Consider the following 141,879-nt stretch of genomic DNA (forward strand, 5'->3'; position numbering starts at 1 on the left):
GCTTAAATATCCACTGGGAAACCTCAGGGTTTTCAATGTCATCATTATGGAAAATAGAAATTACAAAAGGAAATAATTTAATGTCATTCCTTGTAACCCCTACTGGGATTCAGTCTGGCTTCAGTTTATCTTTTCTTTGGTGGGTATTAAGTCTTGAGAAAACTGCCCAAGAATGAAGAATCCAGAAAGGACGTGGTAGATTTGTGTTGGGGGTGGTGGGGTGGCAAAGCGGCTTAAATCTGGTAAATAATCAAACCATAGTACCTGGTGTTATCTCTTCTTTCCCTCGCCTCATACGAATTAACACACTCCATCGCCGACTAGGGAGAAACTCCTTCTCTAGGACGCGCTAGTCGAAGCCAGCGTGTAAAGTCACCACGCCCCGATGACCTGTTTCCCTTTTCAATCTTTGATCTCCGCAGTGAAAACCCTCTCCCGAGCCCGGCGGCTGGTGGGAGCTGGCGGCCCCGCCCGCCCGGCGCGGCCCCGAGGCCAGTCCTGCCCCCGGCCGCGAGCCCCGCCCCGGCCACCCCCGGCAGCGCCGCCGCCTCCGCCCAGACCGGCCGCGAGCCCGAGGTGGTGCCGCCGCCGCCGCCGCCGCCGCCGGGATGTGACCTTCAGAACTGCCTGCACAGGATGACCGGAGCCACCGCCCCGCGGCGCCCGCGGCTCGCTGCGGCCTCCCGGGTGCTCTGACCGCGCGCGCTCCCGGCCGTAAGCCCGGCTCCCGTCCCCGGTCCCCGTCCCTGGCCCCTGGCCCCCGGCCTCGCCATGCCGCCGCCGCACGGGCCCGCGGCCACCCTGGGCACCGCGCTGCTGCTGCTCCTTCTGGCCTCGGACTCCGCTCACAGTGAGTACCACGCGGGGGCCGCGGCGCCGGCGGGATCAAGAGACCCTCCCCCGCCAAGACCCCGCTCTTCCCCGGGGCATGGGCAGCGCAAGTGCCCGCACCCCAATAGGTCCCCGTACGCCCCAACCCCGCGCGCGTGCGCCCCGCCACTGCATCCTTGGTCCCGCCGCTGAGAGAACGGAGTGTGCGGGGCCGGAATTGACAGCGTGTCCCCGCTGTCTCCCCGCTCTCTCGCCGCTCCTCCCCGCTTCGCCCTCCCGCCCGCGTCCGGGTAGCCGTGATGCTGCGGGCGCGCGAGGCAGCGCAGTTCCTGCGGCCCAGGCAGCGCCGCGCCTACCAGGTCTTCGAGGAGGCCAAGCAGGGCCACCTGGAGAGGGAGTGTATCGAGGAACTGTGCAGCAAGGAGGAGGCCCGGGAGGTGTTTGAGAACGACCCCGAAACGGTGAGCGCGGGGAACGCGCGCGCGGTTGCGGTGCTGGGAGAGTAGGGAGGCGGGGAAGGTGTGCGCCGGGGTCCTTGGGATTCCGCGGCCGGGCGGGACCGCCTTGCGTGGTGTTGGGCAGGGCAGCAAGGTCATCTCGCTGTCCCTGCAGCACTGCGTTTCTGGGGACAGCCATCCGTACGCGCCCTCGTGAGGAGCCCTCGGGCTCCTCTGGCACCTCAGACTTCCATTCTCTGAGGCTGCGGTGAGTCCTTCGTATGGGGGACCGTGCCGCGTCACACCCAGAACTCTTAAATACGGAGACATGGTGCTCAGGAATAGTGGAAGGGCAGGGATGTAGGGCAACTGGACCTTGCCCCACCCTCAAGCCTCCTCCACACCTTTTCAGCCCCTGTTCTCTAGGTGACCCCCAGGTGCTCTTGTTAGCTGGAGGCAGAAGCAGACTTTCAAGTGGGGTCCCGTTGAGACCCTGCAGTTCTTTTCGTGAGCAGGCCTCTGAAAGCAGCCACCTTAAAGGAAATATACAATATTTGACACTTCCACCAGAATGAAATGGAGGCTGTTTTTAAAATGTAAAAGAAATACCAGGGTTAAAAAAGACAAAAAACAAAAAACAAACAAACAAAAAAACCCCACAGCTTTCTACCTCCCCTCCCTCTTAGCTGGATTGGAAGTGAGGGCTGGGGCTGCCCAGGCTTCTTGATTGTCATGAAGGATGGAGGGTTTTTGCCTGAAAGAGGAATGGAAAGATGTGAGGGCTAGATTACTTGGCAGCAGCTGGTCCCAAAATATGATTATGGGAACAGTGCTAGAACATATATGGAAGGGGTTGCACAGGAAGGGAAATGGGGTCATGGGGACCTCAGCGTGAAAGTAGGAAAGGACACACACACACCCCAACCCCTTCCAGCAAGGTGCTCTCTTAGAAGCAGCTAGCCACTTCGGGAGCCTGATGGTGCTGACTCAGGACATATTTCTATTAATAATGTCCCCGTGAATGGGGAGTTCAGGACAGCTGACTGCAGGGAGCAGCCCAGGTGTGGACTTGGCGTCTGTGCAGGAGCTGTGTGATCTTAAGGGAGAGGAGTTGTATAAGAACATTTGTAGTGGGTATGACCTGTGGGACCTGTTGGAAGACCTAGGTGTTTATCTGTTCTGGGACAAATGACTTTGGAAAGTAGAAGGGATAGAAATGGGGTGGACTTGCATTATGTCACCTTGTGCCGTGAGGTCAGGGTGATTTCACAGCTGTTTTTGGTTCTACCAGATTTTTTTTTTCTTTTAAAGAATTCTTCTGGGAGAAAGTAAATGTCACATGCAATAAACGAATGGCTCCGTGTGACGGATGTAGGCTTCTTTTGGATTTATATTTATGATAGGTTGACTTGACAATCCCTTTTAGGTACCCTTTCTGAAAACAAGCTTTAAAACGATTGACTTCTTTTGTATAGTTCTCTCTGGCAAGGTTAATCGTTCCTGTAGCTGAGCTATGATAGGGTTATTTTCTCCAGTGTTACTGCCCTCGGTATCAATAACACGGTTTCAATCCTGTCATCAGGAGCAGTTTGTCAGCCTTTTCTTGCTGCACTATTTTCCCATTTCTTTAATGATGAAAATCCTGGTGGCCCAATGAATCATGCCCCTGCAGAGGATTTCTGAAGGTCCTAGCTGCAAGGCTGAGTGCTTGGCCACTCGAGGTCACTGCCCAGCTGCGGGATTCTGTGACAGGTGCAGTGTTCTCCATCTTCATGCCCTAACCTGGACATTTGCTTGTGCAGAAAGTGTGGGATGGGGCTTGCAAGTGACAAGAATTGAGAGCAACAAGGCTGCCAACCACCCAACCAACCCCTGTCCTGCCCCAGCCCCTCCTTGTCCAGGACATAAAAACCCTGACCTGGCTTTCCCTTGCTGTCTGGACATACTACACATTAACCATAGTGCCACTCTTCCCAGAATCTTAATCCCCTCTCTGATTTTAATTGCTTTTATGTTGTAATTTTAACTTTATTTGCAAATGTATGGAGTGAGGACAAGAAAAAGAAAGAAGTATTCACAGCCCCATAACTTTAGTGCAACCAGGCTACTTTTTTCGGGTGTCTGTGCAGGGACTTGGCGATTCCCCGTGCGGTCTTGGCTTCCCTCCCTTCCGAGGCACAGCTGAGATGCTTTAGTGCTGTGGGTGGGGGGGCTGTTCTCTCTCACAGCCTGGCCCCATCAGGGGTTTGTAAAACTCCTTTTCATATCAAAGCCTTCTGTAACTTTCCAGAACTCTGTCCTACTGCCCAACCCCACCCCCAAATAGTAATTATTTTTTCCGTTATTTATCAGCTTTCCAAGTTGGACTGGTTACCCCTGTGTCTTCCTTCCCAATGAGTTAGAATGCAAGTCTTTCATTTTAACTTGAACCTTGTATCTTGTGTAGACTGTTGTATAGACTATGTGCTGTGTTGTCTGGATTTGGCCTTTGGCGTGTTTTCCTTTTCCTTGAGAGGTGGTGTGGAATGCTGGGAGGAGCCAGGTTAGGGTTAGGGGTCAGGAGTCAGGGTTAAGGGTTATGGGACTGATTCGAATCCCAGCTGCTCCAGTAGATCAGTCTGTGTTTTCCACTCCATCCATCTCCTCTCTCTGGGGAGATCCATGTTCCCCGGAGGTGGGGAGACTCTTCAAACATAATTCATTGCAAACATATCTTAATAAAAACAGCACTTTTGGAAGAAGCAGTCCTATGAAATACCCAATGAGTTCCTCTGCTGCAAAAAGTTTGTGGCTCTCACTAGGAAATATTTTTTCCTTGCCTTCAAATGTAGCTCATTTTACATTTTTTTGATTGAGGTTGATGGAGTGATCCAGGATGATGAGCACTGACCTTGCTTAGTTCAAGAAGTTCCCAGGACCTGGCCATATGACTGTTACAAGACCTCGAGAGCCACAGTGTACTGATGTGAAAGGCTGCGCCAGAGTTTGGCATTTCTTGGACTATGATCACCTGATCCTCTCATGGGGTGCCAGTCCTCACAGGCCAGGGCCACCTTCGTGGTTGATTCCACCTGGCCCACCTTGCTATCTACCGGGTTAGGATGCTGGAAGCAGCTAGCCTATCCTCAATGTGTCTAGCCCAGTCGTAGTCACACAGCTGCCCAGCTTTGGTTCTGCCTTTGGTGGAGTTTGCAACACTGCTGTTTCCTGCTGGTAGAGAAGGCAGCACTACCTATCCCATTCCCATTCCTGGAGCTCTGGGGGCACCCTGATAGAGGAAGCCCCAGGGAGGGGTTGGGCGAGCTGGAGTAGGAACTTGGACACCTGGAGCCAGCTCTCTGGGCTGCAAACCTCCTTCCTGGAATTTGGGATTTGAAGGTTTGTGCTTGTTGAGCACATGCTGTGTGTTGGGTGTACTCTAGGTCTTTCTTTCTGACCTTTCCAAACGGGGTTGTGTTCTTTTGGGGAGGTAGGGAAGGCGCCTGACCTTCAAAACTCTTCTCCTTTCAGCAGGTAGCTGTTCCCACAGTATCTCTTCCTGATTCCTGATACCTGTGCTAGAAAGGTGCCTTCATGACTTTTAAGCATCCTGGCCACCTTCTTCCTTCCTAGTGGCAGATGATCTCCCACCCACATACTTTTGGGCTGTAGGAGAGTGTCCCCAGCCACCCATTGTTAGCACTATTAATGCCTGCCCCTTCTCTCCAAGGCCCACCGGGTGATTACATTCCCTCCTTATCTTGTTTCCTTTTATAGCATTATTCTTTCTTCCTGGCATTTCCCTCTTCCTTGTTTTTCCTGCTTCTAGGACCCTGAGTAGTCAATCCCCAGCTGTCTCTACAGGGGTTCTCTGCGTTCTTTTGAAAGCTCACTGAGGCTAGTTCAGCAGGGCGACCTTTCTACTTAAAATCTTTAAGGTGGGTGGGTTCGAAATGCCTTAAAGACATCATCTCGGTTATCATCTCTTGCTTCCAGGAAGGATTCTGGATAAAAGGACCCCACTCCCACTGCTGCCCAGGTATGTGTCACCACCTGGCAGCACCTGGTGCCTGACCCTGCAGCTGAGCTGCACTTGTTGGTAGGAAAAAAATTCTAGGCTGTAGGTTTTGACCCCACTACCTGGTTTAATCTGAGATACAAACAACAATATTTACAATATTTGCAACTGGCCAGTGGTGCACCCTGAGGACTTCACAGCAAGTACGACCATTGGCCTGTGCTGGAGTACATTTGTATTCACCCCTCACACCTTCATGTCTCTCTGTCTCTCTGTCTCTGTCTCTCTGTCTCTATCTCTGTCTCCCTTTGTCTCCACCCCCATCTTTTTCTCTTCCATCCTCACTCCCCATCCCACCAGCTCTCACAGGCCAAGTGGGAGGACCCAGCGGCGGTGATGGGTTCTCTACCTAGGAAGGTTTGGGGATACAGTGAGTTTCAGAGCCGCACTGCTGGCCATGTCTTGAACTGCATCTGCTCTCCAAAGACACCTGTCTTCCTGCAATCCCGGATTCTTTGGGGACAACTTGGAGAGGGGCACCCCCTACAGAGGTGAAAGCCCCTCCCTCAAGTCTTGCCTTTTTGGGGTGACCTAAGGGGTCTCATGAGAGCAGAAGTAGGACCTAGCAGGAGGGCGAAGGAGGAGGAGGAGCACCTTGTTACCCCCAGTGACTTGCCTCTGCAGTGCAGATTCCTTGGCCAGGGTGGTGACACTTTGGCTGTGACCTTCAGGACAGCTGCTGCCCACCAGCACCCCCTTGCCTCCATAACCTCCCCTCTGCCTGACAGCAGTCCCCCAGTACACACACACACACACACCTGTACACGCCCAGACACTCACGTAGACACAGTCACACACTCACACATCCACATATACACAGACACAGACTCAGACACATAACATGCATATGGACACACACGGAGGCGCTGGAACAGACATTGTGCCCACCCAGACACAAGGACACACACAGAGACACGCACAGTCACACCCCCCACACACATGCACAGACACTTGCCCATACTCATCTGTCTGTGAATTTGGGGTCCGTTGAGAAGTGAGCCCAGGTCCCTTGCCCTGTGCAGGCTCAGCCCCTGCTCCTTTCTTGGGGTTCAATCTCTAGGGGAGCATCTTGATCTCAGGCGAAGTAGCTCTGTTCCCACTGACCACTATGGGCCAAAGCCTCCCCTCCTGGGACCTCTCTCAGTTGGGCTTTTGCCACTCGAGGCCTGAGGAAGCCTGTCCCAGGGGCTGGGTCCCTGCATTGTTGTTCGACCGGTTGTGCCTTCTCCGGAGTTGGCTCCTGCACAGCTCCGAGGCCTGCAGACAGCTGGTTAGGCCAGGGCCAGCACCCGAAGGTTCCCAGAGCCAGGCTACCACTCCCCCAGGAGTGGGCCTTGAGCGAGAGACAAACCCTGTCTGGCTCACCTCACCCTGTCGCCTTTTATTGCCCCCGCACCTACCTGTATGTTTTTTTAATCCCAGGAGCCTGCAGGGACTGAGAGCCAGGCTCTCCAGCATAATAACAGGCCAGGCTCCATAAAGTACACCTCATCCCCGCCAGTGGGCTTAACATCTGCAGAAAACCAATTAAAGACATTTTGAAAAACACTGAACGTCTGCCTTTGTTATTTAGGAACAAAACACCCTTTTAAGAAGTTGATACTTACAGCCTGTTTCTTGAGATTCCGAGTGGCTAAGGCCAGGACATTCCAAGCGCGTCCCAGGTTATTAGGCTGCAATGCCACTGGCAGATGTCCGAATTTCTTCATGCTTCATTTTCCTTGTTTTCCTAAGGTCAAAATTAGGAGCTGTTTCCGTATTGCACAGAGTAGTTGCGGTTTGAGGGTTGGTATTTGATGTTGGAAATACTCTGTGCCTCTTCAATGGTTATTATAGTCCAGTGATTTCATTGTAAACTTGGTGCATGTGCTCATAAATTGTGACCCTGACAGAGTAGTTCATTAAAAGCTTTAAATTGATTTTTAAAGCAGAGTTGGAAATGGAAGAAGTTGAGAATGGCATCGGTTCTTTATTTCCCTCTGACAAAAGCACTGAACTGCTTTGATTGATTACATTGATTAAAAATATAATATTCAAGATAGATAGTACTATGTTACTATCATACTTGTTATTATCATACTTACTTTCTTGGACTTTTTTGTTTCGAATTGTAGGTGAAATTCATTTCTTTCTAGTGTTAGTGCCATGATAATAAAATACACTTTTTTCCCTCTATCCCCCAAACCTGCCATCTAGACCTAGTTTTGTGAGAACCTCCTCTCGAAGCCTTGCACTGCATGAGAATCACAGCTGGGCTCAGCCAGCTCCTGGGGTCAACCTTGCCCTGGTCGCTGCTGCGGCCGCACACTCAGCCACACAGGGAGGGGCCCCGCTGAGGCCGGGCTGGGACCATCTGCTCAGGATGGCTGATGTGACTGGTGGTTACAGGTGCAGCCTCCCTGAGACCCTCTGCTGTGGACACACATTTCTTTAGCACGATGCTTCACAGTGAAATGGAAGAACACTTAGGAGTTTCCTGTTAACAGTTGTTAGGGGGCCCATGAAGGAATATGTGTTTGTGCTTCCCACATGCCTCATTGGGTAGCAAACTTTTCAGCTTCAAAGGCAAATCCACTGTTTGTGATGCCAGACTTTGTTGCCTGAGTCTGCAGCGTGTACTTGCCGCAGCTAGTCATCAGACGCGTTCTCGAGTTATTCCTTGTCTGTATCACGCTTATCCTTGACTGGATGCGTATTAATCACTTGCGCACTATGACTTAGTATGGATCCAGAGAGACACAAAAATGTACTTAAACTTCCCTTTCATGAGCCAGAAACGAACAAGAATTTTGCAATAATATCTGTGGCACTCTCGTGAAACTGAGGCCCAGGAATCCAAGGACTTGCTCAAGTTTGCTCTTTAGTGGGAGGACTCAGATGGGAACTCAGGTCCCCAAACTCCAAGTTTAACATATAAACACTGAGGTGATTGAAATTTTCCAAAGGTGAGTGTGGGTCCAAAGGAAGTGTCTACATCACCCATTAGATGGTGATGCCCGGAGAAAAGTACCTTTGCCCAAATGGCTGTCCCAGATTCCATGATGTTTTAACTGCTAAATTTTTATTTTGATTTCTATTTAGTATTTTATTTTGCTGTTTTATATAATGAGAAAATACATTATTTTGCTTTTCCAGAAGAAATATAAAAAGAGAAGCGTAACCTTGCATTTGTGATGTGAGCGTGTCTTCGCTGGTACCTGTTCAGTTTCCTTAAAGTGACCGAGTTCTCTTGCAGCCCAGCCCTGTGCCCTCCAGGGGGTGGAAGGGGAGGGCAGGTGGTCATGGGGGGCTTGCTCCACTCACCACCGGCAAGCCTGCAGGCTACGGGTGGTCGCCGACGATGTTTCCCACCCCACTGCACTCTCCTCTTCTCCTTTCCTTGTCTCTCTCTTCCTCCCTCATACTGACTTCTTTCCTCCTTCCCCATTTTGGTCAATGTTGCTGTTCAGCCTCTCAAGCCTTGAGTGAAAGTCTAAAGTCCTCACTGCTCCTCCATTCCCTTACATCAGTGCTCGTAACCAGTGGCTTTGTCTTAAGGCCTCCTCCCATGGCCTCTCTCCCCGTTATCACTTCCACGATGGCCCACTGCCATCCCTGTACAGTTCCCTAACTCTCCTCTGTCTGTCTCCGTTCATGCCGCCAAGTGATTGAACATAGTCTCTTCCTTGCAAGCTTTGGGATCAAACCCAAACCTCCCAGCCGGGCCTGTCGAGGCATCGTGCCCTCTCCCAGAACCTGAGATCACACAAGCTTCTTCCCTGCCCAGAACAGACTGGATTTCTCACTCTGTTCCTTTGCTCCAGCCAAGCTCATTGTTGAATGAATTCTACTCACCAACACTGTGCTTGGGGATTTTAGGGACGTGATCTTTGATTCTGGCAGATGGACAGCATTTGAATCTCAGGCTGGCTGCTGTGCAGCCAGGCAACTGCTGGAGCTCTCCAGGTCTCAGCTGCCACTTGTCAGTTGGAGACGGGAGCATCTGCTTTATGTGACTCCATGAGGATGACATAAGCGAAGGAGGGTTCAGTTGTTTCTCTACTGCTTCCATAACAAATCAGCACAAGCTTACAGTTCTGAAGGTCCGAAGTCTGAAATGGGTCTCCCAGGGCCAAAATCAAGGTGCCTACCAGGCTGTTTCCTTCTGGAGGATCCAGGGGAGAATCCAGTCCCGCCTTCTCAGCTTCTAGAGGCACCATGTTCCCTGGCTCGCAGCCCTTCCTCCACCTTCATAGTCATCAGGGTCAGCAATTCTTTTCATGCTGCTGTTTCTGGTTCTCTCTCTGCCTTCCTTTTTCACATGTAAGGACAGCTTAGCTATAGTTTAAACAAAGTTCTGTTGGTTCACCAATGTAACTCTCATTTCCCCAGTAAGAACGTGGTTGGCCTAACAGGCAGGGCCCACCACTAAGCCTGTCTCTAGTGAGTGCTTAGTTGATTTTCTCTCCTACCTGAGAGCGCATCTTCCTCACTCAGTGAGTGACATCGCTGCTTTTGGCCTTGAGAACCAAGGAGTTTGCTGAGCAAAGCTGTTGATGATCATCCAGTACTGTGGAAAGTGAGACAGTGAGAGCCCCACATCCTTTTGAGGCCTTTGCCAGGAGAGCACATGTACAGGAAGAGAGGTCATTGAAAGTGACTCCACTTAAAAACAAGGCCACATTACACAGCAAGTATGAAAATGAATCTTGAGAAATAACGCGGTCAATTATAAAAACAGATTTAGTCCATCTCATGCTTTATAAAATTTAGATTATAAATGTAATTAGGCACTAAATTTTTAGAACAAAGACGGATTGAAGTAAGAATTTGGGGAAGAGCAGGGCATACTTTTTCCAAAAACAATAATGATTTTTAGAAAGCCAGCATTCTTCTTACTATAGATTCTTACTATAGATTTTTTTTTTTTTTTTACAAAAAGTGTGTAATGGCTTCATTCATATTCCTACGGGCCTTTCTTAATCCTTATGTAATCAGGTTATTCTCTTGAAACAGTCACTCTATGACATTTTTGGCCTTTCTTTCTCTTCTTTAATGTTAATTGGCCTAAACCCTTAGTTATCAGTGCCTATACAGTGGAGGGTTTCCCAAAACATTCTTATGGATTCAGAAATCTTGACTCTTGGTAGATTTATGATTTTACTTTGTTGATCATTATAGTTCTGTTTGCACTAATTTGTCAAATTCAACTTGCCTTATACTTTTGGCTGTATAAATTTGAAAAATGGAAAGAGATAGAAGTTTCTTTCTTTCTCACGTAAAAGGCAGGTTGACTAGGGCTGCCCACTCGTGCCTGGGGAGTAACATTACTTATTTGTTGTGTTCTGCTGTACTGGCATGTGGCCTTTGTCTTTAAGGTTTCCTCACACACCAAACAAGATGCTGGAGCACCAGCCATCACATGTGCATTCCAGTAAAGAGGGTAAAGAAGCAAAGCCCTTTTCCTTTTAACTCTCTTTACTCAGTTTCATACTCTGCTCATATCTCATTGGTTAAAAGTCATGTGGCCACCCCTACTTGCAAGGGAGGCTAGGAATGCAGTCTTATAGCCGGGTGCATTACAGCTCTAAATAAACCCAGAGTTCTCTTACTTAGGGTAAAAGGAATATTGGGGACATTAGATGGCAACTACAAATCTCTGCCATGGGGAAGAGGTATTTGGGGGCAAACGTATTTTATGAGGTTAATTCCCATGAATATGTTCATGCTTGATGATAGACACTATAATTAGCCATGTCAGAGAGGTTTTGCATAACACATCTCTCACACAGGTCTTTTCAACTGCTCCCACACAACCTGTGCTCTACTTTTTAATGCAGTACTTGGTGGAGGGACCAGCCCTCCCCTTCGCTTCCCTATTGCCCCACAGCTGGGCACATGCAGTCATCTGTCAGCCTGCAGCTGGCGATGAGGGAAGGGCCTCCGCCCTTGTCTCATAGGCCCAGCTGTTGCTGGAGAGGAGCTTGAGGACTTTGCTCTGCCTCCTTGCAGTTGAGGTGCACTTGAGTGCCCATAGCAGGTGAAAAGCAGATATGCGTAGCACAGAGGGATGATGCCGTGGACAGGTACAACTGCAGGGAGCATGGTCATTGGCATAGAGCAAGGGGACCAAAGTCTCCGTGTCCCCAAGAGCCACTGCTGCTCATCCCAGGGCCCTGAGCATCCGGAAGAGCACATATCAACTTATGTTGGTTAGACATGTTTACATTTTGTCCTAAAACTGGTTATGAAAAGGACCTGGAAAACTTGACTTTCTGGTGGTCTGTAGCCACTTCCTGAAGGCCCCGCTGGTTCAAGACCCTGTTCCTGTCACACTCTGTGTGTTGGGTACAAGGGGATGGCCATGGGAAGGAGGGGGTGCCTGCAGCTTTTAAATGCACAGAGTGTGCACAGCTGCAGCTGGCCCCTGGAGTCGGTGACAGGGGCTGCTTCCAGCTGTCATCTCTGCAACTCAGTGATAACACCCAGGGTTTCGGTCAGCAAGAGCGCCAACAACAGACGTGTACTTCAGTGTCCAAGGAATGAGGAGAAACACAATGGCCTTGCTCTGTGTCTCTGAGGCATGCCCCCTTGCGGGCTGGCCCAAGGTTCCCTGATCTGTGACATGGGCTGGGGGACCCTAGTGGCTCCTGTCCTCAGAAGGTGTCCCGCGAGGGAAGTGGCATTCATGTTTCTTCTGTCTTGTGGAGTGCTTAGGCCGGCACCCGATTTGGAGAATATTAGGAAATGAATTTGAGAGGAAGGAAAGAAGCATTTGTATGAGCCATGCAGAGAAACATGTGCAGAGCTGAGCAATGCCAGCCTCAGGGATTAAGAACCCTTAGGCATCCATGGCCAGGACCGAGGGAGCCTCTGCTTGTCCATCTGTACGAAGAAATGCCTTCGAGGGCCGTTCTGAAAATAGCAAGACTGTGACTGCGAGTTCATCAAGCTCTTAGAAAGCAAAAACTTCAGGAAAGGCCATTCAAGCTGACATGACTTAGACAAGCTTTTCTCATAGAAGTCAAGTGTGCTAGCAAGACACTCTTATGATCAAGGGATTAGTGAATTCTTTTAACTGTTTCCCATAGAAAACACCTTATGTATGCATCCTGTCAAAATGCAAAGTTACTGTGATACCTAAGTCTCAGCCTGCTTTGTCTAATAGTATAAAGATTCTGGGAAACAAAATTTTGGGCAGTTATTTGTTAAAGGACTTAATAAATTCTTAGTTTACTGTTTGAAAAATGACCGCCATTTGTTATAATGTAAGGTATGAGTCCTGTTATACTGTGTAAATCTAGATCGCAGTCTTAGATATTCCACGCCAAAACGAATTATGCCGAATGACGTGGATGTGCTTGCAAAGCGGATTCCATGTTGATTAACACAGTGGAGTCTCATAGCAGTGCTGGGAGCGAGCATTCCTTGAATCCATTTATGCGTCAAAAGGCAGGAATTGAGGGCAGCTTATAAAGGTAGATGGCGGCATCAGGGTGAAAGCTGTCTTTCATCCCATTGTTTCACTCCGTGCGGTAGAGACATTGCCACCTCTGAAGTGCTGAAAGAATTAGATTTGTACCTAAAGGTATTGAGCAGCCCCAAGTTCTAGAACCTTCCCAGCTACATGTGGTCTTTATTTATAAGCTGTGTGAGGGTGACTGTCATCAATTCTACACTGAGCCTAGGTGATACTTCCATCTTGATAAGGTATATTTCCATAGATTGGGCTCATGTGATTTTTGACCATTTTTTGGAATCTGTCCTCAGAACCTTGAGTTTGATGGAGAGACCCTCCCCAAGCCTCAGAGGAGACTCAGGGAAAGAGCCCACAGTGGGGCCTAAAGAAGGGGTTCTGGAGCTGTGGGCTGGGCAGGCTGCCTGTGAGGAGGCTTGCACAGAGTCCCCAGCTGCTTCTGGAGCTGGATTCTAGAACTTATCACCCTGCATTAGGGGTGCCAGTAGGTGGCTGGGTCAACAGTCCTCGGCGATTCTGCTGGTGAGGAGAATGGGTAGCTTCCCTGCTGCTCTTGACCTTTGCCATGGTGGGGGGTGTGCTGTGAGCACACAGACCCCACCACCACGCAGATAGGTCCTGGTGGTCAGTGCAGGGCAGAGGCTGGTGGGAAGTTCTAAACACAAACAGGAATTCTCAACTATTTCACCAGCCTTGTTCTCCTTTCCTGCTTTGCCCGTATTAGTGAGGCGACCATCTGGGTGTCAGAATAATTAGGGAGCAGACAGAGGAGGTTGGTTCATTGAAAAACACTTTCATTGTTTCTAAACAAATTGCCGGGCCTCATTTTAGACTCAAGTAAACCAAGCCTGTCCTTGGACTCAGCTCCTTGGAGGCACGTTGGGCAGAGGCTTCTCGTGTTTACAAAACCACAGGAACAGGAGTGCAGTAGGATGGCATCTGAGGAGGAGGCTGGATTTGTTGTTGTTGCTGAGCTGAACTCCACTTACACCGGTTGTTCCCTAGCAGAGGACTCCCGGCCAAGACCGGTGCCCTGAGCCTGCAGAGCCAGGCGTTCTCCCACGGGTGTGGTGTGGACTTTGCATGAAGGATGCTTCTCTCATGGCAGTCTCTGCTAGTAATGGTGCCAGCTTAATTGTTGAGTCTTATGTGTACTGTGTCTGTCACCATCTGGAAGGGTAGGGCCCTTGGAGTGAACAGCAGAAGAAAAGTTAGCTAAATGTCAGTTAACTGTAAAGACCCACGTTTTAAAAATGTGCTGGCAGTTTGTAAGCCTGAGGAACCATCATACCAATACTTTCATATTTTGAAAGAGACGTGCCGAAAGCATTGACTTAGTTACTTTCCTCAGGTGCTTATCTATGTTATAAATAAAATTAAGAATCTGGTGCTTTTGGTGACAGATGATTATTAGGCTTAGTGTGGTATCACATGGTATGATATACAAATGTTGAATCATTATACCGTGCACTTGAAATTAATGTAATATTATATGGCAATTATATAATATTTATAAAAATCCAGTGCTTTGTCCAACTCAGGAAAAATTGTAGGACCCTGTGTTTGCCTGCTCATTCATTCATCTACCATCCATTCACACATTCGTTCATCTATCCGTTCGTTCACTCATTCTTCCATCCATTCATTTATTCTTTCAGGTATCCATTCATTCATCCATCCATTATCCATCCAGGAGTTCAGTGATGTCTCCTGAAAGCCTTCTGGGGTTGGTCAGCACCCGGCTGGGTAGATAAATATTGTCCTTCCCCTCTGGGAGCTTCAGATCACAGTTTAGTGGCCTGAGGTTTTGCTTACTTCCTTCTATCTTTAGCTGTTTAAGTGAAACAGGCAAATCCCCGAGAAAAACATGATTGCCAGGTGGCAAATGGCTCCATTTCCAGCCCAGGTAGTCCCTGCCTCCTGCTGGTCTGCCTGTCCCCTGCTCCTGGCCCTCACACAACCCCATAACCCAGGCCTTGCTCTTCGTGGGATAGAGAAGACAGGCGGTAAGCACGTATGTGACCGATCCTTGGTTCTGAATCTGACCATCTGAACCGTGGCCTCTGCTCTCTGGATCCCCATGGGGTACTGCTCATGAGAGTCACCCTGGCTCTCTGGGCCTCAGGCTGAGATATATGACCTGACCAACTTGTGATGCAGATGGGACTGGCTCTGTGTCCTGTGTTAGGTGCCTTTATTCAGGGTGATTTCCACAGGCCTGCCTATTCGGTCAGAACTTTGAAAGACAATTAGAAATGTCTCTCTTGGGAGCGTGTGTAGCATTTTTAGGTGTATTCATCTTAGCTTTGCTTTTATTCAGGGTCACCATCTCTCCTCCAGGCAAATTAGCACAAGCTTTCCTGTACCCCAAAATAAATTAAATACACAAATTAAGACAAATTGTCACCAGGTTATGACTCTGTGCTTTCAGAAACCATATTCTTATAGGTGTGGTAACTGAAGAGAGATGAATATAGTTTTCCTATTAATATTACTTTTATGCATAACTGTAAACTGGTCATGATTTTGAAAAATGTAATATGCCTTTCTAGAAAATTGTGGAAGGTAACGTTATATATAATTGGATACTTTACTCATAGTTTTCCATTGTCTTCAATCCTTTCTTAGTCTAATTCTTGGTTTCCTAAATCTGAGCGGACACCTTTTGCATGCATTCTAAATATTTTATTGCAGAACCAAAGCCCTTCCCTTTATGGCGAAGCCCCGTGGTTTTGTTCTCTCTCTTAACCCAGAAAGAGGTCACTATTTGCTTGCACTCAGTGAAGGAGAAAGCAACCCGTCCTCCACCCTCTGCTTGGGGAAGTTTCATCAGAGTGCACCTGGCCTTGCCTGTCTTTCCTGTGCTCAGAATTGGCCAATCCATGACCTAAAGCAAGAGAAAGAAATGAAACCAGTATGTCAGAGGCCTCTGAATGCTGGCGACAGGGATGGGGGGTAGTCCCCCTCCCTGACTTTATAACTCTGACTTCCAAACCTGATGTCTTGGTCACGTTTGCACTGAATGTCACCTTAGCAGCTGTCGCACAAGCTGAAACACCAAACTTGCTCTGACCGTTACCAGCCATCCACGCTCTTTTGGGATGACGTGTGCCTAGGAGGGTCCTTTTCAGTTTCATGACCTCAGTCAAATTCCACCACCCATGTGGAGCCTCGGTTTCCTCATTCATGATAATGGGTTAATTAAAAAGACCTTCCTTGGAGGTGGTTGTGAGAACCAAACAAGATAATGTAAAAGTATGGAACAGTACCATCATGCAGTTGACACCCGACATCCAGTGGCTGCCATTGCTGACTCACTCTTTTCCATTAAGGGAAATAATTAGGGCCAAACTGCTCCACGACTGGCCCTAATGGGGAGATCAGAGTGGACACTGGTGGGAACTTCTTTAACCAGCCCATGGCCTGGAGTCTGTGGCTGGGGCCAAATGATTCTGCAGGGCTTCTCAGCTGGTCCCTGTTCCTGGCCAAGATAGGGCAGGTAGTTCTATTTGATAGTTTCGTGTACAGTGCAGACCTCTTAATTTGCATTCATGGATAACAAGACCCCTTGCTTATACTCTCCATACCTCGTCCAGAACCACTTTGTTTTATAAATACAGTAAATGCAAATCAGTACCTATGTGCTGATAGTCACACAAAGGTCTCCACTTTTCTTCTACATCAACAAAGGATTAAGACTTGTTTTTTACTTGCAGTATTTCTCATCCCTCTACAAGATACTTTGAATGGCACTTTCTAAGTCACTATAAATGGCATCTCTGTTACTGGTTACAGAAAGTGTGTTGCTGGCTTTGCAAACATCATCCTGCAGAAGCCACCTGGACTGACCCTTCTCGCTTCCTTTCCTCGTGCCACGGGTTGAAGGCAGGAAGTGGCTTTCTGGGTGGTTATCACCCTGCCGGCCCTGTTACTGAGCCAGCTGTGGATACATTCTCCACCATCCTCAAACACCTGCTTCCCCAAGACTCTGTTCTTATCTGTTGGGGAAGAAAGGAGAGGTTTGATTAACCAACTGCTATGTAGGAAGGCTCGTATTGTGCCAGTAAACTGTTACCCTTTTTCTTTTTCTGCAGGAATATTTTTATCCAAGATACTTAGGTAAGTTTAAATCACTGCCTCCTTTAGTTGTCATAAAAGCATAACTGGGAGATATGTGTTACATGTCAGAGAAGCAATTGGTCAAAACTTCATTACCAAGTTGTTCCTGGAGGGAAGGTTGCTTAATCACACAGTGAGTTTGAAACTATCCAGAGCATGCAGGTCAAAACACTTGTTTGTGTGTGTGTGTGTTTACTGTAATAATCCATGTTAACCTCAATCCAATGCCATTATTTGCAAACCTCTTCTCTGCTCTGAGTCTAGGCTTAGCTCATTATTTAGAAATATGATTTATTTAGTAATTCTCAGGCTTTTTGATCTCAGGACTCTACACTTCTGAAATCATTGAGGGTGCCAAAGAGCTTTTATTCATGTGAGCTGTATTTATTAAACTTTATCAAACTATTAGTTAAAACTGAGAACATTAAAAAATGTTTTTGTTTAATTCGAACAATAGGAATGTACAAGCAAACACTCTCCTGGCCATTGAGCAGTGATGTCATTGTGTGTAGGGTGGCCTCTGGAAAATTCTACTATTCACTCAGGCGAGAATGAGAATAAAAAGGCAAATGACAGCTGAGTCTTATCAGGACAATGGCATTGACCTCCCAGAAGACCTGAAAGAGGCCCTAGATTCCCTTGAGAAGAGCTTGTTTAATTAATACTGTTTTAAGATTTCTTTTGAATGCATTTCACTTATAACAAGAGAAATATATTCCAGGATCTCTCTTTTTGTAAATTTTGAAAAGTACATGTAAGCAAAATTTCAATTGACTTTATATCCTCTTAGACCCTCTTCTCTGGCTCCATATCTGGCAACAAGTAATTGTCCTTCAAATGCTGGGAATCTGCCCACTTCCAATCTCAGGCCTCATTTCTGGGTATGTGGAGTTGGTTTTCTGAGGCAAAGGATGACCAGTCATCCCATGAGCCCACCCTCTTAGGACTGTCTTTTGCCAGTGTCAGTGTCCTCGTAGGCATGAGAAACAGTTGGGACCTATGGTAGGACTAGACGAAGTAGCTCAGCATCCATTCTGCACAAGTTCAACTTGCAGATTCTTCTGGGATGTATGTGCTGAACATACCAAGCTTCCCCCCAAACTTCCATGTCCGTGTGGAATATCCGTTATCACTCTGTGTCTGTCTAGCATGTCAGACAGTGTGGAGGGAGCTCTCTCCAAAGCAGATTGACTCAAATTAAGGGTATTGTTTACAAACAGGGGTCAACTTGAAATGGAAGTTTAAGTTTAAACAGTCAGAAAACTTATCGAATATTATAAATGATTCTTCTGTAGAATAGCAGAAGGAACCCACTGGAGAAGCTGCAGGTTGTGTGTGTAACACTCTTTGGCTATAGGATCTGCCATTTTGGTGGAGACACTTTCCTGTTGATCAGTATCAAAATGTTTTGTTAAAGTGTATTAACAAAAGCTAAACTGTGTTATTGCCAGAGGACTGTAGCACTCCAGTAAATATGAATAATCTACATCCCCAAAGGTGTCTAAGAGACCATACTGCTAGTTCCAAAGTCTGTTCTGACTCCTGTGATTGAAGAATGACACACCATCTGTTTCTCTCTTGCAGAGTGCATTAATGAATATGGATCTCCATACACAAAACACCCAGATTTTGTTAAATGCGTTCAAAGTAAGTATGTCTCCTTCCTGTCTTCCTCAAAGCCCTTTGAGTTTGGATAACTTTAAGCTTCGTTGTGGTTTTCAGGGGGGTCTTGAATATTTCCATTATCTTGAAGGGCTGTAGCACCTGCCTGAGGTCTGCTCCCTTGTCACCGAACTTTCTTTTTTATGCAGGTATGTTTTGGTTTTAAATAGCAAGAAATGCAAATGATATGAGATTTAAACTTTTACAAGGACACGATGCAAAAGCATATCCTTGGCCCTGGCTCTTTGTCAACCAATTAAGTTCTCTTTCCCAGAGGCCACCACCGTTACCAGTTCTAACAATATTCTTAAGCCTGTAAACATATATACGATATCTTTATTTTTTACATAAAAGGTTGCTTACCTTATATATGACCTGACCCTGCTTTTGCCACCCTAGATACCGTGGATACCTTCCGTATCAGTGCATACAGAGCTACACACGCATGTTCACGTCAACATTTACAGTTGGTAGGAAGCGTAATTTGCTGGACCGATGTGTATTAGCAGACTTCTAAGCTGTTTCCATTTTTATTATTACAAACAAAGCCAGAGTGATATCCAGGTAGAATTGTCACTTCTCACATATCTAGGGATACCTACAGAATAAATTCCTAGGGATGCTATTGCAGAGTCAAACCTATGGTCATTTTTCATTTTGATACAGACTACCCCTAATTATTCCCCAAGCAGTGGATGAGCAGGAGTGCTTGCTCCCCACACCTTTGCCAATCTAATGTATTTTTTCAACTTTTTGATCTCTTCCAATGTAAACGGCAAATAAATTACATTTTATTTTATTTTATTCAGCCCCATCAGTTTCTGTTTTCTTTACTAATGAGCGAAGCTGAGCATCATGTTTATTTCTTCTGTGAATGATTCGTTCACATCGTTTGCCTATTTTTCTCAATTCATAGGAGCTCTTTATTAGATTTTGTAAGTTTGCCATTTGTACAAACAGTAGCAAAATTTTTCCTCAGCTCATAATGCATCCTTTTTTATTATTAACGTCATTTTAAATTATCATATAGTAAAATTGACGCTTTTGGTGTCCTGTTGCATGAATTGTAACCCATGCATAACACTGTATCACCACTTCATCTGAGCCTGACTCCGGGCCTGATGCTGGTCCGAGTGCTTCAAAGTACAAGCCAATCGGTCACCACCAAGCCCATGGTGTTGGTATTTTTACCTTACCTGTTCAATAGGTCATGAAAACTGAAGCTCGGAGCACACAGTCAGTCACCCCACAGCAGGACCCTTCCTGCGCTTGGCATCAGACCTGCTGTTTCAGGGGTAGCCTAGAAGGCTTGCCGGACTCAGAACTGCTCACAGCCCCTGGCTGGCCAGGGCTTGGTGGGGCTGCTGTGTCTGGTCACCCTTCCATCCATATGCCGGCCCCAGGCTTCACCTGACTTGCTCCCAATCATAGACACCAGCCCTGGCCCAGATGAGCAGAGGAAATAACAGTTTAATGCGAGAAGGGGAGAGTAGCATTGCCGTGTGGCAGGAGCTCCCCTCTCTCCCCTGGGTAGCTTCACAGTAGTGGGTGGACTGCAGACTGGCCCCTGTTATTTGGGCAAAGACACCTGTTAACTCAAAAGAGCCAGAACCCATGCCCATGCATCGAGCGACACCTGGAACAAACCCCTCCCCTCATGGAGTCTGATGTCTTCGGACTCCCCAGGCATCAACCTGTGACCTCAGCCTCTCAGGGGTCAATCATGACCTCATCGGGGCTTTAGGCAGACAAGGAAGCATAACAGCAGTTTCAGCTTTGTATCATTTCAGCTTTTTGTTTTTAGTTAGCAATTTTTTTGTTGTCAATTTGCAAAACCAGTTTCTTCTTTTTTAATTTTGTATTCCAATCTGTCAGGTTGTATTAGGTCCTAGATTTTAAACTGTCCTTTTTCTGAGATTACGTTGTTACTATGTGGGAGATTTCGTGGCATTAAAGTGACTTAAATTGTTTGACTAGCAAAGACAGTTTCTTAATAGGATTGAGACTTTCTTCCTGTGTGGCAGGGCAGCTTAAGAGATGAGGAAGGAGGGAGAATTCCAGGGTTGTTTCCTAAGCTGATGTTTAAAGGATAAATCTAATGCAGCTGCTTGTGCCAGATGTATTAAATGCACTTTCTAGTGATTAGAAAGTTGCCTCCCATGCCTGGTCTCCGTGTCCAGCCAAGGACTCACTGTGATCCCGGGCAAGCTTCCCACTCCTCCCCTCCCTGTGGGTCAAGTGCACCTCCTCAGGCACTTAACCAGGGCACTGTCTATGCACCTCAAATGATGCCTGGGCTGATGAAAGTCTCTGAAGCTTGAGGCTCTGCTATCCTCACAGAGATACCCTGTAAAGACTTCTGGGGAGATGGGCTTGTAACGCTGTCACTCAGAAATAACACCGTCCTCCAAGATGTGCTTTCTAGGCCTCAGTGCACCTGGGGTCGATTCAGGCAACTTTCCACTATTTTCATCTCTTCCTTCCTAAAAGTAGTCTTATTTGGTAATCACGGATGGCTTATCAGAACCGAGTGCTTTGGTTATTCATTATTGTTAAAATTAAAGCAACAGTCTCAAAGAGATCATCTTTTAGTTGCCAAAGTTTTCAGCCCCAGCAAGCCCCAGACGTGGGGGAGGCTTTCCCACTGACATTAAAGTGACTTAATGTTCCCAAGCAGCCCCTTCTTGCCAGAGCACTGCCACGGGGAGGGACCGGGGTGAGTTTGTGCAGCTTGGATTTGGCTAGGCCGTGTTTGATGAGCCCCAGGCCCAATTCTCCTTGTGAGGGAGGGTCCCTTGGCCCTTCCTCTTTTGTCAGAACAGTGGGCCCGGCATTGGAGCGTGTTGTCCAGGTTATAACTTGTCATTTCCTTCAAATTTTTGGAAGGGGGAGCAAAATGCACCTGAGAAAGGCATTCTGTTGGCTGTCAGCAGATGTTTCACATTCCAGCCCACAGCAAAAAACAAGTTCCTTCCTCCCTTTCCTTCGACACACCATCTCAAGGCCAAGATAAACCCCTTATCTCCTCAATGGCTTCTTCCCTCCGGAGGCACAGATAACCATTTAGCCGGAAATCCTTCACAGGCTGGCCAGTTAAGTGGGTGCCCTTGGGCCTGCAACGGTTTGTCTTACTTTCCAAGAGTTTGCTGGACACCTCCTGAGTGTCAGGCACTCAAATCCTTATTCCTCCTTCTTTTTGTCCTAGAGATAAACTTTCCGACAGAGAAGTAAATAAGAGTTGCAGTGGATAGAGTTTCTTCAGGGGTGGGTGTTGTGTGGGAATCTTCTCTATAATCCCAGTAGAAGTTGGCGTTGGCCCCTCAGCCCCAGGGACCTTGAGTGTTTTAAGAGGAGTTTAGGCATTCTAGCCAAATTCCAGACAAAGTTAACCAGTGCTTTATGCCATATGTACATGTGTGTACTCCTGAAATAACCTTAAATCTTTAACCGAATATGTCAAGTGGAGATGCTCACTACCTCCCACGGGAGCCTGTGTGCACCTTGTGTCGAGTGTTGTGGGAGGCGTCAGGTGAACAAGCCGTTCCATCTCAGCTCGTGTACCGGCCAGGCCCAGTACATATCACCCACACGCAGCATCCCTGACCCTCCTGCCCTCGGAGCCCGTTTCTGCCGAGACGAGATCAAGAAAGCAGACCCTTCCCTTCCTTTCTCCGGCCCTGGCACTGGGCTTGACCTCACCCTCCCCAGCCCTTCTGTCCCCAGAGTGTAACCCTAGATACAGTGAATGTGGCAGCATGGAGAGGTGGCTAGAGCAGCGACGTGGGGACTGACGGCTGACCTGCTGTCTTGAGGCAGCCAGGGGTGGCACACCGTTTCGTGACCAAATTGCTCTGATCGCCTGACCCAGTTCCTACCTGCTTACTGGTAGAAGGCATTTATAGTCCATGCCACAACTGTGCAGTGTCTCAAAATTACTAGGGTAACTCTGTGTTCAGTCTATACTCGCAAGTGGTATGTTGGCTGTAATCATGCAAAACGAGCCAAGAAAAACATGATGAGAGACTCAGGTTCCAGTTCTTCAGACTCGATCATGCAGATGCCCTAAGGAGTGGGGTCCCCAGATTACGTGGATGGCCGAGCGTTGAGTCTGTGTCAGCAACAAGGAGTGACTGGAGACCTTGGGTGAGCTGGAGGAGTTGCAGAGATCATTTATTTCCTGTGCTGGCAGCAGGAAAACAGATCTACAAGGAATTAATTGTGGTGGCAAGAGCAAGCCCTGTGGAGAAAATGCTGTGTCCAAGCTTGGAGTCAGGCTGAAAACGTCAGTCATTTTAAGAAGTACGTAATAACTCAGTGGTGATACCAAGACCAGCTCTGGCCTGGTGCTCTCAGCAATCGGTGGCCCTGTTTCTAGAGACCAGGCAATGGAATGAATGGTGACTTCAGATCTGTATGGGGCAAGGGCAGAGAGGAAAAGCTGGAGAACCTTTGTTATCAAGGGGTTGGACAAGTCTCTCCAATGCTACCCACCTGTCACATTATCTAAGATGTGCTATTTGTTTTGTAAATCAAAGGAGTGATAATACCTGATTCAAGTGCTACAGGTGGATACACGGTCCTTAGAAACAATACTGGTTACATGGTGTGAATGACAGTGGATACTGGTGTTAGAGAGAATGTCTGTGTAGCTGATCTGAGCCGGGGCCAAGTAGCCTGCCCTTGGTGCCCCTCTGCTACCTGGTCATCCACCGGCCCGGGCCTGGGGATTTTTGACGGCCAGTTGGACTGAATGATCACAGTCTTCACAGCTTTTGGGGAAATGTTCCTAGCTGCTCTTAACTAAAAACAAAACAAAGAGAAGCTGAGCTTTGCCATCGGGTAAAACCCACTCACCACAAGCACCAGCAAGTTCACAGAGTGCCCTCCCCCTCTGACTGTGAACAAATCAGCCCTAGCCCTTAGTTTGGACCTCAGCCAGGTGCTGTTCAGAGGCTGGATAAGGCATGTCCACTCTGGACGGGAGGACAATAAAAATAGGAAAATGACAGAGAATCACTGGGAGATCTTTAATATCTGTGGGCTCATGAGAGGAAGAGCCTGTCTGAGGCTGGCCAGCTCGGCGTTTCTCCAGCATCACAGAAATGTCTCAGCCATTGTGCGTGTCTGCAGACACTAGCCTTTCTCAGCCTGGTGGAGTCCAGCCTCCCCAAAGTGTTCTGAAAACCCACACAGTGTTTCAGATTGAGTGGCCATGGCAGAGAAGTGGACGGAACGGCCCGTGCCTCCCTGCCAGGCCCTCCGTGGCTCAGCCAGGGGGCCCCTGGAAGGATTCTTGGAGCTCTGGGTAGAGTCGTAACTTTCCCCCAAGTAGTCTGCTCTTGGCTGTTTGAAGTCTAGCCGTGACGGTGATGTTCTGGGCTCCGTTTCATGGAGGCTTCAGCTGTGCTTGTGAGACGCTCCTCATCACATGGAGAGCCTTGGAAGGCACTCCACTGGGATAGTCCCTTAACTGCGGGCCCTAAAACAGGGAGAATTTGTGCCAGCGATTTACATGCTCAGCTCAGACAGATGGCTTGCCACCGAGTGGGTCAGAGCAAATCTGGCCTGGGCGTGGCCACCCTGAGACACTGTAGGAAGCTCTGGGAGTGGCCAGCGCAGCCTGGGCCTGGGGGCAGTCCTCTGTCCTGTGCAGGCAGATGTCTGGGGAAAAAGGGGGCAGTGCTCCTGCAGCAGCCAAGCCCAGTGGAGAGACGAGCTCAGGGTTTGAGTGGGCAAGGAGCCTGGCCTGAGAGGGTGGGAATGCCCACTGGGGATAGAGGAGTGTTTCTTATCTGCCTGGAAGGCCCTTGGGTCAGCTAGGGGTCTGTTGACCTGCTCCCTGGGAGGTGTGAGCTCATGGGGCTGAGCCAGGCCCACTCCTCTCCTCTCCCGCTCCCTGAGGCCCACCCCCTGGCCTGTCGGGTAGGTGGCTTCTCCCTCCAAGCTTGCCTGAGTTTCTTGAAACTGGCTAGGGACCTGGCTAGCCCATTTTGTGATCCTGCTCCTGCCCAGAGGCAGGGGTTCTGTGTGGCCAGCCCAGGCCAGTAGCGGGAACACTGGTGCCCTGGGTCTGCCTCAGCATGCTCCTGCCAAGCAGCGGTGTGCCCAGGGTCCCACTGAGAGGCTGTGCTCCTGCCCGCGGTGACCAGTCCCTCCTAGCTGGCCGGTCCCACCTAGCTAACCGGTCCCACCTAGCTGACTGGGAGTAGTTCAGGATGATTTTTTCTTTCTTTCATCTCAGACCTGCCTGACCAATGCTCTCCAAACCCCTGCAATAAGGAGGGGACCCAAGTCTGCCAAGACCTCATGGGCAACTTCTACTGCCAGTGCAAAGCTGGCTGGGGAGGACGGCTCTGTGACAAAGGTAAGGCCTGTGCGACCATGGGACAGAGTTGAGGGTGTGGGTAATTGGGACCCCCGCTGCAGGGCTGCCCAAGGGGACCCCCGGGCTGGAGTGGCTGTGTCTTTCCCCTCTCCTTTGCCTCTCCCTGCCGCAACTCCCTCCCTGCCCCACTTGGGGACACAGCCATGCTGGCCCACTCCAGCTGAGACAGGAGTGGGGAAGCATGACAGTGCCCCCTAGGATCCAGGGCCCTCGATAGCCAGCCTCTGCTCCGCTCCTGGGCCCAAAGGGAGAAGATGAGTGGGCAGGGCACCCCGGCCCCTCAAGTCCTCACAAGAGCAAGAACATTTAGACAGTGCAAGAGGCCCTGCTTTTGCTTCCCGGGACAGGGGCACTGTCCAGTCAGAAGCCATCCAGCCAGCTCCTTGGGAGAACTAGGGAGGAGCAGGCTGATTCCTCGCTGAGAGCGGGACTAGAACAAAGGAAGGAACCACTGTAGGGCAGTAGGAACACCACATGGGAGCTTAGCGGCTGCCCCTGTTGACATCGACCCCTGTTGATTGAAAAGGACAAGAGTAATTTCCTCTCCAACATCCCTCGACTCTGCAGTTATGCAGTGCCAGCAAAGAAGCTGCAAGAAAAATCCCCCAAGACTCGGTTAGGACCCTCGGACCCCTTAAATGTGGTGGAGAGCCCTGTGCCACCTCAGGACCTCCTGGTGTTCCTTCTTGGGGCAGCTAATCCGAACCGGAGGCCCTGCCCGCTAGAGCCCACGAGGGGTCAGCTCAGCCCGTGCGGGGCTTGGCCGGACTGGGCTCGGGCCTCGTGCTTTCCCCAGCCGTGTGCGCCCTCCTTCCGTGCACACTCGGATGGCCGCAGAGCGGGCACTGTGGACGGTCACCACCCACAGCACAGCGGGGTCTCCTTACGCCCTCCCACCTATGACCTGAGAGTGGATGCAACAGTTTCCACGTGGGTCGTGGGTCACCTCTGGACTCTCTTCCCTGTCCCTCTGTGTCCTATGTGTGCCCAGATGTCAACGAATGCAGCCAGCAGAACGGGGGGTGCAACCAAATATGCTACAACAAGCCGGGCAGCTTCCACTGCGCCTGCTACAGCGGCTACTCGCTCTCCACCGACGGCAGGACCTGCCAAGGTGAGGCCCCGGATGCAGGCTTGCCCAGGTCTCTCTCCTCGTCTCCCTGTTGCCCTCCTCCCTGCTCCTCCCCACTTTTACTTTTGCAGTTGTCAAATCGCCGAAGTTGGCAGTCACATTTGCTCTGCTGGCAGTGGCTGTCTCCTTTGGTTCTGGAGGGGAGGGAAGAAGGGAGGAGGGGTGTTTTGCAGAAGGAGCACATGCCTGGGCATGTCAGTAGCCACAGGGAGCTGCCCCAGCACCGCCTCGACACAGGGTGATTCACCCTGTCGGTGGAGCAGGCTGGCTCGGCGGAGGAGACGGAGCTCCTGTCCTGGGAGGGGGTGCGGCTGCTGGGCCTCCTTCTAGTGCCCCAGAGCCTGCAGGCTTTTCTGTGTAACTCAGAGCCATGCACACCTTAGGGGCCATGGGCAGGTGGCAGGGGGTGAAGGCTCCAGTCCCAGGGGTCTGACCTCTCCACACCCACCCAGCTCATTTTCCCAAGGCCCCCTCCCTGCCCAGTCGCCAGCATCCCCCTGGGAAAAGCTTACTCGCTGAATAAAGCAGGAGGCAGCTGAGCCCCCACTTTCTCTTTTGCTTCCAGACAGTCCAGTCTGGGGCTCCCCACAGCCTCGCACCCTGAGCACACCTGGGAAGGATACTACAAGCTGTGTCCCTATCCTCTCTGCCCCTCCCCAGGCCTTGCCGAGTCAAAGCCGCCATGGGCCACGCAGGAGCAGCCCCACACTTTTTGGGGGGTGCCTTTTTCTTCCGCACTGTTCATCCCAGACATGCTAACATTTGTCTGGCTGCCGCATCCCTGAGAGTCTGGGCATGTTTTTTAGTGCTGCCAGCAGCTCACCCAGAAAATGAGACAGACGGTGCTCAGGGAGAAGCAGTGTCAGGTGTGAGGATCCAAGGCAGGCCGGGCACCACGGGGCGAAGCTATGAATCAGGGCAAAGATGATTTTTCCCATTTGGAAAACAGTTTGCCCTTTCATCCACATCAGTGGGCCCCATCCCTGACAACCCAGGAGAGAGTCTTGCATCTATACAACACTTCCCACCAGAGTACACAGAGTAACCCACTTTCCTTTCCATCTACCTGCCTTGACTTAAGACCAGCTGTCCTATATCAGGGCTGTTGGCCAGGTGCCAAGTTTGGACCTGGCTCTGTCACAGCCTGAGGAAAGGTCTTGCACTCTGCAGGTAGCGTCCTCATCTTTAAGAACAGCCGAGGACACCTCCATCATTGGGCAGAAGTATTTAACACAGCACCCAGTGGTCTCACTATTACCTGAAGACCCCGTCCCTGCCTGTTTTCCTCTGCAAACCAGGAGCTCATCAGCTCAGAGTTTGCATCTGGTGCACCTGCAGCCACAGGGGAGTTCTTGGGGCTTCCCAGACTTATTGTCAGGTTCCGGGGTGGGACCCTTTACTAGGCTCTTTGGATACTCTCAGGTAATGCTGCTGTGCACTGCAGAGGGAAGCCCTCCTTAAAAAAACTCTTCTGGAAAGACCCTAACTGATCAAATTACTAGTCTACTTTCAACCTCCCACCAAGTCTGTGAAGCTTGAGGAGGACACAGAGGTCCTAGAGAACCCCTGCTTCCTGTTGCCAGAACAGCGTGCAAGAGAGTAGGTTGGGGTTCTGCACCAGCTGGAGTCAGGGTACCTTAAGACACTCTGATAGCATGACTGATTAGTAATTAGTGTGATGGCAAGAACCCCACCCTCGCTGCCAGGTTTCAGGGTGTGTCTGCAGATACTGGCCCTCACACACCTCCATTCTCTTGGCCATTGCTATTTCTTTTGGGACCGTTGGGACCCCAGACCCAGGCACAGGAGGATCTGGAGAATGAGAACCATGGAAGAGACTGGACTTTTCCATCACGGCCTTCCTGGTCAGACCCTGAGATGCTGGGAATGTTGAAGCAGGGGGTCCCTGCACCTCTGCCTCAAACACGTTCCCTGGGCAGCATGAGGAAAGGGGCACCGGGTTAACGAGGTCAGGGCTCAGGACTCTTCCCCATCTTTCCTGGACTGCAGGAAAGGAGCAGGCTGCTGCAGGCTGCGTGGCCAGCCAGGCGGGCCAGGCTGGCCCCTCTCCTGGGGGGAGAAGCAGATGAGGGCCCCATGGGAGGGGGACGTTGGCACTTGTTTCAGGGCTGGTGGACCCCATGGCCGAAGTGCACACGTTGGGGTTTGGCCAGGGGTTTGTGTGTCCGGTGACAACACCGTCCACCTCCCTGCCCGTGTTTGGCTTTCCTGTGTTACTGCACTCTGTGGGTAAAAGCTGGATGGCAGCATCTTCAATAGAAAAGTGTCTGGAAGGTTAAGAATGAAGGAAGAGAGAACCAAGACGGCTAGTGTCGTGGAGGCCCCAAAGAGGGGGTTCGGGGCACGATATGGGCCCCCAGCTCCACTTGCCACATTGCAGAAGGCTCTGTGGCAATATGGCTGCTGTGGAAGGAGGAAGTGAGATGACTTGGGATCATGACGGACACAGTGGGGCTCAGGGTTCCATCCACTGTTTCTTGTTGGGAAAGGATGGCCCAGTGCTGGGTCGGCTAGGATGCGGCAAGGACAGACTCCCATCAAGAGAGAAAGTCCCAGTCCCAGGCCATTCCCTGGTGCTGCTGTGAGTCCCAGTCCCCAAGTATGTTCTGGGCCACGACTCTGGGACTCGTGAGAAACGCAGCCTCTCAGGTCCTCCCCGCCACCTGAGTCAGAGGGCTGGGGGCAGGCCAGTCAGGTCTAGCAGGCCCTGCAGGGGCTCCTGGGGAGCTAGGGCTTGAGGACCTTTGTCTAAGGCTTCACTCTGCCTAGCGGCAATGCCTGGCCTATGAGAACAGGTCACTAGGGGCTCTCTTGGCTGCCAACTCAGGAACATTCAGTCAGAAGTCGATCATCTGCCCAGATCAGAAGCTTTCCTGGAGCCAGCCAGGCTGGCAAAGCCTGCAGGGTGGCCCTGGAGCTTTCCCTCCAGTTGTGGCAGGATCTCATCAGCTATGGTTAGAGTTTGCCCTGACAAACCATTCTTTGTGCAGGGCGGCCACTCCAGCACTCCAACAGGGCAGCCCCATGCCCTGCAGTCCCAAGTGTGAGCATGGTGCCCACCCAGAAGAGCAGAGTCTCCTCCCCACGCCCCAGGGCTCTGCCAGGTGTCCCTGGTGTGGCCGGTGCCAGTCTGGCTCACCACCCTTGCTGAGGAGAAGCCAGATTCCTAAGCTGCAGGACATGGGGTTGGCCAGCCTGGCTCCTGAAATAAAACATGGGTTCAGAAGCATCACCACAGATCAATACTGATAAAGAACTCTGCAGTTTTACACACTTCCTCTTGGGGAACATGTGCTGTTTGTGTTGGCTCATTCCCACCATGGGTCACAGTGTCATAGTTTTCACATTTGAAAGCCTGTGTTTGTTGGTTAACTGCCCTTGTAATGAAATTATGCAAAGCTTTGAGATATGGGGTTTTATGTTGCCATCTGAAGAACTGATTGGTATTTGAAGTAACAATTGCACTTTCTAGAAGTAACAATTGCACTTTTTATATATTCTTTCTTTTGCTGAAGGAAATAGTATTTTTTTTAATTGTTTTATTTTGTTTTTATTGTGCATAGTCTTTGCTTATGCAGAAATTTGTAGATATAAATGGTGGGGTTATTTATTTTAATTAGTGTCTAAAAGGAGTTTCTCTCTTTAAAAACAAGTCGGATATCAGCATTAAACACATAAACCACAAAGCACATGATTGTCAAAGTAAAAATATGTTAGGATTTTTTTTTCAGTATTAAAAATAATTCATTATACAGCCGTAAAAAAGAAATCAATCCTGATTGACATAGAATGATGTATATTTATATTGTTATAGTGGAAAGGAAGATTACAAAGCAAGTATGTCTAACACATTATTTAAAAAATGTTTGAATGTCAAGGAGAAAACAATCTCTAACAATATATATCAGCTATCCAATCCTTTAATAGTGTCTATCTTTGAATGATGGGATTAAAGGTGACTTTTACTTTCTAGAGTGTTTTTATATTTATTTTTTATAGTATCATGTTGCATTACTTTTTTTATAATGTAATTTGTCTATTTATTTATTTATTCATTTATCTTAAGTGTTATCAGTTTCAAGTGTGTAGTACATTGATTAGACATTTATATCGTTTATAAAACGATCCCCCTAATTGCTCCTTCTCTTCTCTGGCTCTCCACCTAGCCATCACATTAATGCTAACCGCATTCCCTCTGCCATGCTCCCCATCCCCATGACCATCTATCAACTACTAATTTGTACTTCTTTAACCCTTCACACCATTCTCCCAAACCCCCAACCCCCATGCCCTCTGGCCATCACCAGATTGTCCTCTGTATTTGTGAGTCTGTGTTCGATTGGCTTGTCCTTTTTGTTCCTTAGATTACACATATAGGTGAAATCATATGGTATTTATCTTTCTCTATCTAACTTATTTCACTCAGCATAATGACCTCTAGGTCCATCTATGTCATTGCAAATGGTAGGATTGTATTTTTTTAATGCTGAGTAATGCTCCATTGTATACATGAAGCATAACTTCTTTATCCGATCATCTGTTGATGGGCATTTAGGTTGCTTCCATATCTTGGCTGTTGTAAATTGTGCTGCCATGAACATAAGAGTATATAGATCTTTATGGATTACTGTTTTGGCTTTCTTTGGATAAATACCCAGAAGTGCAATTGCTGGGTCAAAAGGCAGATCCATTTTTCATTTTTCGAGAAACCTTCAGACTATTTTCCATAGTGGCTGTACCAATTTGCAACCCCACCAACAGTGTATGAGAGTTCCCTTTTCTCCACATCCTCACCAGCACTTGCTGCTCTTTGATTTATTGATGATAGCCATTCTGACAGGTGAGAGGTGATATCTCATTGTGGTTTTAAGTTGCATTTCTCTGATGATTAGTGACCTTGAGCATCTTTCATATGTGTCAATTGACCATCTGGATTTCCGCTTTGGAGAAATGTGTTCAGGCCTTCTGCCCATTTTTTAATTGGACTGTTTGCTTTTTTGTTGTTGAGTTGTATGAGTTCTTTATATATTTTGGATATTAACCTCCTATCAGATACATCATAAACGAGTATCTTCTCCCATTCAGTCGGTTGTCTTTTTGTTTTGTTGATGGTTTCCTTTCCAGTACAAAAACTTTTTAGTTTGATATAGTCCCATTTGTTTTTCTTTTGTAGGAAATGAGTTTTTTTAACTGCAGGGTCTTTCCTCTTATTGGTTGCCAAAGTGGCAGAGTGGATGGAAACATCCGGACAGAGCTTTGATAATGTGTCATCACTGGGCGTTTGATTTCAGGTGGGCAGAGCCCAGTGTGAGGAGGATGCAAGCTGTCCATGGTGGTGGCGAGGAGGCCAGGGCACCCGGAGGGAAGCCTGCAGGGCAGCGGACAGCAAGGGGCTCCAGGGATGCAGGGTGGGACTGCAGTTCAAAAGGTCCCTGGGGGTTACTTTTTCACCTTCTTGTACTGCAGTTATTTGAATTAAACAATTCTTTGCTCACCCTTGGCCAGACAGCACCCTGTAACAGTCTCTGAAATCAGCCTTCTCAATTGGGACCCTGATCAGAAATGCCCCATACCCCCAACCCACTCCTGGACCTGCAGCTGCAAAGTCCAGTGGATGGAAGGAAGGAGGCTGAAGGGGCAGCGGGGAGAGTGGAGGGGAAGAGGACAGGGACAGGACCAGGGGAGCCTGGGACCAGGGATATCTCTCAAGGGCCTGTTCTCAGCCTGCCAGCCAGGGCAGTAGCAAATGTCTGGCTCTCTGCTAGTGGGCCTCGGCCAGCTACATCCTTCCCATCGACATGGAATATAGCTGCAGCCTGTCCGCTGTTTTTTCTTGCAGATGTAGATGAATGTGCTGACACAGATGCCTGTGGGGAGGCACGCTGCAGGAACCTGCCAGGCTCCTACTCCTGCCTGTGTGACGAGGGCTACGAGTTCAATTCCCAGGAGAAGGCCTGTCAAGGTACCCATCCCCAGTTAATGCAGGCACCTCACACACACATAAACATGTGTACTCTTATGTACATATGTGCATACCAGTGCATGTGCAACACACATCACGTGTGCATAACACACATTTGGTTTTTGGTGCAACTGGGCACCTTCTCCAACTTGCTATAGACACAGAAAAGATCAGACAAGAAAGTGCTCCAGTGCTCCTGTGGCAGACTTGGGCTTCTCTCCGGCCTGTTCTACTTGAATTCGGGGACAGACCTGCGAGATCTTACTTCTGCTGAGTCCCAGCCGTGTCCTCGGGGAGCACAGAAAAATGTTCTCTTTCATCAACTTTCTGCCTGGTGCTCTGTGGCTGCCTGCTTCGTAAGGGAGAATTTGGGGTGGTCCCGGCCCCTGCACCCTCCTCTAATTCCCTCCAAGGACACCCCTCAACCTCCCACAGCACCGCAGGGACACCTGCCAATGGCACGGACCTGCACCGGAACCTCAGGTCAAGCGTTGCACAGATGCGTTTTGCATGCCGCGCGGCAGCGTGCGGCGGGCTTCGCTTGTCCTAACATCCTCCTCACCTGCTGCACTTAACGCCTTCCCTCAGGAAAGAGCAAAGGACGCGCAGATGTCTGGGCCGGGCTGGGCCTGGGCGCCAGGCATGGCCGTGGAAGCTGGGGTGGGTGCTCTGGGGGTAGGGGCCTTGGGGCTGGATGCCTCCTGAGCACACTGTTTAGCAATCGTTTTCATGCATGATGCACCCCATGTGTGATCAGAAGGAAAGCACGTGCATTTGCACAAAGAGAGGTTCAGGCTGTTTCCCTTGTGGCCGGCAGATGTGGACGAGTGTGCGGAGGGGCGCTGTGAGCAGGCCTGCGTCAACGCCCCAGGGACCTACACTTGCCACTGCAATGGACGCGGCGGCCTCAAGCTGTCCCAGGACATGAACACCTGCGAGGTAGCGCCCCGTCCGCAGCCGGGATGCTGCAGCCCTGCCCCTGGATTGGACCGGGCTGCCCAAGCGGGCTCTGTCTGTGGCCCCTCAGCAACTGGCGGGGAAGTTCGATGGGAGAAATGCTTTTGCTGAAACGCCTGGCGTCCCTGGGTGACGTGGGGAAATGTGAGATAAGAGATGGGCTTGTCCCATTCCAGGTGTTTGGTTGTATTTATGAAACCACTACAGCAATTCCCTACTCCACAAGGGACCACGCGGTGTGAACCCACAGTGTGACTGACTCATTCACACATGAATGAACATTTCCTCGCTCCATCACGCTTGCCCAGGTTCTGAGGCAGGTGTGCCAGTGCCTCCTTACCAGGGGTGGGGGCAGTAGGCCCGCTCTGGCTGGCCCCTGGCCGCCCCTCTGGGGCTCACACTGCTGTAGTCCCTCTGGGCAGTGGAGAAGCTTCACGGTAGAGCAGGGAACTTTCTAGAAAAAGCAACCTCCAAGGCCTCCATATTTTATTTATATTACAATATTTTGTAGTTGGTTTTTTATTATTCTTTATACTTTTCTGTATGTTTGAAATATTTCATAATTAAAAAATAAAAGTAAGAAGGAAATTTTCAGAAGGACAGGGCAGTGGCACACCAGAGCGCTGTGGGGTAGTAACTGTAGGCGCAGGAGCCCGAGGCTTCTGGAGAGATCCGAGACCAGCCTCACTTGGAAGGCCCCACACAGCGGGTCAAGTTGTCACAGACTCTCTGGGGATTCCAGCAAGAGCCCAGCCCTGACATCCACGCACCGCCTGTGTGTGAGCCGGGGCCCGGCGGGGTGGGGGCTGTGGGGGGACACGGGGCACGTCCGGAGTCCTGCCAGGCCCTGTGTGACTGGGAGAGGGGCTGAGCCAGGTCGCGCCCCCGCCTGATGCTCCTCGCTCCCGTTCTGACAGGACATTTTGCCCTGCGTGCCTTTCAATGTGGCTAAAAGCATGAAGTCTTTGTACCTGGGTCGCATGTTCAGAGGGACCCCAGTGATCAGACTGCGCTTCAAAAGGCTGCAGCCCACAAGGTGAGACGGTGGCTTGCACAAAGCAGAACCTACCTGGGTGGGCCCCAGGTAAACGGGCTGCCTGACAGCTCTGCATCCCCGTGTCCCAGGCCAGCACCCAGAACAGCCATGGCCATCCTGGCCATCAGCTCGGTTTGGACGCAGACGCGGCCACAATGTACTTTCAGTGCTGGGCTCCGAGTCAGTGCCAATGGGATGCCTCGCATAGGAACTCTGATTCTGGGTGCCTGCGGGGGGCTTGGCCTGTGTTTGCCACGTGACCCTGGCCTGCTTACCTGCTGCTCTTTCTAAGGCCAGTTTGGGCTCTCACAGCGAAGGAGGCCGTGAGTTGCCAAACTTTTCATAACTGATTTGTTTCTTGGTGCTGGTGCTCAGACTGGTGGCGGAGTTTGACTTCAGGACCTTTGACCCCGAAGGCATTCTCTTCTTTGCTGGAGGCCATCAAGACAGCACCTGGATTGTCCTGGGCCTGCGGGCTGGCCGACTGGAGCTGCAGCTCCGTTACCATGGTGTTGGCCGCGTCACCAGCAGCGGGCCTGTCATCAACCACGGCATGTGGCAGACGGTGAGAGTGGTCACCATCGCCTCTCTTGGGCCAGCGTGGAGTGTTTAGGGCTGAGGGCCCTGGCCGGTTTACTCATGCACTCACACGTTAGTGGGCACTGCACACGGCAGAACAGGTCCCCCCAGGAAGCTTACGCTCTCATAGGGCATTATCTCATCATGCAATCAGAGAGTGGCTCCCACCTCAAGAGCCATGATTCTCAGCAGGGGGGATCCTGCCAAGGGACGCCTGGCTGAGTCTGGAGACAGTTTGGGTTATGGGGTCGTCTGGCACTGGGTCAATGCCAGGGGCTGCTAGATACTCTGTAGCTCACAGGATGTCCTACTACAGAAACCCTCAGGTTCAGGCTGTTCACAGTGCTGCAGCTGAGAACCCTGGATTGAGGTCCGGGCTCCTTCTCTTATCTCCATGTGACCTGACTAAGCTCCAGGAGCCTACCTGTCAGCACAGGGCAGGGGCAGGTGTGACACATTGACATTGCCCTGGGCTCTGGCTTCTGGGGTCTGCCTTGTTCCGGCTGAAATCCAAGTGCCCTCACACTGGGGTGCCTCTTTACATGTCCTGGTTAGTCCTGCACCTGGAGGCAGCTGTCCTGCTGTTGGATTTGGCACACACTGCCCTGCCCTGCATCTCAACGCCTGGAACAAAGCAGCCTGTGATACAACAGGCTGTCTCCAACAATTCAGAGACTCCATATATGGAAGTGAGCTTTTAGAAGTCAACACTTGAAAGAGAAATGGGAAAAGCATTCGCTTTTCTTTTAGAAGTGAAGATAAAATGGAAAATTTCACCCCAGCTTCTGTGAATAAAAACACTGTAGACATTTGCTAATATGTCTACCCTGTCAAGGAATGTTTAGTTCCTTCTTCCCTAACCTCTTAGAGCACAAGTATCTCCAAAGCAGCGAGAAGGGTGCCATCAGAAAAACTACAGATAAAACAATAAATCTGGAAGGAAGCAGCCTCGGTGACTGAGGAAGTAGGCGTTCCACACGAGGGAGCTCAGTGCCCTGCTGTTGTGGGGCACGAGGGGTCCTGTTTGGGGCTGAGGATGGTGCCCTGAAATGAGGAAGCTGGAGGAAGCAGGACCATCTGATCTACAGAGCTGCCACCCAACCCTGAGACTGGAACTGGTCCTTGAGGAGCAGGGTCAGCTCAGAAACAGTTTCTCTTCATTCTACAGTTTCTAACTAGTCCCCTACCCCCCAGTGGCACCCCACACACAGACAGCATGTTCTTTTGACTGGATTCAGACCCAAGTACCTAAATGTTTCTACACTTTAGCCGAAAAGGAAATTTAAAGACTTCTGGAGGATTAGGAAGATACACAGTGCAAAGAATGATAGATTTAAAAAATTTTCTACATAGAAAGTAGGAAAGAATGGAAAGTGTTAGCGTGGACTTGTATTCATTCAACATTCAGTGTATGCCAAGCACTGAATTAACTGTTGGAAATTTGGAAATAAAATGTGTTTTCCTGCTTTCAGTGGTATACAGCTGAGGATAGGACGCGCCAAAATAGGGGAGCAACAGAGCCAAGGCTGACCTTAGTAGGGTGGCAATGATGTCAGGGCTGCCCCAGCGGGGTGGTGGCGTCGGGGCTGCCCCAGCGGGGTGGTGGCGTCGGGGCTGCCCCAGCGGGGTGGTGGCGTCGGGGCTGCCCCAGCGGGGTGCTGACGTCGGGGCTGACCCAGTAGGGCGATGATGTCAGGCACGATTCCCAATCCCTGGCTGAAGCTTAGGGCAGGGCCCTGAGACAGGAGATGAGAAAAGTTGTTCCAAGCAGGTTTCCTTGTAGGGAGACGAGTGGTGGGGGCAGTGCTGGGAGGGAAACTATCAGGGCCTAGGCCACATCACCTGCTGCATGGAGGTTCGCATGGCCCACGGAGGCAGGGAGGAGGTATAGGTGATGAGCACAGACCTGAGGTTGGATGCTCTCTGTCCTAGGTGGTAATGAACGTGTTCCCCCTGTGACCGGGTGTCTCTTGGCTCTCAGTGGTGATAGGAACATGGTCCCCCTGAGTTTTGGTGTCTCTTGGTCCTAGGTGGTGACGAAGGTGGTCCCCGCAAGGTTGGGTGGCCCCCTGAGAAGGCACACTTCCACCTCTCACAGTGCTGGTTTTCCTCAGATCGCCATTGAGGAGCTGGAGCGGAATCTGGTCATCAAGGTGAACAAGGATGCTGTTATGAAGATTGCGGTGGCAGGGGATCTGTTTCAGCTGGACAGAGGACTGTACCACCTGAACCTTACCGTGGGAGGCATTCCCTTCAAGGAGAAAGAACTTGTTCAGCCTGTGAGTGCTGTCATTCGTCCCTGGGGTCAGAGCCTGGGATCAGTCTGAGGACAAGGTTTAACCTCGAGATGCCATGTGTTTAGCACTAACCAGGTTTGGCAAGGGACCCAGAGAAAGGTAAAGTTTTCTTTAAAGTTACCAAGCAGCAGGGAGCAGCTATACCATTAATCTCGCCATCTCTTTCGATGAGACTCATTTGAGTTTTCATCTGAATTGATCATAAAAATGTCTATTTTGCAGTGGAGATAAAACACAAAATGAAATTATTCTTTAAGCAATCAACTTTGTTGGACAATTCCCAAGAACGGTTGGGTTGTTAACCCCGCCAGGATTTCCATAGGGGGAAGGACCTACTGGGGAGGTCGGTCCCGGCCGTTTTTCATAGTCCTGCCCTTTTTCGCCCTTCCCTGTGCCCCGGGCCTTTGCTCCCTCATCTGTTTCTCCGTCTCCCAGCATGCTGCGGTGAGTGGCCAGAACCCTTGGCGTTGTGATGATGATTTCCGCACCGGACATGAGAAACGAGTCATGAGCATGTGGATGTCCGAAGGGTGGGCGGGATTAGTGCCGTCTTGTCTCCAGGGGTGGAGGAGGGGCGCCCCGCACGCAACCTCTGGTATCAGACCTCCACTCCAGGGCTTCGGTCTCGCAGTTACCGTTTATACCCCTTATACCTCATTTTACAGAGGAAAGCTGAGGTGCCCCGATGTGCTCAAAACTATGTAGCAAATGGATAGATGGGTGGGAATTAATATTCCCAGCCCCTGCACTTACATTTCCATAGGTGCTTTTGGGATGCCCGGTAAGGATACCAGGTACAACTGCTATATAAATGTCACCTCATGCCACATTCTTTCAGTAGGTAGGTGGTCGGTGCTCCTCGCTCTGTTTTATGAGCAGGGACACACGACGTAGACAGAGCAGGTGGGGTTCACTACACAACATGTGTTCTCCTTACCCTGAATGGGAAGAGGATGGACTGCGTTTGCTACATGCAAAAGTAGCCCGCAGCGCATCATCTGTCAAGTGCAGAGACGTTTTGTGAAAGAAATAACCTCCATGAGTAGGATTTGTCCATTTTGCAGTAGATTCCCACATGCCTGTGCCAAGAGGGTGCCCCGTTCATTTGACAAAGGTAGCACCAGCCGCATGCCCTCTTGTCCTGGTGTCTGGGAGCCTGTGTGGCTCCTAGGAAGCCCCTGGGATTTCTCTGTCTTTCCAGATAAACCCCCGTCTGGATGGCTGTATGAGGAGCTGGAACTGGCTGAACGGTGAGAACACTGCCATCCAAGAAACAGTGAAGGTGAACACGAAAATGCAGTGCTTCTCTGTGACAGAGAAGGGGTCCTTCTACCCCGGGAATGGGTTTGCTTTCTACAGCCTCGACTATGGTAAGTCTTGGCTCCTGTGTTGGAATGGCTGTGGCTATACTCTAAGCCAATACACACCCCAAAATAGGAAAACCAAATATAGCTTTTTACCTAGGACGACTATGTCAGGGATAAACTGGTGCCCACCACGGGCACTGGGGCAGGATGCAGAGGGGTCAGGGCACATACCCCACCTCTCAGGGGATGGGCTGGATGTTCCTGGTCTGTTTCCAGTTAGCCAGTGAGGAACAGATGACAGATGGAGAGACTATGGTCACTCCGCGGGTGCCGTGGTGGCTTAGATGAGGAGGCTGGGTAGGATGTGAAGGAGCTAAGAGAATGCTTTGCAGAAGATTCTGAGACAAGAAAAACTTAGGTTTGTCCAAGTGGATGGAGAAGCTCTCAAAAGTGTACTCGACATTGCAATCACCAGTGGCCCATGAGGAGTAAAAAGAAAGCAGTATTTAAAAATCACAGTGTGACTGCCTCAAGCTCTCCAGTGAACTCAAGTTTTCAAAGAAAGAGAAGAACTGGAGAAGGAGAAAGGGCCATGTACGATTAATAGAAGCAGGTGGCCTAGGCCAGCAACGCTGCCAGGAAGGCTGACGTTCTCCATAGAATTGAGGCCCATCAGGCCAGCGTTGATAGCAACAAAGGAGCTTTTCCTTGACACCTGGAGAAAGAAAACAAACGCAAAAGGGTCACGAAGCTGGTACGTGATACGTACACACAGCGGAAAGAGGGCAGGAGATGGGGCGGACTAGACGGGAGGCAGGGTGGGCGGGCCAGGAGCCCCGAACGCCGTTTGCGCACCTGAGTTTGTGTGCGAGGAGGTCGAGGGCTTGGGCCTGAGGTTAGCTGGGAATCCTCGCCCATCAGTGACGATCATCTAGGGAGTGAGTGGAGCGGCAGGAGGCAGAGGGTCAGCCCAGAGGCCCTCTCCGCTTATTTAACTTCTTGAAACAAAATATAAGGTGTCTATCTCTTTTTTTTGTTATCAAATTAGTGACAATTTAGAGTAGAAACAAATAATTCTAACATACCGATAAATGGACATTCACTTAAACATTAATTTTACATGAAATGCATTAACATTCCAAATCACGTTTGTTATCAATGGCCCAAGGATAGAAACGCTGTTTCAAGGACGTCGGCATGAACAGTTTGGACTGGTGGATGGCTAAGCAATTCTGTTGTTTGACTCTGGACTCACGAGATTTTCCCTAATCTTTTCCTGAGATAGGTTTTTAATTAACCTTTGCTTCTTGAGCACACACCAGCTGGAACCTTTATTGTTGTCACTATGCCTGGGTTCCTAGACCTTAATGGCGTTTTAGTTTGAGAAGGTTAGGCGATCCATGTATCCTGGCCCATGAAAATGTACATGGACAGAATTGTGCAAGCTCTCTAGACAGGTTCAAAAGACCCTGGAGCCAGTCCATGGAGCCCACGTCCGGAACGTTGTCTGTCTGATAGCTTTTACAGGCACTTCCTCCTTAGCTCCTGGCCAACACCTGGATCCAGGTAGGCTCTGTGGGAACGTCTCATGCTCCCTTTTCCCCAGCCTGCTGCTGCAGTGTTGCCGCAATGCCCGTTTCTCCGGGAGCCATTTCTGGCACTGCCCTTCCTCTCTCCTCATTCTCACACTGCGAGAGTCCCCTTAGGGCGCCCCCAGCCCCTCTCTGTGTCTGAAATTCTGAGCCTTTTATGGTTAAACGCCCACATTCAGTTTTCCCCCTGCTCCTCAGCCCAGGAAGGCAGGCAGCACACTCCCTCCTTCAGACCTCACTGCCACTTGTCCCCTTTAGCACCCAGCGGAACCTCTACGTTCAAAGAGGGTCCATCCAGCTCGGAGTTGATGAGACCTGCTCCTGCCTCCTTAGCAAGACAGGCCGTCCTCTCAGGACCTGTGTCACCATCCTCCTTTGTATCTTTGCTTTAATTGTCTGAAGCATTACCACGCCATTAAAGGTATTTTCGAGAAAAGAACCATTCACTCCTAATTGCACCTCCTAATACAATACGCACGTTATTCCTTTAGTCTGCATCTTTATACATACTGGAACACCATTGTAATGTGAAATATAAAATTATATGCTATAAAATATTTAATGCATTTTTCACTTAATATTATAAACATTTTTCATGGTATAGCAAAGACATCACAGGTCTAATCTCCAATGACTGCAAATGCTCCCATTACTGTACATATCACAGTCAGCTTACCATTATTTGCTATAGTTTTGATCTGTAAGTTCTATGACAGCAAAGTCCAAATGATATTTAGAACTACACGTTTTACTAAGCCTTGAACTATTCCGTTAATGTCCACTTTATAATACAGAAAAAGACTCTCTGTGAAATTGCAGGTTCTGTACTCTTTTACTCTGCCACGATTCAAAATTGGTTTGGACTCACTAGGTCTCAAGGTCTGAGGTGCCCTGGGCGGGAGCAGGTGCGTAGTAAATCCCATCCTGTGCCTGAGAAAACTTCCCAAGGAGAGCTGAGGTGCTGGTGCCATAACGTAGGCTCTGACCACCAGCCATGCGCCAATCCCATTGGAGGGAAACCTACCAGAGAACCCTCTTTTCTCTTCCTTCACAAAGAAATGGAAAACAGGAACAGGTGAAAACGCTGTATGTATATTTTTGGGTTTCTTTTTTCCAATTCTATATTCGATTCAATGAACAGTTATTGAGAACGGACCATAACAGGCCCCACTTAAAGATGGGGACCCACAGATAACTCGAGGAGCTCACAGTCCAGTGGGGAAGAGGCAGCACCTTTGACACTGAGCCCGGCACAAGCTCGAGTGTGTGCAGACGTTGCTTCAGGGTCACTCTGCCTAAACACAGCTCCTTCCTCGGGACTCGAAGTTCTCGTGAGATCGAAACACTTAAAAAACCAAGAGGACGGAGGCTTTCTTCCGGTTTCTTCATTGGCAGATGATTCCAGCATAGGAAGGAAACACGGAGTGGTGTGTGCCCTCAGAGAATAAAAATCCAGCCCTTTCTGCCAAAATATGTTTTTTGGAACTGTTCGCGTAGGACATATATAGGTATTACATACACATTTCATTTAGATGCATTATATATATAATATGGCATATCAAATGCATCTAAATAAAAAGTCACTCCACTAAGGCACTAGAATAGTAAAAAAATTACAACTCAATATGAAATTGTGTATGGTTTTTTTGGAATGACGCTTGTGGTAGCTTCCCTTTATATTGCATTTTAAACGCTCCAAAAAGTATTTCCAACCTTGTAGAACTAACTGCCTTGAAGGCCACAAGTGTCAAACAGTGAGACAGGGCTGTGACACTCCAACACATCCTGCAGGAAGAGCCAAGTCCTGCAAGAAAGGAAGTGAGGGGCAGGTGGACACCCTCGGCCCACACGGCGCACCTGCACCTGCCGTCCCAACAGGTCCGAATGGCTGGTCTGGTGGTCAGTCGATGAGGCATTCAGATCAGGGCGCTGACATGGCCAGGAAGGAAGCAGCCGCCCTTGGGTGGCCCCAGCATCTTTCGACTGTCGGCAGAGCCTGAACCGCGTGCCCGCGTTGTTCTGCCACTTCTCAGCTGTAGGCTGTTGGCTCAGACAGTGATGCCTCCTTAAAAGGCCAGCGTCGAGCTGCCGCGCAGCTTCCTACCTGCTTCTGCAGCTGGGCCGCATCTCCGCCACCCAGGGCGGGGCGGGGAGCTGTCGCGCGCGCGCGCGCTCCGCTCAGTCCCGCCTTTCTCTCGCCTGTATCGCCTCCTGATGCGCCGCCTTCATTGCAGCACGAACATCTCCAGACGTCGGGACTGAAACAACCTGGGAAATAGAGGTCGAAGCTCAGATACGCCCTGCCACCGACACGGGGGTGCTGTTCGCACTGGTGGGTAACAACCACACCGTCGCCCTCTCCGTGGCCCTGGTTGACTACCACTCCACCAAGAAGCTCAAAAAGCAGGTACTACTTGCTATCCTGCCCCAAGGGTGGAGGGGCTGCTCCGGCATTCAGCAACACCCGGGGCTGTGTACCCTCGGGGCCCCAACCGCTCTTCTGGGGTCACCCATTCTCGACCTCTGGAAGTTCTGGCCCACCTTCTCAGACTTGGCTTGGGGACATTGTTGACCCGAGAGTCACCTGACACAATTATACATCAAAACTGTCATGGGCTGGAGAGGCCAGGGGTCTGTGAGCCAATTATGTGATGGGATGACTTTCTCACCTATACTGTTGGCCAGCTGAGCAGTTTAGAACAATTTAAATTAGTTGCTCATACTTAAGTCATATGATTTTACTAACGAATTCAGATTTCCATTTTCTCTTGAAAAGTCATGTGCAAACACAGCCTGGACCCTCTGATAGCATCATTCCCTGGGTGACAAAGTCAGGGCTCTGAGTACAACTGCCCCCTAGACAACTGTCACTTTAACACAGTCCCCACTACACCCTACTATTTGCTGACACTCAGTCAACTGTCTCTGGTCTTGGGCTTACTGTTTTCTCAGAGAATAGCTAAGAGGCCCTGGAAATGGGTTTTATTCTCTCTCCTCTGTCCAAAGTGGGAAAACATGGCTGACCCTGAGGGGCACACACTCACCAGGTAAGCCTGCCCTCAAAAGCGATCAAGCTCTTTTGCCAGCCGGGACTAGGCGATAACAGATTTTGTTTCCGCTCAGATTCACTCACTGCCACCAAGGCATGGGTCCACACACTGCTTTTACACCAGCTTTTGGCATAAAAAGCTGTGATCACCCAGGCAGGAAGGAGAGGGCAAGACGGCCTGTGCTATGAAGTTCTGTTCTGGCACCAGAGCGCGTTTCTGGCCTGTGCCGTCAGAGGCATGTTCTGCCCGGTGAGAGCACCCCGGGCTGCAAGGCCCGCGCGCGGCCTGCTGGGGTGTTCGTGTTTGCTGCTTGCCCTTGCCATTCTGTGTCAGTGGCTTCACGTGGCAGTTTCACATGGAAGAAGTGGAACATGCCCTTTGTTCCTGGTCACAGACACAGTAATGGCTTCTAGCCAGTTTCTGCTTAAGCCAGTGCACATCTGTCTGGATTACTGGAATGTGTGGTTTCCCCTCTCGGCTCCTGGCCTGGGATGTTCATCCTCTGTCACATTGCAAGGGGCCCCAGAGGCCTCCCGATAGTGCCTTTGATTTGCAGGTGTAGAAACTGAGTCTCACATTCGCCAGCCGAGGAACACAGAACCCAGGCCTCCCGAGCCCCGTGACACCTAATCTACAGGAGACCCTCACCCCCAAGGAGGTGTCAGGGCCTGGGGAAATGGGCAGCCCCCTAGCCCAGGACAGGACATGCAAAGGTCTAAGTTTCGGGGCTGTGCCGCCCCCACCCCTGCATGCTTAGGTGTGCTTTACCCCTGCAGCTGGTCGTCTTGGCTGTGGAGAACACCGCTCTGGCCCTGATGGAGATCAAGGTCTGTGACGGCCAGGAGCACGTGGTGACCATCTCCGTGAAGCAGAGTGGAGCCACCCTGGCAGTCGACGGCACCAAGGGCCAGAGCGAAGTGAGCTCCGCAGAGCTGCAGGAAAGGCTGGCTGTGCTCGGGAGGCACCTGCAGGGCTCTGTGCTCACTTTCGTCGGGGGGCTGCCAGGTAGGGCTCCCTGTGGGCTGCACGCTCGAGGGTGGGGGCACCGGCGGTTCTGACCATCCCCAACTTGCTTACCTCAAACTGAACCTGGGCGTTTCTGTACTGAGATGGACTCTTTAAAGGAAGAGAAAATACAGGTAGGTTTATTGTCTGGCATTGTGATGCCTCCATGTTCGTCAACACCAGCTTAGTGGCTCCTCTGTTGAGGCTGAGAGCAGGATTACTGGGGACAAGCATTGGCCTGAATCTGCCACACCTCCACTGCGTCCTCCAGGAGCACCTACCTGAGCACGCATCAGACAGTGGCTCTGGCCAAGTCCGTGGGGGCTGCCCGGCCTACCAAGAGTTACGCTGGAGCCAGGTGCCCCAGTGCCCCAGGCCTGCCTTCCCCGAGTTGGGTGTCCAGCTACTATGGCAACAGACAGAGTAACTACCAGCCCCTCCTGTATCCAGGAAGGACCAGCATACGCTGCCTCCTACACACTGGGCGGGGGTAGGGGACGCTTGTCTGATCAGTGGGAGAGTACGCTTGCCCGTGTTGCCTGTGGCCGTGAGCCACGCGATCAGGGAAAAGTGGCACAGAGGCAGACGGGAGCCAGGTGCTCATGGAAGCCAGGCCCCACGTGCTCCCATTGCTCGGCGCAGGTTTTCACTTGCCGCAGATAGCAGGATTTCTGTCTTGGCTACCAGACACAAACTCCATTTTGTTTTAATAAATAAAGCTTTGAAGAGGGTAAGAGAAGACTGGCAAGCCCTGCAGCATGAATGATTCATTCGGGCCAAGAAGAAGACAATATTTATTTAACTGATTTGACTATCTGTATGTACTTCCTGGGGGAGGAGAGGGGGGAGTGTCTTGCCAAAGCCTGACTGGCAGATGTTTCGTGCCTGCCTGCGGGCACGTAGTCGAGCCAGGCTGGCGATGTTCTGGAAGGAAAGGAAATGGTGCCCCTGAGAAGAAAGTCCAGGGACGGAGAAGGACCCATGGTGCCAGTGAGCGCTGAGGCGGGGGACACAGAGGGTGGGGAGTCAAGCCTCCTCAGACGGTGTTTGTTCTTTCCCCGCTGGCCCAGATGTGCCAGTGACCGCAGCACCAGTCACGGCCTTCTACCGGGGCTGCATGACGCTTGAGGTCAACCAGAAGGCCTTGGACCTGGATGAAGCCTCCTACAAGCACAGTGACATCACGTCGCACTCCTGTCCCCCCGTTGAGCAGGCTAGCCCCTAGACCGCCCGCTGGCTGCTACCCGGCGAGAAGCCGCAACGCACTCCTCACGCTTTCTTTTCAAAACGAAGAAAGGAAGGCATCCGTCACCCCAGCCTGCCCTGCGTGAGCAGCTCCCCACAACACTGAATTCTCGTGAGCTGAGTTTCCTTTGCCTTGTAATATATGTGTAAATAGTTGAGAGGACTAATGTTAATGACCCGGAAGCACGCCCCGACCCCCCGAAGCGTGAGCTGGGCTCCAAGGAGCCGACTGAGGGTGGAGGTGGGAGGCCGGCACATGCCAGAGCAGACCCAGGAAAATAATTCTCTGTTATTTTTATTACCAAATGCTTCTTTCTGACCTAAAAATATGGAAAAATAAAATATTTACAGAAAACTTTTTAACTCTGTGTTGGCGGTTTCTGTTCTTGCACCTTTAGTGCTCAGCAGCTCGGGGTAAAAGGACAGAAAAAAAGAGCTGATGCTGTGGGTCTGAGGCCGAGGGAGACTCTAATGCCGACCCTGGGGAGGGCTGGGCTCCCTCTGAGGGCGACGAACCCACTTTGCTGAGGGAGAGGCAGGCCGGCCCCTGGGCGCCCCACCTGTGCAGGACGGCGGAGGGTGAATGAAACGGCACAAGGTTGGCACCTGCTTGTTCCTCCCTGAAGAAGCCCCTTCACCCCTCAGCCTCATACTTCCCCTGAGAAGCTGTGAACAGCGCTGAAATGGCACTTGGTCTGGTGTCAAGTGTGCTGGAATCGGGGAACCCGGTTCCGCTTACACCTCCCCCTGGGCCTCAGCTCCTGGTCGGTAAGTGGGGGGTGGAGTAGACACTCATCACACGCTGACCCCAGGAGGCCGAGGGCCAGCGACGACACCAGCGGCATGAAATGCGTGTGACACAGTGGCGGGTCACAGAGGCCTGCGGTCCCGAGGGGCGGGCTCGCGGTTGGAAGTGACAGTGGGGCACATCCGTTCCGTGCCTGATGTGACAGCTGGTGGTGTCATCGCGGCAGGCATTCAAGCAGAAAGTCCCAGAGAAGTTCCCAGCGTCTGGTGAGAATTGTACTCACGACTGAATTTTTAAAATTTTTAAATACGAAATCCCAGTTCCGAAGCAGTTGGGCAAGTTTGGGTTGTGTTTACTTTCAGATCTTGTTCCTCAGATGGCTGCAAAGTTTTCTATAACCCTGTCATTTTACCCTCATGGCGTTAATCCCTGAAAGCTGTATCAGCCAAGTACAGAATCGGGCGGTCTGGGTTTCAGTATCTTCACGTCCTCCTGGCTGCTGAACATGAGTTTATAAGTCACAACTTGAACCAGAGATAAGCAGGGTTTGGAAGGGAGGAGAGAAGCCTGAAGAATCCACCCACAGCTAAATAATGAGCACACGGAAACCAAAGTGGGCCGTGGCACCGCTGGGGAGGAGAAACTCCCCCTCTAGGTCTCTGGAAAAGAGGGAATGACCCCGAGGACTGCACCTGGGGCCCCTGCCTGGCTGCAGTGCCAAGGTGGAGGGACTCTGAATGCACCCAGGTTCGAGGAGACACTCGTTCCTCTTGACCCAACGCTGGCCCACCCAGAAGGGGTAGAGGTCCCCACAACTCTCGGAAGAATTGGCAATCACAGACACCCATCAAGAGGGGAGCTCCCACCCCCACCTCAGGCCAGCCTCACCTCAAGGAAGACCAACCTGAGGTGTGAAGGTACGAAGGTGCCCTAGTGAGGACACAAGAAGGTGGGAGCCCACGGGGCCCCCAGGTCCAGGCAGGGCTGGTCGGTTCGAGTGAGGCTCTCTGGGGGTTCTTGGTGCACTTACCAGTGTTCTGGGGGCACCTGCTAAAAGGCCGAGCCCCCTTTTGGCTCCCCAGCCTGCCCCGCCGCCCCTCGTGTGTCGGGGTCCCCCCTCTACCCAGAACTGCGTGGGGGGCACAGCGCAGCTCGGTCAGGCCGTCCCTGCTGCGTCCCTTCTGCTGCTCTTCCAAACCCTTTGGCGACATCCGGGTGGAAGTGCTGTTGACTCAGGACTTCGGAAAACTAGTCCAAGAGGTTCTCCAGGTAATTTTCCACATAGGTGCATGAGAAATAAGGGACGCGCAGAGGGCGCATGTCAGGCAGTCCCCGAGCCACTCCAACCAGCCGTGTCCTCGTGAAATGTCCATCTCCAGCCAAGGTCACGTGTGGAAGGACGGTCCTCACCCAAACTCTTCCTACAGCTCTGTGGGTCTCCCCACTCTCGGTCAGTGACTGAGGCGGACAGGTGCACTGGCTCACACTGTAAGTGGACCCCAAACCAAGGTCCCTTGTGCTGGCTCCAGGACAGGCGGGCAGCCTGGTTAGGCTGCGCTTGTCAGGCCAGGGCTGGGAGCTATAGAACATAGCTTCGGGCCATCCATCTGGGGCATAAAAGTCCAGTTCCTGGGGACGCTGGTGTTGACCAGGGGGATCCAGGCAGGGATGCCTTCTTCTCAATAAACAGGAGGTCTCACCCCAACCCCGAAGGCCCCGCAGAGCCGGCTCAGCACAGCTCTGAGAAGCGTGGGAAGCACAGTGCTGTCATGCGGTCCGCCTCCTGGCCTCACACAACTTCAGGAGCCCAACGCCACTGTGGGGGCCTGGTCTGTTTTTCGGCCCTGTCACTGCAGCATTCCCTACGGTGCTCTCTGGTTTTCGTTCATTGTGGAGGAGGCTTTGGAATGTTCTTGTGGAATGCTCCCCTGGCCGTCTGAATGTCTCCTCCAGCCATCCCAAATTCTCTCCAGAAGGCCAGGACAGCCAAGAGTGGGGAGGACACACATTACACTCGGGGACTGGACACTCTGGAACCCCCCCCCCCGGACACACAACAGAGGCCAGCATCTTGGGGGCTTTCTGACCACCTAGGGTTCATCCTCTGTTCAGAGAGAGCTCGGCACACATCTGTTTCCTGGTGTGGTTTCCTTAGACTTTCACTTGGGTGCCAGAGGTTTTCCTAACCGCTGCCAAGAAAAAGCTTATAGCAAGTACAGAGCCAGATGCTGCAATACATTCCCCAGCTGTGCCAGCCAGGTTGGCATCCTCACCATTATCCAGGCAGGGCTGGGCTGCAGAGGAGGCTGTGACAGATGGAGAGTTCCATATCTTCCGAGTGTGAGCGACGGAGGAGGAGCTGGGAGGATTCCAAGTGTGAACTATGAAGATGGAGCTGGGAGTGGATTTTGCTGTTGACACGTGGTCTGAGTTGACTTCAGAGTTTCATTTTGTTTTTTAATGGAAGAGGCGCGATAATTTTGTTCGTGGGTCTTTGTGTTTGTTTTTAGGACTACTGATTGAGAATTCTTTTTTATATGGAGGACACTTCTGTGCATTTAGGTCGTGCTGTAACCTAACATCCCTGCCATCTCACTAGAGGCCAGTAGTAGCTCCCACCCACCCAACACACACCTGCTCTTCAGAAAATCAAAAATGTCTCCAGACATTGTCAGATGTCCTCTGGGTGAAAAAAAAAATCATCCCTGTTGAAAACCACTGCATTAAAAAAAGAACAGTAAAGTTGACCCCCACCTCATATAACACAGAAAGTTAACTCTGGGTAGAGTATATATTTAAGTCTCAAAGTAATTATAAATCATTTAGAAGGTAACTATAGCTTGTGGGCCCAATGCGATCTACCTTTATTTTTGTTAATAAAACTTTACTGGCACACGGTCGTATCCATTAATTTATTATTGTCTACAGCTTCTTTCGTACTAAAATGACAGAGTTGAGTAGTTGCTACACACACCTGCTGGCCTTCAAAATCCAAAATACTTACTATCTGTCTTGTTCAGAAAATCTTTGCTGACCCCTTATAGTAGAAGAATATTTTCATGACCTAGAATAGGGAAATGTTTCTTAAATAAAACAAAATATTCTGATAATAGAAGAAAATATTTAAAAGTTGGGCTACATTAAAATTAAGTACTTGAAGAAGAACAAAGTTGGAGGACTGATGTACCTGACTTCAAGACCTATTATAAAGGTACAGTAATAAAAAAAAAGTCTGTTATTGCCCATATATATATATATATATATATATATATATACATATATATCAAAGAACAGGATAGAAAGTCCAGAAATAGACCCACATAAATACAGTCAACTGATATGAGACAAAGAAGCAAAGGCAACGCAATGGAGCGAAGACAGTCTTTTCAACAAACGATGCTCAACAACTGGACATCTACAAGCAGAAAACGGGCATCAACACAGGCATTACACCTTTCCCAAAAATTAATTCAAAATGGAGCACAGATTTACATATAAAACACAGAACCATAAAACTCCCAGAGGACAGTATAAAATCTAGATGACCTTGGATGTGGTGATGACTCTTGCGATACATTCGAGGCACACTCCATGACAGAAAAATCTATGGACTGGACTTCATTAAAGTTAAAACTTCTGCTCTGCGAAAGACACTCTCATGAGAATGAAAAGACAAGCCACGGACTGGGAGAAAATATTTGCGAAAGACACACCTGATAAAGGACTGTTATCCAAAATATATAAAAACTCGTCGATAAGAAAAAAACAACAACACAGTTAAAAAATGGGCCAAAGATCTTAACTGACTTTACCCCAAAGAAGAAATTATAGATAACAAATAAGCATATGAAAAGATGTTCCACATCATATGTCATCAGGGAAAAGCAAATTAAAACACCAAAGAGATACACCTACTAGAACGATCAAAATCCAGAACACTGGCAACAGCAAATGCTGGTGAGGATGTGGAGCAACGGGGATGCTCATTCACTGTTGACGGGAATGCAAAATGGTACAGCCACTCTGGAAGACAGTTGGCGGTCTTTTTAAAAAACTAAAAATCCTCTCACCATTCGATCCAGCAATCATACTCCATGGTATTTATTCAAAGGAGGTGAAAATTTATGTCTACACAAAAACTCGCCCATGGATGTTTATAGTAGCTTTACTCAAAACCACCAAAACTTGGAAGAAACCAACATGTCCTTCGGTAGGTGAATAGATAAACTATGGTACATCCAGACAATGGAATATTATTAGTACGAAAACAAAATGAGCTACCAAGCCATGAAAAGACACAAAGAGAATCTTAAATGCATATTACTAGTGAAAGAAGCCAATGTGAAAAGGCCGCATGCTGTATGATTCTAACTATACGACATTCTGGAAAAGACAAAACTATGGAGACGGTAACAAGATCAGTGGTTGCCAGAGAGAGGCTGAGGGAGAGGGAGGGATGAGTAGGTGAAACAGAAGATTCTTAGGGCAGCGAAACTATTCTGCATGATACTACGATGATGGATACATGTCATTATACATTTGTCCAAAATCATCGAATGTACACCACCAAAAGTGAATCCTAATGTAAACTAGAGACTTTAGGTGATAATGATGTGTTAATGGTTCATCAATTAAAAAGTTTTACATAATGGAAGAGGAGAATAACATGCATATGTAACTATTGCCACCTCAGGAGCCATGGAGTGAGGGCCCTGCCCCCGGACTGTTTGCTCCGTCTGTGAGTCAGAACAACTTGGCCCAGCACGTCCCCTAAAATTCAGAGGGCATCTTTGTCGCTGCCACCTTTGCATTGTCATCTCCACGATCAGAGTGGTGGAATCAGACTGCATAAGTTTGGGACACGACGGGAGTAGGGAGGGAGAGCAGTGCTGGGCGACCACAGGCCGCTCAGACCCGACTAGAGGTCGTTCTTGGTGGTAGCGATGATAGTAATTGTCTTGTTAAGTGAGTGTGTGTCATACCCTGGCACTGCCCTAAGTGCTTCACATGCATTCCTGTCACATTCCTCTTCACTGAAATACAATTCACATACCATAATATTCACCTTTAAGAGTGTACAATTCCGTTAAGTCACGGGTTGTGCGACCATCACCACTTTCTAGTTCCAGAACATGTCCAACACACCACAAGGAAACCTGTCCCCATTAGCAGCCTTCCTGACACCTCCCACCCCACCAGCCTCCAGCCCAGGTCTCCTGAGTGCCTACTGCAGTCTGTGATCAGGAATGAAGTGGGGTAAACTCAGCAGAAGACCCGCCCCATCAGAGCTTCAGGTCCAGATCCCGTGGAGCATCAAGACTCAGATAGAGCCAGGCCAGGGACTGTCACTGTGAGGCACAGATGTTGGCAGAGACAGTTCCCGCTGATCCAGGGAATGGTATCCAGGATACACCGCACGCCGGGTATGGCCTGGTGCTATGTGCCAGGGGTGAAGGAGCTGTTCCTGGGGACTGGAGGGCCAGGTGTGAGCACATGCAGTATGCAGGGGGTGGGAGAGGTACTCTGGAGACTGGGGACCATGTGTGGGCACTTGCAGTATGCAGGCAGTGGAGGAGGTGTCCTGGGACCTGGGGGCAGGGAGGTGCAGCGTGGGAGCCACCCCAGGCTGGAAGTTGAATTGTTCACATTCTTTGTGGTTGGGGCAAAGGATAAAGACATTTTTGTGGACAAGAGCAAAATTGTTGGGCTTGGAGTTTAATATTTTTTATCAGTCTCTTGGCTCTGGGCTAGATTAAAACACCTCGCAGGGCAGACAGAAGTGGGTTTGAGTAACACTGGTATGAACAACTGGGGAAACACTGACGCCACTGCATGTCTCTGGCCCTGGGTCATGTGCAGAGGTCGAAGGTTGTCCCTGTGTTGCCTGGCACTCAGTTGCCTTCCGGGAGTTGGTGGCCCGGGTCCAGCTGGCACAGGCTTGCTGCTAGATCTGCAGCTTCGCTTTTCTGCTGTTAGCACCTGGGGCAGCACGGGTTCTGATGAGGCCAGCCTGCAAGGGGGCGGCCCTTCACCCTCTGCAGTTCTGGCAGGTGCTCTGTACATGCTCGGGATTCCTGCAGCCAATCTTTCTCTCCCGTCCAGTTGCTCATGGAACAGGGAGCCACCAATGCATCCAATGTCTTAGATTGCAAAGAAGTCCTGACTCAGTTGAACAGTTCTGGTTCTTAAACTCCAGGCAGAGGAGCATTGCTCTTTGAGGTACTTGCTATGTGACCCCAGACGTGTCAGCCACAGGGGCAGCCTGGTGGCTCTGCCAGCTTATTATTATCACTAATATTCAGTTACATGTATCAGACTGAGGCCAGGGTCAGCCCTTTATGCCTAGTGGCCCTCACTCCAGTTTCAGCTCCCCAGATCTATGTTTGGATGGCCCACCTCTGAGCTCTGACATTGCATTAGTCTGTCTTTGTGCGGCTACATTTCCCACTCTCCACAGTCTCATCTAACAAAAGGAGCTTTCCTTTTAATGACAAAGCGAAAGAAAGTGCCTTTTCTCCCATTTAGAATCCCAGAGGGTGGACATCTCTTGTCTTTGCAAACAGGAAGTAGGGGACCACATCCCGGTCCTACAGAGGCCAAGGCTATGCTGGGCCATGATCAGATCAGGTTCTCTTGGAAAACACTTGGGCACGTGAGTCTAAACTTAACAAAATAGTATTCATACTAACTGAAAATGTCTCACCAGACCAGTGACCAGGACTTTTGCTTCTGGTCTGTAATCAATAGCCTTTCCAAGATCAATTAGCCAGATTCCCAGGGACTGACTCACCCTGTGTCTGCTAAAATCTACATGTGTCGCTTCCTTATTTGAATGTATATGTTTGCCTTCTTTAGAGGAAACTTACTATGTGCTCAGAAAATTGAATGGGAGATGTTTCTCTATGGGGCTGAGGATAATCGGCCTGCTACACAGAATGGCGTTCATAGCCAGCAGGGGGAGCAGGAGACCGTCTTTACTCGTTTCCCTCTTTCCTTCTCTCTCTCCCCCTCCCTTGTCTCTTCTCCCCAATGATTCAGGACTGTCATTTAGGGACTCTGGTCTGTCAGTCAACCCGGATTTCATCATTTACAAGGTTTGTGCTCACCGCTGCCTCAGGCGTGTCTGGCAGCAGGTGGGCGCACATCGATCAATAGTTGTTGTTTTGTACCCCAGGTTCCAGCGGAAGGGCCTCAGAAACTGCCCTCTCCCACAGTCACGTAGAACACAGGTTGACTCTTAGGGGTAACCATACAGGTGCCCCACGGAGCAGACGCGGCAGCCCCCGGACAACTCCACGAAGGATGATGGATGGAAACCCGCACACCTTAAAAAGGAAACACGCGACCTTGAGTAGCGAGCCCCTCTCCAGGTGCGATGGTGGACTTAGAAATGACAACGCACACAGGCCGCAGTCAACCCTCAGGCCTCAGAAACAGCATTTTATATTGGAGCCAAAGTATCTTTTTGTTCTGAGCAAATAAATGCCAGGAGAACACAGCACTGAGGGTGGAGACTCTGCCCCTTCCTGGGGACACAAATAAATCCATAAACATTCAACACATTTCTTTTAAAAATTATCGTTACACATGGATACCACCGGCCATATTCCCTTTGCAAAATTATAATAATAATAACAACTAACTATTTAGGAGAAAATGAAACTTGTTTTTTTTGTAAGTGATAACAGAATACCAGAGCCAGGCAGCTCCAGTTAGAAATTTTAGCTCTATGTGATATCTGGTTTACATGCTGAATGAGGCAGCCAAGCAGAGGTGCCACCTGGGCCTTTGTGACCTGAGGCTCAGTCCTCGCCACTGGTGCTAGCCTCTCCTTGCCACAGACGTGCCCAGGAAGGGAAGGAGGGCATGGATATCTGGAACATTCTCCTGATGTCTCTAGGAGATTGGCCATAGAAGTAGACTTTGTAGAGGCTGCTTCATTTTTTAACAAATTATATATATATTTGTATTTTTTAATCTACTCCCTTTGTGTCACGGTGCATAGGGGGGAGGCTTTTCCCCTGGAAGGAAAGGGGCCGGGGCATAGAGAGGAGGGGCGTTGGGTGGAAGCCCAAAGCCGGAGCTGGACTGGGACGGAGGCTGTGCATCCTCAGACAGAGAAAGGTCAGTGGAGGGCGAGGCTGGGAAGCTGCTGGATGGCTGCAATTGAACAGAAAAGGCAGAGAGGGCTGGTCACACACGCAGTCCATGCAGAGCGCCCCTCCATGGGCACACCTGGGGCTCAGGCTCCTCCCCAGCCCCAGGATCACCCACTGAACCAAGGCCCTTCTAGTGAGAAGGCTCGCGGATCAGAGCGCAAACTTAGGGAGGCTGGAGGGCAAGCCCGTCCTGCCTAGCTGGGGCCTCCTTCGCATGAACTCTGCTTCCGCAGCCCCCTGTGGAAACTCCCATCTGTGGAATTCCTCAGACTTCCCAGCCCCGGGCAACTGCTGGCCTTTTACCAGACTGACACCAGGACACACAGAAGTGAAAATGTATCCAAGGAGAAGGCTGCCCAGATCATTTGAGAGCCCTCAGTTTCACCCAGTACTTCATACTTTAAGAAAGAAAAGAAACAAAAAAAACCCACAAGAACTCAGCATTTTCAATGCAGTGTTATCGTTAATTTCACGCGTCAGTTTGGCCAGGCTTTGGTGCCCAGATGTTTGGTCAAACACCATTCTGGATATTGTTGTGAAGGTATTTTGTAGATGTGATTAACACTGAAATCAGCAGACTTTGAGTCAAGCCGATCATCCTCCATAATGTTGGTGGACCTCCTCCATTCAGTTAAAGTCCTTAAGAGAAAAAGACCGAGGTTCTCGGAAAGAGGGAATTCTGCCAGATCTATTCTTTCTTAGGTCTCCAGCCTACCATCCTGCCCTGTAGGTTTTGGTTTCTCTAGATAGATAGATAGATAGATAGATAGATAGATAGATAGATAGATAGATATAGATGATATAGATATAGATGATATAGATATAGATATAGATATAGATATAGATATAGATATACATATACATATACATATACATATACATATACATATACATAGATATAGATATAATCTCTACGTCTATATATGCAAATCCATCCTATTGGTTCTGTTTCTCTGGAGAACCCTGACTAATACACAGACTCGAGTAAAAGTGATTCAGAGAAAAATCTTGGGGCATGGCACAGATGTTAAATCAATACAATTGCCAGTTTGTTCCACCTGCCAACAAACCTCTTAATAGTTTTTCTTAAGTTCTAAGGGTCAAAACACTTAAAACCAACATTTGAATAAATAAAGCAAACAATCCCTTTTGTGAAATTACACAGGCTGAGTGTTTAAGGGCCCTGATCTACTGGCAGTGCTGTGTGGTTCCTTTGCTCTCTGCCCGACAGATGCCCAAGGCCCTGACAGGCCAGCCTGTCTGCCGCAGCTCTTCCTGAAGACTTCCCCACTGAGGAGCCCCAGGAGCCCTGGGACTTCAGAATTCTCCAAAGAAAATATCCTCATGAGCTGTAGCTGAAGCCAAGAGCGTCACCCTGCTCAGGGGCGACGGCTGGGCTTTCAGGATCTGACAGCAGAGGGCCCCTGCCCACTTTCGTTTTATTCTTTCTCTCATAATCATACTTTTTCTGACCACAGAGACAAAGCAAACCTCTAGAGAACATTCTCTTTTGTCTGCTGGGTGCTCCTAGATTCTACCATCCACATGTCTGCTCAGTTCTTCACTGGAGATGAACATCGGAGAGTACCACAGCATAAAACACTCCAGACTACAGAGCGAACCACCACGAACCACAGAGTAAAGGACCAGAAACCACAGAGCGAACCACCAAGAACACAAAGTAAACCACCAGGAACCAAAGAGTAAATGACCAGGAACCACAGAGTAAATGACCAGAAACCACAGAGTGAACCACCAGGAACCACAGAGTGAACCACCAGGAACCACGGATTAAACTGCCATGAACCAAGGAGAAAAACACCAGAGACTGCAGAGCGCATTACCCTGACAGACAGGGCCTCACCAGGAACACGCTCTGCCCACACAGGCGCCCCCACCAGGCGAGTGAACGGGAAATCTCTTAGTTACAGGATGCGAGCTAAATTTCTGGTTGTGTCCTTTTTCATAAAAATTCATTGATGTCACGCCATTCCCTGATTTTCCTGACCAGACAACTGCTGGGAGCAAGGAAGGTAGGTTCCCTTTAAGATTTTTATTTTGGCCAGCTGCTCAAAACAGGCCCCAATAGGCTGTCTCAAGCCTTGCTATTATGTGGGAGTAAATTTTTGCTGCTAATGACTTCAGCAGAACACTTAAAGTATTCCCTTTCCTTCTCTGTTGGTCAGCAGAAACAGAAGCATCGATTCCATTGTTTGTCTCTTAAGGGAACAGGTGAAGCCTCATTGATTTGTCTTCCCCTCGAAATCTGATTATTGATGTCTATGAAATTATGCTCTTACATGTGCTGGCAATAAAAGCTGATTAGGCCATTGGGAAGAGAGCCCAAGCCTCCCTTGGGACGGTAAAGAGGGGACATCTGCTGTGTTTGAAGAGCCAGAGCCCCTTGAAGGTAGATGAGGACAGAATACAATGCTGAAATAAAGCGGATTCACTCACCAACACTGCGTTTTATGGATGGAGACCATCTGCCCACATCCCACACTCCCACAAATAGCACATCTCCTGAAGGAACACATCATATCTGCAAGAGCAGGACACTCACCCAGCACCCCGAACCCAGGCTCCAGACTTATCGAAAGCCCCGCCTGCTGCCCGCCTGCGAGGACCATTCATCTAGTGCCGGTCCCTTCAATTGACGTATGAAGCTGTGTGACTTCATAACCAATGACGAGGATCTGAATCCCCCAGCCTGCCCCCCCGCCCATTCATCCACAGCACCTCCCGCCCAAGCACAGAAACACAATTCCTCACATGTTTTAATATTGTAAACTTCCTAGAACTTGTTGATGGTTGGTGTTCTCATCAACATGAGCAAAAGAACATGCGCTAAGTTTATTTGGCTGCCCGTCCCACAGTGGAAGCCTGGATAAGTCGTCTGGGCCAGTGGTTCTCACCTCTGCCCCTGAGGACACTGGGCAACATCCAGATACATTTTTTGTTTGTAAAAACAGGGGATGCACTGTCAGCTGGTGGGCGGGGGCCAGGGACACCACTTAACACCCTACCGCGCACACAGCAACCCCACCCCACGGAGCTATCTGGTCCCAGTGTCAGCAGTGCCATGGTCTGGAGTCCAAAAGGGGACAAATTATCAGGGTCTAGTTCGACTATGGCACAGGCATAAGCCTCCTGGCATATAAAGAAGGAAAAGCTGAAACCACGAATGCCAATGAAAGGACAAAGCAAATGTCGCTCTGCAAGCAAGTTTTTGCCACCACCAAATGTCCCTCTTCCCACAGCAGCCCTCAGGCCAATAGCATCATATCACGGCAAATCTATGAAATCGCCACTTTTGTGAGTAAAGTGTGGTTGGATATTGGCAAATTCACATGGCCCCACCTACATAACTTTGCTATATTGACAAGACCCAGGCACAAGGTGGTATGTTTCCAGGCGCTCTGGCCAGAATTTTGCAGCACACTTTTGTTGAGACTGGGTCATGGATTATTACAAAAGGCTTGAGGCCCAAAAGACACCAATAGCTGAGTCGCCGAGACCATGCAAAGCAAAGGACACCCAAGATGCCAAACAGGGCTGTCTAATGTCCATCCATGTGAGGGGCTGTGTGCAGAGTTACCCACCATGTCTCCCCTCAGGGGGCCCCAACCCCCTTTCCAGTCCATGCTGGCTCCACCACCACATTTCCTGAATCGGAAGAAGGGAAGCCCTCGGCCCACCCCGTCTTCCTTCAACCTAAGCCTCTCTCTGAGTCCCCTCCAACCAGCGCCGTCTCGCATGACCGCTGCCCGTGACATGAGAACACCGGCTTCAGGCAGGCAATGCTGGGCCTACCTGGAGAGGCAGAGGGTAGGACGAGCAGGTAGGGAGGGTCGCAGGTGCTGGGCAGAAGCCCGTGTAGGCCAGGATCTGCTGGGCAGGATTGTAGAGGATCTGAGGTGGAGCAGATGGTCTGTAGGCCAGCTGGGACAGAGGGACCTGCCACAGAGATTGGAGACACATCAGCTGGCCCTGCCAAAGGCTGGGGGCACCCTTAGCCTCAAGCCACCCTTCTAGGGAGTCCTGTCCTCAAGCCATCCAATGAGGTGAGGTCTGTTATAGAGTCTGCCAGGGAGAGATGCAGTCCTCAGATCAATACCTCCAGGACTGGAACTAAACACCTAAAAGCAGGCTTATTTTGGCTTTTTATTTTTCTGTTTGTTTGTCCCAGGGACCCATCGAGATGACTGGTTAGGCCCAGCCTCTCTTTGGTGCTTTTTTGAAAAAGCAAGAAAACCACTGGTCCGTTCTCTCCAGGTACATGCAGTGTTACAGGCACCTGTCAGTGCAACTTCAGCAACAGCAGTGGGGCTGACTTCACCGACTTTCTCGGAGCTGGTTGGCTGAGCTTGTTTCCCACAGGTACCACTCACGGTGACCACAACCCAGGCATTTCTGGAGAAATGCAAACAACACCAAAGCATTCCAAACTCCTGGAGTTTGTGCTTTATTAGCTCACTCGGAGGCTATAGTTCTCAAAAAGAGAACAGGACATAGGCCCTGACTCATAGCCACTCACCCCTCCCCTAGAGAGGACAGGCCTACAATGAACCCCACCCCAGAGGGAAGCCAGTCGTTCACATGGGGTGCTCAAGGGGTTCCCAGACCAGAGGTGCAGCTCTCCCTAAGAAGACAGAATCTGGATCACACCTGACACCCCTGGGGCAGGCACTGCCGTGGCAGGGAGAGGCCGGGACAGCAGAGGTGGCTTATCTGAAAACTCATCGCCACCCACTGAAGGTCCTGAGGCGTGGTGGTGGGGAGAGAAAGGAAGTCTGGAACCTGGAACCAGGCCTCCGGGCTCCAGAGCGATGCTAACCAGCCGGGAAGGAAGCAGGCCAAGAGGAGATGGCGGTGGGAGCAGAGACTCACCCAGAGCTGCCACTGCCTGCTGCCCACCCAGCAGCCAAGGGGGCATGTTGGGGGTCAGTGCAGGGGCAGTCACTTTGCTAACCCACCTCCACCCGGGGCCACCTTCCCTGGCTCAAACACCCCCTCCACTAATCCCCCGGGTATGCAGGCATTCCCCTGGAAAGAGAACAGATTAAACAATAGTTGTTACTTTTTTCCCTGCCGAGCCCAGCACTATGTGCTCTTCTAGCAGGAGTTCAGCACAAAATCACTGCGCACCACTGAATTTCATTGTTTCGAGAAGTAAACCCAGAGCAGTGCCTGGGGCAGCGCGGAACAAGGGAGACAGAAAGAACAGAAAACTCAGGGCGGGGCCCACACTCCCAGCAGCCTTAATGCCATAGTCGTGAACAAACACTGTTGAGTGCCTACTGCGTGCACCAGGCTGGCCTAAGAGCTGTCCGGGCACAGCTGGAACGGGCCCCCACAGAGGAGCTGGGGAGCATCCTGGATGGAGGGAACAGCTGCAGCCAGAGGCCTGGGGGCTTGGGCCGAGCAGGCACGGTGGAGGTTGAGGGTCGAGGGTCACAGAGGACATCATGGGCCAGAGAGGAGCCTGCCTGGCCTTGCCCAGCATTCGTGTCATTTTGAGGTTTGAGGAGAGTGAGGCAGGACTGGGAGAGGGGTCTCCCATGGGCGAGCTGAATATTTTGGCATGGCCAGCTTCACCTTGGAGAACTGATGGTCTCTCTGTCTGCAGGGGGCGCTAGGAAGCCCCGCCCGACTTTGGCCCTCACTCCTTGCTTCTGCTCGGTCTTGCCCTGACCACTCTTACCCCTGAGCTTGGCCATGCGAGTGACCAAGAAGAGACTCCAGCTGAGACAGCAGGACTGTCCACCTGCATTTCTCTATGTACCTGAGGCTCAGTGCAGACCCTTCCTCACCAGACTGAATTGAAATGTCTGTGTATGTAAATGTTACCATGTTAACGAGGCACCAGCCTCAGGAGACCCTCTGCAGACCCCAGAGACTCCTCATGCCCCGCCTGCTGGGCATACGAAATGCCTCTCTGGCACCCACATTGTGACAAGGATCTGGTGACCTACGTACGAAGCCCTCACATGCTGAGAGGGCACGCACAGCTTTCAGCTGGTAATGAAGGGCCTTCGTTCCTTAAAATAATTTTTAAAGTGTAAAATTCATTAAACTTATAAGAGTATCTACTAGGCAGGTGTAAAATGTTAAGAGATAACCATTTTTGCTTCTTCCAATACCCTAGAGCTTTGGGCTTGAGAAAGAAAATTGTCCAGAGCAGAGTTTAGACACAAGTCTATGGTCTCATGTGACTAGCGGCCCTTCTGGGGGCAGCACTACGTTCTGATAGAACTCCCCTGCAATTTTATTATAAACTCTAATGAATGCACTGGGCTGACCGCTGTCCCAACAATCTTCACCGAGGCTTGAAGGGAAGATGGAACTCTAACCAGACACATTGGGCATCCAATCTCCAATCTAACCTCGCTCTTCTCCTAGAAAACCTGCCAAGAGAGAAAACTTTGAACTAGCTATAGCAGAAAAAGCCCCTGTACCGAGGGTTTTCACAGAAGGTTCCCTGTGGGGCTCTCTATAGACCCCAGGCACTCTGACCTGGGAGAGCTGCTACACCTATTGGCGCCTTTGCTGAAGCCATGGTGACCGGCGACTTTTGTCTTGTATGAATTCAAAAACATCTTGAGACCAAGGCCAGAGCTGGGGGAAGTTGTCTGCATCTTCCAGGGTGACAGCCAGGAGAAGGGTTTGGTTCCTAGGGAATACCAGGATCTCTCATGGTATTTCGGGTTTTATCTAGGGAAATGAAAACTTCACGAAAATCACAGATCTCAGAAGGTCTCCAGGCTAAGCTATTAAAAATAGTCAATGACCAAAGCCCTCAGAACAGCCGGGTAGCAAGAGGTCACTCAGGAAGAGTTTCACACGTGTTTCGGTTTGGCCTGTGGAGGGCCTCTCTGCATGTGTGCTCTCCCCGGCCTTAGCGTTAAAATCCGGCAACGTGGGTGGCTCCCTGTCTGCAAGCCGTCATGGTGTTTGACTGGGGACACTGTCGGATTTCTCCTTTGCCTGTGGCACCTCTATGAATGAAAAAAGACTTGTGCACTATGTGAGAATATTGAGTTTGAAACTAAGAGGTTCCACAGGGAGAGGGCGGGAGAAGGGGGTTCTGCCTGGCCGGCTCCATTCATGAGGCGTTTTCCTGTGGAAAGAGAACTGTGTTGAGGGCACAGCCCTGCGGGAGGGACTTAGCTAGAGCAGCCTTCGCGATGCGGCCCCTGCGGTCACTGCCCCTCTCTGGAGAGGCTGACACTTGAGGCCCAAACTCTAAAGCACCCGTTCTCCAGAGTCCTCGCATTAGAATCTGCTCTGGGAAAATGCGTACCCCGGCCACCCCGCCGCCCACATCTACCAAATCAGAGGCTCCAGTGATTCGATGTGCAACTGGGGTGAGAAAAGTTGGAGACAGACACATCAGAGCATCAAGTTCTGCTTCTCCCTCTGGAGCTGAACTTCTGTTTCCTAAATGGGATCATGTAGCACAAGCCTCAGAGGGCAGAGATTAAAGTGTTTGAACAGGATCTGCTTCCAGAAACAACCAGGGAAGACTTGCTGACATTATAAGTATGGCTGGTGGTTTTCACGAGCCTCAGTTTCCCCATTGGTGAGGGAGGATAATGCCTGCCTCAGAAAACGTGGGCCCCAAAGCCCGGTCTGTCTGGAATGCCGTGGCTGCCCCACCCCGGGGCGGCACTACTCACCATGTCCTTGAAAGCTCCCAGGACAGCTGCTGTGACGATGCCCAGGAACAGGCCCAGGGCATTCATTATGGTCGAGGCCCAGAGCAGCCGGTAGAGGTGGAGCACGTCCTTACAGCCGCTCACGCCCACGAACTCATAGTATGTGGGAGAGTACTCGGTGCTGCACATGGGGAGGGGACAGGAGCGTCACTCGCGCCTTCGAGGAGGCGACCTTGCCACGCATGTGACAGAGCAGGGCTGGGAGGACAGGATACTTACTGGGACCAGGTAAACCAAATCCCAACAAGCTCTGGGTCTTAGCTCATGAAGGCCCTGAGGTGTCGCCCCGCTGTACCCCAAGGCCACGGCAGTCTGGGTGTCCTTGTGAGGAAGGGACCCAGCCTCTGAGCAGGGAGGACAGCACCATCACTATACCTACTCCCCAAACATGGGCTCTGCAAAGGGCAATGGGGCCCCAACCGAGTCACCCTCAGAGCAAGCAGGGCGCAAAGGCTGACGGCTGAGTTCTCCCAGTCCAGCCGCTCTGGCAGAAGGGGTTCATCCTGTCCCTCACAACATGCGGTGGTCTGTGCAGGGCCCTGGACCACACAGCATCCTGGCCACGTGCCAGCAAGAGTCTCCTGGTGGCAGCCGCCATGATCACTCATGTGCTGCTCCTTCATTGTCTTGGAAATAGGATGGAACCCTCTTCCTGGGGAGGGGGGTACAGCTTAAACCCCTGGATTTTCCAACAATCAGGGTAGGAGTCCCCAAGAAGCAAACATTAAACTTCTTGTTCACTTTAATGTACGTGTTCAAGATATTGATACAAAATGTGTTCCATTCCACAAGTGAGGGACTCAGAACTCTCACTCAGTTATAACAACAAGTAAAAAGCTGAACAGACTGAAACATCAACTCTTCTCGGATCATAAGAGGGGCAGTCACAGGACAAACCACTGTCCCCCAGGCTGGAGATACACACAGGCGGATACAGGGGGCCCAGCTTCCCAGAGCAAGCGGATACCACCACGGCAACCAGGGCCCAGGCAGAAAACTGACCCGTAGTGGAAGGACTGCTGTGGACAAGTCCGAGCATTAACACCTGCAGGGGACTCAAGCATGGGGGTGCTGGGGTGGGGGGTGCAATATGAGATTCACCTCCAGGAGCTCAACCAGGTTCTCACAGCAAATATCAGAGTAAAACGCCCTCAGGCTTCCAGTAGAGGGAGGGAAAGGAACCGTTCTGAAATAACCAGCGTGTTCCCTCTTCTTAACCAGGCCTGACCTCAAGAGAAACTGGTTAACCAGAGCCTACCCTGCTGCAGTATTATCAAGGGAAATACCCAACTCCAGCCTCACTTAGCCAACTGTCCCATCAGCTAAGGGTGGAGAAGGAAAACTAAGAAACGCTGGCTAAGTTCACCCAGAGGCACAGCTCACAGATAGGGTGTAATCGTGGGGCTATTAGAATGCCTCCCCTCCCCCCATCTACATCACTGAGCCTCAGTTTCTCATCTGTGAAATGGAGCTGACACCCTTTCCCCACGTAAATGAGAGCCAAAGGAAATGAGGTGGACGCAGTGTCCAGGACAGGGAAGAGCAGAGAAGGAAGGAAGAAAGAGGGACAGGAGGAGGAGCTCCCAATGGTAACGTCCAGGAGCAGTAGGGGTCCTGGCCATCGCTGGGGCATCCTCCCCACCCCACTCCCTGCCAGACTCACCTCTGGCAGTTGTACAGGTCGCAGCAGTAGCAGGTGTTGCTCTTCACCTTCAGCTGGCACTTGCCGTTCAGGGAGTGACAGGTGACCTGTAAGCAGAAAGATCTTGTCAGGTCTCAGACACCTGACCCCCACGTGCCCACTCACTCTCACCCCCGGAGTGGACAGGGCTCCCTGACAGCCAAGCCTCAGCTGCTGTTCCCCAGTTAGTGGAGCAACTCCCCATCCTGAGCCCTGTTTCCTGACTTTCCCCACCTTCCCCCCATTCCAGGTGAAACAGGGCTGGGAATTGGCAGGGCCCTGCCCTACAGGAGGAATTAGAGGGCCAGGCTCAGCCATGCCAGGGAGCCCAGGCAGACAGCGCTGTTAGACAAGGAGACAGACAGGGTTCTGGTCACCTTGACTCCAAGCAGAGATGCCTCCAGGTGAGGATTCCTCCAGCAGGAACCCTTCCAGGAAATAGGTAAAGGCTTCTTCAGGTGGGGATTCTTTCAGGCAGGACCCCCCTAGGTGAGGGTAGGCAGGGACTCCTCCAGGCAGGGATAGGTAAGTGGGACTCCTCCAGATGGAGATCCTTCCAGGTAAGGATAGGTAGAACCTCCTCCTGGTGGGCCCCTTCAGGTAGGACTCTTTCTGACCACAGAGAGTACAGCTCCCAGCATCCTGATCTAACCAAGCTGGCCCCTGCCTAAGCCACACAGAGACCTCCCTTGGGCTGCAAATGTTTGGAGGACATTTGATGTTAAAGAAGCAAGATTGGGGCAAAAACATGTAATTTCCTCCTTCCTTCAGCACCATTTGATGCAAAGGCATGAGCAGTGCCACCCACATTTGGGGATAAGCAGGGTAGAAACTACCCCAACTTCAGAAGGAGGACAGTGACATCTGGGGAGGAGAAGGAGCTTTTGAAGGAGGGTCGTACACTGAGTGACAGACAGGGATTCGAGCAGGTTCTCCAAACTCTCTGTGCAGGAGCTGAGGATGGTTCTAAGAGGCAGAGTCCAGAGCACGCCAGAGGTCCTCAGAGCCTCTCTGGGGCTCCACTGAGTCAGGAAGCCTTAGCGAACCTGGCCCCTCTTCAATTGCGCCTCAAGTAGCCCGTTGGGCAGGTGGCCTTTCTTTCAAAGTTCTAAGGTTAACCTCTGGAAATCACTCAAATTGGTAATGGGGCACTCTGGACTGCTTGAGAAGGGTAGTGGGAAGATTAATTTGGAAACACTGTGGGAAACAGTCCAAAAGGGCAGTGACCAGAAACACGCCAGTGGGAGTCATGAAAGTAGCCCCAGTACGACTTATACCCAGAAGGGCACTGCAGCTGGGAAGCGTCACAGGTGAGAACTGGAGGACTGGCGAGGCAAAAGTCAAGGGCAGGCGCGGGGCAGGGAGCAGGAAGGAGAAGGGTGGCACATGGCTCTGAGCCCAGCGACCAGCTCGCGGGAAGGTCCGAGCCACAGGATGGGGAGCTGGAGGTCGGAAAACCTCATCCTAATCCTGACCCTAAACCTAGGTGTCCCCTCCTGGGAAGTGTGGAGAGCAACAGCAGGAGACAGTGGCTTAGAGCAAGATCAGCCACCAGGGGCCTGGAGCCAAGCTCTACATGGCCATGCATCCATTTACACATTGCCCGTGGCTGCTCTGGTACTGGAGGGACAGAGTTGAGTAGCTGAGACAGAGACCACCCGGCCTGTAAATCCTAAAGTATTACTGACCCTTTACAGAGAAAGTTGCTGGCAGCTGGTTTGAGTTGTGTAGGCAGCTTCAGCTCCAGAATAATCTTTGGGGAATTTATCAATCCCCATCTCACTGAACCCTCTCCCTAGGGTGGGACCCGGCATTGGAATCTGCTCAAGCTCCTGGGATGATTCTGATGGGCAGTGAGGTTGAGAACCCCTGGCGGAAGAATGGAGCTGGGGCAGCCCTGCACATAAGCTTGTCCTCAGAAGGCCTGACAAAGGCGCTCAGGATGGGAGCCAAGCTTCTCTGTGGTCCTAAGAGCTGAGGGAAATAGTCAATCTTGAAGTGGACTGAACACAGCAGGGGGAGCAGGAAGGAAGGAGAGACAGCATGAGGACCTGCAGAGGGGCAGGGGGTGCATATGGAGGCCCTGGAGAGCCCGTGACTCCCTCTGAACAGGACAAGGGCCCAGGGCTCTCTCTGGCCAGGAGAAGGGCTGCGAATGCTGGGACCAGCCTTTAGAGAAGAAATGTGTCACCTCCCTTGGAGAAGCGCAGCAGGGAGCTTCCGGCCAGCCACTCAGCACACTATACCCCAGCATGCAGAATCCCCCCCTCGACCCCCATAGTTTACGGAGCACCCCCAACAATTGCGTGTGGCGTTAACTACAGCCAGCGTTTCCTGGCTGCTCTTCCCCCTTCTCTGACATTTTTATGCAGTTTGAGGCTGTGTTTTGTTAAACGAGCAAATCTATGCAGAACCGGAGTAAAATAGCCACAGAGCGCTCGCTACATGGCCACCTGGGATGGCTTGAAAGAGGATGGCGTGCCACGGCGCACGTCGTTACTCCTGGCACTTCGCTCAGCTAGAAATAGAGATGAAATCACCCTGTAGATGTCCTTGGCCTAGGGATAGTCAGTGAGTTTCTTGGCAAATGCACATGTAGTCTCCTAGCTTTTTATTATAGTGATTAAGTCATTAAAAAGTGCTCATTAGAAAATCCACACCCAACCCAGCAAGTACATTTCTAGGACTGTCGTGGGTCAGAGAAGACAAGTCAGCAACTGTGATTCCAAAATAAATACAACGCATAAGATATCAAAGCCAGCTCCAAACCAACCATGAGCTACAAATGCTTCCCCTTGGCACAGAGGGAAGACATGACGAGAACTGTCAGAGTCCAAACACTCAGATTTTGACTAGAGACACAGAAAACTTTATGGGATCCACGGATGAGCAGAGTGAAACCAGACACATCAACCCGTGCTCTTGCTTACCTCCGTCTGGTAAACGTCATGCAAGTATCCCACCCCACTGGTGTAAAACTGGCATCTTCCTGTGGTGAGGGGCCTTGGTTCCTAGCAACAAACACAAATAGAATATTACAGCTTCATCTCCAAATCAGGAGTGGCCAGAGGCAATTTCAGACCTGTCTGCCACAGGCTCTGCGCCCAAAGGAGAGATGCCAAAGCCAACTAGAGCCTGCCAGATAAATAACACAAAGGAAATACCATAGCTCATTCCAGAGCAGCCTGGCTCCCGTATCCAGGAGGCAGGTGAGTGGCATGACCCAGGGGAGCAGGCACCCTGTCCCTGCAGGCTGGGTTGACACTTCTCCCATTGGTCAATACAGGGCAGCTGAAGGGAGGTGGTTGCATGACTTTTTAAGGTGAACTTCTACAGCTCTCAGCGAGAAGACCCCTTGGCTCCTGCCCCTTTCCCTAAAAGCAAAATATATTTCAACTAGGAAGGGAGCAAGATGGATTTCAGACTAATTGACTCATTCATCCAACCAGCCAATTATCCATCTACTTACCCAATGATCCATCTACTCATTTAATCATTCAATCATCAGTGCATTCATCTCTCCATCTATCCATCCATCCATCCATTTATCTACCCCTCCCTCCATCCATCCTTCTATACATACATACTCACCCTTCCTCCCTTCTTCCCTTCCTCTCTCCCTCCATCTATCCATCCATATAAACTTTCATCCCTCCTTCTATTTCTCAATTCATCCATCTATCCATCCAACCATTCTCATCCATCCATCCCCTCCCTCCCTCCTTCCATGCATCTATCCATCTACCAACCACCCAAGCATACACCTACCTACGGCCCTACCCAACCGTTGATCCATGAGTCTGTTCCCAACATTCATGGAACAAACACAGTGCCAAACTATGAAATTAGTGAAGGAGACAAACTGACAATTACGAGGTACTTATAATCATTATGGTAGAGAATGGCAAGGGGTACACAGAAAGGTAAAATGCCAATAATCTGTGGGTTATAAAATGAGTTAGGATCGAAATAACTGTATTTAGTTTTATTACTGTGTTAATCATATTTCTCAAAGCATCCCTGCTTCTGGCTTAAGAAAAGAGTATTAAAAACTACCAGTGACACCGGCAACAGATTAGGAGTCAGGCGTTTGTTCACCCAGGCAGCAACTACCGACAGACTGGTGCCACTGTGTGACAGGCCCATTCTGGAATACAAAGCAATGGGGAATGGAGCTGAGTCTCTGTCCTCATGGAGTCTATCTTCCCATGGAGGGGCAGACACCGGAGCACAGGATATGTGTACAGAGCATGGGAGACGGTAGAAAGATCTGTAGAAACAGGTGGCCGGAGAGGCTGGGTGGGGCTGGTGTAGGGGGTCCCCTCGGCCCTTCTCAGGCCCTAGCAATGACAGGGCAATGCTATGGGTCAGGGTCGGTTCTGCCCCATGGGATCCCTCTGCTGGGTGCCCCCCTACCTGTTTCCACTCCTCCCTTCCCTTCATGGGTGTTGTTCCAATAAGGCCTTTTTGTCAGCAGCTTCAGCTCAGCACCTGTTCCCCAGGGAATCAGGCCAGTTCCAGCAACACTCATGTGAAGGCAATCCATGTGACTGCGCCAACATGCAGATGACAAGCCTCGGGTTCCGATGGATCGGCCCTATGAATAGTCACCCTTCTTCATTCCTATAAACCATGTGGAAATGCCCTTCCAGACTCGACATTGATATTTTGCTGAAAAGGTCTAGATTCATGGGTTCCCTGAACGTTACCCTCACACTGGCCTGGTCTAAGTCCAGCCCAGCTCAACGGCCGGCCACCCAGGTCTAAGAAAGCACGTTTCACCATTACCTCTCTCCTAGTATTCCCAGGTTGCCATAACACCACAGATTGGTGGGTTAAACAGCAGACATTTATTTCTCACAGTTCTGGAGGGTGGAAGTCAGAGATCAGGGCTCAAGTGTAGTTGGATTCTGATGAGGACCTCTCCCTGGCTTATAGATGGCTGCCTTCTCACCGTGTCCTCACATGATGGAGAGAAAGCTCTGGTCTTTTTTCATAAGGGCACTAATCCCATCACAGGGCCCACCGTCATGACCTTATCACCTTCCAAAGGCCTGACCTTCAAACACCATCACACGGGGTGTTAGAGCTTCAACATGTGGATGTGTGGGCAGGACACAAATATTCACTCCAGATCAGCTCTAGAACATAATTGACTCCCTGCTGGGTGTCACATTAAATCGGTGACAAAGACTTAGTTTAAAACTTGGGGTTTTTAGTGAATCCTTTTCCTAACACGGAAACAACAGTGATTCAGTTTCGGTTTCTCTCTAATCTTTACTATTCAATCAGGATGAAAGAATTCTTATTATTTTGAATCAAATAAAACTGTAATCTATTTTAGTCCCAACTAAATCACACAAACTTCATTTCTGAATTTTTGATGAAACTGGACGTAACTCTAATCTCTTCTGGAGCTGTAAAGAGCCCAGAGTTGGTGTCATTCTGGCTTAGCAAAGTGGGCATCAGGTGCTCAGGTAGACCATTTTGCACAATTTTTATTTCTTAACCGTTGCACATAAATTAACACTAAGACATTAATCATCAGGCTGTAAGTCATTAAGTCTCAGTTAGATCCCCATGTGTCTCCTGCAGGGGTTCGCCAACTACAGCCTGTGGGCCAAACCCAAGCTACTGATTTTGTAAATTAAGTTTTATTGGCATACAGTCAAACTCATTCATCTGCATATCATCTATGGCTGCTTTTGTGCTTCAACGACAGAGCTGAGCAGCCTTGACAGAGGCCATGTGGCCATAAGCCAAACGTGTTGACTCTCTGGCCCTTTCCAAAGAAGCCAGCTTCCCCTGGTCCATTGCACACCTGGCACAAGCAGAGCCTCAGTAAGTGGCTGTAAGATGAAAGAAGGAAGCAGGAACTAGCCAGGAGGCAAGAGGATGGTGTGCCCTCGATGTCAGCACTGTGTAGTCAGTCACTAAAGATGCACCAGAGTAGCCTCTAAAATACTTTGGGGTAACCACAAAGTTACTCTGCCAGAGAATGATGAGTCCACCACCCTGAGCTGGCACAAAAGGTCCAGCCAAGTGACTGCCAGACACATCATTTCCCATTTCTCCTGTAATGAACCATGAATCCCACGAGTCCTGTAGTCCAGAAGACCTGACCACATGCCCTGCTGGGTGGAAATAGATAGGAGGACTGATTCCTGACACATCTCCTGCCAGCGATGACCTTCTGATTCCTGGAGGCTGATGTTCCGCTTCACGAGGCGTCTGGCCAATTTGGAACAAGGGAGCCCAGAATTCTATCCAGTGATATTTATACATCTCCTGCAAAGATAATCGCTTCAATAAATCCTATTCGTTCACGAAACAAAGTAGGGCTGAGGGACAGCATGTCTCTGTTTTCACTGCTGTAGTGGAGGAAGTTCTGGGAAACTATAAGTTTCAAAGGAAATTTCTTTCATACCTGAGCTGAGAGAAAGATGAGGCCTGGGAAAAGCCAGCATGCACAGCAGCAGGGCTGAGACCCCATCTCCAGCTGGGATCCCACCTCCAGCTGCTGTGTGCCCCTCTGTCATGAAGAATTTTCTCTCTCAGGAAGGTAAGACTAGTTTTTGCTTCAAAACCAGGGTCCCCAAAACTACCTGCTAGACCCAAGCCTTCAATTTAGTGAGAGAAATAAAAATGTTGATTTCTCATAAGAAATTATATTGACCAGTTGTTCTCTATCCTCATTGAGAGATAGGAATGGGTTTGTGTGACAGCCGCAGACACATGGTCCAGAGTCGTTACTGGTGCTGCTATTACTAACTGGCCACTCGTGGCCCCAGCAGGGCTTCATATGGGCTGCCTAGTGCAGCCTCACAGGGTCCCTATGATAGGAGGAAGCTGCCCGAGGAGGGCAACCAGCTAACTCAGGGTCAGACAACATCATTTACATGCCCTTGTCTGCTGATCTCCAGGTCCATTTGCTAACACCGCACCCAAATACACATCCGTCTCTGGGACACTACTCCCACGATGACAATCTGAGAACAGAAAAAAAAATTTCCTCCTTAGAAGACCTTGGAATAATCAACCCCAGCTGTCATGATTTGAGCACTAGGACACTTGCTCTTCAAGAAAAGGGCCAAGGCACATTCGTCTTTGCATCGAGCCTGGGTGAGCAAGGCCTTTGATCAATATTTGCTGCTGATTAAATGACATTTGAGAAAATTCAGCTGTGACAGTCCAACACCAAAGCAACCTGCTGACTTTGGTAACTTAGGCACAGGGTGGAAAATCGAGTTCAGATCAAAGGATATTCCTTCTGTTGTAACCAGAGTGTCAGAACCATCATAGTGAATATTGGCCAGGGACTTGGTTCAATTATCTTTTCAAAAACAAAAAACAAGAAACAAAAGTCTGGGCCAAAGTATATACAGTTTCCTAAAAAGTGCTATAAATGTAAATATTTATTTGACACATGATAAAGAACCTAGAAGGAAGATCGTGGTGAAGTTCTGACCTTGGCTGGTGAGTTAGGGCCTCCACCTCTTCCAGGTCGTCTGGGGCCTCTCCATGATCCCTGCAAGGACCCAGCCTACTTCGCAGGATCAGGCTTTCCTAGATGGTTCTGCTGTGTTTTTTTCTCTGTCTCACACAGACAACTAGCAGCACAGTAGGCTTGTTTACAACAGCATCACCACAAACATGGAATTCCTTGCTCTATGACATTACAATGACTAAAAAGGCACTAGGCAATAGGGATTTTTCAGCTCCATTATAATCTCATGGAACCGCCATCGTATGTACAATCTTACTGGTCATTGACTAAAACATCATTACACTCCATATGACTGCAACTATTTATAGAATCTTCGGTCTCAGGCTTCTACACAGTTAGATAAAATAAATGTAAAAGGATTTGACAAGCCATTGCATCAAGCTAGAAAATTCTGTCATAATCTTTTAAGAGAGATGGATTTAAACTATAAAACCTGGGAAGTCAAGAATCAATGGACTTCAAGATGTATTTTGTCTCAAGTTTAAAGAGACCTGAGGAAAGTTACTTGGGAAGTTGAAGAATTTCATAATGATGTGATGGGCGTGTGTGTGTGTGCGTTCATGTGTGCGTGCGTGTGCGCGCGCGCGTGTGTGTGTTGCAGGAAATGAAGAAAAGTGAGAGAAGGAAAGATAGCAACTGGCAAACACAAATGGAGAGAGAAACAGTGAAGGTCTCTGAGCTCAGTTCTGCAACATGTAATTTTAGTCTCATGTGTAGTAGATCTTTTAAACCCAGGAAAGCAATCGAGAACAAAATTAAAAAGATGGAACTCACTATGTGCCGAGCAGCAAACACACCGTCCACGACGGCACAGCAGAAGGCGGCCACCACACCAAAGCTGATAAACACGATGGCTGCTACCAACTGGAAGCAGAAGAAAAAGGAGGCTGTGGGCAACCAGTGTGTAACAAAAACCTTTTATGAAATACAAACCGATTCAAAGTCCCACCATGACATTAGCCGTGCCTTTTGCAGAATCCTCCCTTCTTCTCCACTACTTTCTGCCCTCAATGACTTTCAGCCCAGGACAGATCCTAGGCCAGATTTCACCCTGTACGAGGTATATTCTTGTTGATTTTATATCACAGAACAAATAGGTGGCTTTGTGCCTTAGAAAGTGTTTTCAGTACTGTGACCCTCTGCACACTTCTCATGAAAAATTAGGGGTTATGTAACCAGTGCCTGCAATGGGTATTTAAATGATTTGCAATTTCTTGCTATTACAAACTCTGCTACATATGTTTATATGTTCAACATATAAAATCTGGGTTTATATATAAGTAGAATAGATTCCTGAAACATGCAAGAACCCATACTTTTAGTTCGGATGCATTTAAGGTCTCTGCACTTTGGAACCTGAGCCAGAAGCCTGCACTGACCCCTAAGAAGCTTTGCCAGTCTGACTCTCTCCAATAGTCTGATGCCCATCTCCTCATAACCTGAACAACATTTCGTCTTATTAATCTTTTAGTTTTGTCAACCCGAGGAACAAAAAAGTTCTCGTTGTTATTTCCATTTGTGTTTCTCTATTATTAGTGAGGTTGAGGATTTTTTTTTTTACAGTTATTGGCCATATCTTTAATTTTTTTCTTCTGAAATAATATCAGGTTTACCAAAACAAATAGCAAAAATAGTACAAAGAATTCTTGTATGTCCTTCCCTCTGATTCCAACACCTTCAAAACCGCACCAGTGACCTTCCTTATCTGAAACTCCTGTCTCCAGCAGCACGATCCTCACTCTCAGGATACAAAATATATGCGTTCATTTACCCGACCCTAGAATATGCAGAAAGTAATTTTGGAATTACTAACCCGAACCTCATGAAAAGCAAGCTACTAACTAGAGTACAATATTTGTGTGCAGTTCTTTTTTATCTTTAGCCTTAGAGAATATGCTCAAAACTGGTTTTCCCACATGCCTTAGGTTGGTTCTGTGTCTGTGGCTGGGTTACTGATTAACAATGCAGTTGGAGCTCGCTGGCTACTGCGTTGTATGTGGTCCTCTCCCACTCCATCTTTGTTAATATGCATTGTTTATTTGTTCAACAACGTACAGGGAGTTGGTAACAAACGTCCCCTGGTTTGACACCCCGGAACTTTGAGTTTCAGTTTTGATGTGAAACTCCCAGTGGCTACTCCAGGTGGACAGATGCAGAGACCCGAGGCACTGTCCACATTGCAGTTCCAGCGTAGGAGGAAGCAGGCCAGTTCTCCCGGCCTGCCTGGGATGCGGCCCCTTCCCTGACACCCTATTCCAGCCCCCATGTGTTTCTTCTAAATGAAAATGGTCCCTAGACATTGCATATCAGAGTTGTCACTCAAGTCCTCTTGGGAGATCTCTGAACTGATGACCTTTTGGTCCTCGGTTTCCTCATCTGGAAAATGAGATGCCAGACTCTGACTTGCCGACACATTAAATAAAAGCCTCTGGATATGTGAACCAGTCTAGGTGCTATGGATATAGATGTGACAAAACCAAAAGATATACTTGTTCCTTCCACACAGTATACATTTTGTGATGAACTGACTAAAAGGGAACTTGGGGACTCCCTGAGGGGAGCTGTGCCTGTAGAAGCCTTGATCTGAACAACAAAAATAATTCCCGACTGGGTTGTCTACAGTGTTGTGGCAGTTTTAAATATCGACTATTCTGCACAACTTCTCTGGGTCAAGTGACTCAATAATGATCCAGTAGCTGTTCTGTGTGTTGGAGAGAAGCAGAGACGAGCGGGGTGGGGTCCACATCATGAAGAACTGATGCTCAGGGTACTAACCTCTGTAACGGGTATAAACCAAGAGCTCCAGATGTGCTCAGATCAGGAAGACTCACCTCACCCTGAGGATAAGGGAAGGCCGGCTAGCCCTAGAAAAATAAGCCAAATTTCCTCCAGAGGCTGCCCCAGCCAGGAGGAACATCTGAATGTTCGTCAACGCTAAGGAAATGTAGCCAAAGGTAAAAAATACTTCCTTTATCTCGATGGGAAAAGGAAAATCTGCATGGCTTCTTCTCCTATGAAATTACTGCATACAAATAAAATGATTGTGATATAAAGAGTTATATAAAAATCATTTGAGAAATACCTAAATGAACTTTCCTACATTTGTATTGCTGTTATAAAAAAATACATTAAAACATATATAAAAGATTCAGAAGGCAATTTTCAGATTTCCCAGTGAGGAGGCCAGGCACCTCCCCCTTCTCAAAGGAAAATAGAAAGCCTGCATCTAATTTGTCCCCCCAGCCTCTGCTGACCTACCTGCCACTCCCAGATGGATGTTCTGTGACCTCGTTCAGCTCATGCCCTTCAAAGATGTACTACTAAGCCCTTTGGTTCACAATTTTATTTCAAACTGGCCTTGAACCACGAGGCCTGACCATCTAATTTTGGAATCATCTGGAAGAGAGGGCGGTACTTCTCCATTACTCCTGATGAGGATGTTTCCGTGATTAACTGTAAGGCCCCTCAGCCCAGGACAGCTGACAAGAAGGACACAGCCCGCATTCTGCTCTGTAAGGGCATCCGCCACTTCTTATCGAGCAGAATTCATAGCCAGAGAACACAAACAAGAAGAGACTCAAAAGTGAACAAAACAACTAGAGTTCCCGAAGTCCATTAGCACAGGGCATCCCATCCGACCCTAAAAACTATGACGTTACCTTAGAAACTTCTAGAAGTGGCACTGTACATGACCCACTGATGTCCTGTTACTTCTCTCACCACAAGTGTGCAACCAGAGACATTTGGGGGACCTTTTGCCCTAGTGAGTTCATGATGGACCAACTTGATGACTCCACAGACAATGCCATACTCCACATCCTGGCTGGGCAGCCAGCTCTGAGCCCACTGTGCCTGGTCACAGCCGTACAGCTGAGAGACCCTCATGCTATACCTCCACCTGATTTCATCTGGAACTTCACAAAAAGCACGAAAATCCAAATGCATCTTTTAACAATGCAGGACTACCTTCAACTGTCTAGATTTATAAGGATGTCCTGATTTGGTCTTGCACAAACTGTCCCCATCATTTCAATGTCCTTCTTCATTAACTTTCAGCTGGTTCTTCCTGGTGCCTGGTTTCCCTCCCTCCTACTACCAATGCAAAAGTAAAATTGAGAACTAGCAAGACCATTCATGTGATAAATTCAGTGCTGGGATGATCACAGGCATGGTATTACCCAAGAACCTCTTTGGTATGCAAACCCCAGGGTCCAGGTAGTAGTATTGGGAAAAATGTCGGAAATTCTCTCCTCTGCAGGCTGGAAATGCAATATTGCCAGAATCGGTGACAAGAGAGCTGTCTCTTACGTAAGAACCAAGTGTCCTCCTTGGCCTTCAAGTCACAGGTGGGCATTGCTAACTTAGCTTCAAGCTACTGGTGAGTTTAACAATACAAAGCCAGAAGAATGCCCACAGCAGAAACCTGATCAGTCCTCTAAGTGGTACAAACAAAATCACTTTCCATAATATGTGAGGACTGCCAGAACCTATGGATTTTGCAGACAAACTCTGTTACTCTAGCAACACTAAAAGGCTCTAGATTAAGATTATGAAATATTTTATTGCACTGTGTGAGGTCTCTTCTCTTGAGGGAAGGGCAACCATGGTATTCAGGAGGGGAAAGGTCACCTTCAAATCTCTGCTGGGCTCACACATTTGCATTCCGACAGGGCAAAGTAGATTAAAAAAAAAAATTAATACCAAATAGATAAGGCTGTGTTGATAAGAGGGGAGCTGGAAAGGAAACCGATAAGGTGAGAGCACGTCGCTGGGAAGGTCGTCACTTGGGGTGGTCAGGACTCTGTTTCTCATTCCCATGTGTCTTTCATCCCTGCGTGTCCCTCAACCACATGTATCCCTTCATCTCCTCTTCTGAACCAATCTCCTAAAACTTTCTGCTGTGCCCTCTGGTGTTGGCACCAGTAAAATCCAGTAAACACTCAGCCCTTTTGTAGCATCCCCTACGTCCTGGTTCTGGTTGGGTCCTTCTGCCCTACTCCTGGACCCCCGGGCCTCGGGACAGGATGGGCTCGAACTTGGCGCAGATTATCACCCAGACCATTCTCCCTTCTCCCACAACCCAGACTCCGGTCTGTGTCTCACACTCAGTCCTCCTGGCAGCTGTCGTTCACTGATCTCCAGTTCATTCCCTCTTTCCTGGCTCACAGATCCCCTCCACAGTATAACCAGAAGCTCGATTCTCAGCGACTCTGAGGTCCAGAGTGACCCTTCCACTAACCTGGCTCTCAGTCCCTGGATGACGTTCATCGCCTTCCTTGCATGCAGCTCCTCGCCGTGCTGGCCACATGCTCTGCATCGTCTTTCTTTCCATGGCCTGTCTCTCACTCAGCACTGCAACACAGGCACTGACACTCCGCACCCTGGCCCTTTACCCTGATCCTGCCACCGGGTCACTGGTCACCAGTCATTGGTGACCAATCACTGTCTCTGCACCATAAGCACATTTCCCAGCTTACAAACCCAGGTCAGTCATCATAATCCCTGTGAATACCTGCAACCCCTTGTCCTCCCTCATATTCTCATATTCACCTGCCAAAAACCCAAATCCAATTAAATATAGCTCTCCAAATGTTCCACACTCGAACAGGCGAGCATGAAGACCTGTCCTCACTGAATTCAGAATCACGCCAGGCCATACCTTCTCCTTCCTCCAACCCCTCACATTCCTCCTTCTCTTGTCTTCCTCAGCAGCAGGTGACCCTATGTGCTCAGTTCCCTGGGAAAACAAAAGTAATCAGAAGAGAACTTGCACAAGATCTGACCTCACCTGCCAGCCCCACACTGGTCCCCACACTCTGTGCCCCGTTACCAGGGACAAAGGGCAGCACACCTACCCAGACCAGCGGCTCCACACTTCTCATCTACCACGAAAACCATGTGCCCACTCCTCCCACAGCCACCAGTCCTCATCCCCTACTATACCTTCCCATCGGCACAGACATGCCAGAATTCCTCTTTCCTTAAACAACAGAACCATTTCCTCTATGTCTCCTTCTCCAGTAGCTCTTCCTCCTCCACCTTTTTGCTTCTCTTAAACTCCTTTAGAGAGTTGCTGATATTGCTGTCTGCACACTCGCCTTCTGTCCCCACCTTGTCAAGGTTAGCGATCACTTGCACAGTGTAAATCTATGGTCAAGCCTCAGGCCTCACCTGACATGGTCTATGAGCATTTGAAATTGCTGATCACTCTACTACAGAAACACTTTCCTCACGGCTTCCAGGATAACAAACTTACTTATTTAACAAATAGTTGTGTGGCTACTATTCTAAGACTGTATGAATATTAGCTCATTTGCATTTCTCTCTCCTGCTTCCCCCTATTCCCTATCTCCTCCATCTGCCATGCTGCTACCCCAACAAAGAAACCCAGGAGGGTCTCAGAGCTCATCTTATACCACCTTCACCCCTGCACTTAGTCTCCTTCATCTACACCCCTGTGCTCCGCCTCCTCCATCTACTACACCCCCATCCTTTGGGTACATTTTCTCCTCTCAACCACAATGGATGAAGCCAAAAATCAATAACAGATGGGAAAATGGAAAATTCACAAATGTGTGAAAATTAAACACACATTCTTAAGCAACCAATGGGTCAAAGAAGAAATCACAAGGGGAATTTTAAAATATTTTGAGACAAATAAAAATGAAAACAAGAACAGTCAAACTCATGGGATGTGGCAAACACGATGCTCATTAAAAAAGAAGAAAGATCTCAAATTAACAACCTAACACCTTAAGAACTGGAAAAAGAAATCGAGAATAGAAAAACAATAAAGAGAATCACTGTAACTGAAAATTGATTCTTTGAGAAGATCAACAATATCGACAAGTCTTTAGCTAGACTGACTAAGATGAGAGAAAAGCAACTAAATTCAGAAATGAAGGTGGGAACATTACAACCAACTTTACTGAAATTAAACTGATTGTAAGAAAATACTATGAACTATTTTACACCAGCAAATTTGATAATCTAGATGAGATGAACAAATTACTAAGAAGCACAGAGATTACCAAAATTAACTCAAATAAAAATAGAAAAACTCGACAAACCTGTAAGAAGTAAAGAGATTGAATCAATGACGAAAAACCTCCCACAAAGAAAAGTCCAGGACTAAAGTGCTTCACTAGTGAATTCTATCAAACATTTAAAGAAAAATTAACATAAACTCACTAGAGCTCTTCCAAAAAATAGGAGAGGAGGGAACACTTCCTGACAAATTTTATGAGGGCAGCAATACCCTGATACCTAAGCAGATAAAGTTATGAAAAGACAACAGCAGACCAACATTCCTTATGAATATAGAAGTAAAAATCTTTAATAAAATACTAGCAAACTAAATTCAACAGCATACGAAAATGATCATACCCTGTGTCAGAAGTGTAAGGGTGGTCCAACACAGGAAAAAAATCAATAAATGTAATATACCACATTAATAGAATGAAGAAAAAACAACCTAACAACCTAAATTGTTATCTCAATTAATACAGAGAAAGCATATAACAAAATCCAAACCCTTGCATGATATAAACACTCAACGAACTAGAAACAGAGGAAATTTCTTTAATATAATTAAGGATATTTCCCCAAAACCCATAGTTAACATCATACTCAATGATAAAAGACTGAAAGATTTTAAAAGGGATAGAACAGGGATGCTCACGTTCACCACTGCTATTCAATATTGTCCTGCAAGCTCTAGCCAGAACAATTATGCAGGAAAAATAAAAACAATGCATCCATATTGAAAAAGAAGAGATAAAAAAAAACTATCTCTATTTACATGATTCCATATATAGAAAATACCAAATATCCCCATAAGAAAACTACCACAGATAATAAATGAATTTAGCAAAGTTGCAGAATATAAGATCAATACACAAAATGAGTGATGTTTCTATATGCTAGCAATGAACAATTTGAAAAGGACATTAAGAAAACAATTCCATTTATAATACTATCCCCTCAAATAAAATACTTATGAATAACCAAAGAGTGAATGATTTGCACACTGAAAACTACAAAACATTGCTGAAAGAAATTAAAGACCTAATTAAATGGAAGGAACCCACTCTTTATGGATTGGACAACTTGGTGTTGTTAAGATGGTAGTACTCTTCAAAGCAATCTAGAGATTCAATGTAAAATGTCAATGATGTTTTTGCAGAAATGGAAAAGCCATATGGGAGTGTAAAGGGCCCTGAATAGACAAAACAATCCTGAAAGAAAAACATCATTAGAGGACTCATGCTTTCTAATTTCAAAAATTAGTACAAATCTACAGTAATCAAAACAGTGTGCTGTTGACATAAGGTTCGATATATAAACCAATATCTATATGGCATTAAGATTGAGAGTCCAGAAATAAACCCAAACTTCTATGGTTAATTGATTTTTTACGAGGGCACCAAGATCAATGAATAGGGTAAAAAACAGTTTCTTGAGCAAATGATGCTGGAACAACTGGATACCCACGTGCAAAAGAATGACACTGGACCCTTACCTTACACCATATACAAAAATTAACTAAAAATTGATCAATGAGCTAAACACGAGCTGAAACTATAGAACGATTTAAAGAAAACATAAGGATAAATCTTCATGACCTCTATTTGGTGAGGGATTCTTAGATTTCACAACAAAAACATGAGCAAATAAAAGGAAAAATAAATAAAATGGACCACACCAAAATTTAAAACTTTAGGGTAGAGACTATGTCCCTTATACATATTAGGGTCTTGATAACTATTCGTTGAAATGAGATACATCTTTCCAGATACACAGGTGATATAACCCGTTGCCTGAGACTGAACTTTCAAATTCGAAGGAGAGAGGTCTCTGTACGGAATCCTGCTGGCTATCCATCCAGCATCCAGCTCTCCTTTCTTTCTTCGTAACTAATTGTGTCTGGGTCCCTCACTTCCACATTAGCCGTGTCCCTCTGGGAAGCCAACACCACCCAGGTTTTAAGTGAGCCTGTTGGCGAGGAAACCCAATGACAGGGATTGGTTTAGACATGAGCATGGACCTGGCCAATGAGATATGTGAGGGAAGGTCTGTCACATACTCTAGGAAAGTTGGGTCCTTCTTAAAAGAGAATCAAAAAAAGGCACCATCTTTTTTCTTCCTCTGAATGCTGCTGTATCGGGAGAATGAAAACTCCGAGGAGGGCAGAGCAGAAAGACAAGGAATGGGGGTCTTGGGACACAGTAAGCCGTAGAATCAGCTGACAATAAAACCACCTACTCTGAATGTCCTGAAGGGATACAAATCCTTGCAGTCTCTGCCAGTTAAGGTTGCAGTTTATGTTCTTTGCAGCCAAAAGCATTGTAACCACTTCCACCTAAAATTCATGTCTTCCAAAGATTCATTTATTCATTAAATAAAGGTGTGTAGGTGCCCATTTGGTGGTGTGAAAACTGGATTTGCATCTCAGGGAATATCATTATAAACAGGTAAATATTAAAAAAATGTAATCGTTGTAAAGGTTCAGAGGTCCAGAGAGCTTTTCTGAAGACCTTTTCTGAAGACATTTTTGCTGAAATCTGAAGAAGGAACTGGTGTTTACTAAAGCTGAAGAAGGTCAGGGTATGGGGAGAGAGCATTCCAGGCAGAGAGACAAAGAAGAGAATAGATAGAAAGGAAGAGATGGAGAGATCAGCTGGCAGCAAATTGGCAAGGAGTGGCGCTCATTAAATGTGTATTTCTTCCCTCAGCACCAAGAGAGGAGTAGGAGGGCAGCCTGGAATGCGCCTTGAGCTCTCCAGGCCCTCCTCCCAGGAGGTGGCGTTGGCGACCTGAACCTCTAGGTAGAAATCTAGATAGGAACAAAGCAAAGGCTCTGCTCTATTTAGGGTGAAAGGGAGTTGAAGTGGTTCTCCTCTCATCTCCCCCGCCCTCTATCTTCAGAACAGACCACACATGTCAGAGATAGAACCCATCTTGAAGAATAAGACGGAGGATTTTTATGACCTAGGTGGAGACTGAACACTTCTGTCTGTTCCTTAGGACAATTCCTCATGAAAATTTGTTCTTACCAAATCTACATAGCCACAAAAAACAAAGACCCAGAGCATCTGGTCCTGCGTAAATTCTCCCCTGTGGACATGATCAACCCAGTCACTGTATCATGAGATGCTTGCTCCCAGGACCAATGGAGTGCAGAGCTAGGCACTTTCTCACACTTACCAATCCACCTACGCTGCTTATGAGTTGGACTGCAGGACAACATCCCTTTAGAGGAGCTTGAAGTTGAAAAGAACAGGCTGCTGGTGAACAGCTGGCTGGAGAGCCGAAGCCTGGCACACACATGTAGCCCACAGTGTGGGAAGATCCAAGTTAGTGCAGCAAAATAAGCTCCGAGTTGCATACGTGGCCCTGCATGCTTGGAAAGACTAGCCCACAGCCCCTCCAGCTGGGATTCCTCAAACAGCAAGGAACCGGGACTGGGGTCCAAATGCTGAGGCCGTATGAATGGTATGGAGGCCAGTCCTCAGAGGTCAGAGAGCCCGAGTGTTTCACATGCCAGCAGGTTACAGGGCAGGGGTCCAGCTGGGCCCCACTTGGGCTCTTGGTGAGCTACAAGAAGGTAGGTCCAGCCAACAGAATAAAGGTTTTAAGGAATCAAAACCGCTAAGTCAAGTTCCTAAGCAGAAGATACGTTTTCGCACAGGCAACAATACTCAGGTGCTTACACACTAGAGCTAGACCTGTTTTCCTACAAACGGACCTAGTTTCTGTCACCCAACTTCCAGCCAGCAAGATGACAAAAAATGTAGGCAGTTCTGTAGCTTCTCCATTCACCTCCTTCACCTCAACTCCACATCCTTCTCTCAAAAACTTAACCAAACTTCTGGAAGGTAGAGGTGATGGTGTCTTCAAAGGAAGGTGTCACTCGGGGTCCTTTGTCCTTCGGCCCATCCCCTACAAGCACAGCCCAAGGAACTGAGCGGGAAAAAGTGAAGAAAGCATTAAGTTACCTGGTGAGACACTGCAGGGAGGGCTCGCCCTCAGAATATCACGCAGGCTAGCAGGGGGCCACATCCTGGGATAAACTGACACCTGTGAGGGGCTCCCTATATCGGCATCCAGGTTCCTGAGGTGAAATGTGGGCATCCTAGGTTGGATGGTGTGTGACTGGGGCCACTGCCCTCCCTCTGCTGCCCTCTAGGACAGCAATCACTCGTGACACCTTTGGAGGAAAAGCAGATGTCAAGCATGGGCCCGGCCCCATCTGCTCAGCCTCTACACAGTTCACTGTGACGTGGGCAGATTTCCTTCCTGATGATCTGCAGATCCTCTCAGTGTGGTGACCTAGGGTCTGGGACTACGGTGTCATGTCTACCCTGCCTAAAGCCTTTTGGTTGTCCCTTTGTTTTAGCCCCATCCAACTCAGTCCTGGGAGTGGCAAAGACCATCTGGGTTTCTATGTGAGAAGATGAAGAGCTGGATGTCCCCCAGAAGGCTGATGAGGCTCCCAGGGTGTCAAGACCTGAAGCAGAGGCCATTAAGCTGAAGAGTGGGGAGGAAGACAAGCAGGAGCCCTGTGTCATGTAACACTCAACGGAACAGGAAAAATGTTTGTCTCTAGACCAGACAACCAACGGCTAATAACCTAACCCTCTGAAGGAAAGGTTTTCTAATCTATAACTTACTTCTTATTAGTCCCATTAGTTCTTCTTGCTCAGTGAATTTTAAACTACATTCTAGGAGGATTCCAGCGTGGGGCAGGGGTAGGGGCATGCACACACAAATGGTGGGGGAGATCAGCAGTTAACAAATTTTTTAGGCCCTTAACTTCTCTATTTCTGGCTTTTGATATCCTTTGACCAAGTTAGACTACAGAGTTGTTAGTAAAATCAATGATTAATATGCCTGTTTGGGTGAGGAGAAAGTAATAACTCATTCATGGATGGAAAAGTACCAAAAGCTGACTCGATTTGGAGCATTCTTTGGATATTACTGGAGACCGACATAATAATGGGCAGAGATAATGGTGAAGCCACTTCTAGTGATTAGATTCTACCCTTTAAATGGAGCAGAGTGAAATGATACCATGTAATGATATCATTACAGATGAAATGATATCATGTCTGGGATTTGCTTCAAAATAATATGAGAAGGGAAGAAATGGGTGGGAGATGAAATGAGATTGGCCCAGAGTCAACAGTTGATAAAGTGGGAGATGGATACAGAGGGGTTCATTATACTAGTCTGTAGACTTTTGAGTATGTTTAAAATTTTCTGTGGTGAAAAATTAAAATAAAAATAAATCAAGAAAAAAGAAAGCATTCTTTATATTTAGATGCATTTGAAATATAAGCACTTTCTTTAGCTGATGTTTTCTCAGCCTATTATTTCCTTTTGAAAAAACTAGAATCTTCTGACTAACCTATGCGCTTAAATACAGTATGTGACAATAGCTTCTATTCTCTGAACACCTGTTGTGGGCCAGCGCTGGGCTAGATGTCCTCACATGCATTAACTCAGATGCTCCCAACAATCCTGAAAATGAAGAAATTGAGGTTTGAAATGGTCAGGTAAGTTTTCCAAGATCACACAGCTAGTCATGGTGGTTTCAGCTTTCATAAATATTAAAATAAATGTCAGATAGTGAAATATATGTTTATTACACAATGTTAGCCTTGGAAGAATGCTTTCTCTGAAAAGGCAGAAATGAGATTGTTTAGGTAATGCCAGTCAGAAGGATCTGCTTTGAGGAACCTGGGTGGCCCCCAGCGTACAGTGATGCTTACTGGGGAGCTGGACCCCAATCTGCTCTGGCTACTGCTGTCGCTTCTGGATTTTCATCCTTTCACTCCAGGGCACACATTTCTTTTACGAAAAGTCATAGAAATAGAACTCCAGCATACAGATTGGGAAAAAATGAAACAAAACTATCTCTATTTGCAGGTGACATAATCTTACAGGTGGAAAATCCTAAGGACTCCACTAAAAAAAAATGATTAGAACTAATAAATGAGTTCAACAGGATTGCAGGTTACAAGACCAACATAGAAAAATCAATTGTAATTTTATGCACTTTGAATAAACAACCCCCCAAAACAGGAAGTTAAGAAAACAATTCCATACTTCTCAGCCATTAAATAAAAAAGATGAAATATCGTCATTTCAAGAAAACAATGTACTTTCTTACCATTTGCCTTCGATTCTCCACCAGGTTGATGCCAATAATTCCTAAGAAAGATCCAAAGCCCAGCTGAGAGCAAAGAAAAAAACAAGGAAGAAAACATCTGATTAGCATGCCTAGTGGCTTGATTCTGACATTTAACAATAAACAATGCACAGAAGACTGCCACCCTTAAAACATTTTATCCAAGGGTCAAGGCTGGCCACTCCCACCTCACCAAGTTTCAACCACTGAGTGGCGGATGGCTTCATGCATGTCTGGATGGCCTTCTAAGGCTCCATCAAAGCCAGTGATTGAAATAGAAACTGCTGAGACATGATCCACCTCATCTTCTACATTCAAACATTTGAACTCTTACATCAGTTTAACTCTTGGCTACAGGAAAAGAGAGCATTATGTACCCTCTTCCCCCTCACAGAGGACAAGTTCTTCATGGCAGACCAGACCACTCATGAGCCCATTTCTGCATCTGATCATCAGATGAGAGGCCCCCTGATGTTTCTCCTGGGTCTGTCTCAAGTCTCATAGTCAGAGAAGGACTCTTTAGGTAAGATATTAGAAAACTAGAATCAGATGTTTCAAAAGAAAAGTTCCAGTCTCCATGAACACTGCTGACACTGCTCAGAGATGAGCTTTTGATTCAGGTGAGCAAGGAGACAGGTAATCTTGGGGAAGGAGAGGAAAGAGAGGAAGGAGGGCACCAAGGGGCTCCTGAGAATCATTCCTCTTGTTCTTCGAGAAAGCCTGAGATCTCAGCCCCCCAGGTGGAAGTGGATACTGGGATGTTAAAGAAACATGTATATGGCTGTCCTCATCTTATAATGAAGGATCCATGGACTGTGCACCAGGATCCCTTCGCCTGAGTGTGTCCAGGGGACACAGGTGTGTTTCATCCTCCCATGCCCACATTGTTCAAGAATTCCTCTCAACTTGAAGAACATAGAATTTTAGCAACGCTCCCAGATGACACTGCTCAGAGCATCTGGTGACAACCCTCTTGCCGATAATGTGGTGCTACTGCACTGGGACCCTGCATTGGAGCCACACTCACACGGCAGGTGAGCCCTGAGACTTCTGAGTGACCATTGGGGCCAGCCCAGAGACAGCTAACCAGCTGACCCACACAGTTACGGAGTCTCTAAGGTCATGTAGTCAAATTTAATGCACTAAAACTCAGACCTATTTAAGTCTACAGATGTCTTTATCTGTAATGATATCTAAGGAGATAGACACGTAAGCACAGACACAGATTTTACTAATAATTTAAGAATTCTCAAGGAGTAAGGGGAGACAAATGTTTTCTTTATGTGGAGCTTCAAACTCCACCATTCAAAAATATCCAAATTCCACTTCAACATAAATGTATTAAAATATATCTATCTTAAGTTTCACTAAGTTGCATTTTCTCTGGAATTAAAAAAAAAAAATCCTCTTTCCAAAATGTTGAGGTGCTTAGCCACAGTTTCTTCCTGAGATCTACTCTTTGCTCTAAGTTTCTAAGCTGGACACAGGATCTCCATGGAAGTGACTTTCATCCCCGTTTTCTTTAAGTGAATTTCATCTGTCATCTCCATAGTTTACTTTCAGAACCATCCAGCAGAAGCTAATTTCGTTCTGGTTGTTCCCCTGGAATCAGGTCCCTTACAGAGCAGGGCTCTGACGACACCAGGACAGTCTTAAGGACGGGAATCCTGAGTAAGCAAAGCTTAAAGAACAAGCCAAAAAACTACTATTCAAGACTGATCTTGAGACTGTGCACGTAATTTGGGAGGACACATCCTCTCAGCCACCTACCCCACCCCCTGAATTCCAGGTTCCCCTTCTCGTCCAGGACACATGGCGGAAAAACGGGGTCTCCCACGCAATGTCAGCTTCCTGAGATTTCACCAATAGAACTTTTTCTGTACAGACACTATTTATATGTGTTTACTCATAAATTAGACACAGGTAGATACTGTCGATATATAAAGCATAGACAAAAAATAAAAATAAAGGATAACATAAAGATGAAGTGAAAATATTTGTTAAATATTTTTAGATATTAAAAATGCCAAAAATCTTTTCATCCTTGCTAAAAATGTCACCGCTATTATTAGTGACCTTGATAATACTTTTGGTGAGAGTAATGTGATCAAATTAGCTTCATTTTTAAAAAATCTTGGTTTAGCACTTTATGACACAATAGCTCAAGATTCTGGTGCATTTTAAGGGTGTCATAACTGATAAAGGGCAATATCACAGATCCTCCCTGTGCACACTGCAGACAGCTGGAGCAAACTTTACTGCTAACAAGAATGGATGTGAATTAATAATTCAAAAAATCTTTCTGATAATTCTGAATTTGGGTGACCACTTCTTGCCAGATCTGATATGGTGTCATTTTCCTGTTGTTTCCATGAGATACCATTATTAAAGTAATCTTTAATCCAGGTGCCTTGGCAGGTGTCTTTTAAAGCTGCATGTCCGTTTTCCAAGGACTAGTTTGATCAGCTTGATTTCATGGGGCTAACATCCTCCGGAGGCTCTGGGGGAGAATCTGAGCCAGGCCTTTTCCATGTCCAGAGCCATCACACTCCTTGGACTGTGGCCCTTCTCCATCATCAACTACCTCTCCCGTCACCTAGCTGATACCTCTTCTTCACCCTCCTCCACTTCTAAGTACCCTGTGCTAACACTGGGCCACCCAGACGATGCAGGATCATCACTCCCTCTCGAGGCAAGCTGACTAGCAGTCTTGATACCCTGTTGCTATGTAACCCAGCACATTCACAGATCCTTCGGTGACACAGATGCCTTTGGTGTTATTATTCTGCCAACCACAACCACCAATAGAAGTTCCCGTGCCCTAATCTTCCAACTCTGTAGAGCTGGAGCAGAGTATGTCCCATGCCACAGCAACCTGTGTTGCCCAGTGCCCCTTCTGGGACCGCGTCACTCACAATGATCCCTGGGTAGTAGCCCCCCACAGTCACGTTCTCCGTCCTGGTGGTAGCAGCGAGGCCAATGGTCAAGATGAAGACAGACACCACCAGCAGGGACCCCACAAACCAAAGGGAAGTCTTCTTTCTTCTCACAAACCCTTCTGGGAGGAGGACAAACAAGGAAGCCATTAGGGACAGGGATCAGAAAGGGGGTCCTAGCAAACATGAGCACATTCGATGTCCTCGTGGCTCTTCTCCCTGAGCTCGGCAGGCTCTGGAAGCCCTGGTGGTCCTGGCGCCTGGGGGGCGCACCCACTGTTCTCTCCTCTGGCAGTGCCCACCTCAGGTGCACCAAAGCCTAAGCACCCTGCGACTCCAAAACAAAATAGAGGATGAAGGGGATGAAAGAAAAACATGATGTTTCTTCCTATGCCAAAGCCTTTAAATCAACAGCGTGTGTGTGTGTGTGTGTGCGCGCGCGCGTTGTATGTGTTTCATGGGGGAAGCCGCATATTTGATTATAACCACTAACTCAGGTGGATGCTGGAATCACTGGCATGCAGACATTTTTTACACTCTAGAAGGTTTGCCTCCAAAGAGTGACACTTCTGCAGTTTTATCAGCAAAGCTTAATGGAAAGTCAAGGTTACAACATCCAAGAATGGGGTTGTTACATACTCAGAAATAAATTACGCAAAACTATAAAGCAATGTGCAAACCCGGAATAACTTGGCTAATCTGAGCACGCCATTTTTATCCAGCTTCCTAGCAAGGGCGTATGTCTCAGGAAGGAAGCCTCATTATGGAGACTTAAGGGAACCTCGTGGGAGGCCCCCTCTCTCCCTTTGCCATCAACTCCTCTCAGACTCAACACAGCCCTCGGCACAGTCCCACTTCCTCCAGATCCTTGGGAAAACAACTCTCCTGAGAAGCTCATCCTAAACCACCTATTACCTTCACCGTGGAGGAGATGAGAGCAATTCATTCGCTGAGATCATAAACCATGAGCTCCCAACCAGCCAGGAGAAGGTGTCAGGCCCAGGTGCTGCCTGCAGCTCCCAGGACCTTAGGATGGTGGGATGGCTGCAGGAGGTGGCCCTATCCCCTAGTTATCCGCAAGGCTCCACTCTGCAAGACCCGGCCTCTCCAGGCTCAGGTGCTCAGCCATCTGCCTCCACAGTTCCTGCTGTTATGTGTTTTCTGCTAAAGAGGCAGGTTTATCTCCTGTGTCCACAGGGGTGGATTCTCTTATCTGACCTCTAGCTGTACCCTGAGAGAGCTGGGCTGTTGCAGGATTTTGAACAGAGAAGGGAGGTGCTCTGGTTTCCCTTTTTTTTTTCTGATTCCTGCAGCACTATGGTTGCTGTTCTTGTGGAAGTTCACAAAATAATCATATTAATGATAACAATACCATTTAGCAACTAGGTAGCAAATTTTACTTTTTCCAGAGTCTAACTCTCTTTTCTCGTTGGAGCATGACCAGAGGCTTAACCTCTTTTCTTTTCCAGATTACCCTCACCAGCCTCCAAATACCTGTGAATGGAGCCAAATGCCAATTGCTTTTAATTAGTGCAATTTCCTCTTCAGCTATTCTTTCTTAGGTTCCAATTCCGATGTTTTGACTGTTAAAATGTGTTTTAAGAGCAATACGACTTCTAAAGCAAAATTTTATGGGACTAACTACTTGAGAAAATTATCAGACAAATGCGCTTCTCCTCAAAAGATTTCATATCGTTATTTTACTTAATTAAGTGCACTGCACGTCTATCATGGTGAAAATAATTAAGTAGATGCCTCAACACCTGCTTCAAACTACAGTTTTAACCCTCTCATAGCTCACTGGGGGATCTATCTGTCTGCAGAACCCTGACGACTATATCCTGGTTCTTAAAGCTCATGGTTCCATTTTGATTCATCCCCTCAGAAATGTTGGTATGACGAATAGGGATCTGATGAGATCCACTAGCTAACAGCATGTGGTCAGCCCTTGTCAAATTCGTTAGTGACATTCTGACATGCTAATCACAGAGTAAAATGTTAAACACATCTCCTCTGAGCTCATGGAAATCTTCCTATGAACCATTTTCGATATAACTTTACAATATGTCACCACTTTTTCCCAAGTCTGACTTTTCCTTTAAAATTGCTACATGATAAAAAGCAAAAGGTGTGAGCTATCCCTTTTTTATCAGTGTTTCTATCATAGGTTCCAAGGTTAATATAAGGTCTGGAAAGATAGGAATGCTAGGAAGGAATGGTTCTGAACAATCTTATTCTAATGACACATATGGTCATATTTTGACTCCAGGTAAAACAGAGATAACAAAAAGAAAAATCCTTACCTTATTCTTTATAGATATAGGATATTGCAAAAAATAAGAAAATAAAAAGTTAACTCAAGAAAAAACAAGAATATGTAAGATCTTTATAATTACCATAAGACATGCATTTTTAGATCAGGTTTTGAAGAGAAAAAGGGGTTTGAATAGAAGACGACAACTAGAATTACCTGAATTATTCTCTAGATTCTCCTGTCCTATGAGCAAGAATATTATTATGTGCATTTTTATAATTGAGGTGCTCTTAAGACAGTGCTCTGTTAATTATACTATCTACTGTTTTGTGTATAACCTTGGTGGCACCTCACATTAACTATACCCAAACTGATCTGCTCAGACCAGCTGTGTGATCTTGGGCATCCATTCATCCTGTCTGAGCACAGCAGAAGGAGAACTCCATAAAATAAGGGCTGTGTCTGTCTTGTTCGGCACTGGATCCCCAGGCCCAGCTCAAACTAGGAGATAGTTATCTTATATGTTGAACGAATGAATGAACTTCAGCTTCTTGATCTGTGAAGTGGAGATAATGATAACCACCTGCTTTACTCACTTCTTAGATTGTTACAAGGATCCAGTGAGAGAATGTGTGTGACAATTCTATATACATTTTTATGAACATAATGAATATATTAACTATGGTATTAATGAATACAAAATCATGGGTGGTATTAACGTTAAGGTGGCATAGCAATTATTCTTAACCAGTGCTTCTCCAGCTGGGAGTCAAAGGAGCAGTTCTAATATATGAATCTGAATGTACAACAGCTAAATCTTACCTGTCTGACTCGATGTTTTTCCAAACTCCAGTTTGTCCTCAGGTGCATCCTATCTAGAAGATCTCAGAATATTTTATAATTTATTTCTGAGTATATAACAATCCCATTGTCACTCCCCATTAGCCCCTCCAGTTCTCCTGCCCTTGCCTGTCCCTACTCCCGGCCTGTCTCTGTCCCTCAGCACTTTCTTCACTTAGTAGAGCCAGGAAGGGAAGGAGGATGTCACAAAGATGGGGGATTCCAAAGCATGGCCTTCCTGCTGGGAGGGCCCAGGCCTCCCAGGGAGAATGAGCTCTTGTAATCATGTAGAGACACCTAGGTGTGGAGGCAAAGTGACAGTTTCAGGAAAAGTAAACCAAGGCAGAATGATGTGCTCCTCAGCCATGAGTTTCCCTTTTTATTTCTGATTTTGATGAATCATATGCCTAAGGTAGTGAACACAGAACTGTAAGTTAGAAAATACTCATAATCACACCCAGCTACACTAATGTTTAGTGTTTTTACATAAAATATCAACTCTTAGTGTTTTCTTAATTTACAATTCCACCTCAGGAGAAAACCAAAGTCAAATGTTATTTTTAAACCATCAAGTCATTCTAGTATAATAGTATAGTAATAACTAGTTAATAACAGATAGTTATTAATATTAAACACTAATAAATAATTAGTTCATCCTAGAGGACGAAAATACGTGTAAATATTTTACCATTGCACATTTTGCCTTGGAGTGGGGGTATTGGAACTGTTTCTTCAAGGAAGAAGCCAGAGTCCTTGATTATTATTTTAAAATCAAACAACATTGCTAATCTTATTTTTAAAAAGAGACTTCCTAACGATACTCCAAACAGAGTTACAAGGTTAAACACCTGACGTTTTTGATTGGATTATTTTCCAAGCAAGTAGCAGGTCCCCGGAAGACATCATCTGATCCCTCATTCCAGCTATCTGAGCATCCCTTCCCCTGGAACTATTTTTTCTTTTCTTTTCAAAATCTGCCCTGCCCTCTCCCCTGCAGGAAGCATGTCCAGCACTATTCCCATCTTGGCCACTTCCTGGGAGAGAACCAAGGCCAGCGCCCCAACCTGGGGATGTACAGCAGGTTTCCTGTTTTCCGGGCCAGCACCAGGCTTGATTTAGAAAATCAAAAAACTAAAGATTCTGGGAAATTATCTGGGGAGAAGTCCATGGAGGAGGGTTTGCTGGAATAAAGCAACACCGATTAAAAACTGTAAGGGGCCTTGTCACTTAAAGCAAGAAGAAGCTCCCTGGCTCGTTGAAACAAACTTTTCCTAGAATTTTTTAAGAGACTGGAATTGGGTAGAAGAGACAGAAAGGAAGTGCAGTTTGGAGTGCCCCATTCATACATATCCTGGTCTATTGCTCATAATGAAAGATAGTGGGAAAGAGACCCGGAGAGACACTAAGTCAGAGACATAGAGAGAGAGAGAGAGAGAGAGAGAGAGAGAGAGAGAGAGAGAGAGAGAGAGAGAAGAAAGGGGGAGAGCGAGTATGAATGAAGGGCCTGTGTCAGTGCAAGGATACCACAGATAAAGTTCCAAGGAGTCGGGAAGAACTGGACCTGCGCTCGTGGGAATGCTGGGCGCAAGCCTGCGGGGATGCTCAAGCCGCTCTCACCTGTGGTGTCCAGCAGGGCCAGGGGCCCGGGCATTGGAAGCGCCGGAGGCTGCATCCTGAGGCTGCACCTGTGCCGGGCCCCTTCCCAGGTGGCTGCTCCTCCAGCACCGCGCGCGCGAAGTCGACTGGCTCTCTTGACGCGACAGCGACAGTCGAGGTCCGGTGGCAACAGAATCTCCTGCCCGAGAGCGCCGCGCCTCCTCTCCTTCCCCTCCGCCCCCTCTCTCTGCGTCTGTCCGCTTGCTTACTTCCCTGCAGTGCTCCCTTCCTTCCCTCTGCCCCCTCCTCTATCCCCTTTCTTTTCCTCCCGCTGGCCCCCTCCTCTCTCTCCTCTCCCCAGCTACGTTCTACCCCCTCCCACAGTCTCTTTTCTATCCTCTCCTCCTCCCTCCCCTGCTCCTTTGGTCTCCCCACCTACCTCCCCCACAGTCCACCCCACCCCACCCTGCCCCACCTCATTCCCGTCGCTCCCCTTCTCCCAGCTCCCCAGCCCTCCAGCCACCTGGTTTTCCTTGTGCCAATTATACTAACTGACAACTGGTATACCCCATCTCGGTCTGGCACAGGAGGCCTGTAGCAAGCTGAACTCTGCAGGGAGCAATAGTCTGGAATCAGGGTATTTTTAAAATGTAATTTAATTAGCTTTTGCAAAGAGAATTATGAAAAGATGAGGAAATCTGTCTTTTACCAGTCCAAGGATAATCATAGGGACTGGAAAAATTGCTATTGACATTAAGAAGATAAACTTATTAAAACAATTATGATGAATGTGTGCTGTCTTCCCTAATACCAAATTCCTCCTGCTTTGAGTAAATGTTTAAAGTCTCCTAGGACTTCCCATACACGAACACAGGTCTAGCTGGCCCTAGAAACAACTGAGTCTCCCCAGTCTCTCACCCAGAGATTCATTCTCAAACCATGGGAGCAAGTTGGGGGTGGGAGATGGGACTAACATTCACCAAGCACCTGCCATCTGCCTCATACCATGATCATCACCTTTCCAGCGCTGCCTTATTTAGTTCACACAGTAGTATACTCATTTCACAAATGAAGAAACTGAGGCACTGAGAATTTAAATAATTTCTCCAAAGTCAAGTACCTAGTCAAAGGCAGAAACAAGATGCAAACCAGATCAGTCCCATTTCAAAGCAAAATTACATCTTCTGAATGGGAAAACATGTATTCACCTGACTATAGACATTTAATTCAGTCTTTCATTCATGCAATCGACAAATATTTACTGTGTTTCTTCTATATGCAAGAAACTAGGAGAGCTTCAAAGATTAATTATTCGGAACTACCTGTTAAGAAATTTATCATCGAAATTGAGAAATAGGAGGAAATATAATGCACTATTATACCATAAAGCAGATAATGATAATAGCAACTGTGAGTGCAAATGCCGGGGTAGAGAACTACCAGGACCCCTACAGGCCTAACCCTTGTGGAGATCGCCCCTCTTCAATGACCAGCAAGCCTTGCCTTTCACCAGAACCCCCAGGAGCCGTTAAAAGTCCCAGTACTCAGGACTCTTCAATCAGAGCCTCTGGAGATGGGAGGATATTTAAGGTTCATGGGTGGGTCTGTGAGCAGCTGGGACTGGGAATCACTGCTTTCAGGACAGATGGAATGCTAAAGGGCAGAAGTGGAGGATAAGTGGTTTCAGAAAGAAGCTGTGTTTATGTCAGATGTAGAGAAAGGAGCTGCTGGGGCGGGGAGAGGCGGAGTTCCAGAGGCTCCAGAGGAAAGCTAAGTCAAAGGGGCAGAAATCGCCAGCAAGTTCCATGACTCTGGGCCATGGAGATGCCTCCCTTCTGTCTCCCCGTGTCCTGTTCATGCCTGGTGGTGGACTTCTCCCAGCATGAGGGCCACCGCGACACCCAACTCTCCCTGGAGCCAGCATGGAGAACCCCTGGGTCTCCTCTATGGATCCTCAGTCAGTCCCTTGTCTTCGTGCAAGCCCCAGAAGCACGTCAGCGCTCACAGGCATGTGGGCACACACGCGCACATGTTCATACACACTCGGTTGGTCCTCAGTTCCACTCTGACAGTGCTGTGTCCTTCAGCGACAGATGGGGAACAGGGTGTGGCAGGAGGCACATCTGGCCTCAGTCCTCACCCATTGCCCCACTGTCCACCACTGAACTCAGTTGACTTTTGTGGCCAGCATGCCTCTGTCTCTTCCTTGCTGGCGAGAGGTTGGGGTCCTGGTGACCATGGGGCCACCACTTGGTTTTGCTGCACCAAAGGCTAGTCTGGGAAGCAGGGCATAGACTGACTGCTCTGGGTACAGACTGACCTCTCCCCTCTACGTTCTGTCACTACTCCTCAGTTATTCAGGTTTAGGCTTTAGAGAAAGCAAAGTTGGAAAGCTTTGCAGGGTTTTTGCCCATCTACCATGCCACAGGCCTACCCCCTAAAGCCATGAATCTCACAGGTTCTGGCTTGAATGGGGAAAGGGAGATAAAAGAATCTAGAATTTAGTGTCTTAAATTGTGATCAGGGTGATTTAAAAATACAAGATCGGGCTGCCCAAAGAGGAGATGTTTGCAGTCCTTGATCCTGTGCCAGTGGGGAGGAGACCCTCCCTGGTTGCCCCCCGGCCATTGCAGAGGCAGAAACTGGCCAGAGCAGCTGACAGAGCCAGAGAAGGACCTTCCCAGGGACTATAAGAACCAAAAGCCTTGCCTCTTTCCGATGAAAGCAAGTGGTGTGGAGGGATGGCTACAGCACGTGTTCAATTCTATTACGAAAATAAATCCATCAAGAGCAGGGATGTCTGCCCTTTTGTCTTCTCCTTAGAACCATGTCTGTCTCATGGTAGGCACACCATAAAAATAAGTTAAAGGAAGACTGAATGAACTTGATTCCCAAAACCACTTAGTACCTGCTCCCTGCCTGGTCGGGGTACATGCTAGGCACATGGTCCCTCTCCTACCTATACTCTCACCATCTCTGCCCCAATGTGGGGAGAACTTGTTGGAGGACCCACCACTTCAGAGTAGCTGACATGGAAACCAGTTTATTTGAGCAGATGGGGTCAACAGGCTCTCACAACAGGAGCATAGGTTCTACCAGCTCTAAAAAGAGAGAGATTAAAAGAGCCATAAAGCAACCTTTATCAGCCACAGGCATAGTTTGGTTTCTCCAGTTTGTTCCAAAACGACAGGCCGTTCAGTCCCTGGAAATCATTGCAGGAACCGGTGCGTTCACAGCCTGGCTCCCGGCTCTCAAGGGTTAGTGGCATGCGGGCAGCAAAACAAGACTCCTTCCTGTAACCAAATAACCCTGAGATGATGCTCAGGGGATGAATAATGCACACAGGAGCCAGGGAAACAGCAGGTGGCTCCTGTCTGCCTATACACACGGGTGAGGTGGGTGAGGGAGCAGGGACGAGACAGGAGATGTTCTCAGAGACATGAATTTTTTAAATTAAAAACACCCGGCACTTTGCTAGAAGACCGTGTAACCATGATCTCCCAGATCGCTCTAATAAGCCCAAGCAAGAAGGTTCGATTGTCCGTGACATCTCACATTTCAAGGTTCTTTTGCTCCCATACTTCCCATGATTCCTTGGAGCAAGGCCTCCCAGGCCTTGGATTTGCAACCACAGGCTTGTCCAATGTTTCCTGTTTTAGCTAAACAACCTGCAAAGTGCAATTCTCAGCAGCCTGGTGGTTGCCCTGTTAAAAGGAGAAAACTATACCCCTTGCAGGCTTATTCTCTTGCCCATAGCACATACTAAATATTGGCATGCCAGGGAAAGGTGGCCACCCCCAAGCTTTCCTGGAACCACAGGGACAGGAAATGAGACCCCGTCAGTCTTAGGCAGGTCAAATGTCAGGCTGCAAGTGCTCTGCACACCTGTTTCCATTAAACCCCACATAATGCATTGGCCCTGGATAACCTTTGTCCCTCAGCCCATTTACCTTGGAAGCAAGAAGGTTGAACTTGGAAGAAACTTTTTCTACTGTAACTGGGGAATTGAGGTTTGATTTTTCAAACTAAGCCATCTTATCTTCATTTTAAGTTGTCTGGGTAGCACCTGACAGCCTTTCTTATTCATTTTTTTTTAATTTCTTATTTTCAGATTGAGGTATTTCTTTCAAAACTGTTCTTCTATTAGCTAGCATAATTCCTGTAATCTGTAGGTTTTATTTTCAATTGAGGCCCACTCGCAAATCTTAACACTCACAGGAGGAAAAGGAGGGCCCTGTTATGAAATAACGGGAGCCTTTCAAAGGCTCATTCCAGCTGAGCTCATGTTAGGTGATTATAGATTTTGCAAATCTACAAAGGCTGTAGACAAGAAAGAATAGCCGGCTATGAGAATGGAATAAATAACTCAGAAGAGGTATAAATGAGAAGTTCGGGCCATGTAACTTGTGTTCATATGACAAGATGGGACCTCGGATGTCCCATAGGCAGTCTCTCTAGTCCCCTGGTTGGGCCTTTGGGAGCACAAGGCTGGCGTCCACATGGGCACCCTGAGGGCTAACCCAGGAGGAGACAGTGCAGAGTTTGGGAGAGAGCGCGAACCTAAATGTCCTGTCCATGCCACCCCAGCAGCCACGAACGGCTGCTCCCATTCGACCTCGCCACACCCACATTGTCCTGCTTCTTTGCTGAGATTTCCCATTTTTATTTGCTTCGAGCATTTTTATGATGGCCACTTTAACACCCTGTCAGAGGATCCCGGCATCTGTGTCATTCTGACGTTGTCACTATCGATTGTGTTTTTTCATTTCAGTTTGGGTTTTCCTGGTTCTTGGTTTGATGAGTGACTGTCCCTTGTATCCTGGACATTTGGGGTATTGCGTTAACGTCTCTGGCTCTCATTGGAGTTATCTGTTTTAGCGACCCTCCTCTGACACAGTGGCACATGGGTAATCAGGTGAGTGGGGAAGAACAGAAAAGCAATTTAACCTAATTTACAACACATGCCAGGTCATTCACAGCCTTCGAGGAAATACCTGCCCCTTCAGTTGGGCATCTGTTTATTGAGCACGTGGCACAGATGTGGGCACAGAAATTTGTTGCACTGAGGGCAGCAGGCAGCCTGATGGTCCGAGCAGGACAGCAGGTCTCCTGGTCCCAGGTGAGCAGGAGGAGAGAGCTAGAGTAAGGACTGCCATACACTCACTACCAGACAGCAGTGTGCCCAGTCAGGGGGACTGTACCTGAGAGAGACCCACGCGGAGGTCCCCAAAGGCCTGTGAAGAAGTCCCGCAATGAAGAGTGGCCATAAGCAACTCTCAGGAAGCTCAGAACTGCCCTGTCCACCCTCCTGCCTCCCCAGACTCACCTCCAGGAGCCAGAAGCTGAGGTTGACTGAGAAGGAGCAGGGTGGGGGGCAGGAGAGCTCGGCAGGGAGGGTGGGAACATCCCTCCAGCCCAGGTGGGAAAGAGGTTTGAAGTGACTGGAGTCTCAACCGTCACATGGACAGATGGGGAATTTAAGTTAGTGCCTTGAGACCACTGTTACTTAAAGTGGGAGCAGACAGACACGTGGTCACCTCTGGGTAGGAGAACAGCAGGGTAGGGGCGCGGGCCGACGCGATGCCAGCAGCATCCTGGTCCTTGTGCCGGCAGGGGCGTCCCTGGGTATCACAGTGTGGTTATGGACTGAGCATCTATGATTTGTTTTCCCTATGTGAACTTTTATGTTTAAAACGTTTTTTAAAAATAAAGTGACAAAAGGCCTTTTGATTACCTATGTGTGAATGCATGGGCTGGCCTGAGTTTTATCAAGGGTGGGAAAAGACAGAGCCTGAACAGACTCCAAGAGACAACTGAAGTCACAAATACGTAGTTTTTGTGATTATAGCCCAATAGGTCTACAAGTTCAATGGAATAACTTCTTGTTCATAAGCTAAATCATGGGCATGCCAGATTTAGCCAAAAAACAACGAATAATTTTTTTAGCGTATGTCCTATCCAATATTCAAGACATACACTAAAAATATTATTTGTTGTTTATCTGAAGTCCAAATGTAACCGGATGGCCATCTGACCACCAGATAAATACTTGTACTACAAGAAGAGCCTCTCCCTTCAGGCACCTTGGGACCTGGACAGACGTTACAGTGATAGAAAGAGGGAGCCAGGGCCAGGCCTCCAGCCACACAGCTAAGGCTGCTTAAATCGCCCTTTATGGCCCTGGGGACCTAGAGCAGAATAAATAGCTTTGGAAAAATCAGAAATGGGTCTTCCCTGCATGAGAATATAGTGAAATGAAATTTATAGCTGTTACCTAACCAATGTGCACCATTCTAGAAAACAAAACCAGACTTACGGAAGGGCACAGAGATTTGTCCTGCCTACATCTCAGCATTCCTCAGCCACCAGGTCTCTCATCGTGGGCTTGCCCAGGGAGATGTACAGGTAATGGTTTCAGGTTGCAAAGCAAAAAGCACTGGATGCCTCTCCAAGGCCCTACCAGAGCATTCTATGACTCTACAGTACCACACATGCAGTCAGGAGAGAAGGATCATTCTGGTAGGGTTTATTTCACCAGTCCAAGGTAAAGTCTTCGTGCTTATAAGGTAATTCTAAAGAACACACTTGAAATGTCTCCACAAAACTAGGGACTCTATACCTAACAGTCACCTATACCACACAGAACGGCTCAGGAGACAAGTCATCTTTCCTACAGAGGTGTGGGACAAACTAGGAGGTAGTTGGGTCCCAGTTTGGCCAGCAACCCTCCAAAGCTGTCGATTGCCGAGATCCACTTGGCAGGGGGAGCAGGTAGGTGTCTCCATGCCCCAAGCCCTGGAGTGGCCAGGCAGCAGGGGGGCAGGAGCTGGGCATGAAGGAGGACCAGGCTGGGGCCAACAGTCCAGGCCTTTCTGGTGGTACCCGGGAGCCCGAGAGCCATGGTTTGCCAACCCCTGGACCAACCAAGAGAAGGCTGCCCGTGAGGACAGGGCTCTGGGAAGTTGCAGTTAAGGTGTCAGGAAACCCAAATAGAGCATCCTCTCATCTAAGCAGTCATTCACTCTGGCTACAGAGCACCACTACTAGCTTGCATGTCCACACAAGAGCCTGGAGAGTTATACATTGTTGGTATACTCTGTCCGAGAACCACTGTGGTATCTCTTTTGAGTGAAGTGGGGCAAAAGAAGTGGACTATGTACAAGCTGGGGCTCCTGACCCCAGGGCTGGAAAGTCTGGCTGCTCTGAGCTTCCTTTCTCCTGACGGCGCTGTGAGAGTCTCAGTCACACCGGTGGCCTGGCCCAGAGAGCTGCCCGTCACCACAGTGGGCTTGGCTGACTCGTAAAGGCGTGTTTGTCCCCGCAGGCAGAAGAGGAAGGTTCCTTTTCCTCCACCTCTAGGAAACCAGACACATTCCTGACTTGGACGAGGGAGCAGCCTCATTCACAGTGACCCCCTTCATGTCATCGGGCATCTGCCCGTCAGCACGCCATACATTCAGGTCCCCAAAGATGCCTGTCTCAATCATCTCCTCCTGCCAGGGAATGGAGCAGTTGCCAGTGGCAAATTCCTGGAAGAATTCTGTATCCGCTTTGTCGAAGACCACACCTCTGACCGTGGAAAAGGCCCCTACGTCCTGGATGTTCTTTGCGTAGACAGTTTTGGAGTCTGGGATGAACGGCGGTATCAGCATTCCTGTCAGAAGACAGAACACACAGCATAAGACAGGCATCTGCTGAGAATCTGCTCTGCCTCAGTCTCACTGCTGCCCTTCCTGGAGTATCCTGACCACTAACAAACAGCACATCCGAGAGGGTCCTGGGCATCCCCCGCAGAGCCTTGTCACGAAGGACAGCATGTTCTCTCCCCTCCCCATCTCCTCCCCACAGGCTGCCGTACACACCCTCTCTGCAGGCCCCACACCCGTGCTCTAGTGTTAGCCTCCCCAGGCATTGCTGTGTGCAGATTGGACACCTAGAACCAACATTCCCAGAGCTGAACCCCACATCTTCTTCCCAAAGCAAGCTTTTCTTTCTAACCTGCTCAGGACCTGTGATTATCCAGTCACCAGATGCAGAACTTCAGTCACCCAGGACCCCCACCTAGATTAACCCTTCCCTCCTCTCGCCTCTCACTTTGTCTCCCCTCTCAGCACTAGAACCCTGGGCTGCCGCACCATTGCAGCATCCTCAGGACTAACATCCTAGCTCCAGCGTCTCTTGGTTCTGATCTCTCAGAGCTACTGACCTCACCCCATCCTGGACCAGTCTTGACAACTCTCCCTGGCAGAGCCCACCTTTAGATCAAGCGGGAGCTGCCTCTGTTCTGAACTTTCCTTGCAAAAGTAACTTTTCTTATTGGGGCATGTACTACACACAGCTCTGTCATCTTGGGGCCCTTCCGTCTAGTCACATGTTTACATATCCTATCTGTAGGTTCTGGGGGGTGGGGGTTGGCTATGTCCTACACTTCTCTCTCTCAGACATACGTGCACAAATGCACACATGCACACAAGCACACACATGCACACAAGCACACACATGCACACAAGCACACACATGTACACACATAGATCTTGCACATGACACTTGGTAACAAATACTGGTTGAATGAATGAATTGCTCCCAAGGAAACAGCTTGAGCAATCATGAGCTCCTTGAAAGAATAGGGTGTAGAAATGGAAAACAGCAGGTTTGGGTCTTTAGTTCAAAGGTAAGTCAGCATATTCACTACATATCCCATCCAAACTTTACCGTCCTCCAGCAGGTTTCCCAAAAGATCTAATCAATTAACACCCAGTCCTGGGGTGTGTGGAGGATGAACAGAGCAGTAGAGAGTGGTGGTGTTACGTGGTGCAAGGGCAGCTATTGGGAGAGCATCACCCAGGCTGTTCCTACTCTGCTGACATCGAGCTAAACCTAGGAGACGCCAATGGCAAGCAAGAGTCACCTAACAGACCCATCCCCTTTATTCCCCCCCAGATCCACAAGCACGCTGACAGTACCAGCCTCAAGCTGTCTCCAGTTAATGTCTTTAAAGAGGGTGTTGGCACGGAGCCTATCACAAGTCCCGTCTCTAAACCCCAGGCGCTTCTCTGGGTCCTTCTCCAGCAGTGCCTCACAGAAGTCCTTGCTGGCCTGGCTGAACTTGTCCAGGTACTTGACTGGCTCTGAGAGGATCCTCTGCTTGAGTTCCTTGTTCTCCACCTGTGCAGTGGGATACATATCACGTTAAATCCCTGGGAACCCACCAGTGAGGCCAGAGCTGGCACGTCAGACTCCAGGAAATTGGGCAGCCCCTGCTGGTGCTCCGGCTAGCACTCCTCACAGGAAGAAGCCTGCCCTCACCCATACTGGGGCGGAGGTGACAGTAAACACCTGAGTGTGCACCTCTTCCCCAAATAGTAGCAGTTAAAAGACTCAATATCTCAAGTCAAAGGAGGAAACCCTAAAGATGCCAGTCAAAGTTGGGGTGCAGTGTAGTTTAGGGAACTCTGGCTGATGCCTTGGCAAATTACATAATTATTCCTTACCCAATGGAGAAAGAAGAATAACAAAAAATAAAAAGTCAACTTTATAGACCTGAGCTGGCAGAGAGGTCTTCTAACTGGATAGAAACCTGAGGGAGTGTCTACAACACCTTAATTTGAATCAGCTCTGTGGAGTATAATTTACATACCACAAAGCTCTATCTTCAGTGACCCCAGTGAAGGGTTTTGGTCAGTCTCCATGGAGACCTCCCACTATTGCCCCAAAGTACCCTGTGTCCTCTGCAGCCCATCTCCATCCCTACCTCAGGAAAACACTGACACATTTCCTCTCATGAGAGATTAGATATGGCTTTTCTAAAATTTCCTGGAAATGAAATCATTCAGAGTTACTTTTCCGTGTCTGGCCTCTTTCATTCCATGTTACAGGTTTGAGACCCATTCGTGTTATAAGTATACCTAGGTTCCCTCTTTCTTGTTGCTACCAAGGTAGGGTTCTATAGTACAAATGGACCTCTGCTGGGTCACTATGCACATCTCACAGAAGTTCACCATGCTCACTCACACGCAGAGAACAGGGGTTGTGGTTGGGGCTGTGGGATCAGCGAAAGCTGAGGTGAGAGTTGGGAGCTTCTAGCGTGGCCTAAGGCTGTCTACCTGCATGTGGATCTCATACCGTTTTGTTTTACTTTGTTCTTCTGAGCTGTTGGAAGTCAGGAGAAAGAATTGGTTACTAGAGTTCAAGGTGGAGTTGCAGAGACACAGAGTAACTTATTGTTTTAGTCATGTGGGGACTCTCTGCCCTTGGAATATTGGGGACATAATTTGTTTCACACTTGTCCTAAGGGACAGGAGTGGGGATCCGGTGTGTGTGGAGGGGGTGTGGACACACTGGAAGGTCCAGGCAAAAGAAAGTGGTGAGCGTGACCTGCATACAGGCCAAGGGGCAGTGGGAATAGGCAAGAGAGGGGCCACATCTAAAGACTGCCATTCACACCAGGCCCCCAGAGGTGCCTCCTTTCTCATCCAGCCTCCTCATTCCCAGTTCACAGAGATGCCTGGGGTAGACCACAGAGGATAGTGGAAGGCCAGGGGTCATGGTGTAGCATGCGATGTCTACTTTTCTCCAAAACATTCAGAAAAGTTGCTGTGCTATGCCTGGTTCAGGGCCTGCAGGTTCTTAGCATCATGAAAGAAGGTTCTTAGCAGTCACCTGCAGTGAAAGGCATGAAGGTTGTCAAAGGGACCAGGCGGCTAGGTGAGGCAGGGCAGGTGGTACTGAGCGCTGATCATGGCAGTGTGTTTGGAAAGCACCTGAAATGCTCCTTAGTGTCGGGACCTACGTGAGATGAAGTCTGTGTCCCTTCTCCTCTGCTCGGAAAAGACCTACCACAAGAAACCTAGTGCTTAAGATTTGAGCATATCCCCCAACAAGGAGGGTCAACCCCAGAACAGCTGCAGGGACACTGGCTGGGCCACCTCCTACCTTCTCTCCCCGGGCTCGGAAGGGTCCTCTGGCCGCAATCATCTCATATAGCGTGACCCCCAGGGCAAAGTAATCCACGGAAAAATCGTACTCCTCGCCCCGCAGGAGCTCGGGGGCCATGAAACCTGCCGGGCCAGAGCATAGGGCACACTCAGAGACACAGCTGCATGGCAGTGAGCACTTACCCTACCCTGGTCGTCACTTAACTGATGCTCCCACGTGCACATAGTGCAGGGTTCTCGCACTATGATATCTGAGGCAGAAAATTCTCTGTGATGGGACTGCCCTGTGCGCTATAGGGTGCTGAGCAGCATCCCTGGCCTCCACCCACCAGTTAGCGTCCCTCAGTCATGGCGACCAAAAATGTCTCCAGAATTGCCGATTGAGCCCTGGTTGAGAACCATGCTCTCCACACGTGGTGCGAAGCCTCTTCTTCCCTTCGGTACCTCATGACAGACAGAGTGGTGGTCTCACACACAAGTGAGACCTGTGGGGTCATGGGTGTGTGTGGAGTAAGGGTTACAGAGACAGGCACTATAGGATGCTTCCTGAAATGGCACAAAAGATATAAACTAAGATATTCCAAAGAGGGAGGGTACTGTCTCAGGGGCCACACTTCAGGCCGAAGCTGAGGGGTGCCCACGAAGGCCAGGCTACTGGCACTCAAGGAGGCCTTGTTTTTGACTTATGTGAGTCCAGGTATTGGCACCCATCAGTAGCACTTATTCTAGCTGACCCCTATTCCACGCTTACTGTGTTCCAGGTGAAGGTGCAAAGTGATCTCCTTTAAGCCTTATAACACCAAGAAGTAGGTGCCATTACTTTTCCCTATCATAAGAGAACTACCTTGCTCACAGAAACATTGATAAAAGGTAATGAAGTAGGATTCAAACCCAGGCATCTGACCTCCCAATCACTACATCGTCCGTTGGTATAGTGGTTAAACCCACTGCTAATCCACCTAATCGTCTTTCTGTAACTCAGTTTTCATCTGTACCGAAATTATGCAGGCGTATTAAGAATTAGCTAATTCTACAAGGCCTGTTTCTAAAAATAATAGTGCCCTGACCCCTCCTTCTTCACCTCATCTTCATCTCAGAATCGTTTGAGCTGGTTATTTTAGAATTAATATCCATAATATCCTCTAAATCACATACTTACATTGCAAGTTTCGCAAGTCCCCTGGGGGCCTCCTCGCTTGACTCCCTGCTCTGGAAGTTGAAGCTCTGTCCCTCTCTCCTCCACGGCCACGCAGACGCGTTCCGTCCTCCCCGTCCTGCTACATCATCTGGCTGGTCAGCACTCAGCTCACACTATCCCCTACTGACCCCAAACTAAACCCCATTTATGTGTCCTTCCTGACGTATTTTCATTGGTTTTCCCAGGTTGCCTTATCTTTTCTTTCATTTGTTTAGTTATCTATGTCCTCATTGTCAATGTGACCCTAAATTCTCAGACAATTCTCTAATCCCTGTCATGTTCTGATATAGTAAATAATTTATCAATTTTATCCTCGTGAGAAGGTCTCTTGGAACCTTCTTACCGTATTCTCTAATCTGGATTCTGATGTGCAGCCAGCAGCCTAGAATCTTCCTGTCATCCTGAAACCCTTTGCCTCTCTGTGTTCTCCCTCCCAGATACACCACTCATTGGTTGACTCCCTTATTTTGGTAAGGTAGCTTCCTGAAAAAACGGATGCTAAGGAAGTAAGTTCTTCAGAACTTTCGTGTTTGAATATGCCTTTATTTATTGTGCCTCAATATTTAACTAATAGTTGGGTTGAGTATAAATTCTAGTTGGGAAATCATTTTCCCTCTTATTTTTAAGACATTTTCCATTATCTTCTCACTTCCAATTTTATCTCGGTGGGGGGTAATCGTGACCTTTTAATGGGTGAGGAAGTATATATAGGTGACTCTCCTAGTTCACAGAGACAGATCATCTTGGGGCCTAAAGTCCACCTGTGCAGCCCAGTATTGGGTCCTTGTGCCCACATACTGTGCTGTGTGACTCATATGTTCCTAACCATGTGCTTTGTTCCTCTGTCTCTGATTTAAAGAAAAAATGCCAAGTTCAGCAAAGCAAGTAAGAACTTGTCAGATGTCTGTGTCTGGAGGAATCCACCTTCCAGGAGCAGGTCGGATGCCCACCATTGTCTCAACTGCTCCCATGCCGGGTACATGCCACATTCGGGGAGTTGGGGCCATGTGCTAAGCTCCACATCTTGAAAGTCAGCAAGCTTTGGGCCTCCCAACTCTCTAACTTCCTAACTGCCACCACATAGAGGCCGGCCCTGGGAAAGGTAAACAAGCCAGTTTCTGGGGGCCATAGTTCTCTCCCCTGGCACCAGGGGGAGGGATTACGGGCTGGCATGGGGTGGCTTCTGTGCTTGGATGACTTTAGACAGTCTGAGGTAAGTGAAGCTAATTGTGTCCATTTATTTCTGTTCCTTCAATATCCCCATGTTCATGGTAAGCTTCCAAGAGGGAGACGTTCTTGGCAACACCGACCAAGTTGATGTGACCTAAGAATCGATTCTCCCCGAAGAGATTACAAGAGTCAAATTCCATAGAACCTCCTGGCCCTGATTGCCCCTTTGTAAGTTCTGCTTTTCAGGGACTTATATTACTGTCCAGACTCTGTGAGAAAGGCATGTCCAACTGACCACAATTTCTAGATTAAAACAGAGCAGCAAGACCACAGGCACCCGTAGTCTACTTCATTCAACTCGGTCCCAAAAGTTACATCTTTTTGTATCCCGGGGGTCTTATGTAACTCCCGGGACAAAGCAAGTGCCAACAGATAGTTGTCGTGTGAATGAATGAATAAAAGAATGAATGACTACTACCTTAGTCTAGTTACTAATTCTTCTGCATGTTGACTCATCTTCCCCTCTAGGTTGGAAAATTACTGGGGACAGAGAGAATGCCTGATATTTCCACTACATGTCCCCCTGGGCTGGCACAGCACTATCCAAAGTGAGTCCCCTGTTTTACAGTCAATTGTAGAGGTTCAGAGGCTCTGGCTCTAGGTGGAGCCTAGGGTTGGGAGGATGCCCAGGGACCAGGAGAAGGATCTAGAAGGCAGCCCCTGTGGCTTTGCTGGATACCCCAGCCTTCTTACACCTTAATTTGCTGCAGCTATTTGAGAGTCATTCCCTGCTCATGACCCCAGATGCTCAGGGCAATGTCCTCACTCACAGGTCAAGAGAACCTCGGGCCTGGAAAGCTGCAGTCTCTCTCTTCAGAGTAATGCAGAGGCTTGGCAGCCACAGCGAGAGCCTATGGGGACCTCTGGTGGCGGGTGCAGCCCTCGCACTCGGCAGAAACAGGGTCAGCAGTAATCTTGAGGTCAAATTAGTTTAAATCCTGGCTTTGAGGTCTTCTGGGGCTTTCTCCTAATGATCTGGGTCTCCTGGAAATACATGAGTGGTGTTTCCACTCATAGACTCACATCTAGGAGTGAACTTCATAGATTTGGCTGAGGATCTAGAAAATTCAGGATAGGATCTTTCCCTAAGTAAAGCCACAGATGAGGACAGACTCACTATAGTGACAGGTACCAACCCCAAAAGAGCCCAAAGTCCAAGGATTGGGAGGATTCTGTGACACAAAACAAGAAAGCCATTGAAGGCAAAAGCTTTCACCATAGAGGGTGCAGCGTGTCACAACAAATAGTGAGTTTTAGGTGGGGAGGGGTTGTCCCCACAGTGGGTGCAAGCTTGTGCAGCAGCTGTGCAAGCACACTAGCCAGCCCCCTTGATTTTTCATTCTGAGGGATGAGGGAGCCGCTCCCCTACAAAACCTCTGCCCTCCCCTGTCATCTCCCCAGCCACGGTGACCCCCAGGACCTCCAGAGCCTTGCCCTGCCCCCTGGGACAGGCTACCCTACCCCTTGCTCTCAGGCCCTTACCTGGAGTCCCTGCATAGCCCTTGGTCTTGGTCTGCCCTTCCTTTAGCTCCACGGCCAGTCCAAGGTCAGAAATTCTAACATTGCCTGAAAAACAAACATGGGCTGAGATTACATGCGGCTCCAGGAGACAAAGGCACCTGGTATTGCTGGAGCCTGCAAGAGCCTGCAGGAGCCAAGATCCAGCCTCTGCACACATGCACACATGTGCATGCACAAATGTACATGCTTACACTTATGTGCACATATGTACATGTACATCCACACATAACCACACCGGCTCGCATACATGCACACTCCGAGGCAGAGGAGCCCAAGGCCTCAGCACCCAAGTGCCTCTGCTCCCCATCCAAAGTCCAGAGGGAATGAAAGTGACTTCACACAGGAAGCAAAAAGAAAAGAGTGACAGAGTGAGGATTTGGCCATAAAATATCAACTGTTTACCAATAGTTCCAAGCACAATAGACATCCTGGATTAACTCCCTATAAACCTAGGTGCCTAATTATACACCACTTTTCACCGAAGTCCATCCAAAATCTTCATCTGGAGACAATGCTGTTCTATCGCAAAATGGAGGAACAAACTTAAGATGTGTCTTCATGCTGCTTAAAGCTCTGATGAACCAGAGGGTAGTGGAAAGGGGGGAGGAGGGAGGTCGATGGGGAGAAAAATTTAAATCATTTCTTCAATTAAAAAGTAAATTAATGTTAAAAGATAATAAATAAAGCTCTGACGAGCACTTATCAAAAGCAGCCCATCCCCCTATAGGTGACCCATGGAGCCACAGAGGCAAGTAGGGCTGGGGGGAAGGTGGGAGGGGAGGCCAGGGGAGAGGAGGCGTCTCACCGTCGTTGTCCAGGAGCACGTTCTCAGGCTTGAGGTCTCGGTAGACGATGGCCCTCTGGTGCAGGTGCTCCAGGCCACTGATGATCTGGGCCGTGTAGAAGATGGCGCGAGGCTCCTGGAAGCCGGGATTCTCCTCATCCACGTTGTAGATGTGGTACCTGGAGGCAGACTATGCGGAGGCCTATGCTTTTCTGGCACAACCACAAGAGGGTGACCACAGTATTGACGGAAGTAAAATCTTGGGAAAATAGTGAGGGCCTCAAAATACCACGTTGTGTCAGCAAAGCGGTCATCTTGGGGCCTCACTGTCCAGCCTGAAGAGCCTGTGGCAATGCCATGACCCCGTGTCCTCACAGACCCTTCACCACAAGTACCAGAGGAGAGAAACAGGGCAGCGAAGTGCGCTCCTCTCTCTCTCCTCTCCAGACCTGGCCTGCAGAGGCCGGGAGATGGGCCCCAGAGCCATGTCACCATCACCGGTTGACCGATCGAACGTGCAAGGGTGGAGGAAGGCAGAGGCGGTCCACACGAGCAGCCTGCGTGACCTCGAATATAAAAGTAGCTAACACAGAGCCACGCGAGTGTTGGCTACTTCCCCCGGCCCGAACACACAGACTCCTCAGGGGACCCGCAGCAGGGCCTCCCTCCCAGCCCCCGGCCTCTCCTGTAACTTTCCCGTCGTGTTTCCCACTACCACATTAACGAATAAATGGAAATAAATTACTTAAACTGAACAGCAACATGGGATAATAGAGGCAGACCAGAAAACTTAAAAGAAAAAAAATAGAGAAACACTCAAATCAGCCTGAGCATGAGACAGCTGGAATGATAACGAAAATGGCTTTCATGTTACATTTATATTACAGTATAGTATAGTATAGTATAGTATAGTATAGTATAGTATAGTATAGCATAGTATAGTAGAGTGTAGTATAATACAGTATAGTATAGTATAGTACAGTATAGTATAGTAGAGTGTAGTATACTATAGTATAGTATAGGTTTTTTTTAATATAGTATAATGTAGTATAGTGTATTATAGTGTGACATAGTATATTTTAGTTTACTATATGCAGTATAATTTATTATAGTATACAGTATAGTGTAGTATAGTGTAGTATGGGATAGTATAATGTAGTATAGTATAGTATCATGATCATTTCCACCCTGTCATGTTATTTGCACTTCCTAGACCCTTCTGACCCTCTTCTGTGTAACTTTACATAGGTCACTTAGTCGAGACCTTAGACTCCACATAGGTCACTTAGTCGAGACCTTAGACTCCACATAGGTCACTTAGTCGAGACCTTAGACTCCACATAGGTCACTTAGTCGAGACCTTAGACTCCTCATCTGGAAAATGGAGCCAACCAACTTACCTGGCAAAGTTCCCTGGAGGTGAAACTAGAAGAGATAATAGCAGTGCAGGCCTTGCAAATAGCCTTGACGGCAACGCCCCCTCGTGTGCGAGTGACTGTGACACTCTTCTAAGTGTCCCACATGTGTCAGCCTGCACTCCACAACGACATTTGAGCCCCTGTGATATTCTCTATTCCCATTTTACAAACCAGTACACTGAGGCCAGAGTGGTGAGGCTGCCCAGCCAGCAAGTGGATCTTTTCCTCTCTGAAGCCAGTAATCTGGTTCTCCTGGGAGCCCAGGGCCAGGCCCTCAGATCCCTGGCAGATCCAGGCACTGTACAGAACTGAAGCCCCCCATTCTCTCCTCCAGTGGATGACAAAGCCAAGGTTCCCAAGGTTGGCCACGTCACATTCCCAGCTCTTCCATCATCCCCAAGAGCGGGCTGTTGATGAAGTTTGTCTTCATTTATATTCCTCTTAATACAAGGCCTCAACCCCTATGAGGTCCCACCCGCCTCTTTATTCATCCATCCAACTAGCACCACATGACCCTGCTACCCACCCCATTCACTGCTTCCCACCATCCACACAAACCTATGGTCTAGAGAGCCTAATTTCACATGGGACTAAGGATGCATCATTTCAAGCATCAGCAACCAGAAGACAAAGAGCGGAGGATTTCAACGAGGGCACATCAAATGTCACCGTGTGCCCCGCAGGCAGGAAGGAGCCCCACTGGGACCCAGGGACCAAAACTTGACCACTCTAGCCCTCCCAGTCCCAGCTCCCACATGGAAGAAAGAACCCCTGTTTACCTTAAGTCGCCTCCATTCATGATGGTCATCACCAGACAGAGGTCAGTTTTGGTTTCAAACGCATAGGCCAGAGAAACTATAAACCTGCTGTGTACTTTTGCTAGAATCTTCTTCTCTACCATAGCACCCTGAAAAGCAAGATGTTGAAAAGTATCCAGGTTTAGGCAGAGAAGTGGCATTGTCATAAAAGACCAAGTCCCACAAGTCATAAAATGTCACGATAAACTAGAAACAGAGTTGCAAATATATTTTTAAAGTAGTTTGCACAAAGTTATTGCAAATAACTTATAAATATGCTTCACTCACACCATTTCAGGGATAAAATCTTACGTTCAAATTCATCATGTACAGAGGACTTCCAGTTTCCCAGAGCCTTTAGCAAGGGCAGCTTCAGCTAACAAGTCTTAAAAATGCCAGGTGAAGTTTCCAGCACATCCTTTGACTGACTTTCCAGTCAGTCCTTCCCTACATCTAACCAGCTTGCCCTGTTGCAGTCTCAGCCCCTTTTCTCTGGACAGCAGAGGATAGCCGAGGACCCGAGCCAACCTGCATCTCTGTTCTTTTTCTATCTTTATTTTTAAATGTCATAAAGTCCATCTAGCATGCTTTTAAAAGTTGTGTTTGGACAAGGAAAGCAGCTTCCCTTTCTGAAGGAGGAATCCTTGATGTTGGAGAAGGCCCCTTTCTATCCACACCACACGGGAAGATTTTAGGTTGACTCTACTGTGTATAAAGTTCAAGGAAGGTCCTGAACTCAGGAGAGGAGAGATGGCAGCGCTCTAATTGTTGAGCTAAAATCACAGGCAGACAGCTGTGAGGAATAACTACTTCCGCCCAAAGTCCCATGGGGGAGAGCAACGTGAGGTAACCCCCTGGGGAGGGGTGCTCTGTGGTAGCTGCCATATGCCCCCAAAAACTGCATTTGTCTCCGACACAGTCTGCACTCTGCAGTGGGAAAGGGACAAAGAGCCATGAGGACAGAACGTGAGGCTGGGAGATGAGTTCCTAAGACATTAAGCAGCTTTCGCTGATCCTGCCTAAAGGGGGTCTGACTCCAGTTAAAGAGAGCAGACCCCACTCAGAGCCACCTGCCTGTGCCTCCGTTCACTCCCTGGCCCTGGGAAACAGCTGTACTAGGGGAACAGCTCACACCCGCATCACGGACAGGCTCGGCCTCACATAAAGGACCGGCACCAGCCCTGGCTCCATTCCCCGGGTGTTGTCCATCACAGCAAAAGCCAGGGTGTGGGTAAGTTTCAGAAAGTTGGAGTAAAGAACTGGAGAACAATTTCCCACAGCCTCCCCCAACACTACTACTGTACTTGGTGGTGTCGTTAAAAAAAAAAAAAAAAAAAAACTAGAAGGATAATAAAATGTGGAGCATCATCCACACCAACAAATGTGAAGGCTCTCTAAGGAGGGATGTCGGCAAACCCCATTTGTGTGCACTGTGAGGCTCATGTTAAGAGCAGTTGGACAAGCTGAGTCACAGGCCGGGAGGACCACAAAGCCCAAACACCAACTCCTCCCGCCACTCTGCCCTGTACCAGGCACTCGGCTCGGCTGTCTAGCTCAGACAGGGCTGACTCAGGACAAAGAGATGTAGATGAACTAGACGCCAGCCAACAGCTGCATGACAGGAGGGGTCTGTGTCCAAAAGGCAAGGTGAGCGAAGCGAGCCAGCCAGCCTGCTGCAGGGTACAGCGTGGAGCTGGACAAGGCAGCTGAGGACCCTCCCCACCCACTGACCCACCCAGTCACCAGAGCTAAGAGCGCGCCCTCCACTGTGAACGGCTGTGCTGCCCACCTGGTACCCCTTCCTCTTCTTCAGCCTCTTCTTATTAAGCTTTTTACATGCATACATCTTGCCAGTCGCCTTCATCTGGCAGGCCGACACCTCCCCAAAGCCACCTTTCCCCAGGACCCTGAAGTCCAGAAACCAGTCCTCTCCTGTGGGCTGGGCCTCCAGCCACTTCCACTGCAGGAACCTCTGGAAGTACAGGGTGTCCAGGTATTCTTGGAATGGGGCCTGGCTCAGGTAGGCGAGGGTGGCCTGCAGGAGGGGCTGGAAGAGCCCGTCCCCGCTTGCCACAACCCCCTCCCGGACCTTCACCACCATTCCTTCATCCAGGAAGCTGCAAAAGAGTTTGGCCTGAGGGTCCAGGTACTCAGCCAGGATGGCCTGGGCCTTCTGCGGCCGGAGGTCGTCATCGGCTGTGTCGTAATCCTCGATGTCCTTCCAGAGCTCCAGGGCCGGCACGTGCCTCTCATCGGCCTTCAGGAACTGCTGGAAGAGCCGCTTGCCGATGGGCTGCTCCGAGCACAAACTCTGGAACTCCAGGTTCAGGCCGTCCCGGAGGCTCTCACATTTGGAGAGAGGAGGCAGCTTGAGCTTGGCCAGGTACTTCTTATCCCGGGAGGACGGGGCACTGCTCCCATCGAAGCTGCCCCGGGCGGCGATGAAGGCAGAGTTGGCGACCACTGTCTCCAAGGACCCGAAATCCATCCTGGAGTACACCTGCCGCCTCAGGCACCAGAGGCCATAGGCTAGCCCTTAGCACCCGTGTCCAGAGTGGGCCTAACGCACTGTCCTTGGCCTGTGCCCCTTCTTGGCGCTAGGGGCAGGAGGAGTCCCGGCCAGTACAAGGATGACTGGGGGCCACACCAGGAGCACCCAGGTAACCCAGCTGACAGCTCAGGCTAAATCCCAGCCCGGGGTTATGGAGGACACATTCAGGGTAACGAGCAGGTGCCAGAAAAAGACAATCCCCTAAGCCGCTCCCAGAAGGATTAGATGGCCGGCCGGCCTACTCCTTCCTCTGAAGCTGCCTCTGTCTTGACAGACCCTGGGACCCCCAGGTGCACCTCACTGAAGTCCCAGAGCTTCAGAGTCATTCTGAGCTGCCCTGTAGCCCTCTGGTCTCGGCAGCCAGGCAGACCTCCTGTTTGCTTCCTCGAGGGGACTCAAGGCTGAACCGAAGGGAGAAGGGAGCCCCAGGAGAAACATTAGTTTATAAAGATGGCCGGTTGTTTTTCCTAGTGTATTTCATTTTCTTCTTAGGGAAAAGTAGCAAGAGAAGAAAACCCGCTGATAATAGGAATTTAGAGAGTGAGAAACCATAGTGAACAGCTTCCTGGGGTGTCCCCCAGTGAGACCAGGGCCCGGGGAACCGATCAGTATGTGAGGCCTAACATTTGTCCTGACCTGGCACTGAGAGCCGCTGTGCTCCCAAGGCACGCCGCTGGCTCTAGGACCGAAGGTGACCCTGGCACTTGCTGAGGGTCAGCTCCACATCAGTTCCCTCTCTCACCTGGACTGTGCTCGAAAAGCCAAAATGCCAAGGGAAGCGTTCAGGTGACGTTAGGACAGGGAAGCAGGAGACCCCCGAGCTATACCTAGTGCTGACGCCCCACACACAGAGAGGCAGGAATGAGAGGGGAATAAAGAGGCCAGGGATGCATCTAGGACACACCTGGGGCACAGCTGGAGTGTGCTTTAGAGTCAGCAGGGGCACACCTGGAACATACCTGAGGCATATCTGGGACACACTTGAAGTATACGTGGGACACTCCTGGGAGTCACCGGGAGCACAACTTAAAGACACCTGGGGCACATCTGGGTATACCTGGAGCACACCTGGGACACATCTGGGGTACATTTATGGATGCCGGGACCAGTGGAAGTGTCAGCTTCAGGAGGTCACAGCCTTGTCTGTCTGTTCGAGTCCACAGTAGGAGCTCAGCAAATGTTTGGGAAAGGATGCCAAGAGAGAGTAAGGGGTTGGTAATAGTTTAAAGAGGGGAGGAAATGAAGAGTTTCAGAACAAAGAGTGCCATGGCCCGAAGAGTCTGGGGGAGCTACCCAGCGTACCCATTTCTTCCATGGTAGGAGAAGTGGAGTGTCTCGAAGGGCAGTGAGAGCCTGCAAGAGGGTGCGGAAAGACAGGTGGGCTTTTCTATGGGACCGGGGAGGCAGGGATGAGAACTTGCTGGCTGAGCAGCCATGGTCCTTTTGCCCCACCAAGTGGGTTGGAGGGTCCAATCCAGCCACTTAATAACAGGTGACCTTGAGCCAATCACTTGAACCCCTTCCCGCCTTCTCAATCAAGGCTCAAACGGGACAGTGGTGCTCATGGTGTTTCATTGGATGGAGCACTCCCTGCTAGCATTTCCCACAGCATGCCCTGGGTCACCTGAAGATCTTGCCGAAATAAAGATTCTGCTTTAGTAGCCTGGAAAAGGTCTCTCACAAGCCCCCAGCTGGTGTTAACATCGTCAGTCAGGACCCACTGTGAGAAACCAGGTCTGAGGAAGACAACTCCCATTGGGTTAACACTGAGCTACATCCTGGGGAACGGCACGCATTGGGTTAAGCGAAGTTAAATATGTTTCCTATCAAGGAACTTATTTAGAGATTTTCAAGTGAACTCGGCTTTCTAATAGGGGTCAAGCAGGCAGTGTTTCTCAAACTCATTTAGCTCTGGGACCTCTCTCCTTTTAAAATTAACTTTTTGAGGGGAGTAACTATAGATTCACATGCAGTTATAAGAAATGATCCAGAGAGACTGCACGTACCCTTCACCTAATTTCTGACGATGGCAATATCTTGCCAAGCTAAAGCACAGGATCACCGCTGGGATGCTGACCTTGACACAGACGACACATTGAACATTCTGTCCCCACAAGGATCCCTCCCGTTACCCTTTTATAGACACATCCACCTCCCTCTCACCCCCCACAGCCTCCTGAACCCTTGAAAACTACACGTCTATTCTCCATTTCTATAATTTTGTCACTTCAAGTATGTTCTATAAATGGAATTGTACAGTACATAACCTTTTGAGTTTGGCTCTTTTCACTCTGCACAGTTCTCTGGAGATTCATTCAGGTTGTCATGTGGATCAGGAGTTTTATTGCAGAGTAGTATTCTATGGTGTGGCTGGACCACGCTTGGTTTAACCATTCACTCGTTGAAAGACATCTGGATTGTTTCTAGTTTGGGGCTATTATGAACAAAGCTGCTATAAACGGATTTTTGTGTGAATATAAATTTCCATTTCTCTGAGATTAATGCCCAAGAGTGTAATTGCTGAGTTGCATGGCAATTGTTTGTTTAGTTTTTTAAGAAACTGGCAAACTGTTTTCCAGAGCAGCTGTACCATTTTACATTGCCACCAGCAACATATGAGTGATCCAGTTCCTCAGCATACTCCCCAGCATTTGGTATTATCACTATTTTTTATTTTAGGTATGTTTTTTATGTGTGTCGTGGTATCTTATGGTTTTAATTTGCGTTTCCCTAATGACTAATGATACTAAACATTTTGCTACGTGTTTATTTGCCATCTCTATATTCTTTATGGAGAAATGTCTCTTCATGTCTTTTGACCGTGTTCTAACTGGATTGTTTGCTTTTTTGCTATTTTGAGTGTTTTTTATCTATCTTAGATACTAGTCTTTTGTTAGATTTGTGGTTTTCAAATACTTCCAGTTGTACCTTGTCTTTTCATCTCCTTCGCAATGGCTTGCACAGAACAGAAGATTTTATTTCGTTAAAGTCCAATTTAGCATTTTCTTTCCTTTTATAAATTGTGCTTTTGCTGTCAAGTCTAAGAACTCTTTGCCTAGCCCTAGATCTTGTAGATTTTCTCTCATGGTTTTTTTTTTTTTTTTCAAAAAGTTTTATATTTTTACATTTAAATCCATGATCTACCTTGAGTTAATTTTTTGTACAAAGTATGAGACTTAGGCCAAGGTTTGTTTTTTTGCCAATGGATGTTCAGTTGCTCCAGCTCCATTTATTGAAAAAGCCCTTTGTGCTTCCTTGAATTTCCTTTGTACCTTTGTCAAAAAAATGAGTTGGGCATAAGAACATGGGCCTATTTCTGGGCTTTTTATTCTGTTCTATTGGTCTCTGTGTTTATCCTGCCACCATACCTGCACTGTCTTGATTGCTATTTCGGTCTATATTTGTGAAGGATATTGGTCTGTAGTTTTCTTTCTTGGTACTGTCTTTGTCTGGTTTGGGCATAAGGATAATACTAGTCTTATAAAATCAGTTGGGAAATGTTCTCTTCTATTTTCTGTATAATATAGTACATAATTTATAGTTCTTCATTAAACATTTGGTAGAATTCTCCAGTGAAACTAGAGGAAGTGGTCCATTTCATCAAAGTTGTCATGTTTATATACGCAGAGTTGTGTATAGTACTTTCCTATTATCTTTTTGATGTCTACAGGGTCTGTGGTGATACCACATTTCATTCCTGATATTGGTTATTTGTATCTTCTCTCTTGCTATAGGTTTGTCAATATTATTGATCTTTTCAAAGAATCAGCTCTTTGTTGTTTCATTAACTTCCTCTTTTGCTTTTGCTTTTGTTTTTAATTTTATTGGTTCTCCTCTTTTACCTCTTCCTCCTGCTTGCTCCCCACCCCGCCCTTCCTAAGTTTTCGAAGTAAAAACTTTGATTCTTGATTTGAGACTTTGCCTCTTTTTTAATATATTCATTTAGTGCTGTAAATTTTTCTGTTAACATGGCTTTACCTGTTTTTCACAAATTTTAGTGTTATATTCTGTCTTCATTCAGTTTCATGTATTATTTTAAATTTTCCTAAGGCTTCTTTTTTAACTCATATATTATTTAGAAGTGTGTTGTTTAGTTTTCACGTTTTGAGATTTTTCCGTTATCTTTCTGTTATTAATTTTTAGTTTGATTCATTGTGGTTGTAGAACACTCGGTATGATTTCTTTTCTTTCAAATTTGTCGAGCTTTATTTTATGGCCCAGAATATGGTCTATGTTGATCAATGTTCCATGAACACTTAAAAAGAAAATGTATTTTGCTGTAGTTAGATGAAATATTTTACAAATGTCAATGACATCCTGTTGGTCGATGATATTGTTGAGTTCTTCTATATTCACACTGATTTTCTGTTTAGTTGTTCTATCAGCTGTTGAGAAAAGGACATTGAAATCTCTAAAATTGTAGATTTGTCTCTTTCCCCTCTAAAGTCTATCTTTTCACTTTACATATTTTCAGCTTTGTTGTTTGGCACATACACATTTAGGATTGCTATATCTTCTCAGTGGATTGACTCTTTATAATTAAATTTTCTCTGCTCTGAAGTCTATATTATATGACATTATTATAGCCACTCTCACTTTATTTGGCTACTATTTGCATGATATATCTTCTTTCATCATTTCCCATTCATCCTGCTTGTATCATTGCATTTGAGGTGAGTTTTTTTTATAGTTAGTATATAGCTAAGTCGTTTTTAACCCACTCTGTCAGTCTCCGTTTTTTAATTGGTGTGTTAAGACCATTTACATTTCATGCAATTATTGCTATGTTAGAGCTCAAGTCTGTCATTTTTCTGTTTGTCTTGTTTTGCATTTCTCTGTTTTCTTTTCCTGCGGGTTCTTAAACATTTTTTAGAATTCAATTTTGATTTATTTTAGTATTTCTGATGTCCCTTCATATAGCATTTTATTGGTTGCCATAGACACTACATTATATATGCATCGCTTTTCATATCCTTTGTTCTCATTTTATCAGTTTGAGTGAAATATAGAAACCTTACCTCCTTTTATCTTCCTCTGTTTATAATTGTCTTAATTTTTTCAGCTATATAAACTTGGAACAATATTAGGCAATGTGATAATTTTTGCTTCAACCATTAAACATAATTTGGAAAACTCAAGAAGAAAAGGAAAGCCTACAGTATTTACTTATAATTTGTTTACTGTGTTATTTCTTCCCTCATGGTGCTCCAATAAACCTTCTTTTAATGTTCTCTTTCTGTTTTGAAAACTTCCTATAGCCAACCTTTTAAGATAAATCTACTGGCGGCAAATTATTTTACTTTTCTTTTCCTTCATCTGAGAATGTCTTGATTCTCCCTTCATTCCTAAAAGATGTTTTTGCTACATTTAGGATTCTAGGTTGACAACGCTTTTGTTTCATCATTTAAAAAATAATGTACAATTTTCTTTTACTTTCTGATAAGAAATCTTCTGTCGTCAGATGGCTTTTCCCTTATAGCTTTCTAAATTTTGTGTGTGTGTCTTTAATTTTCAGAAATTTAATCATGATGCATTTGGCATGGATTTGATGGGGCACGGTTATCCTGTTTGGGGTTCACTCAGCTTCTTGAATCTGTTTATGTCTTTTGCCAAATTTGGGGAGTTTTCAGTTATTTCTTTGAGTAGTTTTCGGCCTTGCCCTCTTACTTTTCTGTTTCTGGAACTCTTATGACACACATGTTTGATTTTTATTTTGGTCCCCCAGGTCCCTCAGGCTCTGTGCATTTTTTCCAAGTCTACTTTCTCTCTATTGTTTAGAAAAGGTAATTTCAATTGTTTTTTTTTTTTCCCTCCAAGTCAGAGATTCTTTCCTCTGCCCCATCCCTTCTACTGTGAAACCAACTCTTTGAGCTTTTATTTTGGTTATTTTTTTTTTTAATATAAAAATTCCATTTGGTTCTTCTTTGTATCTTCTATTTCTTTCCTTAAACTCAATTTCTTTGCTGAGGTCTTTTATTTTTTTCATTTATTTCAAGCAGGTTCATAATTGCTCACTCCAATAATTTTGTCATGGCTACTTTAAAATTTCTATCCAGTAACCCCAATATCTCTGTCACCTCGATGTTGCCATTCGATAATTGTCTTATTTTAATTCATTTTGAAATTTTCCTGGTTCTTGGTATGATGAGTGATTATCAACTGAAACTAGACATTTTCCTATGTTCCTTCAGTTTTAGCTGGCTTTCTCTGACTGATTCTACTCCAGCAGTAGAAGAGAATCAGGCTCCATCTCATTACTGTTAAGTGGGGGTAGAAGTCTAGGCTCCCCACTTGGGAATCTGAGGGTGTGCTCTACACTTCGTCTGGAGCCCATTCTTAATGAGGTATCAGTCCTACATTTTTAGAGCATGCAATGGGGGAAGCTGCCCTCTACCAGCGTCCCCTCCCCGCCCCCCGCCTCTCCTCCCCATAGGCACGTATCCAGAGAAGGTCATTCTGATAATATGTGTGCAGTTCAGCACATACTTTTATGCTTCTGGGAATTCAGATACCAAGCAGGGAAGGTTTAGTTCAAAGACTTCCAGAAAGAGTTCATATTTTGCTCATTTCAAGAGCATCTCTATGCTTCACAAACAAAGGTGGCATTTATTCTGTGGGCAGCATTTGCTGCACTTATCTTCAGGCCCCACTACTCAGGGTCCCAGACCCATAGGTTGTGGACAATCAGACCGCAAACTAATAGAACCACATTCTGTGTTTCTACTGCCCTAAAGTTCCAAAGTCGTGAATGAGAACAGTGTTAAGGAAAAGGTTTAGGATTGATCCATTAAGAAATTAGGAGTCTAGCTAAAATGGTACAATTCCATCTAAATTTTCGGGTGCTCATTTTGCTGATAAACTCTAAATCATCCATGAGAAAATGAGGCAGAATAATATCTGGAGGGTTTCTCATTATTCTTCTTACCAAAGAAATCTTCAGATTTGGTTACATAGGTCCCTCAGAGAGAACACCTAGATGTGACAATGAATAAAATTCTAGATCTTTCTGTACAAAACTCATTATTTCCATGGGGTTTTGACTGAGATATTTGTAGAAAGCCCTCTGCAGCATATTATATCTGCCTGGTGTTGACCTTTCAACCTAACTGCAGAGACGTATGCCCCAGGGAGCAGATGTCACAGCCCCAGGTACATACACCTCTGAGGTCTCTAAGCGGTGGTTCTGGTCACACATCAAGATGGTCTGGGGCGCTTGTAGTTCTCTGGAAGCTCAGGGCACCTAGTAGCTTGGCTCATTCAGAAACTCAGGGGTGGGACAGGCGTAAGGAGTTTTCAAGGTGCTACAGGTGACTCCAACGCACTGCCAGGCCAAGCGTCCCCCACCTGGACATTGCTGCAGTCCTATAGCCACAAGCACAGCCCACCGGAACTCCTGGGCCCCCTGGGTCAGAATCACCAAGATGCCCAGGGTCTGGTGCACATTCGGTTTTGAAAAGCACTTCTACATTGTATGGCTGTGAATTCCTGCATAGACACCAAAAGAGTCCTAAAGGGGACATCATCCTCATCGCTGTAACTGAGCATTAAGAATGATGAGAGGTAAAGGGACCCTCTGAGCCCTCTCATGTGGAACAGAACTTCTAACCTCCTTCACACACTGGTCCTGCTTACATGATGGCACAGGCAGTCTCTCCAGTGTGATAAATACTAAGAATGAGAGCATCTGCAGCCACTTGCAGAGGCCCAGCGACTGCAATGTCATGACATGGGACACCTGCTCCACATCATCTCAGACCAGGAAATGTCCAAGCAGCAGGTGAGCATCCGGGTCCAGGTCTGTCCTTGTGCTGACCTGTGCTCTTTATATCTTTCCTTCTGAAGCAAGTGAGCGAATAGGGCATAACTGAACAAGTGGCTGTTCATGCAAGAACGAATTTCTCCTTAGTCATTATCAGAACAAAGTTACAGGCCAAGGGCATCCTGACAGGAGGGGGTGGTAAGAAGAGGTGGCACCGCCCTGACTTGTGCAGGGGAGAAGGTGGAGGGGCCCCTGATAGCGAGTGAAACTGCCAAGCTCAGGGAGCCGCCCACCACGAGTGTTTGGATAGCTGGAGTCTGATAACACCTTTGTGGTCTTTCTCTGGAACCCGTCTCCATGGTGCCTTTGACCTCTAAAGAAGGAGACTATAAAACCCAGAGGAGGATTTTCTCCTCTCAGTCTAGGTGTTGGGAGCACCTCTGTTCTGCAGGAGGGGACTAGAAGCAGGGACGATGGCAGCACTGCAGGAGAAAAAGTCATGCAGCCAGCGGATGGAGGAATTCCAGCGCTACTGCTGGAACCCGGACACGGGGCAGCTGTTGGGCCGAACCCTGTCCCGGTGGGGTACGTGCCCAGCAGAAGATGCTGTCCTGGTGGGGTATGTGCTGGGCAAGGAAGGGAAAGGAGGGGCCTCTCGAGGACAGAGGCAGAAGATTGCCCACCAGTGGCTTAGGGCTGGGTGGTCCAGGATCCCAGAACTCAGGCCCTGCCTGGGTTTCCCACCAGGCCTCACTTCCATCACCAGGTGACCCCAATGGCCCATTTTAGCTCTAATACCTCCTGGCACCAGGGACCTGCAAGGTGGGAACATCTGAGGATTGGTCCCCAAGATTCAGGCTTAGATTTGAGAACAGCAGTTTATAGCCATGTTCCTAAAATTTTTAAAAAGACTTTTGAGTTAAGGGGTACAGGGATTCCTTGGAGTGATGACAATGGTCTGAAACTAGACAGAGATGATGGTTGCACAAAGTTGTGTGTGAATGTACTAAATGTCACTGAGTTGTTCACTTTAAATGGTTGAAATGTGTCACACCACGATTATGAAATGTGTCAGCGGCATCTGACCTGCCTTTCCTTGCAGTGTGGATCAGCCTCTACTACGTGGCCTTCTATGTGGTGATGACCGGAATCTTCGCCCTGTGCATTTACTCGCTGATGTGTACGCTCGATCCATACACACCTGACTACCAAGACCAGCTAAAGTCACCAGGTAACAGGGGCGACGCCAGGTCCCGAAGCTGCTGGTCAGAACACGAACTCCAGAGAGGGCCGTCCCGCAGGGCACCCAGCAGCCCTGGCTGGGCCTCTGCGCTCCTCCTACCACTGTCCACTGGGCTGTGGACGGCCGTGGATGGCCTCTCAGCTCTTTTCGATGAGGAACATGACAACAGGTTATAAAGTCTGACTTTGGCTTAAGTTGTAATTATTAAAACAGAAGGTGTTTGTTGCAGAGAGTCTTTATATCACTTGTATGCATCTATACGCACAGAGGACATTTCTGGGAGGATATCCAAGAAACTGTTCCTGGGGAGATTAGGAATGAAGTGTTTGGGGGAGGGAAAGAGTTTTTGTTTTCCACTGAATGCCCCTCAGTCCTGAAGTATCTCTTTTGTGGGAGCATATTGCTGCCATAATAGCAAATGCAATTCAGAACACCGAATTTTCTCTAAGTGCAGTTAGTCTACTCTCCTGTTTGATGGAGGCGGCTCAGACAGTGGGCTGAGCACCTGCCTTCTTCTCCTGAGCTGGTACCAAATGAGTCATTTGTGATAATACCCTAGGGCCTGACACAGCGAGGTGTCACCTCCACAGTCCTAGGGAGTTGAACGAAGACTTCCACCCCAGCCCATTAACCGAGGGTGTCTGCAAAAAAACAAAAAGGAAAAGAGGGAGGGAGGGCGGAGAAGAAAGGAAGAAAGAAATGAAGGAAGAAAAAGCATTTTCCAGCATACGATTACTCAGAATGATAAACATCCTTAATACTTGCTAAGAAAAATAATAATCCCAGAAACATCCAATAGCGGCACATAAGTGTGACCCAGAGGAAAAGAAAAAGCAAAATAGTTTTTAAGAGAAGTTGCCTTAGATGTTCTCTAGCTGGAGAGGAGCTTAGCAGGTCCAGCCATTCTGCTGGGATCCTCAGTGAATCCATCTAGAAATCATCATAACACCAAAGCGCTTTATTGGGTGTCAATTTTTAGAATCAACTAGCAGACAAAACATGGAGGATTTCATTGTAATTTCAGAACAGGATGTAACATATTACAAACTTGAGAACATTATTATAATATAATTTGCCCAAAACCCTGAGACTGGAAGGCAGGGCGAGGTGTGATCCCTTGGTCACAGGGAGGCGACAGGGCAACAGGCAACAGCTGCCACCTGAAGCTGGTGAACACATTACGTGAGAACCTGAGAAGAGGCCGCGAAACACGCTCAGAGTGGGCAGTTGAGAGGAGGGAGTAGCGAGCTTTCTTTCTTTTCTTTTAAACCTTTCTGAAGGTTTTTATTTTAAACGATGTACAGATATTACTTTCGCAACATCCATAAAAACAAAACTCTAGTTACTTATTTAAAAAGTCATCTGCGTCAATTGGGGACTGGCTAAACAAGCGGTGGAACATCCTCACAACGAAACACGATGTGGTATGTGTGGTAAGAAGGAGGTGAGTTGATACGAAATGTCAGGGAAAGATGATTACAACTGGTGTCAGATACTGTAAAAAGGAAAATGGAATACGGATAGTATGCTCCCATTTATGGGAAGAAATACATGATACACAAGCGCACTTCTGTGTTTTTGTGTTCACAAAAAGTAGAAACTTTCCAAAGGATGCACACTAGACTTGAGACTGGGAAAACCAAGGGCTGTCACTTCAACTTCCTGTGCTTGTACATTTTGACTTTTTTTTTCTTTTTTTTTTTACAATTAATACAGTGTTAGATTGCTTTTGTACTTAACCAAAACCAATGACAATTTTTCAAATGTACATTCAAATGCAACTTTGCTTAGGAACCCAGATGACCCTGGATGAGTTGTCACCTGCAACAGTGAGTATGGCTGGCTGGCTGGCACTGGCTCAGTCAGTCCTTGTGTGCAGGAAACGCCTAACGGGCCTTCAGATGAGAGCTGCACCCTGTGCCTGGGCAGACCTCAGTCCAACTGTGCAGCTCCCTACTGTGCAGGTCTTCGTCAAGCTGCTGGTGCAGAGGACGCCTGGCTACAGCCTACTCACCCAAACCCTTCAAGATCTGGGCCCAGGTGGACCCATAGCATCCCATGCTTGGCCTCCACCAGGATGAGACAGCTCTGCGTACAACTAACCAACTCCAAAGGAAACAGCTCAGATTGGATGAACATCTGGGGAAAGCAATAAGTGTCATGCTCTTTTTCCAGGGGTGACCTTGAGGCCAGATGTCTATGGGGAAAAAGGCCTGGACATTTCCTACAATGTCTCTGATAACAGAACCTGGACGGACCTAGTACACACCCTCCATAACTTCCTGGCAGGTAAGGTTTAAAATGCTTCCAGTCTCTACTTTTCCAAGAGAATTTCACTGCGGGGCGTGGGCTTGCTACCTTCAATCAGCCCCAGGGTGGCTGCAGTTGGAGGAAGGTGCCCAGAGGTGTCTATACCGGCAGGCTACTCGCCAGCAGCCCAAGAAGACAACATAAACTGCACCTCTGAGGAGGTATTCACCCAGGAAAGCTTCATGGCTCCTAACCACACCAAGTTCTCCTGCAAGTTCACAGCAGACATGCTGCAAAACTGCTCAGGCCTGGTGGATCCCAACTTTGGCTTTGAGGAAGGAAAGCCGTGTTTTATTATTAAAATGAACAGGGTGAGTATAAAAGGGTTGGAAATCAGAGATCCAGTACGAGGGCTCCTTTGGAGACTGCTGTGGGGTGGAGGGTCGGGGTGTGTAGCCCATCCCGCGACCACACACACCCTCCTGGCTTCCAGAGGTGGCGGGCCAGATTTGCACCAGCTGCCCCTTCCTCACTCTGCACTTTCATACACAACCCGCTGTGTTGGCTTGAGCTTACTTCTCTCAAATACAAACTGAATACCAGCTGTTAAAACATGAAACATGCTTAACACCCTGTGGTATCTGGACACTAAGCAGCAGAACATGATGTTGCTCAGGGTGGCCAGGCGGCTATTTGTACACAAAAACTGTAAAGAAACTGGGCCGTGTACAGGTCCTGGGAGGACACCTGGGAACCATCCAGAGCAGAGGTTTCCAACGTGGGCCAGGAATCCAATGACAGGCCCAGGGCCAGGTATGAGGGAGGCAGACTGTGAAGACAGAACCAATGCAAGCGAATCACAGAAGGGCACGGTCCACTGAGACTGAGGAGTGTGCAGCAGCGAGGTGACACTTTAGCGGAGACATGAGGCATGGGTTCTATCTGGGTGAAGGGGTAGGGGTCATGGCTCCATGCTGGCCAGCAGGTGTGGCCTGACCCCGGGCACAAGTGCTCACAAAAGAACCAAGACTTCAGGAAGCTGAGAAAGGAGTGACTTGGGAACACAGGTGGGCTAAAGTTTGCACTGGGAGCTGCCGCACAGGAGACAGACACAGCCCTGTGTGCACTACGGAGGGCTTGGGAGTGGCAGCCACAGCTCAGACCCTCCTGCCCAGGTCTGCCACTTGCCTTTGACCAAGGCCACAGCCCTGTGGCAGGGCTTCTGGCTTTAAAGTAGGAGTTAGCAATATCTGCTGGGGGGTTACTAGAACAGGAACCACCTCCCAGGCCCTTCTCAGTGCCCTGCAGAAACCCCAGCTTAGAAGGATGCCTCCACGCTCAGACAAGCATGAGGTCACATGGACACCTTTCCCTTCCAGATCGTCAGGTTTCTCCCCAGCAATAAAACGGCCCCCAGGGTGGACTGCGCCTTCCTGGTGAGTGCAATATTCCTCCACTGTCTTGTTTATGCTACAAAACCTGCAAGGATAACGTAACTGGTTTTCCCTAAAAATATCTCAATTGTCAGCCTAATAAACCGGATACACAAATTGCATAAACTATCACTTCAGAAAGTTTTATTATAGGAGATAAAAACACAGTAAAAAAAAAAAAGTTTTTTATTGTTTTACTTCAAAAAGTATCTGCAATAGTATATTAATGCAATTAAAATTTTTGGTGGCAATTTGGAAAAACCAAGGCACTTCTATTACTGTTTTGTCCTTTTTATTTGCTCCTTTACAAAAACATGCCAGATTATCAGCTACAGTTAATAGAGCATTTATATGGGCTATGAAGAGTTGGCATTAATTTATTCCGGCTTTTCTCAAAACTTGTATTTAAGTACATGAAAAATACACTACATTTGTCTTCATTGAATATTTTCTAAAGTTGGTTTTCACCATTGTGCCTTCAACCAAAGGCTCCCTATTAGCAGTGGGTGCCCCCACTTGAGTAGTCTGCAGACATCACAGCCTTCAGAGCCTATAATCTCTCCATGGGGTGTGGGGCTCATCTTGTTTCCTTTTTTACTTATCTCGATCACACATGTGTAGGCTGATTTGAGATTTTAACAGACACCAAAGTATCCTTCATGTTTTTTGACAAGCTCAAGCTATCCATCAGGCAATTCGCTGCCTCTGAAATGAAACAAATCCCACAAAAACAGGTAGATCCTTATCCCAGAAAGCACTCCAACATTGAGCCACTTGGGCAAATCAGCCCAGTCTTATCCGCTTTCATTCCCACATGTGGACAAACAAGCATTCTCAGCTCTATCCACCTGTTATTCCACAGGGACTTAAAGTGGTAAAAGTACAAATTTGATCAGTCACCAGGCATCTCAGTACTAATTATAAACATTAGATCTAGTGTGTGCTACTTACACAATGAAGTGTTTATGTAGTCATCGATATAGTGCACACGTGCTCACATGCACATGCCACACCCAAGCACACATGTATACACACATGTACATACTCAGGAAGAGACACGTAGAGGCGCACACGCATGCACACATACGGAGAAAGACACGCAGACACACACATACACACGCACACACCCCCAAATCCTGCCTTACTCAGGCAGTGGCCTCTCCTCCCTCAGGACCAGAAGCGGCAGGACGCCCAGCCCCTGCAGGTGGAGTACTACCCACCCAACGGCACCTTCAGTCTACACTACTTCCCTTACTACGGGAAGAAAGCGCAGGTAGGTCTGTTTCACTTTTCCTGACAACAGCTACTGAAATTTAACAATGATTAGCAAAAAGAAAGCCATAAACACTACCTATAAAAATGAAACAAAGGCATTACTTAGCCTATCCCAAGCATTTAATGCTCTGGGCGTTTCCCATACTCAGTTCTTCTAACTACCTGAAAACACACTGCTCTCATGCAAAATATAAATATAAAATCGAATTCTACTTTGAGACGGCCTCCCAAATCCTTTTAGAAAATGCGTACCTATTTCAAAGTACTTCCTCTGAATCTCTTGCTTTTTCCTGTTTTACTTTTATATTAATTTTCATCAAATACAAATCGAAGTTAAATTTGTCATTAGTATTGTCCGTCCCCTCCAGACCAATTCTCAGTTCTAAATGGGGAGACATACTTACCCCAGTGAACTCTGGGACCCATAGCAGAGCCTACACGAGCTGTTACATCACTGCGGGTCTTACATGGAACACACATTAAGAATCGTCCCTTTGTACCACCTAAATAAACACTCATCACGAAGTTTCTGACACATCTCCTCTTTCCGTGCTTCTGTTTCAGCCCCACTACAGCAATCCTTTGGTTGCTGCAAAGCTTCTCAATGTCCCCTGGAACACAGAAGTTGTCATCGTGTGCAAGATCCTGGCGGAGTATGTGACCTTTGACAACCCTCACGACCCCTATGAAGGGAAAGTGGAGTTTAAGCTTAACATTCAGAAGTAAAGGAGCAAAGAGGCTGCCCTTGACCTTCAGGGAAACTTGCCGACCTCCGACCTCCGCCCTCGGCTGCCTGCCCAGCTTCCAAACAATCTAAAATGCCAACACTGAAGTCAGCTCAGTAACTCTAGACAGGCACCTGTGCATCAGGCGCTTAATGTTAGAATCAACTATTTCTTTTTAAATCTTTATTACTTTTTTAGATAGACTTTGGAGCTATGATAAAAATGTTAACATGATGACCCTAAGGCAACAGCTATCCAACAAGGCCCTTAAAATGATTCATCTCTTTCAATACAGACATTACTTTTCTTATTATAACTTATTTTTTTCTATGCTTCAATGACTATCCATGTAATAGAAAGACTATTAATGCATTGACATAAAACATGACATGATAATGTGCACTCTGAATACTAGCTTTAAAGAATGCAATTCCTAAACTGTAAAAATAAATATATTACAGTCACCTTTACATAAAAGTCATGTTTTTCCTGATAAGGGGAAAAAGTACTAAGAAATCAAATATTTTTCCTTAAAAACATTCTTTTTAATGTTCCAACTGCAAGTCAGGGAACTTACATAACAGTGTTGGAGTGGGGCTATCACCTGAGAACAGGCACGATTCCAGGACGCTAAGGATGTAAGACGCGAGGGTGTCATCGATGTGACGGAATCTATAAACCAGAGGTAATTACGAACAGCAGATCAATCTTCCTTTCACCGAGCACAAGGTCCCTCCCCTTCAACATCCAGGAACTCATGTGAAGCCTGCAACTGTTTGCCTTTCAAAAAAACTGAAATGAGAACACTGTGTGTAACAAACAAACCTGCTCTTACCTTGTGTTGCCCACTTTTCACCTAACCATAGGTTAAGGCCCGGTTCCTCTTCCCACATGAGCAGCAGGTGCAAAGTCGCTGCCAACAGTGACACAGAAAGCTCCACACAACTACTAGATAGGAAAATGTGTCAATCCCAAACGTCGGAGAAACTCAATTACAAACTGTGTCTGAAGAGAGAATCAAAACCCTGTATGGGTTCCATAAGGCTGACTGAATCACATTATTTGTTGGGCATCTGTAGTACCTAAGACAATGCAACAAAGGTTCTTTATTACTGATGCCATCAGTAAAAACTTTTTGAGTCACCTCAAATGTCAAGTCATAGGTCAGGGGTCAAGTCTCCTTTCTCACCTTACAATCTTCTTTTTCTGAGAAGTCAAACCCATAACATCTATCTCAACTTTTAGGATTCGGGAGAAAGGCAAGAAACAAACTCTCTCCCCAACAAAGCCCACCAGAGAGGAGGCCTCACTTTGGTCTGTGTCCACTGTGAACCTCCTTCCTTGGCCCCCGCTGTCTTTCGGGCAACTGTGAGACAAGCTGAGGGGCAATAGTGGGGTCCCAAACCACCACTCGTTGGCCTGACCACCTCTCTTCACTCCAGCAAAAAGCAAGACTGACAGGATAAAATAATTTCTGGACAGTAATCTCTGAATTACAGAAACACAGAACTTGTTTAAAATGCCCATGCGCGTTTTATTAATAAAAACTAACAGTGCCAAGTTAAACAAGTCAAACAATTAAAGTCTCTTTATATTCCATAAAATATTACAGAAAAGTTTATTTGTGTTTCAATAAAAAGACTATTGTTTTAGAACAGGCAGCTAACAGCGACTGTGCAGCTAATGGTTCTTTGTGAATAAATTTTAAAAGAGGCTACTGCCTGTCCTGAAATTCCTTTTTCTTTTTATAAAAAAAGAACTATTAAAAATGATTGACAAATTTTGAGTTAAAAAACTGTTAAAACATTCTCTATATTTAATTTCAACTTTATAATAGATTACAGGAAGATGCTTACGAAACAAATACAACATTTGTTTCAGTACATGTCTTTAAATGATAGACTTATAAGTATGTAAACAACTATATAATAAAAAGTTTCCAAACACTGCCTGTAAGAAATCAGGCAAATTTACCGTAAGCAACAAACCATTCCAAGCCTTCCAGACAGTTTTCATAGCTGCATCAGCATGGCAGTAAACTTTTACCAAACAAAACAAAAACAAACAAAAACAAAAAAAGAATTTTGCAATTTGTTTGCTGCAACATAGACAAAAAAATATATAAACTTGATGGAATCACACAGTCAATATAATTTAAGGGAAAATAAGTCATAATAAGATTTATGGTGCGTAATGTTGAAAAGTAGAGCTTTGCCATTTGCTTGGTTCTTTGGACGCCACATGATTTAACAAAACGAAACTCATCCTGGAGCCTCACACTCCGCCAGCGGGTGGCGCCATTCACAACGTGCTGCAAATAAATGGCATTTGGGGTGGTGCACTTTCCTCAAAAGGATGGCGTTTTATTTCATTGATGTGGATGGAGTACAACTTCTTCGGCAAACTCAGCAAGAACTGTTATGGGGCAAAAATAAACTCTGAATTTAAAAAAAATAGAAAATGAAAACACAAAATCCTAAAAAGTAAATAAAGGCCCTGCGTCAGCACACTGGAATCAACACACCGAAGCCCGTCTTAAAAGACCCTACAGAAAACAACCCTTGCTTATCAGAGGTGTACATCGAATTCAATAGCTTACCAATATCTTCTTGGGAGGAGGCCAAAAAGAAACAGAAAAACCCACATTAAAAAAAAGTTTCTCTTCTCTAAACATGTTTTCCTGAATCTGAACTTGAGGGGGAGTGAGGCCTATGAGCGAGAATATCAGTCTTCCTCATCATTTTCATTGTACTCTTCATCCTCGTCGTCATCCTCCCCGACATATGACACAGGAGTCTCCACCCTGGACCCACTGTACTGAGACCCACTGGAGCTCGTGGCCAGCATCCCATCTGCACCGTTGATCAAGTCACTGAAAAGACAGGAGGTGACACAAAGATGGTGAGTGGTGCACGTCTGTGGCCCGCACAAAGACAGGCCAGTGTTTTAGGGAGGTTTGGGTAGATTCAATTATATAAACAGAAACAGCAAGTTTCACATATCTATGATACAGAAACCCAACACTGGGTTATTAGTTTCACACTCTTCATATCCTTTCCAGCTTAGTCCACTTAAACATAACCAGTAAAATGAGGGGAATACTGACAAGGCCACAATATTTAGTCTTTTACCCTATTATTACATCAGAACAAAATCCCAAAGTGCACCAACTGAAAAACCATTAGAGCCTTCTTTCTAGGTCATTTACTTATGAACTCCGTAATCTCTGGGAAGGAGGTAGAAAATGGTTTGGAAAAAGAGCCTCAAGAAGAATGACATGGGACTCTTCAAAGCAAGGCTCCCTGGACAGCAATGTGTGGGAGGGCACTCAGCAAGTTGTGTGTGTGTGCAAGTATATGACTGTGTTGATTGTGTGCATGTGTGCGATGGTGTATATACATCTGTGTGTGTAAATACACACGTGCGTGCATGCATGTGTAAATCACGTCCCTAGGCCCGTCAGCTCTTCTGGTGTCTGTGCAGGGTCCAGGAAGCTAAGCCATGACAGGTGAGTCTAATGCAGACACTCTGCAACCTATACTTCCAGGAAGGCTCCAAGAACCCCACAGCTTTCTATAGTTTTGTGGAATGGCATTTGCTGAGAGTCAGTGGGCTGGCCCTGGGCAGGGGCCACAGGCCCAGAGGGGTGGGGTGGGCTTGCTGGGCTAGGAGCTGGTGAGAGGCAGGGCTGCCCAGCCCCACATACTGGTCTTCAGGTGGGTGTCTAGAATCCATCTACATTCATATTATGCTCCTGGAGTCTCGACCAGGAACATGTGAAAATCTTTAGCTGTCACAACTAGGGGAGGGGGTACTGGCACCTGAGGCCAAAGGTGCTACCAAATGCCCCACAAGGCACAGGACAGTACCTACAACAAAGGGTCACCTGGCCCAAAATGTCAACAGTGCCACAGGTGAGACCCTGGCCTAGACAGTGAGAGGTTTTAAGAGCTGGGATCCTGGTGAAAGACCCTTGAGTTGAGTCACCCCAGCACCACAGCACAGAAAGAATCAGACACAAAGGGTTAGTTATCAACCTGGGAAACTGACAGGTGGTGTCTCATGACAACCTGAGGGACAAATGCATATTTCCACTATGAACTATATAACTTGCTGAAGTTACGGTCAAAAGTAATTTCAATTTCTTAGTATCTGAGTTGAACAGCAAGAAATTGTACTCTAAGAAACATCAAGGACCAAAGGGATGCCAACCTAGAATTGAAAATTTGATAAGAGGTCATCCAGATTCTAGACTGTGAGAATGCCTCCTGTAACTACATGAAGGCTCAGAATCACCCCAGGGGCCTCACGCAGTAAATTTCTTTAAAGATTAACAGGACACGAAAGGGTCAGAACTACACTGGAAATGTGGCTATTATACCCTTGAAAAAGAGGGAGTTTGGGGGGCACAAAATGATTAAGTAACAAGTGTTGCTTCAATTTAGCGAAATGGGTCAGGAATCCTAAAGGGTTTGCAGCACACAGAACCTACCACAGGCCAAAGCAGCGATATATTCTAACATTAAGAAATATTTTTATTAACATAAAATCATATGCTATATGTTAATACCTTTTGCTGGTATTTATTAACACTACACAATAAAAACTATTAAACGTTATATTCTTTGACAAAGTACTTCTACATCTGAAAAGTCCAGCCTAATGAAACAAGTCAGAAAGGATGAAAAATTTAGCTATAAAGCCATCCATTGCAGCTTTTTTCATAACTGAGAACCACCTAGACTTTCAACAACAGAGGGCAGGCAGTTCAGTAAATTCTCGTGCCTTCAGAAAATATTGTACCACACCACCGTTAATATTTTTTTTCCTTCAGAAATGGTAAATAAGGGCTTTGCTCCCCTTGTTATAACAGATGATGTCTCTGAAAATTTAATCAATAAAATGAATTTCATGAAAATTTAGAAAATACCCAAATTCTACCCCTTGGAATAATAAATGTTTAGCGTTTTACAACTCCTACACACACACAGCAAGAGAGTTAGAATTAAACTGGAGCTGACCTCTGTTGAAACCTGACCACATGCCAGACACCCTGCAAAGGACTTCACCACCTCACTAAGCCTTGCAGCAAATCAATGTCTAAGCCATCAGCAATCCCATTTCATTGGAACGGGCTAGGCTGCAGAACCTGAAACCTCCCTCGCAGCTGACCCCAAGGCCTCGCACACTCACTGCCCAGGCATGGCTTGCTCAGAGTTGCTCTGTGGCCTCATCTGTATCACAAAGAAATCCAAAATGCCATGTTTAACAGTGGCAGAGCACTGCACCGGAGATGTGTACACACTCTATTAGATCAATCTCATCTTGTTGCACCTACAGGCTGCTAATTTATTTTACATTTTGAGAAATTAAACATTTATTAATACTTAGGATTAAAATAATGTATATAATTTATAATATAATACAATATAAAAGTTAAAACCATTTTGTCAATACTTAATGCTAAATTATCTTTAAAAATTCATCCTTAAAAAACTAAGATAAATACTTAGGGATGATATATTCTGCTCTGTGGGACTACCAAGTCAAAGGTTATATATCGATTTAAATAATAAAGCTTCAATAAAATGCAATAAAAATACGATAAAAAGTAAAGTAAAAAAAAGTGGGGGGAAAATTATATGTACATTGTGACCTCAAGTGTGTTAAAAAGAAATAACATAAAAAAATATAACATACGATGAAAGGTAAAGTGAAAAAAGCAGGGGACAAAATTATATTTACATTGTGATCTCAAGTGTGTTAAAAAGAAACAGGAAAGTAATGACTGAACAATGCTCTGTCACTTAGGCTTCTGCCAGTGGGATTTGGGTGGTTTTTGCCCCTTCACTGTGTGCAACTTTTTTAAAAATAAAAATATGTACCATTTTTACTTTTCAGGGGGAAGAAACCAATAAGAAAGCTCCTTTCCCTGCAGGGGACAAGCTACAAGTGTGAGAAGTACCCTCAGGTAAGGGAGGGGGCTGCAACCACTTCTAAGGTGAATCCAGTTCTGACAGCTGAGGAGCTGAGGCTGTTTATATGACAATTGGGAAGCTTCACACTGCCAAGTGACAAGGGGGCCCTACTGCCCACCCGCCTTGGCCCAGAACTATAGTCACCTGGCAGAAAGCCTTGTGCCGTTAGAGGTCGAAACCGAGGATGTGACGAATACACCGCCAAGTGATCCCTGAGCCATTTCTGAAAAGAGAAAGAAAAAGCAAATGTCATGAAACAGATAAGAAATAGAGGCACTTATGCTGGACCAAAACGGCCACGGGACCCTGGACAATTCTGACGTGCCCTGCATTTTCTGCGCCATGCCACCTGTCAGTAAGTAGCCCTGCTCATCCAGTGCACAGCCACCGGGCCAGTTCTCCGTAAGAAGACATGGAAGTCCTTAATTTATGTGTACTCACAAATGACACAGCTGTGCCATTGAACCTAAACTGCTATCATAAAGCAGAAAATGGGAAGGGTCGGGGCGAAATTTGCTCCCATCCTAGAGATGGTGGTCTATACCAAGAACAGGGTGAAAGGCAGAGGACTTCGATGACCTATCAGCTTGGGTGTCCCAGCAGGCTGGCTGCTGGTGTCTGGAGGATAGTCAAAAACCAATTTCACTAGATGATCTGAGGCCAGATGCCCACTTACTCTGAACAGCTCAGACCCCTTGAGTCCAATCCAACACTATGGCTCTTGGGGATAAATCCACATCACAAAGTGGGGCCGCGATGGCAGCTTTTTCTCGCCACAAAGTTCCTTCCCTTCTGTGGTCAAGATCTTTCTCAGCAAAGGGGTCGCCAGAATGAAAGCCAGAGGACCAGAGTAACAGCTCACCAAGCAAATGCTTCCGTACTCTATCAGTAATAGGTGCAGAACATCAATATTTTTGGTTACCTTGCTGCAGTAACCAATTAACTGTCGCAGGGAAAACATCCGATCTCTCCGTTTTGGGGCCTTACCTGGAAGGTGAAATCCTAACGTAATGCTTCATCACAGAAACTGCACAGACAAACCCACAAAATGCCACTTGTGGACATCACTCACATGTTGCGGTGGGTGAGTGCCCCTCCAGATGGCCATCCTGCCTACTGAGCCATACCTGCGGTCCCCAAGACCCCCTCATGTCCCTCCTTGTCCTTGTCCTCAAATGCTGTGTGCTTGAGCCAACCTCAGAAGAGGAGGGTTGAATGCCTGGGAGCTTGGAAGCTGTCTTTACTGTAGCTGCCAGGCCACTGTGGTCATGGAGACCAACTAACCTGTCACATAGGGTTCCAGCGCTTTCGGCACCAAACTTCTTGCCATTTTCAGGTCTTCGGGAGAGCAGCTACCAGACTCCAGCCCATAGGCCATCCCCATACGCTTCAGCACTTCTATGTCATCATGGATTTCAAACGTGTTGTCAAAATTGAACAGATACTCGAATCTGGAAGAAAAAGTCCCTGTTAGAAACGTGCCATCTTCTTGACAGAGATGGACACACTTGGTTCATGGTTTCAGATCCTTCCTTGGTTGCCCTTTCCAGACCCTTCCTTGGTTGCGCTTTCATCTGGTGTTTTTACAAAACTCATCAACTCAGAAACAGCGACCTAGGAGACTCAGGCAGCATTACAATCACTGTCTGCGTTCTGTAGGCATGTCCCCAGCACACGGGCTGGTCCACCTGCAGCTCAGGCTGTCTGCCCCCCAGAACCAAGAGTGAACACTGTCTAGTAGTTGTGCTTCCTTTGATAACTGTCCTAATAAAAATCCTAACAGGTTTGGTTTATTCTCCTTTTAAAAAAGAGATGTATAATCAGGGAAATGAGAAGCAAACTTCTAACTAATTATGCCAAAAGGTTATATTTAATAATTATAAACTAAATACTCATATAAATTAACCAGATGGGCTGTTAACACCACAGACTATGACATACTTCACTTCTGACTTGAGACTGACAGCTGAGACCAGGGGGCAGATGGACAACCTACTTGTCATTAGAAATGCTGCAGTCGATGACAGTCTTCTTGCTGGTGTTCACAATGATGAAAGGCAGGTGGATGACAGAGTTGGGTGGGGGTGGCCGGTTGGCCTGCTGCTCTGCCTGGCGGTTTCTCTGCACCAGATTCTTGAAGGCAATTTGCTAAAAAAGATGAGCAATCAGTACAATGCTCATATCAGTCACTACCAAACCTAATACCTTCTCCCTGGGCATCCTTGAGACACCCTCAAACCCACAAGATATTAAGAGGAATCTGGTCCCCCGCTTTGGAGATCAGAGAAAACAGCTGAGGGGCTGCAGGCCCCAGTGAGCCACTCGAAAAAAAAAAAAAAGTGCATCTTGAAAAACCAAATCCCCCGAGATTGCAGGCGCAGGCACTAACACCATTTAGACAGACATCCTTGCAGAGAAAAATGGAGAGAAATGTAATGATTCTGGAGGTTATGGTCCTCCTACCCCCCAGAGATGGGTCTGTGCTTGCCCATGCCTGTCCCTTCTGTGCATCATGGCCTTAGAAGGCAGACGTTTGGTTGTGGGCCTGGAGCTTCCCAGTAAAAGCAGAAACGATGAGTGGACCTGCTCGTATAGGGTGTCTTCTCTGGGGACATGAGTCTTCAGGCTTAAAGCCAGGAAGCCAGGGCCTTGGGCCCTGAAGTGATGTCTACCTTCGAGTTAACTTTCTTTGTGTTAATTTAAAGACAGGAAGATTTTCTCTTTCCTTCCTAGATAGCTTTCTCCTAAGCTGCCCAGCATTAGAACCCAGAAGCCCAAGGTTTAGTGAGAGCGCCGCAGGGACTTGGTTTGTTTTTTAAGTAGCTATGACATGCTATGGATGCAGAAAAAGAAAACAGCTCATTCTAGTGAGAGTAACTGAATGGAAGAAGTTGGGAGTCAGGAGGGGCTATCACCTGGAGCAACTTGCCTTCCCAGCAAAAGCTACACCCATTTGCTCTTCCATTTCCCAAGTCCCCTCTGCCCTCCTTGGCTCTGTGACCACTTTTCCACCTGCCAAAGCATCCCCTCGGTTGGTCCCCTAGGAAGAAGGTCCCGGATGCCTCTTTTAAGGGCAATGGAGAAACCAAGGCACAGGCAATGCACCCCCACACTGAGTGTGCATGGCCTGGGCAAGATGCACACCATTTGCGGCGGTCCCCAGGCACCACTGAACACCAGGGCAGAAGATGTTCCAAGCTCCACGGAGACCCCTTGTCTCGTGTTGTAAGATCTCCTACCCTCGGCTTCCTCCTGAGGGTTCCACTTGCTGCCACAGTGTCTAACACCCCTGACCCCCTGGTTCTTGGAAGCATGCTCCCTAGGGTCCCAGGGCTCCCTGATGCCCTGCAACCTGACCACAGGGCCCGGGGTCTTGCTGCCCTTGGGGTCCACTGAAATCCCAAAAAAATGCTGCTAAGCCATCCTTTCTTTTCTTGACCACCACCGCTTCTGCTGGCAGCTGGCTCCCATGCTCCAAGTAGTGACCCCAGAACTATGCTGTCCTCAGTCCAGGGACTAGCCACTTGCATTCCAGCAAGATCCCCACACACACATCTGAATTTCTACTTCTAACCCAGAAGGGTCCTATATAGGGGTGAAGTTGATGCTCAGGGATGTCTCTACGGGCCCAGGGGACAGTGGCGCATGCTCACTGACTACACATCTGATAGGACAGGGACTGGGTGAACTGACACGCATTTTCTGACCATGAGTACTGACCTATGACCCATAATTGCCAAGACCCACATCAGGCTCACTCTACATCTCACACCCCTAGACTGGGGTCCAGTAATCAGAACATATTTCATACACAACCCAGAAAATTTTTGCATGCTAAGGGGACGACCTTCCTGCCACTTACTTTATGACAAGTGACACAATGTTCACATGGTCACGCTCACACATACATTCACACACACTCATACATGCACTTATGCTCACACTCACATGCACATACACTGAAATGCTCACTCATTCTCTCTCTGAGAACAAGGTTAATGTCCATGAGAGTTTGTCAATAGCACAGAATGAACTCAGTGAATATTCATGAAATTCACATTCAAAATCTCAAAGATTTTAGTAACCACACAGGAATATACTGAACTGTAAGAAATTGTTGTTTTAAAAACTAAATTAGTAGAAGAAATAAAAATTACTTTGCCTATAAAGTATTTCATTACCTGTAGAATAAGTTCTTGAAGTTGAGATTGTTTCTGTTTTATTCTTTCAAGTCTTCTTTGTCTCTCTACCTTCAAAAATAAACCAGCAAAACAAAAAAATAAAAAATCACAATTTGTTTAATATAGCATATTTTAAAACCCGTATCAACAAGTCACCAAAGTAGAATCTTGCCAAAAATGCTTGCCCTGAATCTAATGGTGGGGAAACAGACCAATATAGAATATGGATGACATGTTTTACAAGACACAGGTATTTTCTTTGATCTCAAAACTACATATTCTTCTGTTTTCTCTCATTTTCTAGATATGGTTATGGTATTTTTTTTTTAAATCCCAAAGCTAGGATTCAAAACTTACATACACTAGAGTTCACTGCTCTTGACTGGGTCAAATACCTCCCTGCCCACAGTGGGGATCTACATGACCCAGACAGGCTGGAGGGACAGTGTACCAAAGTCAGATGGGAAAGAACTTTGAGATACAGGGACACAACTGTCCACCTGTTCGGGCCAGGCACAGACAGCAGAAGACCCTTAGCGGGCACCAGTGCTGCGGACACCACCACCCACTTTAAAAAAGACTGCCATGGGGCAAATGGACATGGACACAACTGAACAGAAAAGGTTAGCAGTGTACCTCTAAATTCTGACATTCCTGAGCCGAGTTGGTGGGCAGACCGATCCATTTGATTTCCTTCTTCTCCTTGGAGATGATGTTCATGGCCATCAGCACGTTTAAGGCATCATAGACTCGCCGTCTTATATTCTTCTGGTCATAAGCCTGGGGAAGATGAAGCAGGAGTTTTCAAATAATCCGGGACAGCTTGCAATCAACATTAAAATGTTAGATGCTGAACATACTCAAAGAAGTGCACTGTCAACTCGCCTCATGTGGTATGAACTCACTGCAGCAGCTGCCAGCATCACTCTTAACACATCCTCACTGAACCTGCCAGTGCTAATGATGCAGGACGGGCCCAGTAAGAGGGTGTTTCTGTAGGGGAAGGTTGCCCGACAGGCAGAGCCAAAGCCTGTGCACCAAAACATTCGGAGATAATAGGGCATCGTACCCGCAAATGGGTCAAGAAAAATTCCTTTGTACTGTTCTCAAAACATCTCTGTATGTGTGAAGTCGTTTCAAATAAAAACAGAGTGGGTTGTGCAATGCCAGTGTGCTGTGCATCACATACTTACGGATTCGTTTGGTAAGATGTGATTATCGGCGGCGCTGAACTCTGCAACAAGCTCGTCGGCCACCTCGTTATAGGATGTGGTTCCCTTCCTCTGCACCTTCTCACAGACCTTCATAGAGAAGTGCCTCAGGCCCTTGCCGTTCTTCTCTCCTTTCCTGTTGCGTTTCCTTCAAAAATACAAAGGAAAAGCAACACCCTTAGCATTCCTAAAGCCTACCTTGAATTAAGACATACATTTACCTAAAAGGGCTAACAAGCTACAAGAACATTTCATGTCCCGCTGGTGCTGGAGCCCATGTGAGCAGGCCACCGGGACCTGGCTCTGTCTCCACAGGACACACTCAGCACAACGTGGATCCAACATTCCCTTTCTGTCTTTCAAGGCCCGAACTCACACATGTACCTTCAGTTCTCAAGAAAAACAGGGCAGACATCCAAGAGGACAAAACCCAGGACATATCTGATGCGTATTAATATACTACATACTATTTCTTAAAAAGATATCAACCAACATTAGGAATTATGAAAGTTTTACTGCAAACTTAGGACTCTTCAGGATAAATCTGAGTAGGCTAATACACAAAGTGATTGCTGAGACCTTGACGGCCACGTGGCAGTGGGCACCAAACACTGAAGACCAGAGTGTGCTTCAGATCAGGAGCGAAAACAAATGTCTGAACTTTTTAACTCACCACATCAAGGAAAGGGTCGCTCTAAGTTTCTAACTGTATGAATTTTAAAGACTAATGGTTTTTGCTTTAGGAACCAGTACACATGATTCTATAGCTTTGTTTTTGTTTAAAGAAAGTCGCACAGCTGACCTTTAAGTAAAATCGTTTTCATATCGGTTTGCTATATGAAAGAAAGGATCAAAATAACAGTGTGGTGGGGGCCATCCAATGGGGCCATAACCATGGAATGGCAAAGTTACATTTAGTTGCAGTGGGTGAAGCTGCTATGGGATCCGTCACATTTACACATCATTCTCTAAGCGCTACTTTCCTGTGCAATTGAAAGTGTCAAAATTACCGCTGTGCTGAGATGCCAGCTCCCTCCTCCTCTTCTACCAAGAGCTGACCACACTTTATATTGTAGCCGTCATCCCGAAACTACAGGGGGCAGCTCTCCCACCCTTTACAATATAACCATCACCCAAAACTACAGGGGGCAGCTCTCCCGCCCATCACAGTGTAGCCCCCACCCCAAAACTACAGGGGAAAGGGGGTTGGTCTCCCACAGCCCGACTTCTCCTTCATAAGGAAAAGTGTGCCTTGACTACACATCTATCCTGGTCATGCACTGAACACTTTAATCCTCTGGCACAATGATCAGCCCTTATGGCCACAGAGAGCTGGGGGGGTTACAATTCTAGGCAATGTGCTCACCCGGCAGACCAAGGTGAGGGGTCTGAAGGCTGGTTCTGTGAGACAAAGTGAGTGTTAGGGGTGTGTGGGCTTCCTACCACGATAGTATTTGGCGCTGCAGGTCTCTGAGGCGTACCAATTACCTACAGTCAAAAAAGACAATTCAGAACACAATCAGAAATCTCCCACATATGACACTGCCATTTTATCATTTCTCATTATCTATAGCCACTGATGAATTTTATTAACCACAATATCAGAAAGAACGATGACAATGTGAGTACCCAACAGCTGACACTTTGAACTATGAACAATATCGTCACATTTGTTCTGAACATGTCTTTATTTCCCTTTGTCAACCTCAGGCATCTACTCCAGTTAAACAAAAGCAGCAGGAAATGTCAGACAGCCCAAATAAGCCCGACAGAACAGCACGCTCCTCTGAGGACATGTGAGCCTTGATGAGGTCACATTTAACGGTGGGGCGTGTAAATCGCATGACCCAGGTACAGAATTCTGTGGGGGACTCGGCACATTTCTATTTTTCCTCTCGTCCTCTTTTACTTCCCTTCCTTTTAATGATACAGCTAAGGATAAAACTCTATCCTTCGGTAGTGCTAAAATGAGGTCAAAAAACAGAAAACAGCTCTTGAACAAAAAGAACACAGTGCGAGACTCCTGTGGTCCCATCAGCTCATCCATGTGCAAGAAGATCATCCCAATGGCAGCTTCGTGGGGGACCCAGGAACGCCAAACAGCACAGGGCAAGAGGAAGGGAGGCGATCAGCACTGGGAGCAAAGGCAAGGGGTTTCAATGTCCATGGGACACAGCCTGACATGGGGTAGCAGCAACAGCCCACCTCTCACTTGGCTCTCTGAGCATCCAACATCCCTCTCTTCCCTAAAGAAGGGAAACTGCTTTGTCTTATGACAACAAGGCCTTAGAACTTTGGTCCCATCAATTAATAATCCAATATTAACAAAGGGGACACAGACATTGCCTTGTTCAGCCAAGTAAAATTCCAACTTTTCTGATAAATACTATATGATCTCACTTATATGTGGAATGTAAAAGAATAAACAAACAAAAAACCTGCAAACTCAGAGGAGGGACAGAGAGTGAACAAAATAAGTGAAGAGGGTCACAAGGTACAAACTCGCAATTATAAAACAAATCCTGGGGATGCAAGGCACAGCATGGTGACTGTAGTTAATACTGTACTGCATATTTGAAAGTTGCTGAGAGAGTAGATCTTAAAAGTTCTTATCTCAAGAAAAAAAACCTATAACTATATATGGTGACATATGTTAACTAGACTTATTGTGGTGATCATTTCAATGTGTACAAATATCAAATCATTATGTTGCATACCTGAAACTAATATAACGTATGTCAATTCTGCCTTAGTAAAAAGTAAAATAAAATTAAAACTTTTCAAAGATCTTGTGTGGCTATCTAAACTGATGAAATGAACCAGGAAATTATTCAGAAAGACTTCTTAGTTACTACACAACAAAGTGCCTCAGCGACACAGTGTCACTTGAACATGTTAACTAACAGCAGGCACCTGAGTGCTGGGGAAGCCTCATACGAGAGGGCAAACTGCAGCCTCATAGACTTGCTATGGCCGCCACCTGGCTATTTTTAAGCTGCATGCTCCCTCTAGTCCCCTTCTTAGTGAGATAAGTGTGTTACCTGCAGTGGCCCTGGGACAGCTGACCCGGCACTTTGTAAATTATCCCTAAGCCCAGGTCACCTATCAATGTTAATGATCCACAAACCATGGAAAGAAAAACAGCTCAACTGAATTTCAATCTTTTAATTCACATATCCAATGATAAGAGCTTCATTACACTGCTTTTTAAGCTTTAGAGCCCCCTCATTTGAAAGCCATGAATCTAATCAGCCAATTTTCTGAAAAATGAAACAGAATAGAACAAATCTCCCAGAGGAGATGAATGCCTTGTTTTGTTTCTGTTAAATAAATATGTGTATTTATGGGGCACTGGATCACAGTGGAGGACACGCACTTGCTAAGGCCCATGGTCCACAGTTTGGAAACAGGGAGACCTGGACCAGGTTGGTTACATTCTCAGGAGAGCAGATCTAAGTTGCCAACATACCCCGTGTGGGCAGGCCCATGAGAGACTTAGCCTCATGTGCTGCTGCCCTGCTCAGAAGAGGACCACCTAACTTCAGGGTCAGTGGCCCACTAGACGGTCTGGGCCCTGAGGCAAATGCCCTCTTTGCCATCCTCTCCCTAAGCTGCATCTCTTCCTTAGTT

The 141,879-nt window shown here is 47.7% G+C and overlaps 5 protein-coding genes across 15 annotated transcripts in view; 2 read left to right on the forward strand and 3 right to left on the reverse strand.

Annotated features, from left to right (window-relative positions):
* Positions 1-581: 581 nt before the first annotated feature.
* On the forward strand, positions 582-45,485 carry GAS6 (growth arrest specific 6). The gene is made up of 15 exons (XM_016151958.2): positions 582-850; positions 1,126-1,292; positions 16,876-16,900; positions 18,485-18,547; positions 24,804-24,926; positions 25,939-26,061; positions 31,940-32,062; positions 32,880-33,001; positions 33,937-34,055; positions 34,431-34,620; positions 36,749-36,913; positions 38,133-38,301; positions 42,065-42,237; positions 43,657-43,885; positions 44,956-45,485. The coding sequence occupies exons 1-15, from the start codon at positions 772-774 to the stop codon at positions 45,108-45,110; spliced, it is 2,025 nt and encodes a 674-aa protein (XP_016007444.2). The 5' UTR covers positions 582-771; the 3' UTR covers positions 45,111-45,485.
* A 4,254-nt stretch (positions 45,486-49,739) lies between these two features.
* Positions 49,740-91,979, reverse strand: TMEM255B (transmembrane protein 255B). Of its 6 annotated transcripts, none has more exons than XM_016151956.2 (10): positions 91,783-91,979; positions 87,051-87,193; positions 84,118-84,180; positions 71,718-71,807; positions 66,367-66,447; positions 63,814-63,864; positions 63,419-63,504; positions 61,717-61,876; positions 57,851-57,994; positions 49,740-49,901 (listed from the first exon to the last, which is right to left on the reverse strand). In XM_016151956.2, the coding sequence occupies exons 1-10, from the start codon at positions 91,835-91,837 to the stop codon at positions 49,866-49,868; spliced, it is 909 nt and encodes a 302-aa protein (XP_016007442.2). In that variant the 5' UTR covers positions 91,838-91,979; the 3' UTR covers positions 49,740-49,865. The 6 variants fall into 6 exon arrangements, 4 of the variants coding, with proteins under 4 accessions (XP_016007442.2, XP_016007440.2, XP_016007441.2 ...); XM_016151954.2 differs by lacking the exon at positions 49,740-49,901 and adding an exon at positions 53,306-54,038; XM_016151955.2 differs by lacking the exons at positions 49,740-49,901; positions 63,814-63,864 and adding an exon at positions 53,306-54,038.
* A 7,010-nt stretch (positions 91,980-98,989) lies between these two features.
* On the reverse strand, positions 98,990-112,230 carry GRK1 (G protein-coupled receptor kinase 1). Its single transcript, XM_016151971.2, has 7 exons — positions 111,433-112,230; positions 109,626-109,753; positions 107,450-107,607; positions 106,606-106,689; positions 102,694-102,818; positions 100,725-100,926; positions 98,990-99,415 (listed from the first exon to the last, which is right to left on the reverse strand). The coding sequence occupies exons 1-7, from the start codon at positions 112,129-112,131 to the stop codon at positions 99,117-99,119; spliced, it is 1,695 nt and encodes a 564-aa protein (XP_016007457.1). The 5' UTR covers positions 112,132-112,230; the 3' UTR covers positions 98,990-99,116.
* Positions 112,231-120,271: 8,041 nt separating this feature from the next.
* Positions 120,272-128,260, forward strand: ATP4B (ATPase H+/K+ transporting subunit beta). 2 transcript variants are annotated; one of them, XM_016151953.2, is made up of 7 exons: positions 120,272-120,538; positions 121,056-121,184; positions 123,372-123,485; positions 123,618-123,817; positions 124,826-124,882; positions 126,051-126,152; positions 126,719-128,260. In XM_016151953.2, exons 1-7 carry the CDS (start codon positions 120,427-120,429, stop codon positions 126,878-126,880), a joined length of 876 nt encoding a protein of 291 aa, XP_016007439.2. In that variant the 5' UTR covers positions 120,272-120,426; the 3' UTR covers positions 126,881-128,260. The 2 variants fall into 2 exon arrangements, with proteins under 2 accessions (XP_016007439.2, XP_036084672.1); XM_036228779.1 differs by having other exon boundaries at positions 120,475-120,572.
* Positions 128,261-128,467: 207 nt separating this feature from the next.
* TFDP1 (transcription factor Dp-1) overlaps positions 128,468-141,879 on the reverse strand; it is a 45,023-nt gene continuing 31,611 nt past the window's right edge. For all 5 annotated transcript variants that reach the window (XM_036228778.1, XM_016151950.2, XM_016151948.2 and 2 more), the window contains 8 exons: positions 139,616-139,737; positions 138,232-138,397; positions 137,675-137,818; positions 137,039-137,107; positions 134,854-135,005; positions 134,142-134,308; positions 133,002-133,080; positions 128,468-129,751 (listed from right to left, as the gene is read on the reverse strand). In XM_036228778.1, coding sequence (XP_036084671.1) covers positions 129,604-129,751; positions 133,002-133,080; positions 134,142-134,308; positions 134,854-135,005; positions 137,039-137,107; positions 137,675-137,818; positions 138,232-138,397; positions 139,616-139,737 — 1,047 coding nt within the window. In that variant the 3' untranslated portion in view covers positions 128,468-129,603. The remainder of the gene's footprint in view (positions 129,752-133,001; positions 133,081-134,141; positions 134,309-134,853; positions 135,006-137,038; positions 137,108-137,674; positions 137,819-138,231; positions 138,398-139,615; positions 139,738-141,879) is intronic.

Source organism: Rousettus aegyptiacus, unplaced genomic scaffold, assembly GCF_014176215.1.
Source record: "Rousettus aegyptiacus isolate mRouAeg1 unplaced genomic scaffold, mRouAeg1.p scaffold_m13_p_11, whole genome shotgun sequence".
Lineage (NCBI taxonomy): Eukaryota > Metazoa > Chordata > Mammalia > Chiroptera > Pteropodidae > Rousettus > Rousettus aegyptiacus.

What these genes read in the sequence shown, in the direction of transcription:
- GAS6 (XM_016151958.2), top strand. Translation starts at nt 772, where the DNA reads ATGCCGCCGCCGCACGGGCCCGCGGCCACCCTGGGCACCGCGCTGCTG. An exon ending in TTTCTACAGCCTCGACTATG is followed by an intron (nt 38,302 to 42,064) that starts GTAAGTCTTGGC and finishes CCTTCATTGCAG; the next exon opens with CACGAACATCTCCAGACGTC. An exon ending in TTTCGTCGGGGGGCTGCCAG is followed by an intron (nt 43,886 to 44,955) that starts GTAGGGCTCCCT and finishes CCGCTGGCCCAG; the next exon opens with ATGTGCCAGTGACCGCAGCA.
- TMEM255B (XM_016151954.2), bottom strand. Translation starts at nt 91,837, where the DNA reads ATGCAGCCTCCGGCGCTTCCAATGCCCGGGCCCCTGGCCCTGCTGGAC. An exon ending in TGGAGAATCGAAGGCAAATG is followed by an intron (nt 71,808 to 84,117) that starts GTAAGAAAGTAC and finishes TTCTGCTTCCAG; the next exon opens with TTGGTAGCAGCCATCGTGTT. An exon ending in TGTTTGCTGCTCGGCACATA is followed by an intron (nt 66,448 to 71,717) that starts GTGAGTTCCATC and finishes GTTTGTTGCTAG; the next exon opens with GAACCAAGGCCCCTCACCAC.
- GRK1 (XM_016151971.2), bottom strand. Translation starts at nt 112,131, where the DNA reads ATGGATTTCGGGTCCTTGGAGACAGTGGTCGCCAACTCTGCCTTCATC. An exon ending in ATGAATGGAGGCGACTTAAG is followed by an intron (nt 107,608 to 109,625) that starts GTAAACAGGGGT and finishes GTCTGCCTCCAG; the next exon opens with GTACCACATCTACAACGTGG. An exon ending in GGGCTATGCAGGGACTCCAG is followed by an intron (nt 102,819 to 106,605) that starts GTAAGGGCCTGA and finishes CTGGCCCGGCAG; the next exon opens with GTTTCATGGCCCCCGAGCTC.
- ATP4B (XM_016151953.2), top strand. Translation starts at nt 120,427, where the DNA reads ATGGCAGCACTGCAGGAGAAAAAGTCATGCAGCCAGCGGATGGAGGAA. An exon ending in CCGAACCCTGTCCCGGTGGG is followed by an intron (nt 120,539 to 121,055) that starts GTACGTGCCCAG and finishes CTTTCCTTGCAG; the next exon opens with TGTGGATCAGCCTCTACTAC. An exon ending in ACTACGGGAAGAAAGCGCAG is followed by an intron (nt 126,153 to 126,718) that starts GTAGGTCTGTTT and finishes CTTCTGTTTCAG; the next exon opens with CCCCACTACAGCAATCCTTT.